This window comes from Salvelinus namaycush, chromosome 19, assembly GCF_016432855.1.
Source record: "Salvelinus namaycush isolate Seneca chromosome 19, SaNama_1.0, whole genome shotgun sequence".
Lineage (NCBI taxonomy): Eukaryota > Metazoa > Chordata > Actinopteri > Salmoniformes > Salmonidae > Salvelinus > Salvelinus namaycush.
Genome location: NC_052325.1, coordinates 8,012,851 through 8,138,397, shown reverse-complemented (window position 1 = coordinate 8,138,397; position 125,547 = coordinate 8,012,851). Strand labels below are relative to the sequence as shown.

Below are 125,547 nucleotides of genomic sequence, written 5' to 3'. Positions count from 1 at the left end.
ACCTTGTTGACTTCTCAATTGCCTGGTAGAGTTCGGTTATTTCCCCCAAAATTATATTGGAAATTCCTATTTTATTTGTTAGTAATAGGAATTTAAGATAAAACATTTTTCATCATGTTTTTCAAGAAGAGACAGTTGAAGGTAAAAGAACCATGATCGTAAGGTTCTAATTGAAACCTTTATGTTGCCATAAAGAACCCTTTCATAAGGTTTTATAAAGGTTCTGGGACTTGGTGACAGGTTGTCACTTATCAAACCAATCAACTATTTTGCCTAGATGGAGCTCCAAACAGAGGTTATGTTTCTAAAAAATGTTCAGCAACAAGCTAGCCATCATAAGATACAAAACTAACGGCAAGCGTTAGAAGCCAGCCCTGCCATTGAAATGCAAAATGTGAAACTGAAGTTCTTTAGACTTCCAATATTCAAGACAACAAAATAAGATTTGGAAGGATGGCCTTGTGAAACTACAGGACACATCATGGCATGTGTCATTTGGCCAGTGCATAAGAAAATAACAGTCAGGCAGTTGATAAGACGGTACATCTTTATGGTGTTTGTTCTAATGGCATTTCATAGGAACATTCCATAGACTTGTACAAATGTCCATCTGAACTGAATTATGAAACAATGATTCAAGTTGAGGGAGACAGTTACATCATTGGGACACATAATATTTGACAGACATCACCCTGCAGTATTCTGCCCAATCATATTGTTTGTATAGTTTGTTATTTTCTCAGATTCCAGAGGGACCTGTTAACACTGACCTGCAAGGCTCTGTAATAATGACACTTACATCACTCTACCAATTAAAGGTGTCAAACAAGAACACACACACGCATGCGCACACACACACACAGTCAGACACACACACAACACACACACAGTCAGACAGACACACACAAACACATACACACATACATACATCTAGTAACTGTAATTTCATCTCTCTAGCACTCATGATTCTCAAAGAGCATATTGCATCAACAAAACTCAACCTGTGCTCTGTGACTGATGTCACTGGCACAATATTGTAAGTGAACACCTCTTTAATGATGTTAGTTTGACTTAGTTTCTCACATCAGAGGGTCCTGTTATTACCTGTATGCAAGGCTCTGGAATAATGAGGTCCAAAACTCTAAGGAATTCTACCAATTAAAGGTGTTAGAGACACACAAACGCTTTCCTCCAGGGACCCAATAAGGCCGCAATAGAGCATAAACATTCAAAGTGAACCTGATCTGAAACTCGGTAACCTGCATGGAAAAGAAACATCTTAATCAATAGTTGGAAAGTTCCCCTTGAACCGAGGCCGAGGGTGACCCTGACCTTGAAGTACCAGGTAGGGCTACGTCATTGTGAGAGCATGAGTCTGACTCACCTCTGCTACACATTTGACATTTCAGTCATTTAGCAGATGGGAGGGGGTCGATTTCTGAGGAGTGATTTCCGTTTAGCCACTCTACCATAAAGGCCTGATTGGTGGTGTGCTGCAGAGATGGTTGTCCTTTTGGAAGGTTCTCCCATCTCCACAGAGAAACTCTGGAGCTCTGTCAGACTTACCTTTGGGTTCTTGGTCACCTCCCTGGCCAAGGCCCTTCTCCCCTGATTGCTCAGTTTGGCCGAGCGCCCTTCTCTAGGAAGAGGTCTTGGTGGTTCCAAACAACTTACATGTATGCATGATAGAGGCATCTGTGTTCTTGGGTACCTTATGTGCTAGAGAAATGTTTTGGTACTCTTCCCCATATCGGTGCCTTTGTAATAGATGTATATGTACTCTCCATGCGTTGTGTTTTCTCAAAAGAAATCACTTCGGCCAGTGGTCCCAGTTGAGCATCATTTATTTCTGTTGTTAAATGGGAAACAGCACGTTAGTTGTGCAGGGCTTAACGGTATTGATGGCTGTCGATGGCAAAATCTGTAGCATGAAGACAACTGTGTTAGCAGTGGCTTATGTGACCATGACATCGGTGTATGCTAGCTAACACACTTATTTACAGCAATCATATGCCAAAGCACATCCCAGAAAGCCCCTCAATCCCTAACACGTACCATATACCCACACATGTATTAATCAGTAACGTACAGCAAACTTGTACACATTGTAAAATAGAAAATAGAAAACAGTATTCAGAACGTGACCTACCCCTTGCATCACATTTTCCTACTGGGAAGACCTGACGTTCGCGATCTCCCCCTATCTGCAAGCGGGGCCAATCACAACACACCTTATTGTCATCAGAGTTGAACTAACCAATAAGAATGCTTGAACATTAAATACACATTTCTTTAGAGGCAAGTGGAAACATAACCAACCCTGTTACACCTTGACACAATCCTGTCTCTGAGCTCTACGGACAATTCCTTTGACCTCATGGCTTGGTTATTGCTCTGACATGCACTGTCAACTGTGGGACCTTATATAGGCAGGTGTTTGCCTTTCTAAATAATTTCCAATCAATTGAATTTCCACATGTGGTATCCAATCAAGTTGTACAAACATTTCAAGGATGATCAATAGAAACAGGATGCAACTGAGCTCAATTTCGAGTCTCATAGAAAGGGTCTGAATACTTATGTAAATAAGGAATTTCCGTTTTTTAGAAAACATTTCTAAAAACCTGTTTTCACTTTGTCATTATGGGGTATTGTGTGTAGATTGATGAGGAATTTAATGCATTTTTTAATAAGCCTGTACAGTAACAAAATCTGGCAAAAGGGAAGGATTTTTTTTTACACATATTTAACCCCTTTTTTTGCATAGGCACAAAACTACCTCCATACTTCCATTCATTTTTTAAACGGTTACCTTCAGATGAGTCCCATGACTCTTGTGGGGGTAGTAGAGCAAAATGGAGAACGCCATGGTGTTCATGAGAATCTTCCCTTTTCATATTAGCTTGTAGCCCAAACGGTTTGGATGCTACAAACAGAAGTTGGGACATTGATGGTACTGACTTCAGGTGAGTCCCCTGGGGTCATATTAATTTGTAGGCCAAACTGTCCGGACACTACAGACTATTTTGTGAGAAGATTTTCGGGATGTCTCATGGTCTGTCAAATACCGCTGTAGATCGGCCACCTTTCACCGCAGCTGTTGATGGCCGCCGTAGGTGGATGCAGTGGATTGAAACGCAGCTCATGCAGACATTCCCATGAGAGATTTTTTTATTATGTTTCTTACTTTGTCGCACCGGTGCTACACTAGACTCTAGGGGATTTAATCAAGATATTCATGAAGACGTAGGTTTTCAGACTACACCTCCCCTAACGTCACTCAAGTCTCAATCCTACACCCCTCTCTATGGGTTAAGGTTAGGTTTAGGGTTAGACAGATAACAAGTCATTTTCACAAATATAGAACTGAACTGGTATTTTTTTATATGGCCTTTCTCAGTTGGAATATCCTGATTTCATGGGGCATGGTCCAGGATCAACACATCTAAACAATGATCCAGGATCAACACTGATATATGACGAGCCAGGATCAACACTGATATATGTCCATCCAGAATCAACACTGATATATGAAGATCCAGGATCAATACTGATATATGTCCATCCAGGATCAACACTGATATATGTCCATCCAGAATCAACACTGATATATGTCCATCCAGAATCAACACTGATATATGTCCATCCAGAATCAACACTGATATATGTCCATCCAGGATCAATACTGATATATGTCCATCCAGGATCAACACTGATATATGTCCATCCAGAATCAACACTGATATATGTCCATCCAGAATCAACACTGATATATGTCCATCCAGAATCAACACTGATATATGTCCATCCAGGATCAACACTGATATATGTCCATCCAGAATCAACACTGATATATGTCCATTCAGAATCAACACTGATATATGAAGATCGAGGATCAACACTGATATGACAATCTCGGATCAACAACTATATAATAAGATCCAGGATCAACATAGATATAATATGATCCAGGATCAACATAGACACATCTTACATGCTAAATGCTTGTTTCACAAAAGCAGCACTGATTTCACGACGTGAAGCAGGCCTCTGATAAGGCCTGTTCAAGTTGTTTACTCAAAGTAGACAGTTTGCTTTTTGAGATGTTACAACCTTCATACTGTAACCCTAATTGGTAGCACTTTATAATAACACATTGTAATATAGCATTTACAATGGATTAGTAAATAGTTTATTCATTACTAGTTATCACTTGTTATTTACAATTGTGGGAGTAATGATAAATACATGATGAATAAACTATTTACTAATCTATAATAAATGTTTTTTTACAATGTGTTATTGTAAATTGTTACCTAATCTCTGTATGTGAATAATTTCAGGAAACTAGGTATATGTCGCAGATCACTACTTCACATGAGAGGCATTTGAACGTAGACATAATCTTTTTATCAAAATGGGTTTCATGGGTTTCAAATGCTTTCTGGGGTCCTCCTGAGCTGCACAGCGGTCTAAGGCACTGCATCGCAGTGCTAGAAGCATCACTACAGACCTGGGTTTGATCTCAGGCTGTGTCGCAGCCGGCCGTGACCAGGAGACCCATGAGACAGCCCACAATTGGCCCAGCGTCATCCGGGTTAGGGTTTGGCAGGCCGGGATGTCCTTATCCCATTGCACTTTAGCAACTCCTTGTGGCGGGCTGGGTAAATGCATGCTGATTTTATTATTTTTTTTACCCTTATTTTACCAGGAAAGTTGACTGAGAACATATTCTCATTTACAGCAATGACCTGGGGAATAGTTACAGGGGAGAGGAGGGGGGATGAATGAGCCAATTGTAAGCTAGGGATGTTAGGTGACAGTGACGTATGAGGGCCAGATTGGGAATTTAGCCAGGACACCGGGGTTAACACCCCTATTCTTATGATAAGTGCCATGGGATCTTAAGTGACCAGAGAGAGTCAGGACACCTGTTTAATGTCCCATCCGAAAGACAGTACCCTAGACAGGGCAATGTCCCCAATCACTGCCCTGGGGCATTGGGATATTTTTCTTTGACCAGAGGATAGGGTGTCTCCTAATTGACCCTCCAACACCACTTCCAGCAACATCTGGTCTCCCATCCAGAGACCGATCAAATCAAATCAATGTTTATTTGTCACGTGTGCCAAAAACAGCAGATGTAGACCTTACAGTGAAGTGCTTACTTACAGGCTCTAACCAACAGTGCAAAAAAAGGTATTTGGTGAACAATAGGTAAGTAAAGAAATAAAAAACAACAGTAAAAAGACAGTGAAAAATAACAGAGGCGAGGCTGTATAAAGTAGCGAGGCTATACAGAGTAGCGAGGCTACATACAGGCACCGGTTAGTCGGGCTGATTGAGGTAGTATGTACATGTAGATATGGTTAAAATGACTATGCATATATGATGAACAGAGAGTAGCAGTAGTGTAAAAGAGGGGTTGGCGGGTGGTGGGTGGCGGGACACAAATCTCTGACTTCCGACATCAGTGCTTTCAAGACAACTGGGGAAAAAAACAGCCGGCCTTTTCCTAGAGCCCAGACTTTCCGACCTGAACTTCACTGTCGTCTTGATTTGACCTTGTCCAAGTTCCCAGTTGTCTTGAAAGCACCATTAGGTTCATTGTTTAGCTAGCTAGCTACATGTCAAAAAAAATACTGATTACATGGCCCATCAAGTTAGCCAGGTGTGTCTAGGGGTATTTACAGTCACCTATTGTATTTCATGAACATGTGTACATGTTTAGACAATAGTGACCCAGCCACTTAGATAGATGTGACTGTGGGGTGGTTACAGCATTCATTTCACATTCATTTCACGCAGTGTGTCTGCATAAGAATCATCTAATAATTATAAAATATTTATTCAATATTTATCTGGACACATTTTTTATATTGCTGCTATGCAAATATGCAAGTAATCATTTCCCTATACCGTTTACACCTGTATTTTATTTGATACAGTCTGTGTTTTCCAGAGACGGTAATGTGAAGTACAACATGACCTGCAACAACAAAGACGTTACTTCAAACAAGGAACATTTTTCCTTTGACATCATAGAACAGTAATAGAACAGTATTTACTGTGATTATTTTAACTACGATGCAGGATGCTCCTCAGTGGTGCTGTTTCACTGAAACATGGGTAAGCTCCAAAATTGCCTGACCTGGAAGCCTGTGTTTCAGACACAAGGATGGCGTGCCATTTTCTTTGCTTTTTCAATCCCTTTTTTCAATTTTTCGCCTAAAATGACATACCCAAATCTAACTCAGGACCAAAAGCAAGGATATTTAAAAATATATATATTTCACTAGGCAAGTCAGTTAATTAAGATCAAATTCTTATTTACAATGACGGCAAACACCGGCCGAACCCCCCGGATGATGCTGGGCCAATTGTGCGCCTCCCAAGGGACTCCCAATCACAGCCAGCTGTGATTGCCTGAATTCGAACCAGGGTGTCTGTAGTTATATCCATATTCTTGATACCATTTGAAAAGAAACACTTTGAAGTTTGTGGAAATGTGAAATTAATGCAGGAGAATATAACACATTACATCTGGTAAAAGATTATGCAATTTTTGGGATGTTTCATCATCTTTGAAATGCAAGAGAAAGGCCATTATATGACTTACTACTCTAGGTGCACTTTTGATTTTGGCCACTAGATGGGAGCAGTGTATGTGCAAAGTCTTGGACTGATCCATAAACCATTACATTACTGTTCAAAATGTTGTATCAAGTCCGCCCAAATGTGCCTAATTGGTTTATTGATACATTTTCAGGTTCATAACTGCACACTTTCCTCAAACAATAGCATGGTATTCTTTCACTGTAATAATTACAGTAAATTGGACAGTGCAGTTAGATTAACAAGAATTTAAGCTTTCCGGCCATGTCAGATATGTCTATGTCCTGGGAAATTTTCTTGTTACCTACAACCTCAAGCTAATCACATTAGCGAACTTTAGCGCAATCGTCCCGCGGGGGGATACAGATCCTGTAGAGGTTTTTAAAGACCTGGAGAATAAATCCTCCTCCTTACAGCTGCTCATGTCCCTTAATGTTAATTATGTGGTTGTTACTGACAAAAAGCACATGGCTGAGCTCTTTAAAACCTCTTTCAGCTAGGGGGCACTATTTTTATGTTTGGAAAAATAACGTTCCCAAGGTAAACTGACTTTTTTCTCAGGCCCAGATGCTAGAATATGCATATAATTCACAGATTAGGATAGAAACACTCTAAAGTTTCCAAAACTGTCAACATATTGTCTGTGAGTATAACAGAACTGATTTTGCAGGCGAAAACCTGAGGAAATCCAACCCGGAAGTGCCTTTTATTTGGAAAAATCCCTGTTCCATTGCTTGCCCATCCTCCATTTAAAGGGGTATCAACCAGATTCCTTTTCCAATGGCTTCCTCAGGCTGTGACCAGGCTTTAGACATAGTTTCAAGCTTTTATTTTGCAAAATGAGCGAGATTTATCAAAACGCGTCATGTCTCCTTTGATTAGTTCATGCGACCGAGAGTTGTAGCTCGACATTTTCTTTCTCTGTAGTATTGAATAGTTTACCGTCCGGTTGAAATATTATCGATTATGTATGTTAAAAACAACCTGAGGATTGATTATAAAAAACGTTTGACATGTTTCTACGAACATTACGGACACTTTTTGGAATTTCCGTCTGCCCTTCAGGACCGGAACGAGCCTGTGGTTTTCTGAACATAACGCGCAAACCAAAGGTTTTTGGTTATAAATAAAATATTTTTTGAACAAAAATAACATTTATTGTGTAACTGGGAGTCTCGTGAGTGCAAACATCCGAAGATCATCAAAGGTAAGCGATTAATTTGATTGCTTTTCTGACTTTCGTGACCAAGCTAATTTGCGGCTAGCTGTTCTTACTGTTTTGTCTAGTGATTGATAAACTCACAAACGGTTAGATTAATTTCGCTGTAAAGCATATTTTCAAAGTGTGACACGATAGGTGGATTAACAACCAGCTAAGCTGTGTTTTGGTATATTTCACTTGTGATTTCATGATTATAAATATTTTTTCTATTCTTTTTGAATTTGGCGCTCTGCAATTCAGCGGTTGTTTACGAAAATGATCCCGCTAAAGGGATCCGTGCGTCAAGAAGTTAATCACCACTTCATTAAGTCAGGATTCCTATTTGACTCAGCCATGCTACCTTGCCCGTCCAACATTTCCCCATCTCCCACCCCTTCTAATGTGACTAGCACCGATGCTCCTCCCTCTTTTTCCCCTGTTCCGCTACAAAGTTTCTCACTGAGTCTGAGGTGCTAAAGGAGTTCCTTAAACTTGACCCCCAAAAAAACATCTGGGTCAGATGGTTTAGATCCTTTCATCTTTAAGGTTGCTGCTCCCATCATTGCCAAGACTATCTCTGACCTTTTTAACCAATCTCTCCTCTCTGGGGAGGCTCCCATTGCTTGGAAGGAAGCAACGGTGCATCCTTTATTTAAATGGGGAGATGACTGTTTTCGTCACACAGTCATTTCTATTTTGCCCTGTTTATCGAAAGAGTTAGAAAAACTTGTCAATAATCAACTGACTGGCTTTCTTGATGTCTATAGTATTCTCTCTGGTATGCAATCTGGTTTCCGCTCAGGTTATGGATGTGTCACTGTGTCACTGATGTCACCATTACCCTTGATTCTAAGCAATGCTGTGCTGCTATTCTATTGACTTGGCAAAAGCTTTTGATACGGTAGACCATTCCATTCTTGTGGGCCGGCTAAGGAGTATTGGTGTCTCTGAGGGCTTGTTGGCCTGGTTTGCTTACTACCTCTCTCAAAGAGTGCAGTGTATAAAGTCAGAACATCTGCTGTCTCAGCCACTGCCTGTCACCAAGGGAGTACCCCAAGGCTCGATCCGAGGCCCCACGCTCTTCTCAATTTACATCAACAACATAGCTCTGGCAGTAGGTGTGATTACTACCTCTGATGGTTTAGAGCTTGAGGTAGTTACCTCAAACGAGTACTTTGGGAGTATGGCTAGACGGTACACTGTCCTTCTCTCAGCACATGTCAAAGCTGGAGGTTAAAGTTAAATCTAGACTTTGTTTCCTCTATCGTGATCACTCCTCTTTCACCCCAGCAGGCAAACGAACCCAGATTCTGATGACCATCCTACCCATGCTAGATTACGGAGAAGCATTTATAGATTGGCAGGTAAGGGTGCTCTCGAGCGGCTTGATGTTCTTTACCATTCGGTCATCAGATTTGCCACCAATGCTCCTTACAGGACACATCACTGCACTCTATACTCCTCTGTAAATGGGTCATCATTGTATAAGGATCACAACACCCAATGGTTGATGCTTATTTATAAAACCCTATAAGGCCTCACACCCCCCTATCTGAGATATTTACTGCAGCCCTCATCCTCCACATACAACACCCGTTCTGCCAGTCACATTCAGTTAAAGGTCCCCAAAGCACACACATCCCTGGGTCGCTCATCTTTTCAGTTCGCTGCTGCTAGCGACTGGGACGCTAGCTAGGTGGCTTGTAGAAAAAATGACTTACTAGGCACCGTATTTGTCATCTTCCCTCTTGGTGCTGGAATTGACTGTAGCTGAGTTTCTAACATAAGCTAAATCCAACTCTTTGTTTCGAATCCTCTTCGCTATATTTCGCATGAAACATGTATGGTTGAATGTCACCATGTAGCTAATAGAACATTTAAAAAATGCTCCATTGAATTTGTGTTGATGAGAGGAGTCACTTGAAGCCATTTTTTGCCGAAAGGATTGTGTTGTTAGAAACCACCTCCTTTTCAAAAAAGCACGCCTTGGGGGAGGGACCGGGGCCAGAGTATGAACCACCGCCTAACATAAGTTGTAGTCTTTTAGAGACTGTAAAATAATTATCTGCTTGTATATTTAACAATGAATCGGCCAATAGGAACATCGCTGAAAGACGTCCAATAGCTCTATCGAACAAAGACAACCATATTGTATAGTGCGATCAGTATAACATAAAGCCTTCGCGAAATGTCACAAAGCAGGACTACATTTTTATTTTCTTGGCAATTATGTATGAAACACATCTCACTTTCCTAGAAATGCCTCGGACATGATGAAAACAAGCCCACATTCCCAAAGTGTCACAACTTCCGCCGAAGTCGGTCCCTGTCCTTGTTCGGGCGGCGTTCTGCGATCGACGTCACCGGCCTTCTAGCCACCACCGATCCACTTTTCATTATCCATTTGTTTTGTCTTTGTTTTACACACCTGATTTCAATCCCACAATTACTTGTTCATTATTTAACCCTCTGTTCCCCCATGGCTTTTTGTGAGTGATTGTTTGTTGTATTTTCGGTCTGTCATGGTGTGCGTGTATTTGCTACTTTGTATATTTGGCATTTTGTGCAAAAATACGTTGATTACTCATATCTGCAGTCCTGCGCCTGACTCTCTACACCAGCTACACCTAGGACCCATTACACCCAGGCTGAAATTCCCCTTTAATACCACAGCTAATAATCTGCGTGCCAGAACATTCTATAACAGCATCCCCATTCATAGACCTAACGTTACACTATTTGAACACCATTTTTAATACATCTAGTGCGTACATAATCAATGCAATGATAATAACATCGTCATTGAGATAAAATCACTATGTCTCTAGTCTATTGTCTATGTCTATTGTGCATTGATTGGTTTAAAACAGATAGCCAACCTTACTTTTATTAGTTCAAAACAATCAGCTTGCTTGCAAGAGAAAATGTTGCTCTCAAAAAGACCCAAAAAGAAAGGCTGATTTAGAAAATAGAAGTTTCCCTGAAGAACGGACAGAGACATATCATCTTACCACATTTCTCAGATGCCTAACCAGTGCGTCTTGTTTGCACCAAAACTGTCTCTGCTTGCAAATTAGTCGATCTGTCATATAATTCCAGTCAATGTAGCCTACATTCAAAAGTTACCTTTCCACCCCAGAGAGAGGCCCGATGCAGAACAATTTAAGCTTTAACTGCTGGCTACTCTTCTGTGGTTTAACCCAACAAGAGAAGGTCACAAGTGAGTCCCTAAAAGCTGCCTGGGTTTAAATATCTTGTATTTTACAGAAAGTATATAGTTCAATTGATAGCTACATAGAGTTCCATATTGTTAGGCTATTAGATTACTTGCCAAGCAAAATATATATTTTTTCTACACCATGGCCAGCTAACATGTGGAGTGCTGACATGTCTCCTGATGCTGTGGGTTCTGGTCCAAACTGAGCAATGACAAAACCCCAAACAGTTAGTCTTACACAGTTATACTATTTCCCATGTAAAACATTGCACAAATCATCACCAGTACTGTATTTTTCCATTAAAATGTCAGTAAGGCTGAAGGACAGGCTAGGTGGCAACATCCAATCTTGCCATACCTTACATCATGCTTTCACAAATGATTTGTTTATCCAACCGTTTTTTTTCTTCTTAATTTCTGTGCTCACTTGTGTGTGTGTGTGTGTGTGTGTGTGTGTGTGTGTGTGTGTGTGTGTGTGTGTGTGTGTGTGTGTGTGTGTGTGTGTGTGTGTGTGTGTGTGTGTGTGTGTGTGTGTGTGTGTGTGTGTGTGTGCAGAGAGACTCCAGAGAGGGGAATGGTCAGTCATTCAGGGATAAATAGAGAGGCAGAGCTCAGAGTTTGTCAGAAGGCGGACCTGACAGGGTCACACACAGGACCAAGCAGGAGCAGGACCTCAGCATTTTGACCTTTTACTACAAATGGAGAAACATGAAGATCTTCAATACTGTTTTCAAGATAGAAACTCTTCTTGCAGAAAGGTTTTGCTATCGACATCTATCTACATAACTCTGTACATCTTCTTCTCATTGATTTCAGCGGTTACAGTATTTTTGAACGTACTGGTGATCATCTCCATCTCTCACTTCAAGCAGCTCCACACTCCAACCAACCTGCTCATCCTCTCTCTGGCTGTGGCAGATGTCCTGGTGGGACTGATTGTGATACCAGTAACGACTGTAGCATTAATGGAACCATGCTGGGGTTTTGGGGAATATTTCTGTGTGTTTTATTTCTACATCACGTGTTTATGTGCTTCTTTATCTCTGGGCAGTTTGGTCTTGATATCTATTGACCGCTATGTTGCTGTGTGTGATCCCTTATTGTACCACTCTAAAATAACAATAACAAGAATGATGTGTTGTATATCCATTACCTGGTGTTTTTATATCATATATGATGCTGCTATTATAAAAATATTTGTAAATGTACAGGTACCGAGTAGGTGTTTGAAAGAATGTGTTATTGTTGAAGGGTTTATGTGGGGTAATATAATTGACCTTGTAATTACAATGGTTGTCCCGTGCTCTATTATTATAACACTTTATTTGAAAATCTTTGTGGTGGCCAGATCACAGGCCAGAAAGGTATTTTCAAAAGAGGCTGCCAGTGTGTCTGGTGTTAAAACTGTACAGGCAAATAAGTCTGAGAGAAAAGCAACAAAAACTCTGTCTATTGTTGTTTTCAACTATCTCATTTGTTGGATTCCAATTCAATTTTATTTCTTTTTTATTTTAATTGACAATGTATCGTCATTCATCATCAGCTTTTTTCCACTTGTTAATTCCTTAATTAATCCAATCATTTATGCTTTCTTTTATCCATGGTTCAAAGTGACAGCTAAACGTATTTTAACTCGGGTGAAGTTAAGGCGTTCGTAGTTCCTATGTTTTTATTGCCTAGTTTGACATAATTATGCTATACTGTTTTGTTGTTGTTATTGCTTCTTTCATGTAACAATACTCTTTCATTACTTCTCTCTGGGTTGTCATCATAGATACATGTGTTGTTGATACAGAATGATTTAGCTGGATTGGATTGGAATGACTAGGAGAAGGCATAAGAAGGCATAAGAAGGCATACGCTTGTTTTATAAATGACATTGTAGTTATTTTGGGTTGTATATTCCAAATACTAAAGTCTGTGGTTGTTCCATGTTATTTAATGATAAATTGTATGTAATTATTCAAAAAGGACATTTTGAGGACGTCTGTAGGTTGTTTAACATTACCCTCTAGTGGCTTAATTGGGATACAACGCCTTTAACAAGTGTAGTAAAGTTGAAATGTACAATACCTCATGATATCAGATAACTTCCAGGTCTAAATCAATGGTCTATTGTAGTAGCTGATGGTAAAATGTAAGAAGATGCAATTATGGGTAACACTTTATAATAACATTCAGTAATAAACCATTTGTAAGGCATTTACAGTTTGTTCACCATTAATCATTACTCCCACATTTGTTAAATGTTAGTCAGCTAGGTATTCTCACATTTATAAATGACTACTATATGCATTAATGATTAAGCACAACAGTGCAGGAGACTGAAGTCGAAACTTCAACCTCAGCATACTGGGTATGAACACTACCACTACTCTCACTACATCACTGCTGCCAGGTCAGGGGTCAAGCAAGAGCAGCTCTCTCAGATGCTGTTGAGTCTGAATGAATATAGAGATTAGTAAGACTTTATAATAACACTTTGTAATAAACCATTTATAATAGATTAGTAAATAGTTTATTCATCATTCATGCATTTATAAACTACTTTTACAGTCTGTAATAATGATTCATAAGATGTTTAATAAATGTTCATATAAACCATTTACTAATCTAAAGTGAGGACTATTCATACTTTCTTAATACATTATAAATGTTTTGAACAGTGACCAGTTTAATTTATCACAAAAAGATGGACATGCTGTTGGTAGATATTCCAGCAGGACCTGATGCTCCTTAAGTTCTCAAAATGACCTAGAACATATCAATGGTTAAACAATAAGCACACAACACAGTGGATGTTAAAGGAAATATATTGAACCTTTTATTCCAAAACAGTCACACTGTTGTAGTAGTGTGCTGAAGGAAGTAATGTGTTTGTCTGAAAATGATAACATTCTTGTTTGTTGGCAGTGACTACCATTTACATTTACATTTAAGTCATTTAGCAGGCGCTCTTATCCAGAGCAACTTACAAATTGGTGCATTCACCTTATGATATCCAGTGGAACAACCACTTTACAATAGTGCATCTAACTCTTTTAAGGGGGGGGGGGGGGGGGGGGGGGGGGGGGGGTTAGAAGGATTACTTTATCCTATCCTAGGTATTCCTTAAAGAGGTGGGGTTTCAGGTGTCCTTTCTGAAAGGATTTCTATTCCTTTCTGAAATAGAAATCCTCTATTTTCTTTAATGGTTTTTAATTAGAGCATCATTGTTTATTATTTATTTATTATTGGTTAATGTCATAGTCATTGTATCATTTAAAATGCAAAGTGCTGGAGAACAGAGACAAAATAACCAGAAATAGTTTTGGAGCTCACTGAGTGTACAAAACGTTAGGAACTCATTCCTAATATTGACTTGCACCCCCTTTTTCCCTCAGAATGGCCTCAATTCATTGGGGGAATGGACTTTACAAGGAGTCAAGTGTTCCACAGGGATGCTGGCCTATGTTGACTCCAATGCTTCCCATAGTTGTGTCAAGTTGGCTGGATGTCCTTTGGGTGGTGGACCATTCTTGATACACACGGGAAACTGTTGAGCGTGAAAAACCCAGCAGCGTTGCAGTTCTTGACACAAACCGGTGTGCCTGGCACCTACTACCATACCCCGTTGAAAGGCACTTTAAATTTGTGTCTTGCCAATTCACCCTCTGAATGGTACACATACACAATCCATGTCTCAATTTTCTCAAGATGTAAAAATCCTTCTTTAACCTGTCTCCTCCCCTTCCTCTACAGTGATTGAAGTGGATTTAACAAGTGACATCAATAAGGGATCCTAGCTTTCACCTGGATTCACCTGGTCAGTCTATGTCATGGAAAGTGCAATGTTTTGTATACTCAGTGTATATTTTCCATGTCCTTGTTCAGCCATGACTCCGAGAAACACAGGATATTACAGTTCTTCAGGTCCCGGTGATAGGATAGTCTCGAACAGAGTTCGTCCAGTTCAGTGGAGGCTCCTCAGAAGAGGAAGGGGAGGACCATCCTCCTCAGTGAAATTCATAAAAATAAAAATGGTAAAAAATTTAAAAAGTTATCCTTTTTAGATTAAACTATACTAAATATAATCACATCACCAAATAATTTATTAAAACACTCTATTTTGCAAAGGTCTACAATAGCCTCAACAGCACTCTGTAGGGTAGCACTCTGTAGGGATGCTATGTTAGCTAGCTGGTTATGACTATCCAACTGTCACGCCATGACCATAGAGAGCCCTTGGTTCTCTATGGTGTTGTAGGTCAGGGCGTGACTAGGGGGGGTGTACTAGTTTTCCTATTTCTATGTTGGTGTACTTGGTATGGTTCCCAATTAGAGGCAGCTGAATATCGTTGTCTCTAATTGGGGATCATACTTAAGTTCTCCATTGTTCCCACCTGGGTTGTGGGATATTGTTTGTGTTTGTGCTGGTTGCACCACGTAAGTCATGTTTTGTTGCTTGTTTATTGTTTTTGTTTGAAAGTTTCACTTAAATAAAAGATGTGGAAATCAACACACGCTGTCCGTCCATTACAACAACCGTGACAGAATATCCCAACACGAAAGGACCAAGCAGCGTACAATGGAGGGAAAAGTGAGTTGGACCTGGGAAGAGATAATGGGAGGTTGCGAAACCCTTCCTTGGTGGGAGTCGCAGAGTAATCGGGAAGGACAGCGACAACACCGGGGGCCGCGGCCACAGAAACCCCAAGATTTGTTTTGGGGGGGGGCACATGGAGCTGGCGGTCGAGCAGCGGGGAGTGCCAGAGCCTGTTTGGGAGTCGGTGGAGGAATTCGATGAAAGATACCGGAGAGAGGTGGTAGCGAGGAGTATGCTGCAGCGCAGGCGTGCTGAAGAGCGTGACACCAGTCCGGTGCCATCTGCACCGGTTTCACGCATCTGGCCTCCAGTGCGCCTCCCCAGTCCGGTACGTCCTGTGCCGGTTCCTCGCACTCGCCCTGAAGAGCGGGTCATCAGTCCGGTGCCATCTGTGCCAGCTCCCCGCACTCGCCCTGAAGAGCCAGAGACCGTCAGGGAGGCGATGGAGAAGTTGGGAGAGAGATGTTAGTTTGGTGTGTTCGGCACATCATTGGCCCTGAAGAGCGTGTTACCAGTCTCGTACAACCTGTGCCGGCTCCAAGCACCAGGTCTCCAGTGCGCCTCCCCAGTCCAGTACGTCCTGTGCCTGCTCCCCGCACTCGCCCTGAAGAGCGTGTCACCAGTCCGGTGCAACCTGTGCCGGCTCCATGCATCAGGCCTCCAGTGCACCTCCCCAGTCCGGTACGTCCTGTGCCTGCTCCCCGCACTCGCCCTGAAGAGCGTGTCACCAGTCCGGTGCCACCTGTGTCGGCTCCACGCACCAGGCCTCCAGTGCGCCTCCCCAGCCCGATACGTCCTGTGCCTGCTCCCCGCACCCGCCCTGAAGTGTGTGTCACCAGTCCGGTGCCACCTGTGCCAGCTCCACGCACCAGGCCTCCAGTGCGCATCCCCAGTCCGGTACGTCCTGTGCCGGCTCCCCACACCCGCCCTGAAGTGGGTGTCATCAGTCCGGTGCAACCTGCGCCGGTGCCCAGTCCAGGCACGGTGTCCAACCCAGCTCCATAGCCGGAGCCTTCCTCTGCGCCGGTGCCCAGTCCAACTAACACGTTAGTTCTATTAGCTATGCTGACTATGACATTACTTTAGCTAATATGGTGACAACAATCTAGGCTGTGTGGCATTTTGTCTTGGAAATGTTTTTTTGCCAGGTCACATACAGCTGATGTGTTGTGCATTGAAGTCCACAAGCAGAGGAGGAGAGCGCATGGATGCGAGAAGGAATACAACGTGGCTGTGTGTTTACGTGTGATCAGGGGTGTATTCATTCTGCCGATTCTGTTGAAAAACATTTCTTAAGTGGAAGCAAACGGAACAAAACGGGGATAAACATACTTGAATTTGTCCGATAGAAACTCTTGTTTGCAACTGTTGGACTAATGATTACATCCTATATCAGCTTGACGCAGGCAAGAGTGTGCAAGGCGGTATTGAATGTCACTGTCTGTCCATGTGTCAAATTTGTCTCTCTGTCCTATGTGCACCTGCGTTGTAAACTGTCATTCATAGGCTAGGTTGTAGCGACCTCATGATGGGTATAGGGAACATTTGAGTATCATGTAGTTGCCTAAACCTATAGATGTTACATTGAGCTGGGTGAGTGGAATATGAATGACAGTCCTTCAATATGCTGTAATAGAAATAAGGCCATGCGCATGACATCTTTTTGTCATCCCTCATCTTTAAACTGCACTGACCGTCACTGGTCCAGTTTGTATCGTAGTGATTGTACGTTCGCCAATAAAATGGAGGGTAGAGGCAGTTTACTTACTCGTCGACGTAGTCACGTCAGGGGTCCAGCTCGTTTTCCTCTTTTGCGCGGTTTCTTCCTCTTTCAAGTCACAAGGGTTAGGGCCTGGTCCAGAGTGAGCAGTATGTCCACTCTGCCGACTCGTTGAAGTAGAAATCGTCCAAATCGAGGTTAGTGATCCTGTTCTGATGCCCAGAAGCTCTTTTCGGTCATAGGAAATGAAAGTATTATGTACAAAAAAGTTAAGATCAGTGTAAAAAAAACACAATATAGCTGAATTGGTCAGGAACCTGTAAAATGGCAACTATCCACTGCAGCACCATCCTTTTTTAATAGATGTGTAGATTGCATCTCACATTCCAGTGTTGTAATTTGTAAACAAGGCTACATGCAATTTCTCTTAATGTGACTCCATGCAGCCAATGGCAATGTCCGCTTTAGGTTTAATGCTGGGAACCACTTGTGGATTTGACAGCTCTAATGCAGTTCCACCTCCGACACCGTCAAAACATCAGCAATGTTTTGTGGATATTTTTCTAACATAGGTCTACAGTATTGCAATACATGATTGTCTCACCTGAGCTTCAAAACCAAAAGGTTACGTGTCTTGATTGTCGACCAAAAAACTGTTTTTCTTAAAACAGTTTTTTAATCCTAGGAGATGATTTGTGGATAAGGCCATTGTACTCCAGAGAAGTGACATGATATCCATAGTTGGTATTGGCTGCGAACATGATTGATTTTCATCAAAAAATGAATGTGTAAAACTGAGTTTATTTTTGTATCCTGCATTTTGAGAATGCATAGCCGTTTATGGCTGTAGGCTTAATTACATTTTCTCGAGGTTTGAACCACTCAATTTTGGGGGTCGCGGGGCTAGAGGTTTGAGAACCCACTGCTCTAACTAACCACCATATACTAAAAATATCCACACAAGCCACTAGCCAGCCAGCCATATATTATGAGTTAAAAAATAATAAATATTAGGCTATATTATGAAGTGATTATTTAAGAGCATAGAAGATAAATCACAATCAGTAAAAACATTTTTTAGCTAGCTAACTTGCAGATTTACATTAGTCGTCTCCTTAATGATCAACTGATAGCCTATCCTCTTTTCCCATGTCAATCATGTCTTTAGGAGGCACTGTAAACTAGCTTGCTTACAATTTGTGATGAGAAATACATGTAAAAAAGTTTGCTACAGATGCAGTTAGTATGTTCTGGTATTTATTTTATTTTGATCACCTGCCCCCTGAAAGGTTTGTGGAATGCCCCTCAGCAGCATAGGGTTCACAGATGAAAGAACTGTCTCCTTCCTCTATGCAAGACATACAGTGCAGTGCTCCAGTTTCCCTGCCTGCCTGCCTGCATTCCTAGTCTCATATTCAGGAGATCTCTGCTCTACTCTGCTCTGGGCTTTGACTGGGACTGGTGCCTCCGCGCTGCCTACTCCTGCGTGTAGATGGGGCTGGGGACAGGGATAAAAGATACAGACGCCTGGTGGTATCTGGGGTGGATGGATGGAGCTGGGCTTGTTTCATGCCTTTGCTGTTTGGCATCCGCCCACCTTCTCCCTGGATCCACTGGCAAGAAGAGAAGTCTCCTACGCCTTGTGTTCTGTGGGACTGAGATGTGGAAATCACACTCTGCCTTGGCAGCATCAGAACAGAACCTTTCTGGAGGCTTAGAGAGAGCATGAAAAATAGTGTGTGTGAGAGAGAGAGAGGGTGCAGGAGAGAGAGAGTTGGTGCTGCTGTGGACCAGGCATGTAATAACTGATGCATTTAGCAGTTTGATCAAGTATCTTACCTTGTCTCCTGCTATCCCTGGTATCAGACAGGCAGTCCAGTGAGAGGCTCTGTAGTCCAGTCTATTAAAAGGTTGCAATGAGTTTTCCCCTCTGTTTATCCAACCCTTCACTAAACCGACAGGGCAGAGAGGTCCCTTAGTGTTGACATATTCACAAGAGTGTTGGAACAGTCGAAGAGTGACTCAGATGTAGCGATCTGACATGCATTTGAATATCAAATCAATATCAAATCAAATTTTATCAGTCACATGCGCCGAATACAACAGGTGTAGACCTTACAGTGAAATGCTTACTTACAAGCCCTTAACCAACAATGCAGTTAAAAAAAATATGAATAAGAAATAAAGGGGAAAAGTAATTAAAAATAACAAAAGCGAGACTATATACAGGGGGTACCGGTACAGAGTCAATGTGCGGGGGCACCGGTTAGTCGAGGTAATTGAGGTAGTATGTACATGTAGGTAGAGTTATTAAAGTGACTATGCATAGATAATAACAGAGGGTAGCAGAGGTGTAAATAAGAGGGTGGGGGCAACGCAAATAGTCTGGGTAGCCATTTGATTAGATGTTCAGGAGTCTTATGGCTTGGGGGGTAGAAGCTGTTTAGAAGCCTCTTGGACCTAGACTTGGTGCTCCGGTAGCGCTTGCCGTGCGGTAGCAGAGAGAACAGTCTATGACTGGGGTGACTGTTACAGTACAAGATAGACGTAGCACAACACTGTGTATGTCCTCTATAGTAATCTATTGCATAAACATCAAACTCAATAGGCTTCTATTCTTCACAACACAGAGAGGACAGTAAATAATTTCAATGAAGCGGTGACTATCATTAATTTGTACACCAGACAGCCAACAGCAGAACTGGAACTCAAAACGATGCTCATGCTCGCAACCAGAGAATGTATTGCTGTAACAAAGAACTGGAGACAGATTTCTTGGAACTACATAATGTGAGGTAGTCAGTATAATAAGCCTTGCTTCCCTGAAACATGTGTATGCCCTGCTATTAGTGAATGAGGCTTGCTAGCTCTTTCGTTATTAGAGGAGTACTGATATATTGTCACGAATCCCGCCGAAGATGGTGCCTCTTCCTGTTCGGGCGGCGCTCGGCGGTCGTCGTCACCGGCCTACTAGCTGCCATCGATTCTCTTCTTTTTGTTTCTGTTAGTTTGGGCTGATTGGGTGCACCTGTTTTGAGTTTAGTTTTGTGGGTAGGCTATTTAAAGGCAGTAGGCCCGCTGGCTTTTGTGCGGGCTTGTTATTCTGTTTGTGGTGTTTGTATTGTTGTGGATTTTGTCCTTGTTTATTGTGGACTGGATTTGATGCGCCCTTTTGTTGTATGGCGTAGCCGTCTCGTTTTATATTCTATTTTGGAATATTAAAATATATATCCACTTGCTCGAAACTACCCTGCTCTCTGCGCCTGACTCCTTCATTCACCATTGGAATCGTAACATATATCTGCAGACCCACAGGAAGCTGCATTGTTTGTTCAGCTGCTACTGTGAAGAGAGGCTGCATCACAATGGATGGGAGACCAAACAGAAAATCACACACTGCATAGATCCGCTATTATAAATGCCCCAATTATGGATCGAAATTTGATTTGATGGTTACAGTGCATTCAGAAAGTATTCAGACCCCTTGACTTTTCCCCACATTTTGTTACGTTACAGCCTTATTCTGAAATGGTTTAAATCTGTTTTTTTTATTCTCATCAATCTACACACAATACCATTTAATGACAAAGCAAAAAACAGATATTTTGACATTTTTGCAAATGTATAAAAAAAAAAAAAATGAAATATCACATTTACATAGGTATTCAGACCCTTTACTCAGTACTTTGTCAAAGCTCCTTGGCAGCGATTACAGCATTGAGTCTTCTTGGGTATGACGCTACAAGCTTGCCACACCTGTATTTGGGGAGTTTCTCCCATTTTTCTCTGCAGATCCTCTTCTTTGCTATTTTCAGGTCTCTCCAGAGATGTTCGATCGGGTTCAAGTCCGGGCTCTGGCTGGGCCACTCAAGGACATTCAGAGACCTATCCTGAAGCCACACCTGCATTGTCTTGGCTGTGTGCTTAGGGTCGTTGTCCTGTTGGAAGGTGAACCTTTGCCCCAGTCTGAGGTCCTGAGCGCTCTGGAGCAGGTTTTCATCAAAGATCTCTCTGTACTTTGCTTTGTTCATCTTTCCCTCGATCCTGACTAGTCTCCCAGTCCCTGCCGCTGGAAAACATCACCACCATGCTTCACCGTAGGGATGGTGCCACGTTTCTTCAGGAGGTGACGCTTGGTATTCAGGCCAAAGAATTCAATCTTGGTTTCATCAAACCAGAGAATCTTGTTTCTCATGGTCTGAGAGTCCTTTAGGTGCCTTTTGGCAAACTGCAAGCGGGCTGTCATGTGCCTTTAACTGAGGAGTGGCTTCTGTCTGGCCACTCTACCATAAAGGCCTGATTGGTGGAGTGCTGAAGAGATGGTTGTCCTTCTGGAAGGTTCTTCCATCTCCACAGAGGAACTCTGTGTCACGTTCCTGACCTGGTTTTCCTTTTTTCTTGTATTTATTTAGTTGGTTAGGGCGTGAGTTGGGGTGGGTTGTCGATGTGTTATTTTCTGTGTTCGGCCGGGTATGATTCTCAATCAGAGACAGCTGTCAATCGTTGTCCCTGATTGAGAATCATACTTAGGCAGCCGGGGTTCACGTGTGTGTTTGTGGGTGTTTGTATCTCGTGTCAGTGTTAGTACCACACGGGACTGTTTTCGGTTTTGTCACGTTTGTTGTTTTGTATGTATAAGTGTTCAGTCTACGTTAATTAAAAGATGACCACTTTCCACTCTGCATATTGGTCTGATCCTTCTCGCCTCTCCTCCTCGTCCGAGGAGGAGGATTACGACGCCCGTTACACTCTGGAGCTCTGTCAGAGTGACCATCGTGTTCTTGGTCACCTCTCTGACCAAGGCCCTTCTCCCCCGATTGCTTGGTGTCTTGATGGATCCAAACTTCTTCCATTTCAGAATGCTTGAGGCCATTGTGTTCTTGGGGACCTTCAATGCTGTAGATTGTTTTTGCTACCCTTCTCCAGATATGTGCCTCGACACAATCCTGTCTCGAAGCTCTACGGACAATTCCTTTGATCTCATGGCTAGGTTTTTGCTCTGACATGCACTGTCAACTGTGGGACCTTATATAGACAGGTATATGCCTTTCCAAATCATGTCCAATCAATTGAATTTACCACAGATGGACTCCATTCAAGTTGTATAAACATCTCAAGGATGATCAATGGAAACAGGGTGCACCTAAGCTCAATTTCAAGTCTCACAACAAAGGGTCTGAATACTTACAGTACCAGTCAAAAGTTTGGACACACCTACTCATTCAAGAGTTTTTCTTTATTTGTACTATTTTCTACATTGTAGAATAATAGTGAAAACGTCAAAATTATGAAATAACACATATGGAATCATGTGGTAACCAAAAAAGTGTTAAACAAATCAAAATATATGTTTTATATTTGAGATTCTTCAAAGTAGCCACCCTTTGCCTTGATGACAGCTTTGCACACTCTTGGCATTCTCTCAACCAGCTTCACCTGGAATGCTTTTCCGGCTGTCTTGAAGGAGTCTTCACATATGCTGAACACTTGTTGGCTGCTCATCTCAAACCATCTCAATTGGTTTGAGGTCGGGTGATTGTGGAGGCCAGGTCATCTGATGCAGCACTCCATCACTTTCCTTCTTGGTCAAATAGCCCTCACACAGCCTGGAGGTGTGTTGGGTCATTGTCCTGTTGAAAAACAAATGATAGTCCCACTAATAGGATGTAACCTAACAAAATGTGAAAAAATTCAAGGGGTCTGAATATATTTCTGAATGCACTGTATGTAGGATTTCATGAATCAATCTTAGGTTGGAATAGTATGTGTTACAGAATAGGCAAGTGTTCCTATGTACAGATATTGTAGAAACGTATTTCTGCTTATAAGCTTGTATTGCTTCTACACCTGCATTGCTTGCTGTTTGGGGTTTTAGGCTGGGTTTCTGTACAGCACTTTGAGATATCAGCTGATGTAAGAAGGGCTATATAAATAAATTTGATTTGTATGAAACAAAAACAAAATATATACAACCCAATGAGTGAATGAATCTTTCATCATATTGTAGAGTATAGCCTACATTTATGAACTTAACGTGTATGGTTGTTTTAAAGGCTGATACAAGCTTCACTCCGTTGATCTATCCTCTACCCGCGTGTGGGTGGAATCAGATTTTTGGAGCAGCGGACACCTTTTGGTACCATAATACCCTCACCGGTCTGTTTCCTAGACCCCCATTCACAAGGAGGCGATAGCAGAATAATTTTTTTTTGTTTTCTCATTTGTGGTGAACGCAAGTAAGAGTCACAATCATCTTCAGTGTTGCCAATTTAGTGAATTTGTCACTATATTTAGCCAGTTTTCAGACCTCTCCAGCGACTTTTATTGGTAAAAGAGTCTAGTGACAAAATCAGCTACTATTCACGCTGCCTTTGGGGAGTTTTGCCACTGTGAGTTTCTGCAACTTTTCCCACAAAATTCTGCCGCAAACGAGAGTTCGGGAGAAGTTGTCTGTGCAACAGAAGTCGCAGCAATGACGCACAACAGGCAGACAAGCACAAGGGGTGGTAGGTGTGTGGCTGGAGATGGAAACTCTAAGACCGCAGCCGTGCCTCAGCTGTGTGCTGTGACGTTATCCTCACTGAAGATTTGTTTGCAACACTTCGTCTTTCCTTGCTAGTAGTAGCAGAGAGGAAGAGGCAAAGAGAGAGGTTCCACTCCCGTCAAAATCTGTTCATATGAGAATACAGTGATAAGCAGACCACCTGCCTTCTTGCTCATCTCTTCATTATATACAATATCTCTGGTAGTAGATAGCTGGCTATAGCATGGCTAGAAATAGCAAGTTAGCTAGCCTTTTTAGCTTCCCACATCTCCATGTGAAGTAATCCGATTTATAGTTAAATATAATATGCTCCGGCAACTATTCTTATAATTGCCAGTGTAACCTACAACATTATCCCATGTTGATATGCTGCTTAATATCAAGGAGAAAAAGCACATGCCTACCAAGTTTCAAAATAGCCTGCTAAATTACAAAAAATGTAACAAAATCTAGATCAGATAAAAGAACCAAGCAACAGCTTCATTGCCTACACAACACAGCGTAATGAACTCTCCATGGAGTCACAGATTTAGAGCTGTGCAAAAATCTATAGGCAGGACCATGTTCTACAAGGACCCCCCCATTTTTGTGATGTGAAACGACATTCACGTACAGCGTTGCGCTCCAAATCTTCCGAGTCTCTCCACCACTTTCTTTATGTTGTGATCTCTCCATCCACATTAGCATCTCCGAGCATGTCACAATGTTCCTCTACCTTTAATACCAAGTTATTAGAGCTGGAAATACAACTTTTAAATCCCCCTAGCCTCCTGCTATTACAGTCTGAATCTTTGACTCTCTAATTTTTCATTTTGCTAGACAGTCAAGTTAGACAGTCAAGTTAGACAGTCAAGCTAGACAGTCAAGTTAGACAGTCAAGCTAGACAGTCAAACTAGACAGTCAAGCAAAATATTAGTCCCATTCCATTTGAAATATACTGGTTGTTTGTATTCTATTACCAGAGCTGTCCTTAATGAAATCAGCGAACAATTATGCTAGACAATGGAAGGTTTCTGATAGTATTTCATTCTCAAACAATAGGAGATAAATATTTTTGTTGTATAAATGTCTCATAATGTTGATCGGGCAACTAATGTATTACAGCTAGTCTCAAAATATTGCATCACTTTTTGGAGAATACAATCAGCCAATGATAGAGCTGAGGCAGTTTGACTCAACTGTCAGTCAAACAAGTAGCCAATTACTACAGTTCTACTTGACTTTGACGTGCTACTAAAATATGCATTTGTTTTCCCATCTAATTTCTTAAACACAATTACTTACATAGATCAGAATAGTTCTGTGCATTAATTTAATATCGCCCTTTCTACTGTATTCATCCGGCAGCATCTGGCCACATCTGGTAGCATCTGGCAATGCACTTAAGGAGAGGAGAAGGAAAGATGGGAGGAGATTTGTTACAGCTGATCAAGCAGAGAGGGAGGGGAAGTACAGTATTTGTGGATAGAGGCCATTAAAAGGAGGCAGGAATGGGGAGTGTGGAGACTCTCTCTCCCCAGAGTGGTTCATCACAGGCCACCTGCAGAGCCCTCTACCCCAGCACAGGACCAGGAAAGCAGTGTGAGCAGCACCTAACATGCTCCATTAAGAAAGCTCAAACACGAGAGGCGCTGGCAAAAGAAACTACCACTAACCCTGCAAAAAACTGACACTAATCCTAACTAAAACTAACACTAACGCTGCCAAAAACGAACCCTAACTGTCACGCCTGCACCCGCTCTCCCCCCCAGGCGCCCGAGGGCGCCAGGCTGCCCTGCATTACGCATTCCTGCCACCATCATTACGCACACCTGCTTCCCTCGTCACGCGCATCAGCGATTCATTGCACTCACCTGGACTCAATCACCTTTGTTATTTCCTTCCCTATATCTGTCTGTTCCCCAGCTCTGTTCCCCGCTTCAGCATTAATTGTCGTATGTCTTTGTATTACCCGGTTCTGGCGCTGTTCCTGTCCTGTTCCATGTCTGTGTAAATTAAATGTTCACTCTCCGTACCTGCTTCTCATCTCCAGCGTTGGTTCTTACACTAACCCTGCCAAAAATGAACCCTAACCTGTCAAAAACGAACCCTAAACCTAACCCTGCCAAAAACTAACCTTAACCCTTACCCTGCCAAAAATGGACACTAACCCTGATGAAAACTCACCATAACCCTGCCAAAAACGAACCCTAACCTTAACTCTGCCAAAAACGAACCCTAACCCTGCTAGAAACCGTCTGCTCCTCCCAGTGCTGCTGAGTCATTAACACCAGAGAGATGGATAACATTCACATATTATTATTTTACTCTGTCTGGGTGACAGAGTTTTGGAGAGTTAGTTATGGGGTGCGGGAGAAAAGGAATGTTTGACAGTAGGCTACCAACTTGCCCTTTACATGGCTAGTCACATGGCTAGTTTACTAAAACCTGTTATTTAAACCTGCTACTCAAACCTGTTACTTACTTTAGGGCTCCCGAGTGGCGCCAGCCGTCTAAGGCACTGCATCTCATTGCTTGAGGCGTCACTACAGACAACCCGGTTGGATTCCAGGTTGTATCTCAACCGACCATAATTGGGAGTCCCATAGGGTGGCGCACAATTGGCCCAGCATCGTCCGGGTTTGGCTGGTGTAGGCCGTCATTGTAAATAAGAATTTGTTCTTAACTGACTTGCCTAGTTAAATAAAAAAAAATACATATTATTAAAAACATGTTATTCAAATATGTTACTCAAACATGTTACTAAAACCTGTTACTCAAATACAGTATGTCCACCTAAACCTGTTAATACACCAGAGGGAAAAATATTCCTCCTAGTTAGGGGCATAATTTACCCTGCCCCTTTCTCGGGACAACATAATACCTTCCTCATTCTCTCTCTCGCAGGCCCTCTCTTTTTCAGACAGAAATGGCCCATACAATGTTACATTGGTGTGAAAGTTGTGTTGTGCTCTAGAATGACATGTCTATTCAATTGTATTCTATTCTAATGTTTGGTTGAATGGGCTGTTGCTCAGGGGACTGTAGGCTTGGCTCTTTACTAGCTCTTTGTTTTCATACATGAATTATGCATCATATTTAATGTTCTCTCAAGCATGATACATTTACAGTAACTCAGAGGAAACATAGGTAGATAGATGATGAGTAACCAGTCTGAGATCATTGGGCACTAGCAATCTCCCCAAATCAATCTTTATGAACGCTCTCAATTCATCTACAAATAGGCTTACCACACTCTTAGCAAATGCTCCGAAGAGATGCTGTTATGGATGTTTTCAAGCTTGAAAGCTAGATGTCAGCCTTGAAAAAGGGAAAACATGGATTTAAATCTGTAAATAAGAAATGGCCAACCACATGCCAAGATCATCCCCCTACACACTGCAAATTACACTGTGAGATTCACAACTCATGTGTTGCCATCTGGTTGCCATGACAAACAATCATTAGGGCCTCATGCCAGTCCTAGCCAGGCCAGTGCTTTCTATCTCTCCCTCGCCTTCTTTCTATCTCTCCCGCGTCTTCTGTCTCTCCCTCGTCTTCTGTCTCTCCCTCATCTTCTTTTCTATCTCTCCCTCATCTTCCTTCTCTCTCATCTTCTTTCTATCTCATCTTTCTATCGCATCTTCTTTCTCTCTCCCTCATCTTCTTTCTCTCTCCCTCATCTTCTTTCTATCTCTCCCTCATCTTCTTTCTCTCTCCCTCATCTTCTTTCTATCTCTCCCTCGTCTTCTTTCTCTCTCCCTCATCTTCTTTCTCTCTCCCTCATCTTCTTTCTCTCTCCCTCATCTTCTTTCTATCTCTCCCTCATCTTCTTTCTCTCTCCCTCATCTTCTTTCTCTCTCCCTCATCTTCTTTCTCTCTCCCTCATCTTCTTTCTATCTCTCCCTCATCTTCTTTCTCTCTCCCTCATCTTCTTTCTCTCTCTCCCTCATCTTCTTTCTCTCTCCCTCATCTTCTTTCTCTCTCCCTCATCTTCTTTCTCTCTCCCTCATCTTCTTTCTCTCTCCCTCATCTTCTTTCTCTCTCCCTCATCTTCTTTCTCTCTCCCTCGCCTTCTTTCTATCTCTCCCTCGTCTTCTGTCTCTTCCTCGTCTTCTGTCTCTCCCTCATCTTCTTTTCTATCTCTCCCTCATCTTCCTTCTCTCTCATCTTCTTTCTATCTCATCTTTCTATCGCATCTTCTTTCTCTCTCCCTCATCTTCTTTCTCTCTCCCTCATCTTCTTTCTCTCTCCCTCATCTTCTTTCTATCTCTCCCTCGTCTTCTTTCTCTCTCCCTCATCTTCCTTCTCTCTCATCTTCTTTCTCTCTCATCTTCTTTCTCTCTATCGCATCTTCTTTCTCTCTCCCTCATCTTCCTTCTCCCTCATCTTCTTTCTCTCTCCCTCATCTTCTTTCTATCTCTACCTCATCTTCTTTCTCTCTCCCTCATCTTCTTTCTCTTTTCCTCATCTTCTTTCTCTTTTCCTCATCTTCTTTCTATCTCTCCCTCATCTTCTTTCTCTCTCCCTCATCTTCTTTCTCTCTCTCCCTCATCTTCTTTCTATCTCTCCCTCATCTTCTTTCTCTCTCCCTCATCTTCCTTCTCTCTCATCTTCTTTCTCTCTCATCTTCTTTCTCTCTATCGCATCTTCTTTCTCTCTCCCTCATCTTCCTTCTCCCTCATCTTCTTTCTCTCTCCCTCATCTTCTTTCTATCTCTACCTCATCTTCTTTCTCTCTCCCTCATCTTCTTTCTCTTTTCCTCATCTTCTTTCTCTTTTCCTCATCTTCTTTCTATCTCTCCCTCATCTTCTTTCTCTCTCCCTCATCTTCTTTCTCTCTCTCCCTCATCTTCTTTCTATCTCTCCCTCATCTTCTTTCTCTCTCCCTCATCTTCTTTCTCTCTCCATCATCTTCTTTCTCTCTCCATCATCTTCTTTCTCTCTCCCTCATCTTCTTTCTATCTCTCCCTCGTCTTCTTTCACTCTCCCTCATCTTCTTTCTCTCTCCCTCATCTTCTTTCTATCTCTCCCTCGTCTTCTTTCTCTCTCCCTCATCTTCCTTCTCTCATCTTCTGTTCTATCTCTCCCTCATCTTCCTTCTCTCATCTTCTGTTCTATCTCTCCCTCATCTTCCTTCTCTCATCTTCTGTTCTATCTCTCCCTCATCTTCTTTCTATCGCATCTTCTTTCTCTCTCACTCGTCTTCTTTCTCTCTCCCTCATCTTCTTTCTCTCTCCCTCATCTTCTTTCTATCTCTCCCTCGTCTTCTTTCTCTCTCCCTCATCTTCTTTCTCTCTCCCTCATCTTCTTTCTCTCTCCCTCATCTTCTTTCTCTCTCCCTCATCTTCTTTCTCTCTCCCTCATCTTCCTTCTCTCTCATCTTCTTTCTCTCTCATCTTCTTTCTCTCTCCCTCGTTTTCTTCCACATTGTTCCCATTCTGAAAGGCGTGAAACATTGTGGGGGGGTTTGGCACTGGACAGGAGGTGGGGGTGCTCTGACTGCAGTTGAGCTGAATGAATTCCACTGTCTTAGAAAAAAAGGTGCTATCTAAAACCAAAACGGTTATTCAGCTGCCTCCATAGGAAAACCCAAATGTGTTGATGTGTTTACTCCTCATCATACACTTTTAGAAAAAAAGGCTTATAAAAAGGGTTCTTCTGTTGTCCCCACAGGATAACCCTTTTTGGTTACAGTTTATTTTTTGAACCTTTATTTAACTAGGCAAGTCAGTTAAGAACAAATTCTTATTTACAATGACGGCCTAGGAACAGTGGGTTAACTGCCTTGTTCAACAACAGATTTTTACCTTGACAGCTCGCGGATTCAATCTAGCAACCTTTCGGTTACTGGCTCAATGCTCTAACCACTAAGCTACCTGTCACCCCATGTAAAACCCTTTCCACAGAGGGTTCTACATGGAACCCAAAATAGTTCTACTTGGAACCAAAAAGGGTTATCCTATGGGGACAACCAAAGAACCCGTTTGAAAGCCTTTTTTCTAACAGTGAGGAGTGAGGAGTAAACGTATCAACACATGCGAGCTGTGAACGCTGTCACATTGTCCAAGCATGTGTTTGGCCCTGCACTCTACAGACGTACCTAGTCCAGCGAAAACCCCTATAACTATTAGCTGTTCATTCCATGTTCGATTTCTGGATGACTTTATGATGCTATTACCTGATCTGTGGTTTGTCTCTCTACATCTAACCCCATTACTGCCCATGATCCTGAATGTGAACCTGTTCAGCTACTGAGACTTTTATTCTCCACAAAATAAATGTTAGCCTTTATCTATGGGTTATGTGAAAGACAGGACCACATTGAGACTTTGTAATGTTCCACTGATCAATGTAAGGCTTATCCAATGGTCAATGTAATGAAACCCTTTTTGTGTGGTCCATCCATTGGAATCTCTTTGATCTCCAGAGTTTTCCCTGATCTCCTGATCCGGGCTCCGTGAACTCCTTTACTTTCCAGTTCACTGTGTGGGGAACGTGTGTTTTTAAAAGGGGAGGAGAAAGAGAGCCTTCTCCATAGTGTCACTATTAGTTCCCCCAGTGACTGAGTTCAAGGCAGGGAGGCAGAGGATGGTGTGACTCATGCAGCCCTCCTCTTCATCTTGACATTTGACATACTGACGGGGATCTCAGCTGGAACAAACATGCCACAGAGTGTCATAGCTGCTGGGAGCAGCGAGAGCAGAGTACGACTCCGGTCTGGACCTGAATAGGTAACCATGAGTCAGCTCCTATTTAATTCATACACCTACACTCCACAGATTATGGCCGCTCTTTTCAAGCATTTTTGCTGCCGCCTGTTCTTCATAGATGATGCCGAACTCTTATTGTGCTCGGATTTCTTTGAAAGTCTCCCAGTGACTCTGTGCTGAACACTGTGGGTGGGTTGGAGTAGTCAGACTGCAGTGTAGTGACCTGCTGGGGGTGGCTCTGAGAGGACTGCAGTGATACACCAGACCCACGGCCATATTCCTCATAGAAAAAAAACACTGGAACATACAGTACTGTACAACTACAAGCAGGCTACTGCTAAAGTTGAAAACAAACGCCTACACATTCTTTCTCCACTTGATCAGATAGATCAATACCCCCCCAAATAAATATTCTCCATCGCTGTATGAGACATACTGTACTTTAGATATAAGATACATTATATGTATATATTATAACTGTCTGACTGGGACATTTAAGGACAGAGGAGTGAGTGTCTCAGGACCCCTAACTGACCTCATCTGGAGGTATTCCTGCATCCTGCCTAATTTGTATCAGTCTGGAGTCCCCCCTTGGGTTGTGCCGGGGCGGAGATCTTTGTGGGCTATACTCATCCTTGTCTCAGGATGGTAAGTTGGTGGTTGAAGATATCCCTCTAGTGGTGTGGGGCCTGTGCTTTGGCAAAGTGGGTGGGGTTATATCCTGCCTGTTTGGCCCTGTCCGGGGGTATCATCGGATGGGGCAACAGTGTCTCCTGACCCCTCCTGTCTCAGCCTGCAGTATTTATGCTGCAGTAGTTTATGTGTCGGGGGGCTAGGGTCAGTCTGTTATATCTGGAGTACTTATCCTGTCTTATCCGGTGTCCTGTGTGAATTTAAGTATGCTCTCTCTAATTCTCTCTTTCTTTCTCTCTCTCGGAGGACCTGAGCCCTAGGACCATGCCTCAGGACTACCTGGCATGATGACTCCTTGCTGTCCCCAGTCCACCTGGCCGTGCTGCTGCTCCAGATTCAACTGTTCTGCCTGCGGCTATGGAACCCTGACCTGTTCACCGGACGTGCTACCTGTCCCAGACCTGCTGTTTTCAACTCTCTAGAGACAGCAGGAGCGGTAGAGATACTCTCAATGATCAGCTATGAAAAGCCAACTGACATTTACTCCTGAGGTTCTGACTTGTTGCACCCTCGACAACTACTGTGATTATTATTATTTGACCATGCTGGTCATTTATGAGCATTTGAACATCTTGGCCATGTTCTGTTATAATCTCCACCCGGCACAGCCAGAAGAGGACTGGCCACCCCTCATAGCCTGGTTCCTCTCTAGGTTTCTTCCTAGGTTTTGGCCTTTCTGGGGAGTTTTTCCTAGCCACCGTGCTTCTACACCTGCATTGCTTGCTGTTTGGGGTTTTAGGCTGGGTTTCTGTACAGCACTTTGAGATATCAGCTGATGTAAGAAGGGCTATATAAATACATTTGATGATTTGGAGTCTCCCAACCAAACCACAGCACGACCACGGACAGTGAAGTCTTAGTGAAGTCTTCATATACAGCAGAGCAGCAACTGGAGGTGGGCACCGACTGTTGACAGGTGTCTCAGAGGGCTGAAACTAGCAGGAACATCTCTGGATCTATTACCAGGTGATTCCCTGCATGTCTGACTGCACCAGTGATGCAAGGCAATCTCAATCTCTAAAATTAGACACAAGGCAAACCAAAGAAGGAGGGAAACCGATACATAGGGGAGTACACCTTTTATCATTTCCTTCATGTGTTTCATTATCCAAGACACCATTTTCCCATGACATTATTGGCTTACTGGAGACAAGCAGCATTGGGCCCAGCTAAACAATACAATCATTGGAAAATTGTGTTGAGTAAAGTCTTAGGGTGAAATCTATGTTATTAGACAGATCAAGAGAGATTTAGTGAGGCTCACCATGCAATTGTTTAGTGCTCAGCCTGAAAATGAAACCAAGGCGACCAGTGTTCAGCATCATTGGTGCAGTCGTTCTTTTCAGAGTACTATTTAGTTGAATCTAATGAGGGCTATATTAAGTAGAATAGAGAAGAGCTGCCACATGGGGCTTGCTAGGGAGAGCTTAACGCAGGTCGATGTTTATTGGGATGAATCTTGTCCTGGAGGCAGAGCTGAGCGGTTTCCACTAGATGGGACAGCAGCAAAGTCAAAATTGGTATTATAAACTGGGTGGTTCGAGCCCTGAACGCTGATTATCTGACAGCCGTGGTATTCTACAGGTATGACAAAACATTTATTTTTACTGCTCTAATTACATTGGTAACCAGTTTATAATAGCAATAAGGCACAAGGGGGTGTGATATATGACCTATATACCACGGCTAAGGGCTGTGTCCAGGCACTCCGCAATGCGTCGTGCCTAAGAACAGCCCTTAACCATGGTATATTGGCCATATACCACACCCCCTCGTGCCTTATTGTTAAATATATTGTAAATATGAATTAAAACAACAATTTGCTTTTAGGTCTTCATTTAAGGTTAGGGTTAGGCATAAAATCAGATCGTATGACTTTGTGGCTGTGCCAGCTAGTGACTACCGTGCAGAGCTGCCTCCAGTACATGAGTCATCCAAGTAAATACCAACCTGCAAGCTAAACAGTAGTGTGTATTGGGCCCTTAGATAAAGTATTCATAATTCTTATCATCATCATCAAGGAACACAAAAACACAACCCCAATATAAACAAAGAAAGTAAAGTTTAATTCATCAAGCATTGTGCACTTGCTGGAGCTATCAACGTTGGGGTCTTGTAATTCACAAAGTGACTGTGCTATTTAGAACTGGAGGTGGCTTTAGGAACAGAAACCATTTCCTTCCAAATAAATGTCTCTCTCCCAGAACACTTTAGAGAGAACCCGGCGATGGCGTAGAGTGCCTGTCACTCCAATAAGTAAACATAGAAAAAGTGTAATTCACGCTGCAATGCATTGTGTTAAACACACTTTTATTGTTTAGGTGCTAAATGAAAGTGTCATTCCTCCATTCATTTAGGGAGGGAGAAAGAGTAAATGGTGACATAAAAAAAGATCAAATGAGCAATGAAAATGGTAACCCAGGGAAGGTCTGGCTCCCCGTGGCCTACAACCATGTATAGTTGAGACAGTCCGGACCCAGATGTGTATGTGTCTGGTTTGTAAGTTTACACAGCCTATAATCATCCCAAACGATAAAGTAAGCTTTTTTTTGTTTACTAGCCATGCATACAGTTCACAGGAGGTTGGTGGCACGTTAATTGGGGAGGATGGGCTCGTGGTAATGACTGGAACGGAATCAGTGGAATGATATCAGGTGTTTGATGCCATTCCATTTGCTCCGTTACAGCCATTATTAAAATTCTGTTCTCCCCTCAGCAGCCTCCACTCATACAGTTGACAGCAGTTCAGTCAGTGTCTTCATAGGAGCTGGCATTTTCCAGACAAAATATTTACACTACTGTTAAATAACAATTATAATGATCAACATCATCATCATTACTGTTACTACTATACATTTGAATACTCTGAATACTTAAAGAGGAGTGGGATGTTGATAAAACGTTGCACCCCATTTCATTGTGATACCCAATCAAAATAAAATTCAATGGAGAGGATGATGAGGGATGGCACCCATTCCTGAAAAGTAAACCGTTTCTAGAGTCTGTAGAGATATTCAAATACTGAAAGATGGAGTTATCCTAATCCTATCTGAATGAAACGGTTACAATATTCAGCAATCTGTCTTCAGAACTTTCTGAAACCAAAACAAATGACAGGATTATGTGACAGACACCTCTGCTACACTTGATACAACACCTCCAAAAGGAGAAAACAGGATTATGTGACAGACACCTCTGCTACACTTAATACAACACCTCCAAAAGGAGAAAACAGGATTATGTGACAGACACCTCTGCTACACTTGATACAACACCTCCAAAAGGAGAAAACAGGATTATGTGACAGACACCTCTGCTACACTTAATACAACACCTCCAAAAGGAGAAAACAGGAAGCAAGACTGTCTTTTCCACCAGTTTTTTCCCCCTTCCTCAAAACAAATAAAAGAGAAAATTAAAAAGAGGCTCTTTCAAGTCACCTCTTTGATTCTGGCCTAGTGATGAGTACAAAACATCTCATTGGATAAAGGTAGGTAGACTTTCTCTTTTCCTGCACAGAGAAACCTAGTACACAAATCAATTACTCATCAATGTTTCAAACAAGTGGTTCTGAGGGATTACCTCCTCTTGAGGCGGGTGCAGTTGCTATCTTCTGCTCTGCTCTGTCAGTTAAAATGGAGAAAGAAGGCTCCAGCTCGATGTGCTGAGAGAAACTGGGTCATATCAACAAAACTAAAACTGTTAAAGAAACATATTAATGATCGCAGAATAGCATAAAGAGTACACATCCTGTTCAGTAATTCCGACAGACGACTCAAGACAGAGAAAACAGGATAATATAAAGCGAGTGCACTTTTCTTTAGTCCTGTTTGTTTGTCAATTTCTCTTGAGGCAAATCCTTTGAATTCCTCATTTAATTCTATTAATTATGAACATATCATTATTATTAATTACATCATGACTGATTTTATGCACCAAAGAGTTCAATTCCACCACATTTCTACCATGAGTTTGTTAATCGTCGATGTTGTTGGTGTAAGTATTGTCCTCCTCTCTGTGAATCTTCCTGTATGCAGACTCCCTCTCTCCCCTGGCGTCACCCTAGGCCCTGGGGCTATGTTCTCTCTCCACTGGACACTAGCGTCGCCCTAGGCCCTGGGGGTACGTCCTCTCTCCCCTGGTGTCGCCATAGGGCTATGTCCTCTCTCCCCTGGCGTCGCCCTAGGCCCTGGGGCTATGTCCTCTCTCTCCCCTGGCGTCGCCCTAGGGCTATGTCCTTTCTCCCCTGGCGTCCCCCTAGGCCTTGGGGCTATTGTATATTGCAGGAGGAGCAGCATGGGTCATTCTTGTCTGGCTGGGCGGCGTAGTCCATCTGCCGAACAATCTCGGCAAACAGTTCGTCCACCATGGTTTTGCTCTTGGCCGAGGTCTCCATGAAGGGGCAGCCCCACTCCTCGGCCAGAGCCTGGCCCTCGCTGGCCGACACCTCCCTCTCACTCTCCAGGTCCACCTTGTTCCCCACCAGGATCACTGGGACCTTCTCGTACCTGCAGACGACACACACACAAACAGATGCAGAAAATGACCAGAAACCATCATGTGACATGAATACATGGTCAGTCACTGTCAAGGCAGATCAGAATGAGATGTGATTTGCTGAGATGTTGAACTAAGATATCGGGGTGCTGACTAGTTGCTCAGCCTTTGTGTTTTCCTGTACCTGACATCCTCTCTGCACTCTCCTAAAAAATAATTTAATAGGCATAATGAAAGCTTCTCTGCTGCCACATCATGTTGACAATAAATCATTGAAACCATAAATAATTACATTAAATCCGTGTGGCACATTTTCCTGAAATATATAATCTAAAAGGCCTGTCAAATTCAGTTCTGAGACGTGTCTTGCTGAGAAAGAAATCTATACTGCCAACATACTATATTACTATCAATGACAACTCAAGTACTTAACCAGCCTAGCAGTCAACAGGAAGTGGGCAAAATCACCCACAATCCCCTGGAGGCAGGAAGAGGCCATATTGGGCGAGTGCTGCCACTGAGGAAATGGGCTACTTGCACGAGTGCCAGAAAGACAAGTGTTACATCATATTCCTAATGAAGGACCTGAGGTCTTAATACTGGGGAGGCAGGGTAGCCTAGTGGTTAGAGTGTAGGAACCCGAAAGGTTGCAAGTTCAAATCCCCAAGCTGACAAATCTGTCGTTCTTCCCCTGAACAGGCAGTTAAGCCACTGTTCCTAGGCCGTCATTGAAAATAAGAATTTGTTCTTAACTGACTTGCCTGGTAAAAAAAATAAAAATACTAACACTCTAAATAAAGAGTACCACAAACATTTACTGAACATGATTCAAAATCTTATTGATCAATACAAATAAATTGGTTATATTGACAACATTTCAGTTAATTGGAGACATGTTGGGAGGAGCTACTGATATGAATTAGGCAGCTCTATTTTGGACACATCACAGAGAATAAAGGCTCTGCTTTTATTCTTTATCTGCAAGTAGCTCTCTCACTAGTTATAATATGAACCAGAACACACCGCTATGAACACTACTCTTCTCATGTTATTGAGCACAAACATCCCAGGAGAATCATGCTCCCAGACACCTTCATTAGACTTTTCAGAGGTTAGCCTCTCTGTATGAAATATTAATTCCTCTAAATGATTTAACACTATTTGACAAAAAAACACTTGTCCTTGATTGCTATGGTAACAGGTACACAAGGAAATGCATAGTATTGGAGAGATTGAGAAAATCAGTGACTTTCTTAAGTAGAGGAACGTGAGCTTCTTCTCACGAGGTCCACGGTCTGCAGGTTCCAGTGCTAAATAAGCTTCAACTGGCAAAGAATAAGAAGCTCACTTTGATCTACTCCTGAATATATTAACCAGAATGAACCCTAATTTCCACTTTCCTCATTCTGTGGGCAAGCCAAGAACTACAGGGGTTAAAACAGCAGAGTTCAGGGGTCTGTGAGCTACTGTGCGTGGCTGTGACGCACAATACAGTCAGCCACCACACAGCGTTACAGAACGGCTGGAATACATTAGCCTTTTGAACCCAAAATGTACAGTCCTTCGATTGTTCAAACAGCTGGAGACAGCATTACTAACTCCAACAAGTTATTAGAGGCCCCTGATTGGGCAACGTTGTTATTCAGGAACACATTTTTGTGGCGACAGTAAAAACATGCAGTCCAACTATACACTCCCTCCCCATGATCACTGAGAGGGCCTAACCATAGTGCTGCTGAGAAGGTCTAACCATAGTGCTGAGGGTGTTAGATTGGAGGGCCTGACCAGGCCCTGCCTCTGTGGAGGTTGTGCCCGTTTAGAGAGAACCCACAGGGGGCACAGCGTTTAGGGTAATGGCAGTCCCCTCCACGGGCGGGCATCTCTATTCTGAACAGGGCTGTGGTGGCGGCGCCATCTCTACCAGCCCCAACTCATATGGAGGCCTGTGGCCGTCGTCACATGACTTCAACTGCCTCACCACCTCAGATTACAGCCTGCTGTCCAAACACTCATTCATGGGAAGACATGCCCTGGACAGCCCAGGGAACAGCCCAGGGAACAGCCCAGGGAACAGCCCAGGGAACAGCCCAGGGAACATGGACAACAGTGGTTTGGAAGCGTGTGTTTATTCTAGAGCGTGTGTGTGTGTGTGTGTGTTTCTGTGTTTATGCAGAGGTAAGAGATAAAGTTACACTATTTGGTAAAGGACTTGAGCCTGGCTCTGAGACTCACTGAGCTCTGATGGAAAATTATTTCAGACGAGCTTACAAACACAGCATCTCTCCCTGCTGCTATTGTCACAGCTGTCTGCTTCTCAGCACTCTATACTTCAAGGGGAACAACCCCAAACAACCCCAGATAATTATGGATGATGAGTTAGAGAGGAGCAGCCGGGACGGGAGAAAATAAGTCAAATGAAAACATATGCATCCATTAAAATAATGACAGATTTCAGAGGCTACCTAACGGTCTAACGGCAGAACAGCCACTCCACCATGCAGGAGAGCGGAACAGGCAGCACCCAAAAAATATTTATCATCTGGAGAAGGGCTATAAATATCTGTAATAACAGAGGGGAATCCTGCAATCCCAGGAGGTGTGTGAGGACGGCTGCCACGGATACCAAAGCCTCACAGAGACTTCGCACAATGGGCTCTCTGGGCCAGGCGCTGGGTGAAGGAAGGGAGGATGAGGGTGGACAGAAAAGGTCCAGGGTAGCTTATACTTATGCCCCTATTTTAGGTTTTGAGCCTGTTGGGTCAACATTCTCCACTCTGAAGTCTTGAGCGGTAGTCTTCAACGTAGATACACGGCCGAGCATGCAAACACTCCACTCCCACTGTCTGTCAGTCTGACTGCATGTGGCTAAAGCACTGTTGCTGCAAAACACCCAGCGCAGCTCTCCCAGACACCCCTTATTTATAATGCAAGATGCATCAACTGATATAGTCCTGGGCCTAGCTGAGGGAGGCAGGGTGGGAGCTGCGTGGTGGTCTCTGGGCCCAGCCGCTGGGTTTATCAGGCCCTAGCTGAGACAAAGCCAGCCAGCCTGGCCTACATGGTGAAAGAGGGCCAGCAAGGTCCCTGCACAGTGAGATGGAGTTTGTCCTGAGTCTCCTGTACCTCAAGCTGGCTGTGTGTCTGTCTCAGTGAGTTCACACAATGGCGCCCAGCTGAGGTGAAGTGCATCTGACTGGAGATGAATCAGGGCAGGGGCACAAATGAGATCCACCACAGTCCAGGGGAGAGGGGATTCATTAAGGCTGATGAGATCCACCACAGTCCAGGGGAGAGGGGATTCATTAAAGGCTGAGCCCTTTTAAATACATCACCATCAGCAGAAGAAAACAGCTCCGGGTCCTGATCCCAGAAATGATGTACAGCCCTAATGGCGGGATGTATAGCCCTAATGGCTGGATGTACAGCCCTAATGGCGGGATGTACAGCCCTAATGGCGGGATGTACAGCCCTAATGGCTGGATGTACAGCCCTAATGGCGGGATGTACAGCCCTAATGGCTGGATGTATAGCCCTAATGGCTGGATGTATAGCCCTAATGGCTGGATGTACAGCCCTAATGGCGGGATGTACAGCCCTAATGGCGGCATGTATAGCCCTAATGGCTGCATGTACAGCCCTAATGGCGGGATGTACAGCCCTAATGGCGGCATGTATAGCCCTAATGGCTGCATGTACAGCCCTAATGGCGGGATGTATAGCCCTAATGGCGGGATGTACAGCCCTAATGGCGGGATGTACAGCCCTAATGGCTGCATGTGCCAAAAGGATCCCTCTGCTATTTGGGAGGATGAATCATGAATGACAAAAGCAGCTGAGATATTACTCCAGGCCCCTTCAAACAATCTCCTTGGATCCCCTTCCGACTGTCTCAAGGTAGCAGGAGGATATCCACTCCTTCCTGTTTCCTGTAAAGCTCTGATACCATTCTTGGAATATGACAAGACGAGTTTGTCAAAAACAGGAGGCAGAAATTAAACGAGTGACAAATGCTAGACATACACTATTGTCATCGCCAGGTGGAAGATGTTAGACGGCCCACTTACAGTTGAAGTCGGAAGTTTACATACACTTAGGTTGGAGTCATTAAAACTTGTTTTTCAATCACTCCACAAATTTCTTGTTAACAAAGTCTAGTTTTGGCAAGTCGGTTAGGACATCTACTTTGTGCATATCACAAGTCATTTTTCCAACAATTTATTACAGACAAATAATTTCACTTATAACTCACTGTATCACAATTCCAGTGGGTCAGAAGCTCACATACACTAAGTTGACTGTGCCTTTAAACAGCTTGGAAAATTCCAGAAAATGATGTCACGGCTTTAGAAGCTTCTGATAGGCTAATTGACATAATTTTTGTCAATTGGAGATGTACCTGTTGATGTATTTCAAGGCCTACCTTCAAACTCAGTGCCTCTTTGCTTGACATCATGGGAAAATCAAAAGAAATCAGCCAAGACCTCCACACGTCTGGTTCATCCTTGGGAGCAATTTACAAATGCCTGAAGGTACCACGTCCATCTGTACAAACAATAGTACGCAAGTATTAACACCATGGGACCACGCAGCAGTCTGTAAACAGCCCACCCAATTTACCTACCTCATCCCCTTACTGTTTTTATTTATTTACTTTTCTGCTCTTTTACACACCAGTATCTCTACTTGCACATGATCATCTGATGATTTATCACTCCAGTGTTAATCTGCTAAATTGTAATTATTCGCTCCTATGGCCTATTTATTGCCTACCTCCTCATGCATTTTGCACACAATGTATATAGACTAATTTTTCCCCCTACTGTGTTATTGACTTGTTTATTGTTTACTCCATGTGTAACTCTGTGGTGTTGTCTGTTCACACTGCTAGGCTTTATCTTGGCCAGGTCGCAGTTGTAAATGAGAACTTGTTGAACTATAAAATAAAAGTCATATCGCTCAGGAAGGAGATGCGTTCTGTCTCCTAGAGATTACCGTACTTTGGTGTGAAAAGTGCAAATCAATCCCAGAACAACAGCAAAGAACCTTGTGAAGATGCTGGAGGAAACAGGTACAAAAGTATCTATATCCACAGTAAAACGAGTCCAAGATCGACATAACCTGAAAGGCCGCTCAGCAAGGAAGAAGCCACTGCTCCAAAACCGCCATAAAAAAGTCAGACTATGGTTTGCAATCGTACTTTTTGGAGAAATGTCCTCTGGTCTGATGAAACAAAAATATAACTGTTTGGCCATAATGACCATCGTTATGTTTGGAGGAAAAAGGGGAATCTTGCAAGTTGAAGAACACCATCCCGACCGTGAAGCACGGGGGTGGCAGCATCATGTTGTGGGGGTGCTTTGCTGCAGGAGGGACTGGTGCACTTCACAAAATAGATGGCATCATGAGGCAGGAAAATTATGTGGATATATTGAAGCAACATCTCAAGACATCAGTCAGGAAGTTAAAGCTTGGTCGCAAATGGGTCTTCCAAATGGACAATGACCCCAAGCACACTTACAAAGTTGTGGCAAAATGGCTCAAGGACAACAAAGTCAAGGTATTGGAGTGGTCATCACAAAGCCCTGACCCTAATCCTATAGAAAACTTGAGGGCAGAAATGAAAAAGTGTGTGCGAGCAAGGAGGCCTACAAACCTTACTCAGTTACACCAGCTCTGTCAGGAGGAATGGGCCAAAATTCACCCAACATATTTTGGGAAGCTTGTGGAAGGCTACATGAAACGTTTGACCCAAGTTAAACAATTTAAAGGCAACGCTACCAAATACTAATTGAGTGTATGTAAACTTCTGACCCACTGGGAATGTGATGAAATAAATAAAAGCTGAAATAAATCATTCTCTACTATTATTCTGACATGTCACATTGTTAAAATGAAGTGGTGATCCTAACTGAACTAAGACAGGGAATTTTTACTAGGATTAAATATCAGGAATTGTGAAAAACTGAGTTTAAATGTATTTGGCTAAGGTGTATGTAAACTTCCGACTTCAACTGTATATGCTGACTGCAGCTCTAAGGCTGATTTGTTGCTCTTCTCAGAAGACAAAAACACACCCACATTGGGGCACCTCACAGTCATGGTTTCTTATTGGACGTTCAGTGACATTTTTGAATAATTTGCTAAATCAAAAAGGGCAGGAAAGAAACCAAACACTTACAAATTACATAACATATCTGAATTAATCAACTTCACCAAATCTGAAATAAATACTGACTGTGTTTAATTTGAAATGTGTTCTACTTTCCCCCCATGCTAGAAGAAAATATGGGAGAGGAGGAATACACTAGCTAAGATTAGATGGGTCTAATTTCTGGGTTTTATAAATAGAAACTGTGGCTTGGAGTGACACAATTAGTAGGTTTCACCCTCTCTCCCCTGATCTCTGGTTCCACATAAAGATGACAGTGTCTCCTGACCCCTCCTGTCTCAGCCTCCAGTATTTATGCTGCAGTAGTTTGTGTCGGGGGGCTAGGGTCAGTTTGTTATATCTGGAGTACTTCTCCTGTCTTATCCGGTGTCCTGTGTGAATTTAAGTATGCTCTTTCTCTTTCTTTCTCTCTCTCGGAGGACCTGAGCCCTAGGACCATGCCTCAGGACTACCTGGCATGATGACTCCTTGCTGTCCCCAGTCCACCTGGCCGTGCTGCTGCTCCAGTTTCAACTGTTCAGCCTGCGGCTATGGAACCCTGACCTGTTCACCGGACGTGCTACCTGTCCCAGACCTGCTGTTTTCAACTGTCTAGAGACTGCAGGAGCGGTAGAGATACTCTTAATGATCGGCTATGAAAAGCCAACTGACATTTACTCCTGAGGTGCTGACTTGCTGCACCCTCGACAACTACTGTGATTATTATTATTTGACCATGCTGGTCATTTATGAACATTTGAACATCTTGGAAATGTTCTGTTATAATCTCCACCCGGCACAGCCAGAAGAGGACTGGCCACCCCTCATAGCCTGGTTCCTCTCTAGGTTTCTTCCTATGTTTTGGCCTTTCTAGGGAGTTTTTCCTAGCCACCGTGCTTCTACACCTGCATTGCTTGCTGTTTGGGGTTTTAGGCTGGGTTTCTGTACAGCACTTTGAGATATCAGCTGATGTAAGAAGGGCTATATAAATACATTTGATTTTGATTTGACAGTGGCACACACAATGTAGCATGAACCTATACACATTATCATAATAATAACGAAGTAAATAAAAGTATAGATAACCTTCGGTAACTGTAAATTGTCACCAATAAAACGTAGAAATGCAGCAAACACATGACGTTTTATCTGGTAACACGTCGTAGGCACACCACTTCATTTAAGGATATATAGAAATGTGATGCATTTGTGACATAAAACAACAAAATAAAATAAAAAGTGCGCTTGATGCTGCATGTTTCTCTGTTTGTAATTGTTATTTTCTCTCCCGCTCAGTCATCTTCAACAATACCAGTAAAAGCGTCAAATATTACTGTCTCTCTCAACAACAGTACAATCACTTATATCGCCACTACTACTAAACTGCTTGGCTGACAATGCAAACTATGTCATTATTTTCTATTGCCTTGCCCTTTTCGCTTGTGACTGAACTTCAATCATCTCTGAGTAGCTCTGTTTGTGTGACGCTGAAGCCAGGCTAAGAAAAATAGACAAGTAGTTCCCTGCATCAGTTCTTATAAAAAGGTTCAACTTGATCTGGGTGAAACAAATGTGTGGGTGGTCTTGACAGGGGTAACATTGACAGGGTTATAGAAATTCACATGAAACCGATGAATCTGTGTGTTTTTTTTGTTTTTTTTAACAAGTTGACATTCTATCAAATAGGATATTCCTCCATCTAATCACACAGGTGTTATGGCCACCCCTCAGAGCCTGGTTTCTTCCTAGGTTCCTGCCTTTCTAGAAAGTTTTTCCTGGCCACTGTGCTTCTACATCTGCATTGCTTGCTGTTTGGGGCCTTTGTGGTTTTAGGCTGGGTTTCTGGATAAGCACTTTGTGACAACTGCTGATGTAAAAAGGGCTTTATAAATACATTTGATTGGTTGCTATAGAAATATCCAGCTGGCAGGAGATAATTCATGGCATGTTAGTAATGTGAATAAATGCTGGTTAATAAGTGATCAGCAGTAATGGGCAGCCACTACCATCATGGGACTTTTACGAATAGTGTTATTCTCTGTTACAGCATTCAACACACTGAGACAAGGGCTTGACAATAACAAAGATACAGGCCAAAGTAATACACCTGAATGCTGTGCTAAGAGAAATTAGGACTATTGGAAAACCATATAGCCATGATCATTTTAACTAATCGACACATGGCAAACTCTGGTGTCTTGATTGGTATATTCATCAGTTGTAGATCACTGCGACATAGGGCGAGTCCTGCCTTCAACCTTCTGTGGTCTCATTCTGACCCTGTCACCATAACAACCTAAGTCCTCTGGCTGACAATGGCAAGAAGTACAACATTACCCAGAAGGTAAATCATCCCTGTCCCTCCTCCATTTCCATGCGCTCCATCTGTGTCACCCGTCAGCTGGTATAACCTGTGCATAGCTTACTGTTGCTGGGGAGTGATGATCCCCCAGCAGGCATAGGGAAGGAGCTAATCATCTGGCCACATGACCTCTGTTAATGGTGCTCCGTGCCACTGACGGGCGCCAAACACTGATACGCGCTGACAGGGCTCGGGACTGGCGCGGCACACACCAGCGCCTCCGACTTGGCAGGCGGCGGTGACGGCTCCTGTGTGAGACAGTGACGAGGACAGGAGAGGCTAAGTGAACAGCAGTGACAGCTGCATAATCCCCAGTGCAGCGTGAAGCCTTGGAGGAGAGACACGGGGCCTCCTTGGCCACGTGGTCGTGAGGAGATGTCAGGACTGCCGGCTGGGCTGTGCACTAAAGCCCCACTCTACTTTCACCCCTCTGTACGTTGGGAGGGTGTGGTGACATCCAGCAGTGCCCAGAACGTCTTTTAATATCCTCTACACTTATATTATTACACTCCTATGTTATACTCTATATATAGACTGATTACTCCAGCGCTTCCCAAAGTTGGTCCTCGGGAACCCCAAAAGGGTGCACTTTTTTTTTTTGCCCTAATACTACGCAGCCGATTCAAATGATAAAAGCTTGATGATTAGTTGATTCTTTTAAATCAGCTGTGTAGTGCTAGGGCAAAAAACAACAGTGCACCCCTTGGAGTCCGGGGAGGACAGTTTGAGAAAAGCTGGATGACTAGGAATTATTCAACTACACTATTTGACAGCCTACTCTTCCATTACAATATGATGGTAAATGAATTGGCTAATGATTCAGACAAGAGGTTGAGTCATTTCCTGATCTACTATTAGGATCAGAATGTAATCAGTGTTTCCATGTGCAGTCATTTAGCTGTTCGCTATGCGCCACGGCAAAATCCTTGCCGCCACGGCCCCAAAAAATATGGAACATGAAAATATTTCTGCTGAGGTTCACTCTCCCCACATGAGAATACGAGAAGTTGCCAAGTTTACTTTCCCTGGAAAGCTCACACGAAAATGCCTACCGTAGGCCTAACCGGGTAAATAAAAAGGTTACGAAAAGAGAATAGGCTACAACGACACCGTGAAATCCCCAGTTTGGAAGGACAACAACACGGTAAATTAGATGGTTACACAGCCTGCACAAAGTGCTGGAACAGTCCACATGTACTTTTGCTCTGCAAATGAATAGAATAATATGACAACCCCATAGTAGAATAGTTTATCTATTTACCTAGTCGGCTTGTTGTGTGTTCTATGCAAGATAAATTGCAAGTGCTATCGGGAGAAAATTCACAGAATATAATACAGGCTGCTCAAGCTGTTACCATCCGCACTGGTTTACACTTTATACAGCCTGCGTATGGTCTAATTAACTAAATTAATGCAACCATTTACTGATAATTAACTGAATTATCGAAAACAAATAGACCTAACTGCTTGCACTTCGTGCAGGCTGTGTAACCATCTACCGTGTTGTTCTTCAAACTGGGGATTTCAGTGTCGTTCCTCGGTGCCTATTCTCTATTCGTAACCTTTCTTTTTATTTATCCGGTTAGGCCTAAATTAGCCATTTTCGTGTGAGCTTTCCAGGGAAAGTAAATTTGGCAATTTCTCGTATTCTCATGTGGGGTGAATGAACCTCAACTCTGCGCGTTGACAAATTAGCACGTTTTCACCACACAAATAAGGGAAAGTTCCCTGCTCCAGACTCAATGCGTGTGTAACGGATGTGAAATGGCTAGCTAGTTAGCGGGTACGCGCTAGTAGCGTTTCAATCAGTTACGTCACTTGCTCTGAAACCTATTAGTAGTGTTGCCCCTTGCTCTGCAAGGGCCGTGGCCTTTGTGGAGCGATGGGTAGCGATGCTTCGTGGGCGACCGTTGTTGATGTGTGCAGAGGGTCCCTGGTTCGCGCCCGTGTCGGGGCGAGGGGACGGTTTAAAGTTATACTGTTACATTGATGCTGTTGACCCGGATCACTGGTTGCTGCGGAAAAGGAGGAGGTTGAAAGGGGGGTGAGTGTAACGGATGTGAAATGGCTAGCTAGTTAGCGGGTACGCGCTAGTAGCGTTTCAATCAGTTACGTCACTTGCTCTGAAACCTATTAGTAGTGTTGCCCCTTGCTCTGCAAGGGCCGCGGCTTTTGTGGAGCGATGGGTAACGACGCTTCGTGGGTGTCAGTTGTTGATGTGTGCAGAGGGTCCCTGGTTCGCGCCCGTGTCGGGGCGAGGGGACGTACTAAAGTTATACTGTTACACGTGGGTGGCTGGTAGCCTTGTCTGCCTAGCGGAAAGAGCGTTGGGCCAGTAACTGAAAGGTAGATGAATAAAATCCCCGAGCTTACTAGGTGAAAAATCTGTCGATGTTCCCTTGAGCAAGGCACCTAATCCTAATTGCTCCTGGTAAATCGCTCTGGATAAGAGCGTATGCTTAAAATACAAAATAATGCTAATGGATCACAACAAGCACCTAGGTTTTTTAAATGTGTATTATCTTGATTAAAAATGTTCCCGAACCGCAATGTAATTGTTCTGAACAGCGAGCAGACCCACGGGTTGAAAGAATGTTTTCATTCTACCCGCCAGCTGATTTTTGTGCGTCTCACCTGCAGGGAATTGTGGATATAGGACGCGATGCAGGACTTTACTAATGATTAGCGCAATAGGATAAATGTAGATTCAGCCTATTTATTTATAGCCACTATGCTGCATCCGTTACACGGAACCCAAACCGCCTGCGCCATCGTGCATAAATATATTTTGTCCCCCTACACCAAACGCGATCACGACATGCAGGTTAAAATATCAAAACAAACTCTGAACCAATTACATTAATTTGGGGACAGGTCGAAAAGCATTAAACATTTATGGCAATTTAGCTAGTTAGCTTGCACTTGCTAGCTAATTTGTCCTATTTAGCTAGCTTGCTGTTGCTAGCTAATTTGTCCTGGGATATAAACATTGAGTTGTTATTATACCTGAAATGCATAAGGTCCTCTACTCCTACAATTAATCCACACATAAAATGGTCAACCGAATCGTTTCTAGTCATCTCTACTCCTTCCAAGCTTTTTCATCTTTGAACTTATATGGTGATTGGCATCTACACTTTCATAGTATTACCAGGACGACCGGCAAAACATTTTGTCTTTCAATCACCCACGTGGGTATAACCAATGAGGAGATGGCATGTGGGTACCTGCTTCTATAAACCAATGAGGAGATGGGAGAGGCAGGACTTGCAGCGGGATCTGCGCCAGAAATAGGAATGACTTCTATTTTAGCCCGTGGCAATGCAGACGCTCGTTGGCTCGCGCAAGCAGTGTGGGTGCAATAATTGAATAACACATATTTCTGAATTTATTTTGCAATGCTCGCGCACGCGACACAAGCGGTGTGGTCAGCCTGTTAGGCTACAGGTGATAACGCTTACTGCTAATAGGATAGCCTACCTGATAATATGGACCAAAATGTACAAATCATTTAAACAAATAATTTTACCAACATGTCATTTTGCTAATTTCTGGAGGTGGAAATTATATTTTAGATGGTGTCAGTATGATTGTATTTTCACCCATTTTGTAGTAGAATGTAATTTTATGTCCCTAAACAAAGTGGACAGTCAACACCATCTGTGGATATGATGCTCATCTTTGTAGTGGTGCCGTCATCCGAGGCAACCATGGGAACAGCTAAGGGGGGTCATGGTCTGGACGCCCCAGCACAGAGAATCCCCAACGTAACCTCTACTGTGTAAACATTCACTGTAAACACACTGTTCAACTCCAGAGAACATGGTTCCCATGCTCTTCTCTTCAAACAAACACTGTTTCACTGCTTAAGACGGGAGAGAGCTGCATGTTAGACAAGGGTCACCACAATCTCAGCGATATTCTATCCCACCAACCCTAAAGATTCAGATCAACTTTATTATCCCACCAGGGGGAAATTCATTTGGTCATGTGCTTAAAAAGACAGTACATGAAAACACAGAAACTACACAAAATAATGAATTCAAAGTGCTATAGCTACACATGTACAGTGAAAGTGCAATATGCTGTATACTCGAGGGACCAACAGACTAAAAGAGACCGTATATCTATCTGTTTTCATTTTATTTTGTCTGGCTGCTGCTGTGACTGAATTTTGAGGGAAGGGGATGATTACTGTCCTGTAAAATGCTTTCAAGTTCTAGGAGGATGAGTTATGTGTACAGCTAGCTGGCTGATTCTTGATCTATACCAATTATCCTTCCTGCAGTCTTAATCAAGCGCTGAAGCTTGACTTGGTCTTGCACTCACATGTTCCCGAACACGCATATCAGACCAAAGGACAGCACTCTGCAGAACAGATTTATAGAACATTTGTAAGATATGGCAATCAACATGTAAATGGTTCAGTTTGCATAAAAAATAACATTCTATGTTGCAATTTCTTTATCTATGCAAAGTCACAGTCATTGAATTTCAGTTTGTCTATTTCGATTCCCAGATACTTATATGTGGTCACTCAATCGACTGATTCCCCATTGATCTTCGCAGGGATAGTGGAGTTTTGTTCCTTCTGAAATCCATATCCATCTCTTTTGTTTTCTTAATGTTTATTTCAAGAAAGTTATCTGCACACCACTGGAAGAATTTTGCAGTTTCTCTGTCAAAACCTTGAAGAGAGGCTTGGTCTGGGTGGAGGAAACATTTCTCTGTCAAAACCTTGAAGAGAGGCTTGGTCTGGGTGGAGGAAACATTTATCTGTCAAAACCTTGGAGAGAGGCTTGGTCTGGGTGGAGGAAACATTTATCTGTCAAAACCTTGGAGAGAGGCTTGGTCTGGGTAGAGGAAACATTTATCTGTCAAAACCTTGGAGAGAGGCTTGGTCTGGGTGGAGGAAACATTTATCTGTCAAAACCTTGAAGAGAGGCTTGGTCTGGGTGGAGGAAACATTTATCTGTCAAAACCTTGGAGAGAGGCTTGGTCTGGGTAGAGGAAACATTTATCTGTCAAAACCTTGGAGAGAGGCTTGGTCTGGGTGGAGGAAACATTTATCTGTCAAAACCTTGGAGAGAGGCTTGGTCTGGGTGGAGGAAACATTTATCTGTCAAAACCTTGAAGAGAGGCTTGGTCTGGGTGGAGGAAACATTTATCTGTCAAAACCTTGGAGAGAGGCTTGGTCTGGGTAGAGGAAACATTTATCTGTCAAAACCTTGAAGAGAGACTTGGTCTGGGTGGAGGAAACATTTATCTGTCAAAACCTTGAAGAGAGGCTTGGTCTGGGTGGAGGAAACATTTATCTGTCAAAACCTTGAAGAGAGGCTTGGTCTGGGTGGAGGAAACATTTATCTGTCAAAACCTTGGAGAGAGGCTTGGTCTGGGTGGAGGAAACATTTATCTGTCAAAACCTTGAAGAGAGGCTTGGTCTGGGTGGAGGAAACCCACAACAGCGGTGTCATCTGCATATTTACAAAATGTGTGGGTCGGTGAAAGTACACAACCTTGAGGGGCTCCCGTCACTTGTTGAGTACGGTTCACAAGGAAACTATTAATCCACTTGGTCAGTAGAGAGTTGACACCCAAATTCACCAGCTTATCCACCAGTAGGTGGGACTGGATGGTGTTGAACGCACTACTGAAGTCAATTAATACAATTTTCACTAGGCTATTTGCCTTTTCTAAATGTTGGAAGATATTGACCAGCATGACCACTAACGTATCATCAACACCCCTGGAGGCACAGTAGGCCAATTGGTTTGAGTCTAATTGGAATGAGAGACCAGACAAAATTAGTTTTAGAATGATTTTTTTCACTACATTTCATAACTACAGCTGTCACAGCTACAGGGCGTAAACACATAGGACATAGGATGATCTGCAAAATAGAAATACTGTATGTCCTCGCTACACTTTACTGTTGTTATACCTGTGTAATAACACTACAATTACCCCAGTAACAACATTGTGTTACCATTTTGTAGTTGCTTAACAGAGTAGAACAGAGGTGTTACATAATTATAAGGTAATTACAAAGTCATAACATGTTGTCGATTCATTTATGATTACATTTGGGCAACTGTCATGCAAAGGGTTGGTTTATTGTCCATAAATGGGCATTGCCTTTGTTCCTGTGAGGCTGTGATGGGGTATTGGTGTGTCTTACAGTGGAATAATAAGTAGCCTGGATGCCTTAGGAAAGTGCAACCAGACTTGAGGAGAGACTCTGAGACAGTCCTTGGGTGTGTGTCTGACTCCACAAACTGCTGGCCCACACCTGATGCACGCACGCACGCAGACACACACACACGCACACACACACACACTAGGGGATGATTCCCCGCCAGCCAGGCAGGCTCCCTCCCCTCACATATCTCTCCCTGTACTCACCTCTTTATGGGGAAACATGCTGACCTCATTCTTTCATCTAGTCAGGACAGGAATTGATGTGGATGGTTTTAAATGCAATTCAAACTCAGCGCGATCGTGAGCTTACTGAAAACAAAACAAACGCCAAGATATCCAGGAAGACTAACTCATAAATTGGTCATGGCAAATGTGACAGTAAATATTGGAGAAGGCAATTTCAGCTCCAGATAATGATATTTCGGAGTAATCAGATTACTTGAGACCACGTTGTTCATATGCAAAGACTGAGGGGACTGTAACATGCCAATGGAAGGGTGCAAATGAAAAGATGAGGAGTAATTTAGTAGTTGTGTGTTGTTAAAACTTCTTATGGCTGTAATGGGATCGATATGACAACAGCCAGTGAAAGTGCAGGGCGCCAAATTCAAAAAACAGAAATCTCATAATTAAAATTCCTCAGACATACATGTGTCTTATACCATTTTAAAGGTACTCTTGTTGTTAATCCCACCAAAGTGTCCAATTTCAAATATGCTTTTCAGCGAAAGCACTACAAGCGATTATGTTAGGTCACACAAAACCAGAATAAGCACAGCCATTTTTCCAGCGAAAGATAGCAGTCACAAAAAGCAGAAATATAGCTCAAATTAATCACTAACCTTTGATGATCTTCATCAGATGACACTCATGGGACTTCATGTTACACAATACATGCATGTTTTGTTTGATAAAGTTCATATTTCTATTAAAAAATTTGAGTTTACATTGGCGCGTTACATTCACTAGTTCCAAAAACATCCAGTGATAGTGCATAGCCACATCGTTTCAACAGAAATACTCATCATAAATGTAGATGATAATACAAGTTATACACATGGAATTATAGATATACCTCTCCTTAATGCAACCGCTGTGGCAGATTTCAAAAAAACTTTACGGAAAAAGCAAACCATGCAATAATCTGAGACGGAGCTCAGAACAAGAGTCAAATTAGCCGCCATGTTGGAGTCAACAGAAACCAGAAATTACATGATAAATATTCCCTTACCTTTGATGATCTTCATCACAATGCACTCCCAGGAATCCCAGGTCCACAATAAATGCTTGATTTGTTCGATAATGTCCGTTATTTATGTCCAATTAGCTACTTTGGTTAGCGCGTTTGTTAAACAATTCCAAAGTCACAAAGCGCGTTCACTAAAACGTGACGAAATGTCCAAAAGTTCCGTAACAGTCAGTAGAAACATGTCAAACGATGTATTGAATCAATCTTTAGAATGTTGTTAGCATACATCATGAATAACGTTCAAACCGGAGAATTACATTGACTTCAGTTGAGCGATGGAATGGAGCTGCCTCTCACGTGAACGCGCATGGTCAAAGCGTGGTCACCTCATGTAAGTGATTACTCATTCCTGTCTCATTCGGCCCCCCTTCACAGTAGTCATCAGACAAAGTTCTATTGACTGTTGACATCTAATGGAAGCCGTAGGACGTGAAAACTCATCCATATCTCGCTGTAATTTCAATAGGAGCTTGGTTGAAAATCTACCAGCCTCAGAAAAAATCCAAACAGGAAGTGGAACCTTTGAATTATGTCTGTTATACTCACAGACATACTTCAAACAGTTTTAGAAACTTCAGAGTGTTTTCTATCCAATACTAATAATAATATGCATATATTAGCAACTATGACTGAGGAGCAGGCCGTTTACTCTGGGCACGTCTGTGCACCTTTCATCCAAGCTACTCAATACTGCCCCTGCAGCCATAAGAAGTTAATCTAGTTCTCCATTGAAAGGCTTCTCGGTGGGCAGAGAGCCTCGTCTCTTTGTAGCTCACCAGACTCCTCCATTGAGAGGCTTCTCGGTGGGCAGAGAGCCTCGTCTCTTTGTAGCTCATCAGACTCCTCCATTGAGAGGCTTCTCGGTGGGCAGAGAGCCTCGTCTCTTTGTAGCTCATCAGACTCCTCCATTGAGAGGCTTCTCGGTGGGCAGAGAGCCTCGTCTCTTGTAGCTCATCAGACTCCTCCATTGAGAGGCTTCTCGGTGGGCAGAGAGACTCGTCTCAAGGTAGGTCATCAGACTCCCTCCGTTCACCCTGTCAGATACACTGACACCTACAATGAGTGATGCACCCAGCGCCACAGCTCAGTGCAGGCTGAATCCCCACTTCACACCAACTCTAGAAGAGGGAAACACCAACATGTGAATGTAGCCCAGGTTTGACGATACTATGGCATTCATATGGTGAGTGCATTTGTATAAGGTTTTAACCAGGTCTTGAGAGTGGATGACTCATTTCTTGTGTGACTGTAAGTCTGCCACAAATTAGGCCACTGCACACTCTGCCTTTATGAATTACTTTGCTAAGCTAAGGGATAACCGAGTCGTATATATAGCATGTCTCATTATTGTAGCATGATTATAAACATGTAAGGACAATGTAAGGACAATACATGCGGACACTAAAGATGGCCTGGAGCAGCCATATAATGACAGTGCTGATCAGTGCTTTTCACACGCATGAGTCCTGCCTGTTCTGTTTCGTTCCTTCCAAACAGATTGCGTCACTAATTAAAAACATAACTTCCTCTCTTCAGAAACAGGCCCAGTGTGATCCTCCAAACGTTGTGACTCTTGCCATTTTGAGGGTCTGTTAGAATCAGGCCTCTGTCTCTCTCTGCAGAGCCACTGGAGCTGTGACTCCTGGGTATTCCAACTGTCTATTTCACTGGGGTTGCAGCATCCAGGCTCATCCAGCATACAGTTTTATGGACAGCCCATCAAACACACAGAGCAGACCTGCATTTGAGGTAGCCAGTCAGACAGACAGACAGAAAGCCCGCCAGCCAGACACTATCTCGACTGTAAATAAGTGCAGGGGATGTGAGGGCCTGGTGTAGTTCAGTAGTACAGTAAAGTCTAACAGAGGAAAAATAACAGCATGCCCTTACTAAAATGGCTGTAGAGCTATAGGGGAAAAATAGAAGATGCCCAACCATATGCCTCCTACCATACAAAATAAGACACAGACATGTCGTAAAAACTATGCTAAATAGGCTATATCATTTATATTGTTGAAGAACCCGGTTGAACTGCCTTCAGAGAGATGATAGGCTAGTGTTGTATGATACAGCACCACATGAAGAGATTACCCACTGGGCACATACTGGTTGAAACAACGCTGTTTCCGCATCATTTCAATGAAATTACGTTGAACCAACATAGAATAGACGTTTAATTGACGTCTGTGCCCAATGGGTTTGCAGCAGTAGGCTATACCATGCTTCAATAGGCCAGAGTAGGCAGTGGTTCTGCGTGTTGTATCATCACAGGCCACATCCTCAAAAGTAGTGTCATTTTTGTGTCTACTCTGCACAAAGGTGCTCCTTCATAGATTGTGTAGTACCATTTGAGATATTAATGATGTTTTCTGTCAATGTGACAGATGAGTTGTCGGCTATCAGTGGGAAAATACAACCAGGCATTATCATGAATTTACATCTATGCATGTTTACAATGAGAAATAGGCCTACTGTAGGCCTTCCATAATACATGAATTTGATCCAAAACCACCCACCTTTTCACTCTGATGATCTGGTCCCTCATTGGTTTGATGTCTTGGAAGCTCTGCTGGTTGACAAGACTGTAGACCAGTATGAAGCCTTGGCCATTTTTGATGTAAAGGTCCCGCATGGATGCGAACTGTTCAGTACCAGCAGTGTCAAGAATCTCCAGAACAGAGGGTGAGGAATCCACCTCGATTTCTTTGCGGTAAAAATCCTCTATGGTCGGGTCGTATTTCTCAATAAAAGTCCCGGTGACAAACTGAACAGTGAGGGCGGATTTCCCGACCCCACCGCTGCCAAGGACCACCACTTTGTACTCGCGCATTGCTCCCTTGTTAGTTGATGATTTCAAGAGATTGTCGAAAGCTATCACTCTCCGCGAGACAGAGTAGAATATCCCCGCGCAAATGGCATTTATTCGTGTTCCATTTTGAACGGATATAAAAAATATTGCCTTCCTTACCACCGTTCAGCAATGGCAAATACAAAAGCAGAGCACAAAGCCTTGCTGACCGAAGATGGATTTCATTGTAGAAATTCCCCCAGGCATTCCAGACATGACAATTTGCATCCAAACTATTGCAACTTCAAAATGTGCATTACAAGCTATCAAAACGCGGGACAATGTGAAACGTGCGGTTTTTCATCTGCTTCGCTTACCATTCTATGGATCATAAATACAAAACTTGCTCCAGCGAAGACATTGGAGAAAAAACAGGACGGCTCCTGATGATGGATTCTGCAAGAAGACTGTCGCGTATTAACTCAACAAATGTTGATAAATAAATCCTATTTTAAAAGTTAATAATACAAGCGTTCTTCTTTGATTATTTTCACCATCTCTTCCCGTTCCTTATGCGCTCACCAATACAATCCTGGCCGCCATACTCTCGGGTGGAGACCCACCGCCGCCGCGTAACCAACCAGTCTTCTCTCGGCTTCCGTACCAACGAAAAGGAAACGGGTCTTCGCCACTAGAAATATGTACCAAGAGCCCAATGGCTACCTTTATTTGCTGTAAACCTCACTCATGGCGATCTGAATGCCACACGGAAACGGCCAGTAAAATTCAAGGACTGTATTTCCGTTCATGTGTTCAATTTCTCATCATTCGGTAGCCAAGTGACATCCTCGGGGAGCTCATCCAATCACAGAAGCAGCTTGAGGATGTGTATCCAAGACAAGGATTGTGCGCCTGGATGCTGTTGCGATGGTAACGCTACCAGCCGTGTACATGCATCAAAAAAGTAGCTGTCTTTCAAACAAACAGCAGTACAATGTGAAAGTGGAGGCTAGCAAAATACCATCTTGGACTAGACTGTATAGAGGACTATAAATAACTAGACAGCAGGATGTGGATGCATTTGGATAAGTCAATGTCTTTGCAATATCTGCAAAGTTGTGTTATCAGATGCAGATATGCATAGACAGACTATTCGATACAAATGGCAACAATTTAGCATATTCATCCAAAAATACCCAATAATTCATGTTTTTTTGTCATAGGAAATGGGATAAGACTAATAAACCTAACATGTACATTGAATTCCTGAGATAGAGCATTTCATTATTTGGGGCTTGTGAAACAATGTCCTCTGCTTATATAAAATACCCCAAATAAATAGGCTTATTATTTCCTATGTGAATCACCAAAACAAAGGAATCAGAAACTTGGCATTTACTTAAACTTTTATTCATTTTTTAACATTAGATTTTACACAATTTAGCATTTACCAAAACTACTGTATATAACATAAATGAGCACAAATAAAACATTTAAAATTGCCACATGAACAGATTCAAAATTAATAAGGGTTTTCCCCTCTGTTCTAGAGTACGGCACTACAGATGGAACCATATGTGAACCAGCACAGCAGTTTAAACATAACCCTGCAGTAACTGTAGCACCACCATTTAGAATGGCACCTGTCAGTTTTCTCATCATCAAGCTTTTCTCAGTGAAATATTTGACTGCACTCTTTACAATCTACCATTTTGACCTCAAAATGAAAATGTACTGTAGTGAGAATTAAAACAGCATATTTCACAAATTGCAATAAGACTAATTACAATCCTTATATTTCATGAGTCCTAACACATAACAACTTAAGAACAATACATCAAAAGGCAAGGCAAAGATCACTAATAAGCTAGTCTGCTCAGATCAGTTTACCAACTGTTCACAAAGTGCTAAGGAATCCTGTTACTATTGGGTCAGTAAAAGTGAACACATTCTGACTGTCCAACTCTTGATTGGGTGGTCTAAAATCTCGACTGACTTCCAGGTGCAGATTTATCTAGCTATAATAACATTCAAAACATTTAGCAAAAATCAAGTTGAAATTAACATTTTCATAGAAACATTTTTTTTCTTGTGAAAGATGCCTTCGGTCAACAACTGACATAATTTAGGACAATCACTGCCACATTAGCCATACCCACGACTATATGTTTAACAAAAGTGCGTTTTTGAGTTTTCCCTCGTCTGTATGAGTCCAGGGACACTTTTTAATCTGGTGGAATAGAACGATTAGAGCATGTATTAATGGGTATGTAAATGCCATGGGTAGGCTGTCAAATGCAAAATGAATATAGTACTGTGATACCAAGGCAACATGATACTGAAAATATTGTTTTTGCCATAAAATAGGAAATGTTTAGATTCCGGCAATACAATCTAGTGTGTTGCAGTGGTCTAGAAAAGCGTAACAATTACATATTTCCAAAAATACAGAGCTTCCGTAATTGCAACTTTAGGAGACAAATTAATATAGTTATGAAATGATACTGTACTACAATGAAAAGTACATTTACTTGAATGTTTATTTTTTGGTAGACTGTGACCTATACAATAAACTGTTTTTATACATAATAAAAGCAATTCTACAGCCTTGCTCGTACTGCAGTGTGTTGTCCTGTATAAGTGACAAGGCAGTGACAAGGATGAGATGTGGAAGCTTGCCATTGGTAGCTCCAACATTCCATCCCTGATCACAGACGGTTTTTCATAGGCTAACGTGACAGGACAGGTCCTTTGAGGAACCACCAGCAGAGCAAAGCTCAGCTTAATAAATTACATTCATTTTAAAATAGAATACAACATTAGTTATTGAACAATGTTAAACAAATAAAACTAAGTATATTCCATTTATTTCCATCAAACATTACATAAAAATTAACTTTTTTGAAAATGTTAAATAAAATAAAAAGTGATGGAAAAGGACAAAGATGGTAAGGACATGCGTAAAGGAGACTTCACTGTTGATTGTCTGAATTGATCAAACATCATGGAAAAAATCTCCTTGAAACTGTTTTTTTTTTTACACCTACAGATTTCACTCACACACAAAATGAAAAGGGGAGAATGAAAGACTGGGTAACAGTTTGCACCTGTGTGAAGTTTTTAAATGTTATTTCAAGAGCAAATAAAACATACAAGTTTGAGCAAAAAGGTAAAATAATGGTACGTGTAGATAAAATGTAAATAGTTCAATATTTTTTACTTTATTTTTGTCTTTTATATCCTTCTGTAAATAACTGGCTTCATTAGTCTTCTATACCCTACTGTAAATAACAGGTATAGACTTTGCACTGGTGGATAAATCTGTCTTGTGTTTTGTAAGTGCTAGTTTTATAGACCAGTTTGTAAATACAATGAAGCTTTGACAATAACATATGTAGAGTTATATGAGTTTCATTACATTTGTAATGTGACCACGTCCTACCACTAAAACATGTATTGTGATACATTCTACTTGAAAGATGTTAGACTATGATATCAATGTAGTAAACGTGAGGATATGATAAAGACAGCTGTATAAAGAGAAGAATGAGTTAGCAACATAGAATTACGATACATATCCAGTTTTCTAATCTCATCTCCAATCACTTTTTTTAGTCGCAAAAAACGTTCAACTCATTAAGCATGAAGCTAAACCATGTTACATAATGAACCCTCACTGAACATCATGCCAAAGCAGTCATGTTCAGATCTGTCAGATATTGACATTTAAAATAAAATAAAAGTCAGTGATCAATGAAAAGTTAAAGCAGTAAAAACTAACCCACTGTACAAAGAGTACCAATGCACTGAATTCACATCACACAAAACAGGTGTTCATTTTCTTCCAGAAGTGATTCTTGTGAGACTGTGGAGTGTTTTGAGAAATTGTGAGGGTTTTCTATTTAATGTGGAATATTTTTTCACACAGAGCCTTTTCAAGATGCATGTTATATACATTACTTTAGGCAATTCTACAGTTAGAATAAGACCAGATTAACAAGTGACCTCCCATCATGTGTAAGTAAGCCTTTTTAACAAAGATCACCACATGTACTGTACCTTTCTTTTGAAGTCTTATCATTCTGGTCCTCTTTTAATGTCTGTGGCCTCGGAGTATAACCACCTAACCCTTTAAATGTCTAATAGCTCACCAAACTCTTACTCAGCCTTTCAGTTCTTCTAAGGTGGCTTATTTTCAGCCCACCAAATCACTGTGCTAGGTCATTGGCACATCTGGTATATGGTGTTTCTTGGATGAATGCTAAAATACTCAAGGCCCAATAGACATAACGCAAACAGTGCAGCGCAAACAGACACTTGGAACCAGTGATCGCTAGATTCATTATCAATTCTGGAATTAGTGGCTGATTATAATCACTGCCATTTGGCCACCATAAGGTAGAAGAATTCAATGTTCTGCTATTATCATGTCTTATTCCTTCATCATAAAGGGACCAAGGCACACCGGGAGGGGGAGCAGTGATCCTATAATCAGAGAACAACCATCAGATAAACAACAGACTATCCCATCCTCTGTCACATTCATCCTTTACAAGAACAAGAGCACTCCTTCCAGCCTGATGCACAGGCCAAGTGTACATTTGTATATGGGGTAGTAAAAGCAAGAGAGCTTTTCAACGGTCTGTGTTTCAAATAAAAGGAATCAAACACTTAGATGCACAATCATTTCTGCAAAAAAAAGAAAAAAAAGAATTTGATTTCGGTGAGTGTTGTGTAGTTTTAGCAAAACATTAAAAAGGTCATAAAAGTAATTGTTGAATACCTTTACAATTACATTTTCAGAATCCCCAATCATGTGTGTATACATATAATAAAATCAGTCATTTACATATCAGTAATGGTAGTAGTCCTAGCAACACTGGTATATCATCAGTATATATATATTTTACCATAGCTCAATGTTATACATTGCCTCTAATCTTCTTCTCAGCATGCAGGTTGCTGTAGTTCTCTTGTGGAGCAAATGTAGTATTTACAGACGGGCTGTTTGGGACCTCTAAGGGCAGCGTCTTGACACTCTGTTCCTTTCCTGTTAGTTACTTGAGGATGATCTGTTTTAGGAGCAGAGATTGAGACATCATGTTACTCAATTGGTGGCATTCACAATCAACATGACCGATTGCCCTTAGGTCCAAGTAACAGTGCCAGTGAGTTTTTGGAAGACAAAAACAGTACTGATGCAGTTCTGTACAAGATTCATGGCAGGAAATGATGAAAGAAAGTTCTTATCTGCAGAAGTAGAACAGTAGCAAAACTGTGACCAGTATAATCAAACAATGCTGACGAAACAAAGAAAACCGTGGGTAAAATATACATTTAAATCCTGCATGTAAAACAAACATAATTCTGTTGAGTTGAGACATCTTTCAGATAAGATTCAGAGCTGAGGCAGTAGTCTACATATCCAGGTTATTGTAATAACATTGAAAATAAAAATAACAAAATCGACAACAAAAGCGCAAACTAAAATGTAGCAAATCTCAACAAAAACTAATTGAAATCAGAGAAAGTTACAAAAAATGATGTATAGCCTAGCTACAGATTTTTTTTGTATATTTATTTTATTTAACTAGGCAAGTCAGTTAAGAACAAACTCTTATTTTCAATAAAATACCCCCGCCAAACCCGGATGACTCTGTCCCAATTGTGCGCCGCCCTATGGGACTCCCAATCACAGCCGGATGTGATGCAGCCTGGATTCGAAACCAGGGACTGCAGTGACGCCTCTTGCACTGAGATGCAGTGCCTTAGATAACTGTGCCACTCGGGAGACAGACACATACACTGAGTGAGTATACCAAACATTAGGAACACCTTGCTAATATTGGAATAGCACACATACACAATCCATGTCTCTACTGTCTCAGGCTTTCAAATCCTTCTTTAACATGTCTCCTCCCTTTCATCTACACTGATTGAAGTGGATTTAACAAGTGACATCAATAAGGGATCATAGCTTTCAACCTGGATTCACGTGGTCAGTCTAAGTCATGGAAAGAGCAGGTGTTCCTAATGTTTTATACACTCAGTGTATATTCCATGTTAACAACCTGGGTGAAGTAAAATACCAAAACATCCAGCAGAATAAGCTTCAGGACAAGGCTGGTGGTTTGCAAGTATGTGTATGTTTTAATGTTCTCCCAGAATCTGACCTGACACCCCAAGTGGAAGTGTCTAAAAGAGGCAACACAGGAAAGTCACAGGCACATGTGACAGCCTTCTCACAAACACGTACACACACACACACACTAGGGCACTAGGGCTGGGCGGTATACCGTATTGTACTATATATCGGTATTGATGCAGGACCGGTTTGGGTTTGGGTTTTATAACGGTATTTGAACGTTTGGTTTGTTAAATGTGATACGCTGTGTGTAATGTCCATTTTCATAGTTTACTTCGCTACTTGAGTCATCTCTCTCCATACCAGTTTCCACACAGACCTAGCCCCCGCCCCCTGGTACTCAAGGAGCGCATTTGTTGTTGCTCGACCACGAGACACTCGCGTTCAGTCTTCATGGTCAATGCAGCACATGCAATAATGTTGATGACAACCAGTGGTGTAGCGGTGCCTTGAGAAGTGGGTATACTCTAATTTTGCCACAATTTTTGCCGAATGGCCCGTTCGGGCAAAGGAAAGGCACACCGTGTGAATCATTCTATGAGAAGCAGTGACATACACTCTGAATGATCTAAAATGATGAAGCCCATATTGGTCTTTCACAATCAGGCCAACCCAAGCTGTACTGTTCAGTAGGATAATAGTAGGCCTACTATTGAAACAGATAAACTGAGTCAGAAATTCACAGGTTCAGATTTTTACCCAATTTTTTCAGATTTTCGTTTTCAAAGTCAGACCTTTTTATTTTTTCTATTTATTTTTTAAACAACAAAATGGTATATTCTAAGTCCATAACAATGCTTAAACCACATCAGGGAGACCACTTTTGCGGTCCAAGTAAAATCTAATACATTTTGATTTCTGAGAGTAGTTCCCCTTTAATTGAAGTGTGCAGGCACATAGCACTGCTGTTTGATTAGCAGTGTTTCTCTAGCACATGAGATGGAGTTTGCAAAATGTATTTATACATCAAATACCTCCACTACACTACTTTGATACGTATCAGTGGGGATTAAGAAGTGAGTATACGCAATGCCCACTGAAAAATAAGTGGGTATACCATCCACTAAACCCCATCAAGGCTGTTTTCACTTTGCTTCTTAATATAAATCCACTAACATTCTATAACTACACTATTAGTTTGTGTTTCTTACATCTTGAAACAACTAGTTTGTCTTTTCTTAGCAAGATGGGCCTAAATCTTGTTAGCCTGATAATACCGGTGATGGTGTACACCTAAATCAGCATGTTGTTTTTGCAACAGTATCTTCTAAATCAAAGAGGAAGCATGTAAATGTTCGCTACATGAAGTAGCTAAGAGAATGCATTCAATATGTAACCAAATATTATAGGGTCCCCTAGGAAACACTGACCAACACGTTGGTTCCTACCCTGTCACAATAACTCCTCCCTGGCATTTTAATTAATTGTCATGTCAAAGAACACTGTATTCAAGTGCCCACTATTATATTCTAACTACAGAATTAGAATAATCATTCTATTTCCATGATTTCAACAGTTCACCCAAATGTTTTGCTCTAAATCACAAGTCAAATCGCAATTGGAACATTTGGTTAAAAATAAGGCCTTAATTGTTTGCCCATATCGTCCAGCCCATTGTGTGGAAATGATCTCAAATGAGTACAAGAAATGCAGAAATGTTTGAAAATGTCAACAATTATTTTTGATTGAAGTTGAATTGAACTGTATCAAACAATCAGAATGGCGGAAAACCCATTCAAATCACTTAAGAATGTATGTGTTGCCACCCTAGGGTCACGCACTATTCATGAAGCAAATTAACAACTTTTATTATTCAAAAACATAAAATGACCATCGAATACAGTCCGACTTAGAAAAAAAATACAGTGATATGATATTTTGTCCATAAAGCTCAGCCCTCACTCACTCACACACTTAAGTCCTTCTTGTGATAATAACAGCAAATTCTAAGCTTTAATTCATTCAATTGGTCTCTTTAGTCTGAGGGGCTAATTTAGGCTGGTTCAACCCATAGGCTTATCTATAGCTTATTTTTTTCTCTCTCACTTGACAGAATTATAGAAACACCTGCATTTAAAAAAAATCAATTGTCACTAAATAAAAAACTATTAAGGAAGTTCTGCAACGCACAACAAACTACTATTTGCAGATGAGAGCTCTCTAAGTGCTTTTTGTCATTACTATATTTAATACAGCATGTAGAATAATTCTAGTCAAGCTTGCTAATAAGCAAGGCAACAGGCAGGAGAGCCTTGATGTCATGACCAGCACTTATTCAGAGCTCAGGGATTCATGAAAGAAAGCTTTAGAAAAAGGAGCAAACCTGATTGGCTGGTGCCGTTGCTGCGTAGGGAACACTTGTGGCAGGAGTAGTTGCTGCAGAGACAGTAGCAGGCGTAGCACTGTACATCATGGGTACTTTTTCAGGAAGGGAACCATGGAAGCAATGAACAGGTAGCTGGAGCATTATGGTAACCATAGCAACGTTTAGTCTATTTCTTCTTCGCATGGTGAATACAGTACAACAACATCAGCAGCAAGCCATCATTAGGTTTTTATTTTAATGTAACCTTTATTTAACATTTTAAAAAAATATATATTTCTTTTGTTTAACTAGGCAAGTCAGTTAAGAACAAATTCTTATTTACAATGACGGCCTCCCCCGGCCAAACCCTCCCCTAACCCGGACGACGCTGGGCCAATTGTGCGCCGCCCTATGGGACTCCCGATCACGGCCGGTTGTGATACAGCCCAGGATCAAACCCGGGTCTGTAGTGACGCCTAGACCGCTGCGCCACTCAGGATCCCTAGGTTAGACCAGCAGATGGCATGCAATCACAGTGCAAAGGGTCATGCAATCACAGTGCAAAGGGTTATACAATCACAGTGCAAAGCAAGAAAGCATTGGAAAAATAATGGAGGAAAGCTGTTTTAAGTAACATTTCAGGAAATTTGTCAGATATTTGTCTGATTCTAGACTATTTGAAACTAAATGCTTCCAGTTACGACATGGAAAAATGATGTTTTGCTTAGCATATATCCTCATTAGGATGGTATCTTCACTGCTGTGTTAGAAATAACTTCCCCTTTTATACAAATAGAGGAAAGCAATTTGATATGGAAAGACCAAGACATGTCCAATAAAATCTCTGGGAAACTGATCAAACTGATCCTAATCCACAGAGCAGTAAAGAACTATAAATATCAACCAGCAGCGCTCGTAACTGATGTCACATATTTTGAATACTTGTATTATCTACAACGGTATGAGAACAACAGACACAAAACAAATAAACTAAATAATCATAAGAAAAAAAGTAGGCCAATCAGTGATGGCGAAGAGTATAAAATAAAAGCCAGAGCTTTGTCACGGACATGGCTAACCGAGAAAAAAAATATATGCTGAAACTTGTTATAAATAGACTTTCCCACAGGTGATTTAAAAATGTACTGGTTCCTAACGTATATAAAACACCCTTACCCCCTGACCCAGAGAATATTTATCCAAGAGAACATTGGAATAACAGGAAATTAATTTGAAACCAACAGAGAGAACATTCCACCCATATTCTCCATTCATTAGAGGTGATATCAGAAAAAAGAAACAAGGGACCTACCAACGCCGGGAGCAGGAGACATGCAAAACACGGACCCTGTGTGATTGTGCAGTGGGAAGTGAGTAGAGGAAAATGAGGGAGAAAAAAAACAGGTTAGCTAGTTTTCAGCATGCTTTTACATATTCAAAAACCAAATACAAGTCAGACATTAACCCCTCAATGGAAACCAAGGGTTATTTAGCTTGGTGAGCATACACAGATACAAGCACATGACAACCGATACGTGTTAGAATTATAGTGTGTGGGTTTAAGTGTAGGGTGTAGATGAGACTTGCATAATAAAATAGCTCCTGTCGACTGACATGGGAATCAGTGCTAGGGCAGCCAGGCAGTACAGTAGTTAATTTAGTAGCGCGATAAAGCATCTAACAAGAGTGCACAGTGGCTGTTACTGTTGATTATGGCTGTCAGAGGAAGGCCATGTTGAGAGAAAGAGCTAAGCTCATGATATAATTAAGCAGTAAGGCCCAAGGGGGTGTGGTATATATGGCCAATATACCACGGCTAAGGGCTGTTCTTATGCACGACGCAAAGTGGAGTGGCCATATACCACCAACCCCCGAGGTGCCTTATTGCTATTATAAACTGGTTACCAACGTAATTAGAGAAGTAAAAATAAATGTTGTGTCATACCCGTGATATACCACGGCCGTCAGCCAAATCAGCATTCAGGGCTCGAACCACCCAGTTTATAATGGTATATAAATATAGGGTTCTACTTAGCCATGTACTTACTGTATCACAACAATGTAGGCCAATAGCCTGAATTTGATACATTTGATTAAAGCAGGTCTCCTTCAACCAACCTGGATGATGTCATCTGGACGCACTGATATATCTAACTGCCAGGACATTGAACTATTACGTATGTGACAGTGACATTGAATGTGCATCATTTGCAAAAAATTAACAGCTCAAATTACAAGGTGTTGCATTACTTCATCATAGCTAGGAATGCAGAAAAACAAAGAAAGACACCTGACTCACAATAAACCACCTTAAACAGATATAACCACCAAATATTAGCAGTTGAGGAGTGAATGAGGAGTGAATTATAATTATAAAGTCCTCATTAGTCATAAAGGGACAGTGGAGCTGTGGAGCCATGGATTATACTCAGACAGCTGGGCTGTGGAACCATGGATTATACTCAGACGGCTGGGCTGTGGAACCATGGATTATACTCAGACAGCTGGGCTGTGGAGCCATGGATTATGGATTATACTCAGAGAGCTGGGCTGTAGAGCCATGGATTATATTTAGAGAGCTGGGCTGTGGAACCATGAATTATATTTAGATAGCTGGATTAAATAAAATAGCTATCGATCATGGATTATACTCAGACAATTGGGCTGTGGAGCCATGGATCATCCTCAGAGAGCTGGGCTGTGGAGCCATGGATTATGGATTATACTCAGAAAACTGGGCTGTGGAGCCATGGATCATACCTGTGGGATAGAACGCAGCTGTCTGCTGGAGCTGTGCATTGGCCAGAGCCTGCTGGTAGTGCAACATACTGGGGTTGAAGAAGGAGCTGGCTCCGTGGCTCTTCTCCAGTGCTTGTCTCTTTGGAAGGGGCTGCAGGCAGCCATAAGGGAATGCCTGCCGAGGACAAAGGACATGTTAACACAACACAGATAAAACACTTAACAGTAGCTCTCAAAAATCCACATGAGTTTTATACTGTATGTAAATAATATCACTGGCTATGAGCTTTATACTGTATGTAAATAATATTACAATCATTGCCAAATGGTAGAGCAAAACTGTATACAACTATTAAATCACAAAATAAAGGTATTTATGATCAAATTAGTGAATGGCTAAAACTTCATACTGTTAATTTAACACCTATTAAATTACTGAACGATAACTGACGGTGAATGATTCTGTACACATACTAGAGGAGTCTTAATTAAGAAGTTATAAAAACAAAAATGACAAATTAAATTATGTGAGTTGCTACAGTACAATTAATAGCTACATGCAAAGCAAAAGGTGAAAGGTCAAAGTACCAGGTCTACAGTTGCCTCGAGGGGTCGCTTCATTGCTTTGGCAGTCGACTGAGTCTTTTAATAGCAGACAGCGAGCACATGATGGCAGTGGGCCAATGGGATTCAAGCGTATTAACATACAGGTAACAGCAAGCAGAGGTGCGTCATGGGGACAGCATTGCATTGTGGATAGGTGAGAAGGAGAAAACAAAAATAATCTGAATGCAGTTTACCACCACATACAAAACAATAGGCATGCACAATAAACACATGTAACTGATTCAAGGAAACATACGACTGACTCCTGAATTAGTATGTAAGCATTTACCATACTCATTAATAGCTTAATCTAATTTAGAATTACAACAATACTGTGCAACGACATTAGGACTGAGGTTATCTGCTAATGTAGAAAACAGAAACAGCAGTAGATCAAAATATGTTCATCATTATCAAATCATTATCAAATTGAATATACAGTTTAGGGCTACTAAATAAATGTTCTAGTAATGCATTAATTGACAGACAATTGCTATACCAGGATTGTACATGATACACATCAATTTGAAATAGAGACAAGAGGTAAAAGGCTAACTGGCATTAGCTAGGCTACTGTGAATGGTCACCCTTGTGAATTTTTTCTCGACTGAGAGCTAGGTCTGATTCATGTAATCTTGAGTGTTTTACATGTCATACTAAATAGGGAACAGAGAGAACAATATACCCACTGAATTGATTACTTATGTACAGAATGTGGAGCTCTGTTTATTGTGAGATTAGGTATCAAATTTGCACTTTTTGTGAAATTTATTAAACACATTCATCGTTTCAGTCAAAAACCGTACCTTCACTACACTACAAAATTCCTCAGCATTACAGACGTATCACTACATGACCAAAAGTATGTGGACACCTGCTCGTCGAACATCTAATTTCAAAATCATGGATATTAATATGGAGTTGGTCCCCCCTTTGCTGCTATAACAACCTTCACTCTCTGGGAAGGCTTTCCACTAGATGTTGGAACATTGCTGCGGGGACTTGCTTCCATTCAGCCACAAGAGCATTAGTGAGGTCGGGCACTGATGTTGGGCGATTAGGCCTGGCTCGCAGTCGGCGTTCCAATTCATCCCAAAGGTGTTTGATATGGTTGAGGTCAGGGCTATGCTGGCCAGTCAAATTCTTACACACCGATCTCGACAAACCATTTCTGTATGGAGCTAGCTTTGTGCACAGGGCCATTGTCATGCTGAACAAGGAAAGGGCCTTCCCCAAACTGTTGACACAACGTTGGAAGGACAGAATTGTCTAGAAAATCATTGCATGCTGTAGCGTTAAGATTTCCCTTCACTGGAACTAAGGGGCCTAGCCCAAACCATGAACACAGCCCCAGACCATTATTCCTCATCCACCAAAGTTGGCACTATGCCTTGGGGCAGGTAGCGTTCTCCTAGCATCCGCCAAACCCTGATTCGTCCCTCGGACTGCCAGATGGTGAAGCGTGATTCATCACTTCAGAGAACACGTTTCCACTGTTTCAGAGTCCAATGGCGGCAAGCTTTCCACCACTCCAGCCGACGCTTGGCATTGTACATGGTAATCTTAAGCTTGTGTGTTGCTGCTCAGCCATGGAAACCCATTTCATGAAGCTCCCGATGAACAGTTATTGTGCTGACGTTGCTTCAAGAGGCAGCTTGGAACTCGGTAGTGACTTTGTGGCCTACAACTTGTGTGGCCTACCACTTTACAGCTGAGCCATTGTTGCTCCTCGAAGTTTCCACTTCACAATAACAGCACTTAGTTGACCAGGGCAACGGTCTGACTTGTTGGAAAGGTGGCATCCTATGAAGGTGCCCTGTTGAAAGTCACTGAGCTCTTTAGTAAGGCCAATCTACTGCTTATGTTTGTCTATTTAATTTATCCGTTATGTTACCAGGTAAGTTGACTGAGAACACATTCTCATTTACAGCAACAACCTGGGGAACAGTAACAGGGGGCTGAATGAGCCAATTACAAACTGGGGATTATTAGGTGACCGTGATGGTTTGAGGGCCAGATTGGGAATTTAGCCAGGACTCCGGGGTTAACACCCCTACTCTTACGATACGTGTCATGGGATCTTTTAATGACCAATGGAGATTGCATGGCTCTGTGCTCGATTTTAATACACCTGTCAGCAAAAGGGTGTGGTTGAAATAGTAAAATCCACTAATTTGAAGGTGTCCACATACTTTTGTATATATAGTGTATCAAGGTACTAAAGCATTTACCAACTCTAGTAATACTAGTGCTGTAATACAACAGTATTTAAGTAATTCTGAGACCATGCAAAAAATGAAAACAGATGATAACTGATAATAAAATATGGAGGAACAGAAAATAGCAGAGCTAGGATGGAGGATACAGAACAGTCTATGTAAGGCCATGCATGTTGTTGTTTTTAACAGCCAAAATAGAAGTCTGAATGTGCCATTATGTGAAATGTGTACATTGTGTACATGAGAGTAATGTTAACTGTTGAATCAGCTATTCAAATGCTGCTGCTGGAGAATGTGACTATGGATGTTTAGCAGATAGGGCTTTATTCTTAGGAACTTCTCGGAAGTTTAAGATGAAGGCAAAACCAACAGCAGACAATAGATCACAATGAAACAAGACAGTAACTGTAGAAACAGGGTTCACTTTGCAGCAGCTGGCAAATCGAACATAGATTTTCAAAAAGCATGAAAGCAAAACGGCCAAAGCTAGGAACAGGTTAGTTAATCAGCGAGGTAAAGGTTAGTTAATCAGCTAGGTTAGTTAAACAACTAGGTAAAGGTTAGCTAACCTGCTAGGTAAAGGTTAGTTAACCAGCAAGGTAAAGGTTAGTTAACCAGCTAGGTAAATTATAACTTTAGTTAAACAGATAGGTAAAGGCTAAGATGAGTTAAACAGTTAGGTAAAGGTTAGCTAACTAGCTAGGTAAATGTTATCTTAAGTTAAACAGCTAGGTAAAGGCTAGCTTTAGTTAAATAGCTAGATTAAGGTTAGTTAACCAGCTAGTTAAATGTTATATTTAAGTTAAACAGCTACATAAAGTGTAGTTAAACAGCTAGGTAAAGGTTAGCTTCAGTTAAACAGCTAGATAAAGGTTAGTTAACCAGCTAGGTAAAGGTTAGTTAACCAGCTAGGTAAATGTTACATTTAGTTAAACAGCTAGATAAAGTTTAGTTAAACGAATAGGTAAAGGTTAGTGAACCAGCTAGGTAAAGGTTAGTGAACCAGCTAGGTAAAGGTTATATTTAGTTAAACAGCTATGTAAAGCCTAGCTTTAGTTAAACAGCTAGGTAAAAGGTTAGCGTCACATAACGAGATACACAAATGTATGTTTATGCTATGTGACAGTTTAAAGGCAATTGAGGACTACTACTTACTTGGCAAATTACATTTTGAGTCTTAAGAGCATATATTAGATGCAACAATCTTTAATCTATAATGTAGCTACATTGTATATAAAAATAGGGTGGCAAGTAGCCTAGCGGTTAGAGCATTGGGCCAGAAACAGAAAGGTCGCTATTTCAAATGTCCGAGCTGACAAGGTCAAAAACCTGCAGGTGTGCCCTTGAGCAAGGCACTTATCCTTAACTGCTCCAGGGTTGCCGTTGATAATGGCGGACCTTGGCTGTGACCCCCTCTCTCAGGGGGAGTTGGGGTAAGCAAAAAATAAATTTCCAATTCAAACATGCGTATAATACACACTTGTAGATGTGTGAAATAGGACAAATATAAGCACCCATTAAATTATTATTATTTTTATAAATAAAGCAGTGCTCCACATTCAATAAGTTAGCTAATCAACCAACAAAGGGTAATTGAATAGGATTAAGATAGTAGGCCTACTGCTGTGAATGAAGAATGTGTTGCATTTTAAAATGAATAGGACAAGTTGCCCTTAATCAGAAAGGATGCTACAGTATTATAGTAGCTATATAGGCCAATGGTGTTTGTTCTATGCTGCTGCACATGGGTCTGGAGGGAAGCATCTTACCATGGCTGCAGCTGCTGCCTGGGCTGCCACAGCCGTATGGTTGACCTGGTGTTGAGAGGATTTGATTTTGGCCTGTAAGTGTGCAGGGGGGTGGAAGTACTTGCACTTCTCCCTGGAGCAGCGCGACTTGATGTAGTCCATGCAGACGGTGACCGTGTTGTCACTGGTGTCGATCATGGGGCTGTCGCTGGGGTGGGCAAAGCGGCAGTCCGTCTCGCCTCGCGCACAGGTCCCCCGCTGGAACTCACGACACACCTACAATAGGACAACCACACAGGAAGAGATGGATGAAGTAATAGCACCCTGGAAATGTACCCTGTTCGACAGTCAACAGGCATTCCGTAATGAATGTGCACTGAGTGTACAAAACATTAGGAACACCTGCTCTTTCCATGACATAGACTGACAAGGTGAATCCATATGAAAGCTATGATCCATTATTGATGTCACTTGTTAAATCCACTTCATATCAGTGTAAATGGAGTGGAGGAAACAGGTTAAAGAAGGATTTTTAAGCCTTGATACAATTGACACATGGCATGCGTATGTGTGCCATTTAGAGAGTGAATGGGCAAGACAAAAGATTTAAATGCCATTGAACAGGGTATGGAAGTAGGTGCCAGGCGCACCGGATTGTGTCAAGAACTGCACCGCTGCTGGGTTTTTCACGCTCAACAGTTTCGTGTGTGTATCAAGAATGGTTCACCACCCAAAGGACATAAAGCCATGGGACGTGAAGGGATGTGAAGACATATGAAGGGATGTGAAGGCATATGAAGGGATGTGAAGGGATGTGAAGAGCATTAATGCAGCTGTGGTAAGAACTCAGGCTCCATGTTCACCCCTCACAAAACAGACATGTATCTAGTCTCTGAAGAATAATGCTGCTAGGTTTTTCATACTCAACAGTTTCCCGTGTGTATCAAGAATGGTCCACCACCCAAAGAACATCCAGCCAACTTGACACAACTGTGGGAAGCATTGGAGGCAACATGGGCCAGCATCCCTGTGGAACACTTTTGACACCTTGTAGAGTCCATGCCCTGACGAATTGAGGCTGTTCTGAGGGCAAAGGGGGGGGCTGCAACTCAATATTAGGAAGGTGTTCTCAATGTGTTGTATATTCAGTGTATTAATACAGCATATCTCAGACAATGATACGGCCTTGTTCTTGTTTGTGTGAAGGTGATTTGATACCTCCAGTTTGTCGATACGCAATAGCTTCTGGGAGGGGGAAGAGGAGGACGAGTTGGAGCTCTGGAGTGTGACCGGGGGGCTTCCAGGGACCATGACTGGGGTGCTGGGGAGCAGCTCCGTGGGTATCAGGCTCATCCCATGGCTCATGGAGGTCATGGGAGTAAGGTAAGGAGAGTAGCTGAGACCTGGGCTCGTACCAAGCCCCTGGGTGACATTGAACGCAGGCTGTAAAAGAGAAGGGACAGCAGTCAGTACAGACACTACTACACATCTGAAATGAAGGATCTGAGTTTTGGGATGGTGTATAATTAAGCAATAAGGCACGAGGAGGTGTGGTATATGGCCAATATACCACGACTAAAGGCTGTTTTTACGCACAACGCAACGCCTGTTGAACACACATCCTCAGCCTTTGCCACCTTCTATAGGAATTTAACGACTGCATAGGACTATGTTTTAGATGACTGCCTGCGAATGCTTATTGAATTGTTTTATTTCTGCCTTTTTTATTCCAGACATTCTGAAATTCACCAAAGCATCCCATGTATGTAACTTTAGTCTTTCACTTTTCAATATACTCAAAAGAAGAAAAAAATAGGTTTTCTTTGAAAGCAATACATCTAGGATATAGGCCTACTGAGTACATAATGTACAAAACTGCCTCTCTGCCACTGTCTGAGCAAAGTGACACCTTGTGGTCATAATGTGTATCACATGCAATGCACTACAAGTAGCCTAAAGAAATTAAGTGGCCAATTTCATTCCCAAAAGGCCTGGATACAGCCTTTAGCCGTGGTATATTGGCCATATATCACCAACCCCCGAGGTGCCTTATTGCTATTATAAACTGGTTACCAACGTAATTAGAGCAGTAAAAATAAATATTTTGTCATACCCGTGGTGTACGGCCTGATATACCACAGCTGTCAGCCAATCAGCATTCAGGGTTCGAACCACCCAGTTTATAATGTCTGATATACTACGATTTTCAACCAATCAGCATTCAGGGCTCAAACCACCCAGTTTATAATAAACTGTACTTACTACAGGCTGCATGCTCGTGCCTGGGATCATGAAGTGCATCTGCTGGGCTAGCATGGCTGCTGCCGTCTTCTGCTGGATGAGGTTGTTGCGTCCGTTAATCTCTAGCTGGGTTTTTAAATGAGAAGGCGGATGAAGGTACTTACAGTTTTCTCTTGAACAACGACCCTGGAATAAGAGTAAGAACACAAAAGAAATCTAAATATTAGACAAGATAAATCCCTTAAAAACGTAGGCCTAAGCCTAGCATGAGTAGTCTATGCCTACAGCTTTATAAATATAATATACATATTTATGTTACATAAAGTGAAGCATCCTTACTGGACAGGGTCACTAGAATTCATTGACAACCAAGGAAAGCGACAAAGACGTCCATAAAAATAAGACACAAAATACCATTCCCAGAACATTCATGAAAGATTCATGTTGAGCCTCAATCATGTCCTGAAGATGCAGTAGCCCACGCCCCTAACAGACCAAGACCATCCAGCTCAAAGGACAGGACACTAATGCAATATCAGGAAACTCAATCATAGTGACACAGAATCACACCTTCACACTTGAAATGCTTTTCTGTGGGGACAGATAGTATGGTAGTTTGGCTGATGCTATTGTTATTGCAGAGGCAGTATGATTGACAGAGAGGAGCACACTGCGCCCCAAGACAAATGCACACAAGAGATGGATGCCTGTAGAGCAGGTATTCCCAAACTGGGGTACGCGCAAATGCCGTCAGTGGTACGCCAAATAAAAATGTGATTCAAATGCTTTTTTTTTTTTTTTTTTTTTAAATCACAGTCTATTTATATTTTCCAACAGGGCTATACATTTGTATGAGTTTTTTTCCCCTCGCCTGAGAAGCCTTGTTTCAATGCCAAAAATAAAATTAAACCATCTAGTGTTCAGCAAAATAACAACACAATGTCAAATACAGGTAGCCTAGTCAAATAATTAACATCCAATCACATTAACAGTTACTCTCTCTCGGGAATTCCACTAACGGTCTGTATGTTGCCAAACGTAGCTGCTGCACATTCCGTTTGCTCGAATGGATAAATGGTTAAAAAAAGTAAGGCCCGCGTCCATAGAGACACACACCAGCTCTACTGGTGGTACTGCTACTACCAGCAATAACGACAAGTTGTTCTGCTTCCACGAGCACATCCAATGCTAGCATCAGTAATTCTACATTTGTTGTTAGCCCAGCTAGCATGGACACTGACAGTTGTGAATCTGATGCAGCCGAAGAGCTACTGCCCTCTTATCCGGGAAAGCACCGAACAACAGACAGGGACGTTGGACCATCGAAGAGGCGCAAATATGACGAGAACTACATTGATTTGGGGTTCACTTATATTGGGAGTAGTGTCTTTCCTCAGCCACAGTGTGTTACACACTAACGGTCAAAAGTTTTAGAACACCTACTCATTCAAGGATTTTTCTTTATTTTTACTGTTTTCTACGTCGTAGAATAATAGTGAAGACATCAAAACTATGAAATAACACATATGGAATCATGTAGAAACCAAAAAAGTGTTAAGCTGTAGTTTGAATTTGGCGCTCTGCAATTTCACCGGATGTTGTCGAGGTGGGTCGCTAGCGGAATGCCTGCGATAGAAAGGTTAAACAAATCAAAATATATTTTATCTTTGAGATTCTTCAAATAGCCACAGCTTTGCACACTCTTGGCATTCTTGGTGGTGACCTAACGTAATCGTTTGTGGTGCTTTCGCTGAAAAGCATATTTGAAATCGGACACTTTGGTGGGATTAACAACAAGATTACCTTTAAAATGGTATAAGACACATGTATGCCACTTTCACTGGCTGTTGTCATATCATCCCGTTAACGGGATTGCAGCCATAAGAAGTTAAAGCTTGGTCGCAAATGGGTCTTCCAAATGGACAATGACCCCAAGCATACTTCCAAAGTAGTGGCAAAAAATTTAAGGACAACAAAGGTATTGGAGTGGCCATCACAAAGCCCTGACCTCAGTCCTATAGAAAATTTGTGGGCAAAACTGAAAAAGCGTGTGCAAGCAAGGAGGCCTACAAACCTGACTCAGTTACACCAGCTCTGTCAGGAGGGATTGGCCAAAATTCACCCAACTTATTGTGGAAGGCTACCCGAAACGTTTGACCCAAATTAAACAATTTAAAGGCAATGCTATCAAATACTAATTGAGTATGTAAACTTCTGACCCACTGGGAATGTGATGAAAGAAATAAAATCTGAAATAAATTATTCTCTCTACTATTATTCTGACATTTCACATTCTTAAAATAAAGTGGTGATCCTAACTGACCTAAGACAGTGATTTTTTACTAGGATTAAATGACAGGAATTGTGAAAAACTGAGTTTAGATTTAATTGGCTATGGTGTACGTAAACTTCCGACTTCAACTGTATGTCTGTTACGTTTATGGGGGGTCAATTAAGGAAGACATCCTCTTCCGCAAACCAGGACAACAGGAGAGGATATTTTTTAAGTACTGGACAGCTTTGTGACATCAAATGGACTTTGGTGGTCAAGATATGTTGGAATCTGTACTGATTGTGCAAAAGCCATGACAGGGAGACATAGTTGAGTGGTAACACACGTGCAAGCAGTTGCTCCCAACATCACTTGGGTACACTGCAGCATCCACCGAGAGGCTCTTGCTGCCAAGGGAATGCCTGACAGCTTCAAAGACATTTTGGACACGACAGTGAAAATTATTAACTTTGTTAAAGCAAGGCCCCTGAACTCTCGTGTATTTTCTGCACTATGCAATGATATGGGCAGCGACCATGTAATGATTTTACAACATACAGAAGTGCATTGGTTATCAAATGGGCAAAGTATTGACATGTTTCTTTATATTGAGAGCTTAAAGTTCTTTACCGACCATCATTTTCACTTGTCTGACCGCTTGCATGATGACGAGTTTCTCACACGACTGGCCAATCTGGGTGATGTTTTTTCTCGCCTGAATGATCTGAATCTAGGATTACAGGCACTCTCCACAACTATATTCTATGTACGGGACAAGATTAGCTGTTTGGTGAATCTATTAATTATGTATGACAACTGGAGTCTTTGCCACAAAAAAAATAAATAAAAAAAAATAATAAAAAATAAAACTAAAAAAATTATAATAATAAAAATAAAAAAAATAAAAAAAAAATATAATATATATATATATACACTGCTCAAAAAAATAAAGGGAACACTTAAACAACACAATGTAACTCCAAGTCAATCACACTTCTGTGAAATCAAACTGTCCACTTAGGAAGCAACACTGATTGACAATAAATTTCACATGCTGTTGTGCAAATGGAATAGACAAAAGGTGGAAATTATAGGCAATTAGTAAGACACCCCCAAAAAAGGAATGGTTCTGCAGGTGGTGACCACACACCACTTCTCAGTTCCTATGCTTCCTGGCTGATGTTTTGGTCACTTTTGAATGCTGGCGGTGCTTTCACTCTAGTGGTAGCATGAGACGGAGTCTACAACCCACACAAGTGGCTCAGGTAGTGCAGCTCATCCAGGATGGAACATCAATGCGAGCTGTGGCAAAAAGGTTTGTTGTGTCTGTCAGCGTAGTGTCCAGAGCATGGAGGCGCTACCAGGAGACAGGCCAGTACATCAGGAGACGTGGAGGAGGCCGTAGGAGGGCAACAACCCAGCAGCAGGACCGCTACCTCCGCCTTTGTGCAAGGAGGTGCACTGCCAGAGCCCTGCAAAATGACCTCCAGCAGGCCACAAATGTGCATGTGTCTGCTCAAACGGTCAGAAACAGACTCCATGAGGGTGGTATGAGGGCCCGACGTCCACAGGTGGGGATTGTGCTTACAGCCCAACACCGTGCAGGATGTTTGGCATTTGCCAGAGAACACCAAGATTGGCAAATTCGCCACTGGCGCCCTGTGCTCTTCACAGATGAAAGCAGGTTCACACTGAGCACATGAGCACATGTGACAGACGTGACAGAGTCTGGAGACGCCGTGGAGAACGTTCTGCTGTCTGCAACATCCTCCAGCATGACCGGTTTGGCGGTGGGTCAGTCATGGTGTGGGGTGGCATTTTTTTGTGGGGCCGCACAGCCCTCCATGTGCTCGCCAGAGGTAGCCTGACTGCCATTAGGTACCGAGATGAGATCCTCAGACCCCTTGTGAGACCATATGCTGACACATGCAGATTTGTGGCCTGCTGGAGGTCATTTTGCAGGGCTCTGGCAGTGCACCTCCTTGCACAAAGGCGGAGGTAGCGGTCCTGCTGCTGGGTTGTTGCCCTCCTACGGCCTCCTCCACGTCTCCTGATGTACTGGCCTGTCTCCTGGTAGCGCCTCCATGCTCTGGACACTACGCTGACAGACACAACAAACCTTTTTGCCACAGCTCGCATTGATGTTCCATCCTGGATGAGCTGCACTACCTGAGCCACTTGTGTGGGTTGTAGACTCCGTCTCATGCTACCACTAGAGTGAAAGCACCGCCAGCATTCAAAAGTGACCAAAACATCAGCCAGGAAGCATAGGAACTGAGAAGTGGTGTGTGGTCACCACCTGCAGAACCATTCCTTTTTTGGGGGTGTCTTACTAATTGCCTATAATTTCCACCTTTTGTCTATTCCATTTGCACAACAGCATGTGAAATTTATTGTCAATCAGTGTTGCTTCCTAAGTGGACAGTTTGATTTCACAGAAGTGTGATTGACTTGGAGTTACATTGTGTTGTTTAAGTGTTCCCTTTATTTTTTTGAGCAGTGTGTATATATATATATATATATATATATATATATATATATATATATATATATATATATATATATATATATAGTATTTTGATATATTTTTTTTAACTCAAAATCTTGCCAAAGCATATTCTGTAGGAGGGGTTAACATGAATTTAAAATAATTTGACATGATTTACATGCATCGTGTCATGAACGTATGGACTTTGAAATGACCAAGGGAGAGGTTAAAACGTAGGCTTAAGCTTACTCCCACACTTTACAATAACTCTGTCGCAGAGGTCTTAGGTAGTCTCTGTATAGGCTATTCCCTCCATCACGAAACTGCTGCCCAGTTGAAGAGCTTGAGATCTCCACACAGCACCACGCACCTCCAGAAAAGCACCCCTCAGCCTCCCTGCCCTTCTGGAAGGATTCAGACAGAGTCATTATATCCTAATGTAAGCCTATTTGCCTACTAGCCAAATAAAGTGCAGAGCATGCATGATGTGTACAACTCATCATTCCAACATATTTGAACAGGGCTTTCGACTCTGTCAATCACCACATTCTTATTGGCAGACTCGACAGCCTTGGTTTCTCAAATGATTGCCTCGTCTGGTTTACCAACTACTTCTCTGATAGAGTTCAGTGTGTCAAATCTGAGGGCATGTTGTCCGGACCTCTGGCAGTCTTTATAGGGGTGCCACAGGGTTCAATCCTCGGGCCGACTCTCTTCTCTGTATACATCAATGATGTTGCTCTTGCTGCTGGTGATTCTCTGATATACCTCTACGCAGACGACACCATTCTGTATACTTCTGGCCTCTTTGGACACTGTGTTAACTAACGTCCAGACGAGCTTCAATGACATACAACTCTCCTTCCGTGGCCTCCAACTGCTCTTAAACGCAAGTAAAACTAAATGCATGCTATTCAACCGATCACTGCCCGCACCTGCTCGCCCGTCCAGCATCACTACTCTGGATGGCTCTGACTTAGAATACGTGGACAACTACAAATACCTAGGTGTCTGGTTAGACTGTAAACTCTCCTTCCAGACTCATATTAAGCATCTTAAATTTAACAACAAGAATAGACAAGAATAGACTGACTAGTTTCAGAAGAAAGTGCTTTGTTTCTGGCCATTTTGAGCCTGTAATCAAACCCACAAATGCTGATGCTCCAGATAGTCAAATAGTCTAAAAGGCCTGTTTTACTGCTTCTTTAATCAGAACGACACTTTTCAGCTGTGCTAACATAATTGCAAAAGGGTTTTCTAATGATCAAATAGCCTTTTTATGATAAACTTGGATTAGCCTACACAACGTGCCATTGGAACACAGGAGTGATGGTTGCTGATAAATGGCACTCTGTATGCCTATGTAGATATTCCATTTTTTTAAATTTTAAATTTAATTTTTTTTAATCTGCCGTTTCCAGCTACAATAGTCTTTTACATTAACAATGTCTAAACTGTATTTCTGATCAATTTGATGATATTTTAATGGACAAAAAATATGCTTTTCTTTCAATAACAAGGACATTTCTAAGTGTCCCCAAACTTTTTAACAGTAGTGTACATCTCGTTTAACCAGCGTTGTGTCAGGTCACTCCGGTTCACGCTGACCGTGGTGTGTGCAGAAAGTAGCCCATCACAACTTTTCCCAACTGATCTGTCTATAGCGCCTGCTAAATTCAGGGCATCAATGTTGTTGAGAAAAGAAACAAAACTTGTGTTGTTCTCGATGGCTAACGTTATATATCTTTCAAAACAGCTGCGGTAAAAAGGACTATCAACATATATTGAGCAGCTGACATTATAGACAGAAGCATACTACATGTCAGACCAATCCAAACTCATCTCCTGGTATGTCCAGCCCATCCATTATGTCAGCCAATCATGGCTAGTGGGAAGGATCCTGCCTTTTCCGTGGCTAAACCAACTAGGCTCTTAATTTAACCATTTTATTTGTATTTACAGATGGAATACAAGTTTGTTATTAAGGCCCATGAAAGTTCACATGAAACACATTTTTGCAACAAAAAAATAAAGCCGTTCAAATGCCTCTCCTGTGAAGTAGTGACATATGCCTAGCTACCTGAAACGGGTCACATATTGACGTGAATATACACTGGGTGAACAAAACATTAAGAACACATTCCTAATATTGAGTTGCACCCCCCTTTTTACCCTCATAATAGCCTCAATTTGTTGGGGCATGGAATCTACAAGGTGACGAAAGTGTCCAACAGGGATGCTGGCCCATGTTGACTCCAATGCTTCCCACAGATGTGGTAAGTTGGCTGGATGTCCTTTGGGTGGTGGACCATTCTTGACACATACACGGGAAACTGTTGAGCATGAAAAACCTAGCGTGAAAAAGGGATCATAGCATTCACTTGGTCAGTCTGTGTCATGGAAAGAGCAGGTGTTCTTAATGTTTTGTATACTCAGTGTACATTATTCAAGTTAAGATGAAATGTCAAATCAATATGCAGTGCTTAGGCCAGGAGTGGATAAATAACCAATGATGATGACATTAGCAGCATGAAAGGTCTCTGGGAGACCCAAGCAAAACGTGCGGATACAGTACTAGCATATAGATTTATGTAAATTGAGTGAGCATAAAACAGGTAGAAATGAGGTACTGTAAATTTCTGGGGTCATTCTGGGTTTAATGCCATTATTTTAATACGATAATATTTTAATCTGTACAATCCATGGCCTTTCAGCTCTTCTGCTTACATATTTACTGGTCCTCAACACATTAAAAGGGAGCGCACAGTCTTATGGGGGCACGGGGCAGTCTTATGGGGGCACGGGGCAGTCTTATGGGGGCACGGGGCAGTCTTATGGGGGCACAGCATGGTCTTATGGGGGCACGGGGCAGTCTTATGGGGTCACGGGGCAGTCTTAAGGGGGACCGGTGTGGGATTATGGGGGCACGACGTGGTTTTATGGGAACTCGGCACGGTCTTATGGGGACTTGGCAGTCTCAGCTGCTGTCAAAACACTGCCGTAAATGAGGAATCAGAAATAATGACCCTGGGTGACGCACAGGCGCTTCAATTTGCTTTAGCCTACTTCTGAAAAGAAGGTGACTGCTGAGAGGAAAGGGGTGAATTAGGGGTGACGTAGTCACCCCCCCATCATAAAAAAGCTCTAATGTACTGTAGATCTGATCTCTGTAAAGTAGTCCTTCTCTCAGTCCGTCTCTGTAAAGTAGTCCTTCTCTCAGTCCGCCTCTGTAAAGTAGTCCTTCTCTCAGTCCGCCTCTGTAAAGTAGTCCATCTCTCAGTCCGCCTCGGCTCCATTATGTCTTTTGCCTGCTTGTTTGCTGTGACAGCTTTGTCCCAAGTGTGAAATGTTAAACATTGGTTGAGTTCCCTTCCCTTTCACAAGTGGACTCTGTCAACCCCTGGTCCACCCCTCTGGTGTCCTTGGCTAGCCCTCAGTGCACTGCTGTTCTAGAATAATGCACAAGGATTTGCAGAGGTAGAACAAACGTTAAAAATCTTGTATTGACAGAACAGGATTTAGGCTACACTGGCTTATAATAATGTATCATTCTGAGATTAGAATTAAATTATGTTTCATCCATCTAATGTCAAAGAAAGTCACCTTTTAATATGGGGCAGATGTTCAGTGATCAATTTACACATTGATTATCAATTTGTCATATCACACATTGTCTCAGATTACAGAGTATGAGACGAATAGCTGACTTCCACAATTGCTAGGCTATTTGGAGGAGATATAACTCAGAGTAACAAGAGAAGGTTTTATTTTTCCCTTGGCATAAACCCTCCACATCTAAAAACAGGCTTCACAATATATGATCTACCAGGTGCTAAAAGTACAAGCCCATGAAACACAAGAGCCATTTTTGTGATTTACTGTATCTGGTGGTAGCTCTGTACATACATTTTCACTAGCACGGCAGCAGACGTGGAGCAGACAAATCAGACTAATCTCAGTATAACAGCGTGCTGTGCTATACTGCGCTGGCCACCCCACCCACACACTGAATGTTAAACACCCTGCAATAAACAAGACAGGCCGAAAAGCTGAAGGAGCAGCCTGAGCACAAAATACACAATTCATATTTGCTCCTCAGTCCTGTTTGGGATGCAGGTTAATGGGGATTAAAAGTGATTCTGAGCAGAGACATGTAATAAGGCTTTCAGCTTTAGTCCCATGCCCAGTGCAGAATAAAAATTGCCGTTGCTCACCACATTCCAGCAAAAGAATAGTCAGTCATTCTGGTGTCAGCCTAGTTTAAACCACCTTAAGTCTTCTAATCTCATTTCCCCCCCAAATGTGTCAGGAGAAAATTAGGCCTAGATTCAGTTCACACTTCACAGCTAGCTAAATTGACAGCCATTCAAGAGGCATGGAATGGATGTTCCATTAATATTCCGGCTGCTACTTTCAATATAGCTGTCAGCACAATGATTCAGAAACAGTAAAGAAGGACTCCATTCTGTTGGTCAGATGGCAGGGTTTAGCTTAGGCTACATTCTGTTGTGTTGGAAGGTAACTGTAGTGACCAACACAGTAGTTGAGGAAAGCATGTCCTACATTTAAAATTTTCCGAGTGCTATAGTTAAGCAATAGGGCCCGGGGGGGTGTGGTATATGGCTAATATACCATGGCTAAGGGCTGTTATTATGCCCAACGCAACGCGGAGTGCCTGGACACAGCCCTTAGCCATGGTATATTGGCCATATACCACAAACCCCCGAGGTGCCTTATTGCTATTATAAACTTGTTACCAACGTAATTACAGGAGTAAAAATAAATGTTTATACCACGGCTGTCAGCCAATCAGCATTCAGGGCTGGAACCACCCAGTTTATAGCTGGTAATAACACATGTACAACCTAATAGGCTTGCGTAGGCTGTAAAATCTAAAGGCTAAGCTAACCTGTAGGCTAAGCTAACTTGTAGGTTAAGCTAACCTGTATGCTAAGCTAACCTGTAGGCTAAGCTAACTTGTAGGCTAAGCTAACCTGTATGCTAAGCTAACCTGTAGGCTAAGCTAACTTGTAGGTTAAGCTAACCTGTAGGCTAAGCTAACCTGTAGGCTAAGCTAACCTGTAGGCTAAGCTAACCTAGGCAAGGCACAACGACTTAAGCAGCCATCCAACTGAATGAAATGTTTACTACTCACTGCTTTTGCATCAACTGGTGCAACTAGTTTCACAATAAGCTCATAATCATACACTATATATACACAAAAGTATGTGGACAAGTTGTAGAAACATCTCAAGGATGATCAATGGAAACAGGATGTACCTGAGCTCAATTTCGAGTCTCATAGCAAAGGGTCTGAATACTTACAGTACCGGTCAAAAGTTTGAAAACACCTACTCATTCAAGGGTTTTACTTTATTTGTACTATTTTCTAAATTGTAGAATAATAGTGAAGACATCGAAACTATGAAATAACACATATGGAATCATGTAGTAGCCAAAAAAGTGTTAAACAAATCTAAATATATTTTAGATTTGAGATTCTTCAAAGTAGGCACCCTTTGCCTTGACAGCTTTTCACACTTTTGGCATTCTCTCAAGCAGCTTCACCTGGAATGCTTTTCCAACAGATTTGGAGGAGTTCCCATATAAGCTGAGCACGTGATGACTGCTTTTCCTTCACTCTGCGGTCCAACTCATCCCAAACCATCTCAAATGGGATGAGGTCGGGAGATTGTGGAGGCCAGATCATCTGATGCAGCACTCCGTCACTCTCCTTCTTGGTCAAATAGCCCTTACACAGCCTGGAGGTGTGTTGGGTCATTGTCCTGTTGAAAAACAAATGATAGTCCCACTAAGCGCAAACCAGATGGGATTGCCTATCCCTGCAGAATACTGTGGTAGCCATGCTGGTTAAGTGTGCCTTGAATTCTAAATAAATCAGACAGTGTCACCAGCAAAGCACACCCACACCATCACACCACCTCCTCCGTGCTTCAAGGTGGGAACTACACATGCAGAGATCATCCGTTCACCTACTCTGCATCTCAAAGACACGGCGGTTAGAACCAAACATTACAAATGTGGACTCATCAGACCAAAGACAGATTTCCAGCGGTCTAATGTCCATTACTTGTGTTTTTTGGCCCAAGCAAAACTCTTCTTCTTATTGGTGTCCTTTAGTAGTGGATTCTTTGCAGCAATTCGACCATGAAGGCCTGATTCACGCAGTCTCCTCTGAACAGTTGATGTTGAGATGTGTCTGTTACTTGAACTCTATGAAGCATTTATTTGGGCTGCAATTTCTGAGGCTGGTAACTCTAATGAACTTATCCTCTGCAGCAGAGGTAATTCTGGGTCTTCCTTTCCTGTGGCAGTCCTCGTGAGAGCCAGTTTCATCATAGCGCTTGATGGTTTTCACGACTGCCCTTGAACAAAATTTCAAAGTCCTTGAAATGTTCCTGATTGACTGACCTTCATGTCTTAAAGTAATGATGACTGTCGTTTCACTGCTTATTTGAGCTGTTCTTGCCATAATACGGACTTGGCTTTTACCAAATAGGGCTATATTCTGTATACCCCCCTGCCTTGTCACAACACAACACAAAGCCTCCAGCCACCAAGCCAGCCCCCAGCAACCAGCCAGCCCCCAGCCAGCACAGCAGTGTTGGGTTAGGCTATGAGCAGTGGGAGAAACAAGGCCTGATTCCCAACCCGGTTTCTGGGGAGGAAATCATCTGATCAGAAAGGCATGGCTTCTCATCCTGTTGATTCAGATAAGAGGCAGGCAACCCCCTGGAATTGCTAAGAGACTCAAAATTGAGCTCAAGTGCATCCTGTTTCCATTGAACATCCTTCAGATGTTTCTACAACTGGACTGGAGTCCACTTGTGGTAAATTCAATTGATTGGACATGATTTGGAAAGGCACACATCTGTCTATATAAGGTTCCACAGTTGGCAATGCATGTCAGAGCAAAAACCAAGCCATGAGGTCAAAGGAATGTGTTATACCCCCAATACATGCTAACTAACCTCTGACCATTACAATAACATGGGAGTTTCGCATTTTTGGGGTGTATGATATTTGTGCATCTGTAACTTTCTCACTCTTAATTATTCACGATTTATTCAGGACTATCCATAATCATGGTAGCATCCACATCAATGTAGAAGAGTTTAGAAACATATATTATTTTTTACAATAAATTACTCCAAAATTATACAATACATTATTTACCATTAATTTCTATTGGGCACAAAATAATCTGAAACATAACCAAAACAAACAGCAAATCCAATACGTATTTTTAATGGAAAAACGCTTTCAATGTAAACTTAAACCAGATATAAACTATGTAGAAAAGGACCTATATATTTTTTTTACAATCTTTGAGAACTAACTATCACTTAAATAAAAGCCAGACAGTCGGGGACAATTGGAAATGCCAAAAACAATGAAATTAGTAGGGCTGTGACGATACCATTGTCGCAATATTTTTTTACATGCCAAAAATAAAAACATGAAGCAGACCAAACTCTTTTGTCCTTTAAAAACCTGCTGTATGTAAAATATTGTTTGCTATAAGCTTGGGAAATAAATAAATGTTGACTCAGGATGACAATATAATGATGTTTGTTTCCAACATCAGGGCTGTTTTCCTAAACATAAATCCACTTTGTGTTTTGTTTTCATTCCACGATACGAGCATCACATCGCGATACTGGTATCCTCCAGCCCTAGAATTTAGAAGTATTGATTTTGATATTATGTTTGAGAAAAATAACACAGCAGTGCCATGGCAAAATGCATAGAATTGCAGGAAATTTGCTTTAAAATGTCCTTTAAAACAACATTTTCTCCCAATGCTATGCCCCCTTCCCATGCCCCCTGCCACGCCCACCACATTTGCCCTTTTTTGAATGAGAAAAAACCCTGGTAGTTACTGTCATGCATGGATTTCTGCTGGGATAGTGGAATCCCATGCAGTTAAGAATGTTAGGGGAAGAGTCAGGACGGGAACAGCCTTGTAACAACCATAAGAGGAGATGCTTCCTCACCAGTTTTTCAGAGTTAGGCCCAAGCTCCAGTCAGCATTTATTAAAATGGTTCACCTAAAAAAATGATTTATCAGATTACTTTTGCTATGGGAGGTTGATAAGGGAGTAAGCCTATCATCAAATTACAAGCTGAACACACACTGGTCTTTCTTATGATATTACATCCAAACTGTCAACGTGGGCCAACATGGCTTGCCTATCATTCAGTTTACTGAAGCACACATAACTCGGGCGACAGGTAGCGGTTAGACCATTGGGCAAGTAACAGAAAGGTCACTAGATCGAATCCCGAGCTGACAAGGTGTAAAATCTGTTCATGTGCCCTTGAGCAAAGCACTTAACCCTAATTGCTCCAGAGTTTCCATTAATAATGGAAGAGCCTGGCCATGACACCACTCTACGAGGATCTCTCAGGGGGAGCTGGGACATGCAAAAAACACATTTCCAATTTACACATGTGAAATAGGTCAAATATAAACACAAATATAAACACAGACCAAATGATGAATTATTATTATTATCATCATCAATATGAATTGTGGGCTAGACTAAATGACAGTGGAAACCCCTGTCAAAGCTGAGCCAATGGAAGTGTCAGGAACAGACAACACTCAAGTTGCTCTCTTTAAACAACAGGCTATTCAACAGAATAGTGACATCATCACATGACTGAGGCGTTTGTATATTTTCTAGCCAATCTCTTCCCATCCCCCTTCGTTCGGCTAACAACAGATCCTCTCTCTCTCTCTCACTCTAAACAGTGCAGATAGTCCTACACGTTTTCGGCTAAGATTTATCCCCTAATATCATCAGGGATTGTCGTTCAAGCAAATCAAAATCCTGATTATGATTAGGAATCATTAGCCTATTTCAATTGAACCTCAGCAGGAAATCAATTCACCTTAGAAATTAACATAAATTATAGGACCCAGAAGTGATGACATTTAGCCTAGTGTCATTCAAATCAGTTCAAGTGTTGTCAAAAAACAACAACTGAATACTCTCTCATTAGAAGAGCAATGGTGACATAACAATTCAGACAATACTGGCTGAATTGAAGCGTGTGGGTGGGTTGAGCAAGAGAGGATGTTAACCCTGTTTGCTAAAGGCATTAATGTAGCCTTGCTAGCACACCTCAATATTTCAGAATAAACAACAACAAAAAAAGTTGAAGATGCAATATGCAGAAATAGCTGTGTCATTTCCTGGTTGCTAAAATTCCAAATTGTTTTCCTAATTTCTGTTTATGTGCCAAAACAAGCTGTGTATAGTGTAGAGAATCTTTGTACCATCTAAACCACTGTGAAATACATTTTAATTAAACCAAAACTCTTGTATTTTCAGCTGGTGTACAAAACCAAAAGTAAAAGACGCTAAAACGAAACTTAAGAACGGGAAGCATAGAAAAACAGCACATAGAACAGATCTACCACTTCTTAGACTTGCCTTCAATGAGAATGACATATCTACAACACACATTTCTATGTGAATTTGGTCAGATCGTCCAAAAAGTTACATATTGCAGATTTAACAAAATTATATATTTTGGAAACGAGAGTAGTACACTCAATATACTGTCCGTAAAACCTTGTCCACCTACACTTCAAACTTAATGCAGATGCACACAAGTCTCTGTTATGAAGAAACCTGTAAGTTCTGGGTAGACTTCCCCCAAGGTTCTATCACCAGCCTTGAGTCACCAGCCTCCAGTCTCAGAGGGCCCAGTAAGTAGGCTGTCACATGAGTTGGATGGTAGGTATACAAGAATTGGAGGACAAGCAGCTCAATGCCTACACTGTTCTGGAATGAGCTTGGGCAACAGTGTGACTCTTTATAAGATGAATGGCTGGGCAACTAGTCAGGCCCTAAATTCCCTGCCACCAGTGGAGGCTGCTGAGGGGAGGACGGCTCATAATAAATATCTAGAATGGAGTCAATGGAATGGTATCAAACACATCAAAGACGTGGTTGATGCCACTCCATTGACTCCGTTCAGGACATAATTATGAGCCGTCCTCCCCTCAGCAGCCACCACTGCCCTGCCACCCATAGCAATAAGAAAAAGTGACTTGCAACACTATCTTCGTCTTTTAAACCCTTCAAAAAAGGACCAAAACCTAAAGAGGCATTTTGGAAAATAGGTCCTTTGTAGCAATTTCTGTTGATGGTTGGCTGAGCACCAGCCTTGACCAATAGGGACTAGACCCTTTGCCCTGTCACAGCGTGTTTAAAATGGCCAGTGGAGGTAAGGAGATGATTGAACATCAGAATAATCCAATGGGCAGCATTGTGTTGCGGTGGCAGTGTGAGCTTCTCTGTGGATTAACCCCAGCCGCAGACAGCCAGGCCCAGCAGACAGCCAGGCCCAGCCAGGCCCGCAGACAGCCAGGCCCAGCATCCGCAGACGGCCTGCGGCTGGGCTTGGCTCGCAGACAGCCAGCCCCATCCGCAGACAGCCAGGCCCAGCATCCGCAGACAGCCAGGCCCAGCATCCGCAGACAGCCAGGCCCAGCATCCGCAGACAGCCAGGCCCAGCATCCGCAGACAGCCAGGCCCAGCATCCGCAGACAGCCAGGCCCAGCATCCGCAGACAGCCAGGCCCAGCATCCGCAGACAGCCAGGCCCAGCATCCGCAGACAGCCAGGCCCAGCATCCGCAGACAGCCAGGCCCAGCATCCGCAGACAGCCAGGCCCAGCATCCGCAGACAGCCAGGCCCAGCCGCAGACAGCCAGGCCCAGCCGCAGACAGCCAGGCCCAGCCGCAGACAGCCAGGCCCAGCCGCAGACAGCCAGGCCCAGCCGCAGACAGCCAGGCCCATCCGCAGACAGCCAGGCCCAGCCGCAGACAGCCAGGCCCAGCCGCAGACAGCCAGGCCCAGCCGCAGACAGCCAGGCCCAATCCGCAGACAGCCAGGCCCAGCAGCAGACAGCCAGGCCCAGCAGCAGACAGCCAGGCCCAGCAGCAGACAGCCAGGCCCAGCAGCAGACAGCCAGGCCCAGCAGGAGACAGCCAGGCCCAGCCGCAGACAGCCAGGCCCAGCAGGAGACAGCCAGGCCCAGCAGGAGACAGCCAGGCCCAGCAGGAGACAGCCAGGCCCAGCAGCAGACAGCCAGGCCCAGCAGCAGACAGCCAGCCCAATCCTCAGACAGCCAGCCCAATCCTCAGACAGCCAGCCCAATCCTCAGACAGCCAGCCCAATCCTCAGACAGCCAGCCCAATCCTCAGACAGCCAGCCCAATCCTCAGACAGCCAGCCCAATCCGCAGACAGCCAGCCCAATCCGCAGACAGCCAGGCCCAGCCGCAGACAGCCAGGCCCAGCAGCAGACAGCCAGGCCCAGCAGCAGACAGCCAGGCCCAGCAGCAGGTGAGAGGGAGAATGCAGTAATCCCACTGGAAGCCAGCACAAGGCTATAGCCTGCACCCCATGGGGCTTAGTAGTGTGGGATGTCCACATTCGCTTAGAATAAACAGTACAGGTTCTGTCTCCATTTCCGTACAGTAAACACTTTAGAATGTAATTATCTGTTTAGGCTCCTACATATCAGTCTCCTGGTACATAAAGCAGAGTCATGAATCTAACAGAAGAATGGCGCATGACATTCCTTACCTTTAACGAGTCGAAGCAGGCAATAACTCTTCCATTTTCAACCTGGCAGCTCGTTGGTGGGTGTGCAAATTTGCATTCCTCATCACTCCGTGAGCAAGTTCCTCTCTGAAACTGCCGACACACTTCCAACGTCAGCCATTTTGTGTCCCTTACTGAAGATATATTGAGAGCCATGTCAACAGGTTCCAATCGAATGCTGCCAGTCCAATGTATCAGTTGAGTTGACTCTTAACTCAAAAAACAGCAACACATTAAAAAAAGTTCACAACTTTTGTCTCTGTCTGATTAGTGCTTGAAAAGTTCTCAAATCATATGAAGCAACCAGACTGGCCTCACTGCATCAGCTGGGAGGAAGGCTAATCGATCAACGAGAAATCACTCATCAATCAGTTTGCACCAATGGGAGACCTCTGGAAGGGTTGAGGGCTTGCTCTGTGACACAACTGCGTGTCTATCCTCCTCCACTGACAAGGACTCTCTCATTAATGGTATGTCGAGGCAATGGAGCTCCTTGAAAGAATATTAATGAAGACTTGCCTGGTATTGACTTTGCCAACTTCTCAGAATTTGTGCTTCGTTAGTTCTCCCCTCCAGTAAATCTTTCCCCTTGGGATACCTTTGCCACTGGAGTTGTTCAGAAATGAATTGGAGGCGGCTGAAGATGTGCAGCTGAAGTATCCCGTCACTGCTCAGGCCTGGCCTAGAAGGGAGAGCTGGCTTCCCATGCACATTTAGACCAGAGAGCAGGTTGAAGTTGGAGATGTTTTCTGAAAAGCACTTTCCGTTGGTGATCTGGAAGATAGGAAAGAGTTATTTGTTTAAAATACTATTATTGCTCTTATTATACTATAGTTATTGCTATACTATAGGCTTACTTTCATGTTATGCTGCTCTTGTTGCTAATGCCTCTTTTCAATTGATGAAACTGAGGCAATCTCAAAGCTACAGTTGTGAAAGCAGGGTGGGGTACAGCATAACAGTATTTACTCTGGAAAAATGTGTAGCAGTGGGGGGGAAAAGGTTGCAGAGGGGGGTTGATGGGGGGGGGGGGGGGGGGGGGGTATGTGAAAGGACTCAGAAGCTCTGTTCCGGTGACTTTTTAAAAAGGGACATTACACTACAAAATGAATGAAAATAAAAGGATGCTGATACCATCTAAAATAGAATGTCCACCTCCAGAAATTAGCCCAATAACACATTGTTAAAATGATTTGTTAAAATTATTATAACATATTGGACCATGTGCTGTATTTAGCCTATGCATGGTCTATATTATCAGGTATGCTATTAGCAATAAACATGATCAGCTTTAGCCCAACTGATGCAGCAAAGTACAAACAAATAGGCTGAAGCATGGGGTTGCCTATCTGCATTTACCCTATTGGGCTAATCATTAGCTAGATCCCAAATGTGATATTTTAACTAGTTATTATCCTATTCATTAATTTTATGTGCCAAAACAACTTGCCTAAACACAGTGAATATAATGTAGGCCTATCTGTTAGGGTAACTCGCCACCCAGGGAAACACACCCCCCGGCCTGCCACAATTACTCTTGCTCAACTAAAAATATGATCCGTCTCATCACAATTTTTTAAGTCACTCCCCCAAAATTGTTTTGAGGTAGAGTGGCATTGTATCCCCAAGTTACGCTAGAATTGACCAGTGTCACATTTAGCCCCTCTCCCCTATGCTCTCACTGCTAATTGCAGAACGGTAACATGCTTAACCATGCTGCTGCTAAAAACTCTGGGTTTAAAATGGCGCAGTTCACGCATACCTAGGAGTTGAGAAATAAATAAAGTAGGAATGGTAAGTTGGAAACCCCCTCTTTTTAACAAAGGCCATTAAAACTGCTGTTTTTGCAAGTGCAAGAAGTTATGGTATTCATAACTTGAATGCACTACGAGAAGACTCTCTCTCCCCCATAGAACCCAACAACAACAAGCCGACTAGGTAAATAGATAAACTATTCTACTATGGGGTTGTCAGATTTTTCTATTAAATTACTTGTTTTTTTACAGAGGAAAAGTAAATGTGGACTGTTCTACCATCTTCAACGTGCGCCTCAGCAGAAATATTTTTTCATGTTCAGTATTTTCTTTGCGTAGCGGCAATAATTTTGCCAATTTCCTGCAATTCTCAGAATTTCTTCATGAAGCCGAGATACATTTTTGCAGTTTTAAAGCTCATTTCCAAATTTTCTACATATTCTGCCATTGAACTGAGAGAAAATAATAATTTCCTGCAATTCAATGCATTTTGTGTTCTTTTGCTCAAACTTAATACCAAAATCAATACTGTATAACTTCCCCTGACTGTCTAGCTTTTATTTTGGTGATTGTTAATTCTCAAAGATGAATTAATAAAAAATTATATAGGTCCATTATCTTTTATACATACAGTGCATTCAGAAAGTATTCAGACCCCTTGACTTTTTCCAATTCTTTTTCCCATTACAGCCTTATTCTAAAATGTATTACATTTTTAAAAAATCCTCATCAATCTACACACAATACCCCATAATGACAAAGCAAAAACAGGTTTTTAGACATGTTTGCAAAGGAATAAAAAATAAAAACAGAAATACCTTATTTACATAAGTATTCAAGACCCTTTTCTACGAGACTCGTAACTGAGCTCAGCTGCATCCTGTGTCCATTGATCATCCTTGAGATGTTTCTACAACTTGATTGGAGTCCACCTGTGGTAAATTCAATTAATTGGACATGACTTGGAAGGGCACACATCTGTCTATATAAGGTCCCACAATTGACAGTGCATGTCAGAGCAAAGACCAAGCCATGAAGTCGAAATTGTCTCTAGAGCCCCGAGACAGGATTGTGTCGAGGCACAGATCTGGAGAAGGGTAGCAAAACATTTCTGCAGCATTGAAGGAACCCAAGAACACATCGGCCTCCATCATTCTTAAATTGAAGAAGTTTGGAACCACCAAGACTTTTCCTAGAGTTGGCCTCTCCGACCAAATTGAGCAATTGGGGGAGAAGAGACTTGGTTAGGGAGGTGACCAAGGACCAGAGCTCCAGAGTTCCTACGTGGAGATGGGATAACCTTCCAGAAGGACAACCATCTCTGCAGCACTCCACCAATCAGGCCTTTATGGTAGTGGCCAGACAGAAGCCACTCCTCAGTAAAAAGTAAAAGTCGCTTGGAGTTTGCCTAAAGGCCTCTCAGACCATGAGAAACAAGATTCTCTGGTCTGATGAAACCAAGATTGAATTATTTTGCATGAATGCCAAGAGTCACGTCTGGAGGAAAACTGGCACCATCACTAAGGTGAAGCATGGTGGTGGCAGCATCATGCTGTGGGGATGTTTTTCAGCGGCAGAGACTGGGAGACTAGTCAGGATCGAGGGAAAGATTAACAGAGCAAAGTACAGAGAGATCCTTGATGAAAACCTGCTCCAGAGTGCTCAGGACCTCATACTGGGGCGAATGTTCACCTTCCAACAGGACAACAACCCTAAGCACACAGACAAGACAATGCAGGAGTGGTTTTGGAACAAGTCTCTGAATATCCTTGAGTGGCCCAGCCAGTGCCCGGACTTGAACCCGATTGGACATCTATGGAGAGACCTGAAAATAGCTGTGCTGCGACACTCCCAATCCAACTGACAGACCTTGAGAGGATCTGCAGAGAAGAATGGGAGAAACTCAACAAATACAGGTGTGCCAAGCTTGTTACGTCATACCGAAGAAGACTCGAGGCTGTAATCGCTGCAAAGGGTGCTTCAACAAAGTATTGAGTTAAGCGTCTGAATACTTATGTAAATGTGATATTGCAGTTTTGTTTTTGTTTTTTATAAATTTGCCAACAGATTGATGAGGGGGAAAAAATGATTTAATCAATTTTAGAATAAGGCTGTAACAGCAAAATGTGGAAAAAGTCAAGGGGTCTGAATCCTTTCCGAACGCACATCTGGTTTTAGTCGTTTAGGTTTACACTGAAAGTGTTTTTCGTTCCCGAAAATGTATTTTTTTTAAAACAACAGTTTTACAATTTGGATCCACCTAAGGATTTCTATGGCAGAAAAATCCCTGTCTCTGATATGTTGTTTTGACATTACAAGAGATGTGCATGCGTTTTCTGTGATAAATCCACAGCCCAGCCACCAGCCTCACACACAGCAGCCATCATCTAATCAGAGTGACATATTTGACTGATTAATGCTTCTGACCTTGAATCTGTGTTCAGCCTTTGAATTATGACATTTTAATTCTGTGCACTCCATCTCCAGGCAGCTTTTCTATTCAAACCAACAAGTCCAATAAGACAAATGTATCAATATGCTTGGGGGAAGCCAGAGCAGCTGGGGGTACCCCAGGAGGAGGAGCCCAAAAAGAGTGAAGGTCCCTGGGCCTGAGTCTAATAGTCATAGGCAACAATATACATTTTGTTTACATCCTGGAAGGGCAGAAGAGAATAAAATGTTAGCCTCAATGTCAGCATGATATTTCTGATAAGACTATTTTTTTGGGGGGGGCATGGCCAGAGCGTAGGCTACTGAATGCATTTGATTATGCTACATCATGAATGAAATGTTGAAGGTAAATCAATTGACACCTAAGCTATTTACAATTGAAGTAAATGATTAAAGTGTCAACAACAATATCCTTCACATTCTAACTGCTGTCGCTGGTGGGGAAAAAAGTAGGACACCAAGTGACAGGGGGAAAAAATACAATTTAATTAATAGACAGAAATGTATGTAATTGGGGTAATTGTGATATGTTTCTTTCTCAAGCAACTTTAAATAGCTTGTAAGGAATAACTGAAGAAGGTAGGCATGCGCATCTGTCGTGAGAGGTATTATTCTATTGTAAACAGTAAGTATTCTGTATTTTCTGTACTGTAGAGAAAGTGAGTGTGGTTTTGCGGTTATTAACAAAACATATCAGGGGCAACGGAAATACAGAAATGCAACAGTATCACTGAATAGTTTGACCTTTATTTTAGTGTGGGAGGCTCTGCACTGCAACACTTGTGAATTCAGTTGGAAGGTTGTCAGTGAGAGAGAGAGAGAGAGACTCTTATTTTGCTCCTGGCTCATCCTGCTTTGCAGTAGTCCTGGTTCTGTTCAGCTCCTGCTTCTGTTCAGCTCCTGGTTTTGAGTGTTTCTACTTATCCCCTAAAGGCAGCGGGCGGGATGCCCTAAAGACAGCTGGATTCCCTAAAGACAGCTGGATTCCCTAAAGACAGCTGGATTCCCTAAAGGCAGCTGTAAAATGCAAATTAAGGGACAGCCTTAAATAATCCTATGGACCAGAGAATGATACTTAGACACTTAAAAATAGCCTACTTTCCTACAGACTGAAAGACTGATCTCATGAAAAGATTGACTCTAGTTTGATAACATGTGACAGGTCTTGGCAAATTTCTCATTAAATTTGTTAATGGAGTCAAATTATCCACTGTGCATACAAATGAAACTAGGTCTAGGCCTATCTATGGATTGATGGGCTAGTTTGGTCAGTGTGAACTCTGGCATCCTGTTATGTCTGTTTGGGATGAGCAACTGGCTCTAGGGCCTAACATTTACAGAGGTTACTATTGTAAACCATCCAGCTTTCAGCCAGGCACAATGCAGGTAGCTATTTACTGAGTCTGCAGGAGCATGAACTTCATATTATAATAGTCTTAACTACCAACTGAACTGGCGTGACTTGAATTTTCTTAATGTTACTAAGGCTCCAATCACACTGCTGTATGAGACAATCAGCAGTACTTACTGTATCTACAGTAACCAGGGAGACCAAACTAATACAACATTAAATAAACCCTTCCTATAGTGTATGCTGTAATTTTCTTGGCTTGAGGAAAAAAATTAAAATAAAGTTTAGCTTCCAAAACAGTTTGAAATAGCACAACCTAGAAGCACTGGTTGAGAGTGAAAATAAAAAGTTGTCATTCAAGCACTGCTGTCAAATAATGGAATTGAAAGTTACAACATTAATAACTTCCAATAAAAAAAGATCATAGCCTAGCTTCAAAAATTACCCTATAGTACAGGAGAAAACGAGTGATGGGGAAAGAATCGATTCAGCTACATATCGCAGAATCATTTTGGACGATATTATATCGATACTTCGTTTTTTGTTTTGATAGGCAGTGTTAGCTAGCGCTAGTCGTCTGTAACTGCGCCAAAACTCAGGTATTTTTAAACCTATAGTTTGTTCTCCATCTTATTTTTAAAGTGAGCCAATATGTTTTTAGCACTTTTATTCCCATGACTCATCAAAACTAATTGTCTCATACTCTCACTTGTCTCTCTGCAGCAGACATATACAGAGCACTGCGTTTGGAACAGCAAATTGCAATAAAATGGCAGGATCGAATCGCAATGCATACTGTATAGAATCGCAAGAATCGTGATAATATTGTATCGTGAGGTCCCAGCCCTAGAAAAAAAAAAAACTGTACACCAGCCCAACCTACAACCAACTTTGTATTGGGAATGTAGAGTAGGTAAACCTTACATGTCCCTATTTGTGAGAGTCCTTCTCCAGTTACTTTCCTTGGTATATTCTGTCTGTGTTTGCTTTGATGACAGGTTAACACCTGTTGCCTGAGAGAATAAATCATGCTTATGAGATGTGTTGGCCCTCAGTCTTCCACAACCCTGTGCTTAACACTCCTACAAACCTTGTACAAACACACACACACACACACACACACACACACACACACACACACACACACACACACTTGAAGTCAGTCAGACACAGGACAGACAGCCTGGGTAAGTAGTGAAACGCCACAGGAAGTTGCAGAGCAGGCAGGCATAAAGGGAGCACCTTGTTCTTTCCTGGCAGGATGGGAGAGGTAAATTCCCCACACTGACCAGCTAAATTTGAACATTTGAGATAAACAGCCATTATAAGCAGCAGCAATTTCAAGAGAAGCAGATTCTAACCATCTCTACGAGTGAAGTCCTCTATCTCTCCCTCTCACCGCATGGTATGCAGCATAATGCAGCAAATTCCTTTATGAACTAGTCAGGAAAACAGGAGCAGCCAGGGAAACAATCCTCTCACCTCATGCAGTGTTGGAGCTCTCCAGTCTTGCTAGCCTCCACCACAGTCTGGGTTAGCAGTCCGACTTCTCCTAATTACTTTCTGTCTAAATATAATCACCATGTGAATAGTTGTCATTCCCCTCTCAGCGCTGTGTGCTCAGGCCCATGCCTAGAAAGGGATTTTCTTTCCACGACAGTGCAGTAAAAGACTGTCTGCTTAAATCTCTGGCTGAAACAATTCCAGCCACCTCTTTTCCTGCCTGCCCACCCACCTCCAGGAAGACCCTCCCAGCAGGCTCTGGCCAATAGCATATCAGGAACAGATTTGCTGTGCAAAAAAATGCCTGCAAGGCTCAGACTGACAGCCAGGCTAGCTGCAGACACTGATCTGATGCCAAACCTGTATGCTCTGTTGATAAGCATTATTACCAATGGACAATGCTGATGGGAGGACGGCTCATAATAATGTCTGGAACGGCGCAGATGGAATGGCATCAAACTTATGGAAACCATGTGTTTGACGTATTTGATACCATTCCACCGATTCCGATCCAGCCATTACCATGAGCCAGTCCTCCCCAATTAAGGTGCCACCAACCTCCTGTGATTATCTCAGATGATCTCTAGACCCAAGTCTTAACATAATTCCTCCTTTGATTTGGAAGCATTATTGTTCACTGTTACATATAAATACATATGATAATTTACTAAACTAAATATTGGATGTGTAATCAAGAACATATCTAACATAACAGTACTTTCTCCACTAGCTTATTCTATGCTTTCTCATAAGGTGAACAACCAAAAAGGTTTACACTGGCTAAAGGTTTTTAACGTAAACTTCTCTCTATTTAAAGTCACCCCCCCAAGAGACGTCATCAAAGTAACTCGTAATGTGAGTTTATAGCTGGCAATAAACAACAATAAACACCAACAATAAACAATAAGTATCGGTATCTGAAGTCTTGGCAGCTAACGTTACTGTATTCATCATGAGCTAGCAAGGAAAATAGGCTACAAGCTATCTACCAAAGTCAGTGAACGAGCTACCACCACACGTCACAGCTAGCTAGCTACTGTACAGTAGCTGGAACTTTGATAGCTAGCAAGCGCTAACATGACAAGCAGAATATGCTATCTTCTATACTCCAATTTAGCTAGTCTCTTAGGGATAACACTTTATTACTAGGCACTCACTTTTACTAACCTGCAATACATGACACAACACGTCTGGGGGGGACCTAGCAAGCTAGCGAGCTAGCAAGACAACATGTCTGACAAGGTGAAGCTAGCATTTCTACCTGCTTACCTCATCATCACGTGAAGTAAAGAGGACAGGGTGCTGTTCAATGGTCCACTTAATTATTGTCGTATTAGTTAGCTATAGACACTTTCAGAGGAAAACAACCAGGTGCTTGATTTCTCTTCGTTACTTTGTAGCACAGATTTGACACAAGCAACAAGCATTTGACAGCTCGCTCTACGACTGCCAGTTTGATTTATTTGAAGGGTAACATTCTGGCACAGTATGCCAATGTGCATACTAAAATCTGAAGATTCGTTGGAAATATGAATCTTTTTGAAATGTTAACAGATAAGGCACGTCATTCCTTGTCATTCAAATAACCTCTTTTTGGTCAAACAAAAGTATTAGTGAAATGGAAATCTACTATCTCCCCACAGCAGCCATAATGGTACATTCCAAGCGAATGTCAGGAGGCTCCAGAAGGGCAAGGGTTTGCTTGTTACCAAGGGAACAGCAATGGAATCGAGAGGAAAATTACAGGGATTTTTTGTTTTTAGTTTATTACAGGTTTTTATTTCAAGGATTTCTGAAAAAAAATCACGCCATCATCCATCTCCTTTTTTCTGGGAAGAAAACATTTCATTTTTTGTTATTCCTCTGTTAGTGATATTATTCACCGCTAGGTATTGAACATAAAACAATTGGCCTATGAGATGTTTTAAAAGCTGTCCCAAAACAGATTTAGTCATTATGAAATTCATGGGAAAAAAACAATTCACTCTGATTAAATCTGAATCTGAGTTGAAATCGTATCCTATGCTTACTGATGCTCTTTTTCACCCACAGCCTGAGGGAATGAACAGCAAGCATCCTCCTGACCCTGCATTACACTCAAGGTCACCACAAGGCCACCGCAGCAGAATGACCAGGGCAGAATGCTGTGGACAAGATTAAGGCTGCACCTTGTTGATTGATGGGATGTTGTCTATAGTATAGTAGGAGGATCGGCAATGATACAACTTCCATCTATACCTTGTTGAAATCAGGACAGTTTAGAAGCAAACAAATAACTAGGCCTAAACCTAAACGTGTTCAGAGAGGATGTGTTAAAGAGTTTCGATCAGGCAAATTGAGTAATGAAATCATCTGCTACAATGGCTATAGGAAGTGTTCAGTATTTATTGTGAACTTGTTAACCTAGGAGAAGTGGTCAATGAAATCTATCAGCCCGAAACTTTACCACTGACATCATGTTTAGGGCCTGTGTGGCCACTCTGTTACACATGCATGCCTGCAGGACACACACCAGCAGTTGTACCTAATGTATCAACCATAACATCGGTCTTGGGGACATCACACACTAATGATGTACACGGTTAGCAAACCTTTGTATTTATGGAAATCTCTACAAGGTAGAACACTGCATAATCCTGTGACATTTTCTCCAAGGACATTATATCTGAGGAAGATTGTGAGGATTTGATGTGACTCTTGCTTGTTAAGACATTTACACACAGATGGCCCATTTCTAGTCAGGAAGTCACAGGACGTTCTTGTTATTTATTTAATCTCTTCTGACAGACCGCCTATATTCTGTCACGTAACCATGGAACATGTCTTTTCCCTGTCATTTGTTGAGTGTCAGATATGGGATTATGGAGGTATTTATGGAGACAAACACATTCCTTCCACTAAATTGAAAGTGGTATGTGTGGAATGATGAGCCGGTATTGTTCTAGGCATAGGAACAAAGATAACCAGACTGGAATGTCAGACTGGTGGTGGGGGAAGCCTGCTGACTGGGCTTCGCTATCCTGGCCACTCCACAACCCACCAATCATGTGACTGTCAAGAAGAAGTGGGGCAAAACGGCAGTGGAACACACTGTCAAATGATACAGCCATATAAATTGTCATCTAAAGTCATCTACTACGATGAAATTCCATTCATGCCATCCTTCTACCGGTCAATAATGCCTAAATTAAACTGGATCAGTTTCTGAGCACGATAGCTAAATTAAACTGGATCAGTCTCTGAGAAGGATAGCTAAAATAAACTGGATCAGTCTCTGAGAAGGATAGCTAAATTAAACTGGATCAGTCTCTGAGAAGGATAGCTACATTAAACTGGATCGGTCTCTGAGAAGGATAGCTAAATTAAACTGGATCAGTCTCTGAGAAGGATAGCTAAATTAAACTGGATCAGTCTCTGAGAAGGATAGCTAAAATAAACTGGATCATTCTCTGAGCACGATAGCTAAATTAAACTGGATCAGTCTCTGAGAAGGATAGCTACATTAAAACTAAGTCAGACTAATTAGACTCTTGATTCAGATGTCATATGTAGCTTTGAGATTCAATATTGACCACCAGGAGAGGTCCAATCTTTGATCTTGTCACATTGACTCTCCCCTTCAAAAGAATGAAGCAGAGACATCAGAGCTGTGTGTGGAAAGGTCACCACCTTTCTCCCTTCGGGACTGGAGAAATGTCACTGTCGCTGACCAGGTTGGTCAAACAGACTGAGATATGGAAGAGACAATATGAGAGTGAAAACAGTTACCCATTGACTTTGTTGAGGCATCAAACTGATTTATCCTCCTCTGTGTGCTATATTGGAATCTATGAGCTAATTTATAAGATAAAAAATTGTAAAATAATGCAATCAATACATTTTTGTCATGAAATGTCCGCCCCCCAAAAAAAATATTTTTGAAAAAGTGGTTGTTCTAAAATGTGTCCTTCCCTAAAAATGATGATTACCAACCTTCTCTGGCATCCACGCACACCAACACACATATATTATTATTTTTATGATTATTATTTAGGTCATTTGTTAATACTAGTTTGATAGTAGCCTACACTACACACTCTGTTGTGTTGAAGTATTACAGCAACCCTGAGGCACTCTCTATTCCAACAGCAGTCACTCCTGTGCTGGATATATTTGGACTTACAGTTTTTCTCAATTGCTAAAACACTAAAACCCATTGGCTGAACAAAGTTCTCAGTTGCCTGGACTCATTTAGCTAATTATGCAGTCTGTTGTCAATACCTTAAACCATTTCACATGGTAAAACACAATTTGCAGATCTCACTTAGACTTTTCAGCAAAACTCTAAACACATTCTCATTCTCAAAACACATTCTGCACTCTAATGCACATGTCATCCATACTGCTAAACACAAGTGGCAACAATCAAATACAAATAGAGAACACTCACACAGTCATTGATTGAACACAACCACTCAAAATGGATTTAACCTGTTTCAAATGATGCGACACAACCAATATAAGCCAGTTCAGAGAGCAAACAGGTTGTTGAAGGTGGGAAGGAGAAAGTCTGAGAATGGATAGAAGAAACAATATGAGAGGACGAGGACGAGTGAGTATGTGAGGTGGGCGACGAGGAGGAGGAGGGCAAGAAAGAGGAAGAGGAGGACGAAGAGGAAGAGGAAGACAAAGAGTGGAAATATCTGATGAAATTCGAGCAACAGTTATAGACCATGTTCTTGTCCATGGACTGACAATGAGGGAAGCAGGACTTAGAGTGCAACCCAGTTTGAGCCGATTTTCTGTGTCCACCATAGTAAGGACATTCAGAGAAGAGAACAGCTACAGTATACTACTGTATTTTTGTAATTGCAAATTTACTGTACTACACTATATGCAGCTGTTTCAATAGACATTTGTAAAGTTAATCACTGTATGTATTGTACTGCATGAATATGTTTTGTAACTGCACAACTACTTTTTGTAGAATTGCAAGGCTGCCACATGCAGGTGGAAGGGCAGCTATATTCACTCGGGAGCAAGAGGCCGTTATAGTTGGCATGGTCCTTCAAGATAATGCAATACGACTCAGAGAAATCCAGGAACGAGTGATACAAGACAACACACACTTCCAGGGAATCGACAGTGTGAGCATTTCCACAATTGACCGTGTCCTCCATCGTAACAGGATGTGAATGAAACAAGTATACAGAGTACCTTTTGAGCGCAATTCACCAAGGGTGAAAGAACTGCGAGCTCAGTATGTGCAAGTAAGTGTACATTCAGAAACATTTACTGTAATCCAGATTGTCTACAGTACTAACACATACTATGTGAATGACATTACTCTTCAGTACATACAATGTATGTGAATCAGAAGCCTAATTGTACTCTACAGTATAGCACTGTCTCTGTACGACTTACAAAATCCTACATACAGTATATTGTATTTCTACACAGACAATATTTAACTTGGAATCCTTGGACAGACCCCATGAGTTCATTGTTGTCGATGAAGCAGGCTTCAATCTAACAAAGAGGAGAAGGAGAGGCCGAAACATGATTGGACAGTGGGCCATTGTTGAAGTCCCTGGTCAACGAGGTGGCAATGTCACAATCTGTGCTGCTATCAGCAACCAGGGTGTTCTACATCACCATGTTACACTCGGGCCATATAACACCCAGCACCTTCTAAGATTTATTGCCAATCTAAGAGATATTTTATTTTAGCAGCAGGTTCAAAAGCAGCAGGGTCAAGAGCTAAATGAGAATCCCATTCCCAACTATGTGATAGTGTGGGACAATGTCAGTTTCCACTGAGCTGCTCAGGTAAGGGAATGGTTTAACATCAATGGGCAGTTTATGAACTTGTACCTCCCTCCATACTCGCCTTTCCTGAATCCGATTGAGGTGTTTTTCTCCTCTTGGAGATGGAAAGTGTATGATAGACAACCCTACACCAGAGTAAATCTGCTGCAAGCCATGGATTTAGCCTGTGGTGATATAGGTGAGGAATCATGTCAGGGCTGGATACGGCACACAAGAGGCTTCTTCCCCCGTTGCCTCAGGAGGGACAATATTGCTTGTGATGTCGACGAAGTGCTCTGGCCTGACTCAGCCCAAAGACAAGAAGAAGCACATTGATCACATGTTTACTCCTTTGATTTTTGTCCCTTTTAGTATTGTATACTGTAGTACAGTGCATTGTAGGCTGTATACTGTACAATGGACAAATTGTATGGCCCTGAACATTGTGCTTTCCATTTATTAACAGTACTGACTGCTCAATAGATTTTGACTGGTTGCAGGTTCATATCAACAAAGAACAAGAATTACAGTATCACAGAGACAAAGAACAAGAATTACAGTATCACAGAGACAAAGAACAAGAATTACAGTCTCACAGAGACAAAGAACAAGAATTACAGTATCACAGAGACAAAGAACAAGAATTACAGTATCACAGAGACAAAGAACAAGAATTACAGTATCACAGAGACAAAGAACAAGAATTACAGTATCACAGAGACAAAGAACAAGAATTACAGTCTCACAGAGACAAAGAACAAGAATTACAGTATCACAGAGACAAAGAACAAGAATTACAGTATCACAGAGACAAAGAACAAGAATTACAGTCTCACAGAGACAAAGAACAAGAATTACAGTCTCACAGAGACAAAGAACAAGAATTACAGTATCACAGAGACAAAGAACAAGAATTACAGTATCACAGAGACAAAGGACACGTTTGTGAGATGTAGGGTACAGTACTGTAAAAATAGGGGTACAAGGAGGAGGAAAAACAAAATTGCAAAGAGCAAAGCAGAGTAGTAATTTCTGATCAATTTTGAGCTACTATGATAGAACATGTTTTCGTTCATCAATAGACAATGATGGAAAAATATGAATATTGTTTTAGATTAAAAATGTACTTCTCCCTGAGAATTGTATGTTTTGAACAATGTGTTTTCTATTTTTCGGTGTATTGTTTACTGACTGCTTGAGAGTGAATATAATTTTGATCACTTTGTTTATGATTTGAGAGCAGTGTTTGATTTTGAACACAGGTAAAACTGTTTTGAGGCGAATGTTTCATTTTGCGAGAGGAGTCAGAGGTTATGTAAATAGTGCTTGAAGATGAGGTTTTGTGTTTAATGTTTTCAGGAAATGGAGCAAGGTTTCAGAAATTGTGTTTTAGCAATTGACCATAATGACCTGTGACCATAATTTCTCTCAGTTCAGTTGCTGAAAATATTTACAGTCGATGTGGTAAATCAATACGTTCAGAGCAATTAAAGCATTACAACTCTGAGACAACATTACTGGATAAGGGTAAGGTCCTATAAAGCCTATTCAAATGTTTGCCTCCTTGTGTTTATTTGTGTGAGAGAATGAGAGTGAGATACACAGAATGCTATAGATGAGGGAAGAAGTACTGCACACAGAAATATAATGCTATAGATGAGGGAAGAAGTACTGCACACAGAAATATAATGCTATAGATGAGGGAAGAAGTGCTGCACACAGAAATATAATGCTATAGATGAGGGAAGAAGTACTGCACACAGAAATATAATGCTATAGATGAGGGAAGAAGTACTGCACACAGAAATATAATGCTATAGATGAGGGAAGAAGTACTGAACATAGAAATATAATGCTATAGATGAGGGAAGAAGTACTGCACACAGAAATATAATGCTATAGATGAGGGAAGAAGTACTGCACACAGAAATATAATGCTATAGATGAGGGAAGAAGTGCTGCACACAGAAATATAATGCTATAGATGAGGGAAGAAGTACTGCACACAGAAATATAATGCTATAGATGAGGGAAGAAGTGCTGCACACAGAAATATAATGCTATAGATGAGGGAAGAAGTACTGAACATAGAAATAGAATGCTATAGATGAGGGAAGAAGTACTGAATATAGAAATAGAATGCTATAGATGAGGGAAGAAGTGCTGCACACAGAAATAGAATGCTATAGATAAGGGAAGAAGTACTGAACATAGAAATAGAAACAGGAAATGAGAGAGACAGTACTTCTCCAGTTTGTGTATCAGCACTTCTCATTTATCCGGAGCCAACGGGAAGGTGGGTAGAAGGTCAATGTGAAAGTGATGGCTGGTCAGTGCCCACGTCCCTCCTACACTTGTCGGTGCCAGTCTGCACAGCCATGAATATCACTTCATCCATCTACCTACTAGTCATTGTCTGTCATACACACTTCCTCATCTTCACTGTATATCTTGTACTGTTTGATACTTCTCAGATGAGAGGAAAAAATATGATATGATTTTATTATACTGTCAAGTTTTAACGTAATATTAATTCCATAAACTACAATACAATTATAGTGCTTTTCTCTTCAGAATCAGTTTCTGATATTATGCCCCATTTAGTGGTAAAAAATCACTTTCTTATTGACAAGTTGACAACAATATATTTGTTATATTTGTACAGTATAGTGAATATGGTTAAAAACTGTCAAAAATGTAGTCAACAATAACTTCAGAATTTGTCCAATACATCACATGTAGATGTAATTTTGCGTTATACTTTATTATTGCAAGAATGTAAGGTACTAATATTTGTACAAAAATGGGTTTGGACGGACTTAATAGCTTGACTGAAAATGTATTAAAAAAACTAATAAATAAAACATATTTTGGCTTAGTGTATTGAAAATATCAAATTATAATCATACTGTATTAATTATATTGCAAAGAGGCAATTTCAGCTTATGGCCGCTAGATGTCACTCTCCTCCTGTCTGGTTTTTAGGACTACACAAGAAACTGGACCACCACTGGAGAATCATTCATAATCACCGTGGAATGCTTTCTATCAAGTTATTTGAAAGTTTACGTTCTATTATAAAAATGTTATTGAAATGTCCCAGAGGTATGTCCCATCAATATTCCTTTTGTGTCGAGGGACGATTCAGCGGACAATTGATGGCTTGTTTCCGTGGTATTCTAATAAGGAAATGAAAGGACATTCTATGTGACCATTAGTGTGTGGTCAATAGTTGAACAATAACCTGGAGGTGGAGTATGCCTGCCACTTGTGTCCTTGGTCAAGCAGAGGGATACATGACACATCTTTCAAGTATGTAGGGTCGGAGAAGTCTGAATTCTTATCAAATCCCAATACTGCAGGCATTGCTTAAACAACAACTACAGTTTAGCACTTGTGTATCGGCAATAAAACATGTAAAAGTAAGTTGGACTAATTGGTTTCATTAGTACAGTGTAAAACTGTATTATTGTTTTGACAGTATTATACAATAAAATGAACAGTAAAGTACCGTATTAATTATTTACGGTCAATTGCCGTAAAAGGCAATGCACTCTGGGTGATTTTAGGCGTAAACAGTAAATGATACCATACATTTCAAAGAAATGTTGGTTTAACAGTACATTACTGTAAACCGCACAGCATTGTGGAATTGTCAACTTGGAACATTTTTGTAGGCTTAAGCTCCTACTTCTACCTGTATGGCAGCATCCTCTTCCTCACCTGCCTGAGTGAGTTCCACTATGTGGTCATGGTCCACCCGCTGAGGGCAGCCCAGGTACAGAGGAAGAGCTGGGCTGTCATCGACTGCTCGGCTGTATGGTTCATATCTATATTGAAGATTACAACCATGGTCTACATGACCACTGTGGAGAAGAGTGAGAACGTCATTTATGTATGTATTCTTTTTATTTAACCTTTATTTAACCAGGCAAGTCAATTAAGAACAAATTCTTATTTACAATGATGTTCATGTTTGGATTTTGCTAGTAATGATCCAGAAGAGGTGTGGGTCTATGCGTGGCTATTCCCAGTCCTGGGCTACCTACTCCCCCTAGTGGGTCTATGCCTGGCTATTCCCAGTCCTGGGCTACCTACTCCCCCTAGTGGGTCTATGCCTGGCTATTCCCAGTCCTGGGCTACCTACTCCCCCTAGTGGGTCTATGCCTGGCTACTCACAGTCCTGGGCTACCTACTCCCCCTAATGGGTCTATGCGTGGCTACTCACAGTCCTGGGCTACCTACTCCCCTTAATGGGTCTATGCCTGGCTACTCACAGTCCTGGGCTACCTACTCCCCCTAGTGGGTCTATGCCTGGCTATTCCCAGTCCTGGGCTACCTACTCCCCCTAGTGGGTCTATGCCTGGCTATTCCCAGTCCTGGGCTACCTACTCCCCCTAGTGGGTCTATGCCTGGCTATTCCCAGTCCTGGGCTACCTACTCCCCCTAGTGGGTCTATGCCTGGCTACTCACAGTCCTGGGCTACCTACTCCCCCTAATGGGTCTATGCGTGGCTACTCACAGTCCTGGGCTACCTACTCCCCTTAATGGGTCTATGCCTGGCTACTCACAGTCCTGGGCTACCTACTCCCCCTAGTGGGTCTATGCCTGGCTATTCACAGTCCTGGGCTATCTACTCCCCCTAATGGGTCTATGCCTGGCTATTCCCAGTCCTGGGCTACCTACTCCCCCTGGTGGTGGTGTGCCTGAGCTATGCCGGTGACCGATGGGCCCCACGAAGGCTGTCCAATTCCATAATTTTTACTTAGATTTGTGTGTATTGTTGTGAAATTGTTAGATATTACTGAACCCGTGTAGCTAGAAACACAAGCATTTTGCTACACCCGCAATAACATCTGCTAAACACGTGTATGTGACCAATCAAATTTGATTTGATTTGAGCCGTGTGCATGCCCGCAGGCTGGCTGTGCTGATCCTGGTTGTGTTTGTAATGTGCTTCATCGTCTTCTACATCCTCCGTGCCATGCGGATGTATACCCGGATGGAAGCCAAAACACTGGTGCCCTGTATACCGCTGAGGGGCGTCAATTAAGCAATACGGCCAGAAGGGGTATGGTATATGGCCAATATACCACGGCTAAGGGTTGTTCTTATGCACAACGCAACGTGGAGTGCCTGGATACAGCCCTTAGCCGTGGTATATTGGCCATTTATCACAAACATCTGAGGTGCCTTATTGCTATCATAAACTGTTTACCAATGTAATTAGAGCAATAAAATATATATGTTTTTTCATACCCGTGGTATACGGCTTTCAACATTCAGGGCTCGAACCACCCAGTTTATAATGCAGCCTATACCATCTCCAGTGCTCCACACCTTCTTCAACCTGGCTCTGTACACACTGGCTGGAGAAAGGCCTCCTCCACCGGAGATTCCAGTTTCTCAAGACCAAGAGGCCCATCGTGGCTGCAGTGATCGGCCAACCAGGCAGCAACAGCATTTCACAGGCTAACATGCTAAAGAGTTAAGTCAAAAATACTACACATTTTATACGGTTGTCTTATTTCATTCCAAAACACATAGAAGTCTGCTTTTGGATGTTGACAACATAGCAATTTTCTCTTCACTAACTTATGGTTCGAACTGCCTTTGAGTAACTTTATCAGATGCAGGCTTTCTAGTGCAGAGTGTTGGAGATGCAGGGAGAGTGATGGATCTTTGGTTCCCTTTATATTGTCCTGTCCTGCAAAAAAAAATGTCCCATACAGACTGGGTACATACAGCCCTTATGCTTGGAAGAAAATGTCTGGTTAGAGAATGGAAAGCCTCTGATTTACCCTCAGTAAATGTCTGGTTAGAGAATGGAAAGCCTCTGATTTACCCTCAGTAAATGTCTGGTTAGAGAATGGAAAGCCTCTGATTTACCCTCAGTAAATGTCTGGTTAGAGAATGGAAAGCCTCTGATTTACCCTCAGTAAATGTCTGGTTAGAGAATGGAAAGCCTCTGATTTACCCTCAGTAAATGTCTGGTTCTTCCAACTGGGTACTTTAGCACCATACAAGAAATATTCTTTACGACTTATCAACCATGTGGCGAAATATTATTTGACGCTAGATACATATCTTGATCATAACAGTGGTTCAGGAGACCTCAGCGAAAATGGAGTGTTACATTTCAGCCATAAGCCAAACTCTTTCAATGTGTTCTAGAATCTTGGTTCATGTATTTCTCCTGTTCTCTCTGCCAGTGTGACGTGATTAGCCAGTGATTTTATTTTAATGTATTCCAGTTTTCTGTTGGTTTTTGTTTGCTGTCATCCTTTTTCTTTTCTATTTAATTTTTCTCATGGGTAGTGAGTTCATTAGTATTCATTGGCTCCTGTCATTTTGTATTTGTTGTATGCTGTTGTTTCTCTATAACAAAGTGAAAATGTCAATAAAATATTGGTCATGCTGCCTTTCTAGGCTGACTGTGATTCTAAACATTACTCATATTGTCAACATGTTATTGCCATGAAACTGCTTCTTTTGACTGCAGTGATAGATAAATCACAGCTGGCTGATCATATATTGAGTAGACTGGATTCAGTTAGGAAATTCTGGGTTTCGCATAGTTTTTCTGGGGCAGTCCTGGCAATAGTGTTTCAAATGGCATTATAACCATACAAGCTCCAAAGCCATGCAACACAATGAGGTTAACATGTTGTTATACTGTTGGTAAGTTGAAATTAAATCAATAAAATGTAATCACTGTGTCAGTAAATATTGGACTAAAATATTGCCTCAAAATATCGGACTCAGGATTAACCTGTTTGGGGTGCAGCCCGACACCGGTACACTTATGACAACATCCAGCTCAAGTGCAGGGCGCGAAATTCAAAAGATATTTTTTTTAAATATTTAACTTTCACACATTAACAAGTCCAAGACACCAGATGAAAGGTACACATCTTGTGAATCAAGCCAACATGTCCGATTTTTAAAATGTTTTACAGGGAAGACACAATATGTAAATCTATTAGCTAACCACGTTAGCAAAAGACACCACTATTCTTACTCCATCAGTTTTTTACTCCATCAGTAGCTATCACAAATTCGACCAAATAAAGATATAAATAGCCACTAACCAAGAAACAACTTCATCAGATGACAGTCTGATAACATATTTATTGTATAGCATATGTTTTATTTGAAAAATTTGCATATTTCAGGTATAAATCATAGTTTACATTTCAGCTACAATCAGAAATTGCACCGAAAGCAGCCATAATATTTACAGACACCAACGTCAAATACCTAATTACTCATCATAAAACATTTCTGAAAAATACATAGTGTACAGCAATTGAAAGACAGGCATCTTGTGATTCCAGACAATATTTCCAATTTATTAAATGTTTTACAGCGAAAACAAAATGTAGCGTTATATTAGCGTAGCCACAATAGCCAGAAACACTTGGGCGCCCACGACCAGTTCACATGCACGACAGATATTAGAAATAGCATCATAAAATGTTTCTTACTTTTGGTGATCTTCCGTCAGAATGTTGGACAAGGTGTCCTTTGTCCAGAACAGTCGTTGTTTTGATCTGGAACGGCAAATATCCCTCTTCATTTAGCATGGGCACTTGCCAAGTGGCACGGATCACTCCAACGTCAACAAAGTCAGAGAACGGAACACGGCAAAACTCCCGAAAAAATTTCAATAATCTGATTAAACTATATTGAAAAAACATACGTTACGATGATATGGTCACATGTATCAAATAAAATCTAAGACGGAGATGTTAGTCGTCCATAACGAGAGCAAAACAGAAGGCAAATTCATGTCCTCTTTCGCGCGCTCCAGAAACAGGAAATGGACGGTCACGTCAAACAAAGAGCTTTAATTCCACCTCAGACCAAGATAAACACGAAATTTTTTCTCTCACCGCCTCTTGACAACCAGGGGAAGGTGTATGAAGTGTATGTAGACTCTTACGTATCACGCCCATGTATAGGCATGAAGTTGAACAGAGCATCGATTTCTGACATTCCACTTCCTGGTCAGGAAGTGTGCTGCAGAATGACTTCTGTTTCACTCAGAGAAATAATTCAAACGGTTTTAGAAACTAGAGAGTGTTTTCTATCCAATAGTAATAATAATATGCATATTGTACGAGCAAGAATTGAGTACGAGGCCGTTTGAAATGGGCACGATTTAACTGGCTACTCAATACTGCCCCTTGCAGCCATAACAGGTTAAACACTGTCACCTATGAACATGCTATAGAGCCATAGATTCAATAAGTATATCAGACTTTGATGCAGGGTGATTGCCCTTGTGATTCACATAGAAAAGCTGTCAACCCATTCCTCTCATATGGCTTGTGTACACCTGGGGGGAAGATCAGTAGAAAAGCCCAGAAAGCAGAAAGTAGTCTAGTCGTGTCTCTTTCAAGTCATTACACACTTCTTGCTGTTAAACTTGAGAGTATAATACAATTGGGCCTTCTGGGTGTAAATGACATGCTGAAGACATCATCTATTGGGCTGAGCCTACGATCCATGGAGCTTGAGGAGGACGGATGTCAGTAGAAATGGTATGGAGGGAGAACTTTCAAAGTAATACAGTGACCCGAATGTGTGTACATGATGGAGCCAGTAGACACGTGACTACCCGAGTAGTGTAAATCAACAGGGGAACATCCTCTCAATGAAGTAAACTCAGAGTTGGAGAAGGAAGTCAACAGCAGGGCACAAAGTCCATCAATATTGTTACACAAGTGAATAATTAATCAGTGCTTTAGGCAAGAAATATACAGTTGAAGTCGGAAGTTTACATACGCCTTAGCCAAATACATTTAAACTCACTTTTTCACAATTTCTGACATTTAATCCTAGAAAAATGTCCCTTCTTATGTCAGATAGGATCACAACTTTATTTTAAGAATGTGAAATATCAGAATAATAGTAGAGAGCATGATTTTTTTCAGCTTTAAGTTCTTTCATCACATTCCCAGTGGGTCAGAAGTTTACATACACTCAATTAGTATTTGGTTTAGGGTAGACTTCCACAAGCTTCCTACAATAAGTTGGGTGAATTTTGTCCCATTCCTCCTGACAGACCTGGTGTAACGGAGTCAGGTTTGTAGGACTCCATGCTCGCACACGCTTTTTCAGTTCTGCCCACAAATGTTCTATAGGATTGAGGTCAGGACATTGTGATGGCCACTCCAATACCTTGACTTTGTTGTCCTTAAGCCATTTTGCCACTACTTTGGAAGTATGCTTGGGGTCATTGTCCATTTGGAAGACCCATTTGCAACCAAGCTTTAACTTCCTGACTGATGTCTTGAGATGTTGCTTCAATATATCCACATCATTTTCCTACCTCATGATGCCATCTATTTTGTGAAGTGCACCAGTCCCTCCTGCAGCAAAGCACCCCCACAACATGATGCTGCCACCCCCGTGCATCACGGTCGGGATGGTGTTCTTCGGCTTACAAGCCTCCCCCTTTTTCCTCCAAACATAATGATGGTCATTATTGCCAAACAGTTATTTTTTTGTATTCATCAGACCAGAGAAAATTTCTCCAAAAAGTACGATATTTGTCCCCATGTGCAGTTGCAAACCGTAGTCTGGCTTTTTTATTGCGGTTTTGGAGCAGTGGCTTCTTCCTTGCTGAGCGGCCTTTCAGGTTATGTCCATATAGGACTCATTTTACTGTGGATATAGATACTTTTGTACCTATTTCCTCCAGCATCTTCACAAGGTTCTTTGCTGTTGTTCTGGGATTGATTTGCACTTTTCGCACCAAAGTACGTTCATCTCTAGGAGACAGAACGCATCTCCTTCCTGAGCAGTATGATGGCTGCGTGGTCCCATGGTGTATATACTTGCGTACTATTGTTTGTACAGATGAACATGGTACCTTCAGGCATTTGGAAATTGCTCCCAAGGATGAACCAGACTTGTGAAGGTCTACATTTTTGAGGTCTTTCTTCTGATTTCTTTTGATTTTCCCATGATGTCAAGCAAAGAGGCACTGAGTTTGAAGGTAGGCCTTGAAATACATCCACAGGTACACCTCCAATTGACTCAAATTATGTCAATTAGCCTATCAGAAGCTTCTAATGCCAATAAATCATTTCTGGAATTTTCCAAGCTGTTTAAATGCACAGTCAACTTAGTGTATGTAAACTTCTGACCCACTGTAATTGTGATACAGTGAATTATAAGTGAAATAAACTGTCTGTATGTCACGCCCTGACCGTAGATTGCTTTGTATGTTTATATTTTTAGTTTGGTCAGGGTGTGATGTGGGTGGGTATTCTATGTTGTAGGTCTAGGTTTTCTATTTCTATGTGTTTGGCCTGGTATGGTTCTCAATCAGAGGCAGCTGTCTATTGTTGTCTCTGATTGAGAGCCATACTTAGGTAACCTGTTTTCCTATTTTGAGTTGTGGGTGATTATTTTCTGTTTAGTGTTTTTCGTGACCTTACAGGACTGTTCTTTTGTCGTTTTTGTTGTTTTGTTCAGTGTTCAGTTGTTTTATTAAAATAATGAACACTTACCACGCTGCACCTTGGTCCTCCTCTCCTTCTCCCGACGACAATCGTTACACTGTAAACAATTGTTGGAAAAATTCCTTGTGTCATGCACAAAGTAGATGTCCTAACCGACTTGCCAAAACTATAGTTTGTTAACAAAAACGTGTGGAGTGGTTGAAAAACTAGTTTTAATGACTGCAACCTACGTGCATGTAAACTTCCGACTTCAACTGTATGTATGTCAATGGATTTTAGATGCCAAAATGACCTGATTGTATAAGGATCCATTTGTGCAGGTGGACCCCGTTTGTTCACAACAGCCAACATCGTAATAAATCAATAGCTATTTCACATTGCCAGTCTGTACACAATAATAATCCAGTCATCTGAATTTGCTCAAATGAATGCAGTAAGATTGGGTCCACAGAAAAGGAGCACGGAGAAGAATACAGGACATGTTCTGTTTACTTTCCCTGTTTGTGGGGAGGAGTCATTTCCCCTCCTAAACATCAAGTTCAGGAAGGGTTAGAGGAAGACAGAGGGATCTGTAGAGAGTAGATACTGGAGTCTGTCTGTCCAGTTGTGTTGTGGGAAGTCAGTTTTTCCTGTCTTGATTAGAACCTTAAAATAAACACATTGTAGTGTTTAAGGGCGGCAGGTAGCCTAGTGGTTAGAGCGTTGGGCCAGTAACCGAAATATTGCTGGATTGAATCCCCAAGCTGACAACTAAAAATCTGTTGTTCTGCCCCTGAACAAGGCAGTTAACCCACTGTTCCCCGGTAGGCCGTCATTGTAAAAAACAATTTGTTGTTAACTGACTTGCCTAGTTAAATAAAGGTTACATTTCCCCCCCAAAAAAGTACATTTTCTGCATGGAGAGAAGCTTGTCTTAGGCAGTGTGACGTAGAAGTCCGTCACTGGCCGCGGGCAGCATTTGGTTCTTTAACGCACGCACACATTCATCACTCCTCCCTGCTCCGTGATAAGATAAGTTAACAATGTGGGTCGACACACAAATTAACTTCTGTCTTAGTACATACATTTCACACTTGTCAGTGTTCATATTTAAGATATGCAATATTTATTATACTTATCAATGTTGTGGATGAGCGCTTTGTTTGTTTGTTCTGTTCCTCTCTCTCTCTCCATCTCTGTAGCTTCTGGGTATGCTGGAAAAGGACCCGAGCTAAGGGATTGGGCTGACTTTATAGTGCCTGTCCCAAATGGCTCATTAATGTAAATGGGCATATGGGCATATTGAAAGATACTGTCAGTAGTGATGTAATGTTGTAAATGTTATGTTGTGGTATTGTTTAAAAAAACGTGTTGCAATGTATATCCTTTAGTAGGTTTAGTTAATGGAAAATGTAGGTTTGTATAGTTAATTGCTTAATTAATTAGTGTTAATTGTTCTGAGGGGAGGGGCTAGCCCTACAAAAGGAGCCTCTCTTTCAGTTCATGAGGAAGGCATTTTGGATCGAGCTGTGGATGGGGCAGCATTGTTTTAAGCTGTCCCATAAGGTAGACGTTTGATGGCAGTACTGTTGTTTTTTGTTCCGGAATCACCTTGTAAATAAACACCTTTGCACAGAAGAACTTTTGCGGTTCCGCCATCTTTTTATTTTGATAGAGGTTAGGTTTTCCAGTTTAGCCTTCTGGCCTACTCTACGTGACATATGGTGGCAGCGGTGGGATGGCGCACCGCAAATCAGTGAATTCCAACAAGAGAGGTAAAGGAATGCGTACAGGATTGCGTTCTCAGCAGCAGCATCAACTGGCAGAAAAGGTACCTGAAGTTGAACTGGGGTGGAATACCATGGAATCGTCTGGTGAAGAAGAGGTCAAGTATGGAGAACTAGGAGCCCGACCAAGGGGCCAAACACAACCAGAACCATGTGAGTTACCGGTTGAACCAGCAGATACAGCCATAAAAGACCAGCTGACTGACGGACCAGTTGGGGGACCAGAACCACACCCAACCATGGTAGCCCTTTTCCAGCAACTTTTCACCTGCCTTGAGAGGAGGGACGAAGACCTCAAGCAGGAGTTACGGGGCCTACGCCAATCTATCCTCACAGCTCCTCACCAAGCGGAACTCGTCAGTGAGAGCCCAAGATTGGGTCTGCCAACACCAGGACGACAAAGGCTCGACGCAGCAGGGACTTCAACTCCACTGCAGGCTCCCCAAGCAGTAATGAGGCCAGCACCAGGAGACCAGTCCAGCAGTGTTAACGTCCATCTTCCAGCATTCCTGAGGAAGGAGCCAAAGATGCCCTCATACCAGCAGGGGGAGGACATTGAAAACTACCTGCTGAGGTTTGAGTGCATGGCTAAGACGTGGCAGTGGCCTGAGGTAGAGTGGGCCTGCAGGCTTGTCCCATTGCTCACGGGCAAGGCCTTAGAGGCTTACACAGCAATGGATGAGGGGCTGTCCAATGTCTACAAGGGCTTGAAGGAAGCGCTGCTGGTGAAGTTCGATATCTCACCGGAGACCTACCGTCAACGCTTCAGAGCTGCATCGACGCCATCGGGTGAGTCGCCGACAGACGTACCACCGCCTCAAGGGTCTCTACCGACGATGGGTTCGACCGGAAGAGAAGACACAGGACGAAATCGGTGAGGTCATCATCCTCGAGCAACTTCTACAAGTTCTACCACACGACATTCGAACCTGGGTCCGAGAGCACGAGCCCAAGGACGGGCTTATGGCGGCCAAGCTTGCACTGCAATACCTTAATGCACGTAAAGGGGGTCCACCACGACCTGCAGCACCCGCTCCAAGGAGTCTCAGAGATACACGGGACATCAGAGACGCCAGAGATGGAGGTAACTCTGGGGGTTATGTGTCTGGGAGGAGGGAGGTAAGGGATCATGCAGTTTGCTCTGATGGGAGGGGTCTGACCTGTTTTTACTGCCGGCAGCAGGGGCACAAAGCTTCAATGTGTCCGCTACGTAAATCCAAGCTCTCAGGTTACTGTTATGTACCTAGAGAGGGGGATGGTGTTCAGAATAGACAGACTCAGGAAGGGTCAGGCTTGGTACCTGTAAAAGTGAATGGTAAAGTCTTACTGCAATGATTGACACCGGCAGTTCCCTGTCATTGATCAGAAAAGGTAATGTACCTGTTAACCTCTACTTCCTCAGAAACCCGGGTCCGGGAGCACCCCCACCAGTAAAAAAGCTGACTAGCATAGGCTAGCATAGCGTCACAAGTAAATAGTAGCATCTAAATATCATTAAATCACAAGTCCAAGACACCAGATGAAAGATACACATCTTGGTAATCAAGCCATCATTTCTGATTTAAAATGTTTTACAGGGAAGACACAATATGTAAATCTATTAGCTAACCACGTTAGCAAAAGACACCATTTTTTTTACTCCACCAGTGTTTTACTCCATCAGTAGCTATCACAAATTCGACCAAATAAAGATATAAATAGCCACTAACCAAGAAACAACCTTATCAGATGACAGTCTGATAACATATTTATTGTATAGCATAGGTTTTGTTAGAAAAATGTGCATATTTCAGGTATAAATCATAGTTTACCATTGCAGCCACCATCACAACTCGACTAGAATAACTACAGAGAGCAACGTGTATTACCTAATTACTCATCATAAAACATTTCTTAAAAATACACAGCGTACAGCAATTGAAAGACACAGATCTTGTGAATCCAGATAATATTTCAGATTTTCTAAGTGTTTTACAGCGAAAACACAATATAGCGTTATATTAGCTTAGCACAGTAGCAAACCACACAACAGCATTGATTCCAGCCAAACATAGCGATAACGTATTCACCACCAAAAATATTAATTTTCACTAACCTTCTCAGAATTCTTCAGATGACAGTCCTGTAACATCATATTACACAATGCATATAGAGTTTGTTCGAAAATGTGCATATTTAGCGGCACAAATCGTGCTTATACAATGAGAAAAGTTGCCAAGCTGCCCAGAAAATGTCGGGCGCCATCTTGGAGTCACCTAGTCTAATCAATAAATAATCATAAACTTGACTAAAAAATACAGGGTGGACAGCAATTGAAAGACAAATTAGTTCTTAATGCAATCGCTGAATTACATTTTTAAAATTAACCTTACTGCGCAATACAGGGTGCAATACAGGGTGCGATAACGCAAGGCTACACTGCAAATAATGGCGTCTTATGCATTTTACTTTTTTCAACAGAACAACGAATTATCAGCATAAATAGTTCTTACTTTTAGCTGAGCTTCCATCAGAATCTTGGGATGGGTGTCCTTGTCCAAAAGAATCGTTGCTGGGTTGGAGAACGTCCTCTTCCATGTTGCAATTAGCAGTAAACAATGGCATGCGAAAGAGAGAGACCCAATTTTCTACAACGTCAGAAAATGAAATACCCGAAAATCGCAATATACTGACAAACTGATATAAATCGGTTTAAAATAACAAGATTATGATGTCTTTAAAGCCTATATCGAATAAAAACAGAGCCGGATATATATAGGAGCTAAAACCAGAGCTTCTAAAAAGACATGCCAAGACCCTCTCTGCGTCAGCGCGAGGATCCAAAAGGGTGGACACCTCGATTCCAATCAATTTATAGACTTTCTGAACTGCGTAGAAACTCCATTTCAAGTCTCCCTATTAGCTAACAACCAGGGGAAGGCGTATGCAGTGCATCTCAACCAATAGAGGACAGGCAAATTAATACACAGGTCTCAGAACAGCCAGTAAAATTCTGCATTCTTACATACACATAGGAAAATTGCTCTAAGTCGAGTTCTGTTTCACCCACAGATATAATTCAAACGGTTTTAGAAACTAGAGAGTGTTTTCTATCCAATAGTAATAATAATATGCATATTGTACGAGCAAGAATTGAGTACGAGGCAGTTTAATTTGGAAACACCTAGAAAAAAAATGCTAACAGCTCCCCCTATTGACAAGAAGTTAATGATATTGATTACGGTCATCAGACACTGATCCAATGTGTTCATGGTGACCAGTCACAGCAGCCCACAGCTGAGCTCACAGTTGAGATTCAGGGTCAGAAATACCTCCTCAAAGTTGGGGTAATGGAGAAGCTACCTTTTGAGATGATTTTGGGGAGGGATGTGCCTGTACTCTCTGATCTGTTGGGAAGTGTGGGGGGTCAGCTATATGAGCAGTCAGTTTGCCAGTCTGATGTTCAGGTGTCATGTTCAGTTGTCACTCGTGCACAGGCCAAAGCTGGTTTACAACCTCTGCCTGACTTGTGTGATAGTCTGTGCGAGGGGGGGAACCAAAGGGCCCAGAAAGTCACGCCGCCAGCGGCGTCTTGAGAAGTATGTGGGAACTCCTGTACCTGTTGCTGATGTGTCTGGGTTAGAGGTGCAATGGGATGTTCCACTAAATTTTGCTACACTGCAGAAGTCTGACGCAACCTTGAAATGTTTGTTTGACAAGGCCTTAGCTGGGGACAGTCAATCTTCATGTGGGGGGATTTACACGGTAGACAACCACATACTCTACCTTGGGTCAGAGGCAGATAGCAGGAAGTTGGTGGTGCCATCTACCTGTAGACCACTTGTTCTCAACCTTGCACATACAGTTCCATGGGCAGGTCATCTAGGGCAACATAAGACCTATCTTAGGCTAGGTTCCCGTTTCTTTTGGCCCTCCATGTATACTGATGTACAAACATACTGCAAATCATGCCCCACGTGCCAGAAAACCAGTGCTGTCCGTAGGTCTGACCGGGCTCCTCTATGTTCACTGCCAGTTATCTCTACCCCATTCAAGAGAATTGCAATGGACATTGTTGGACCCTTGGAGAAGAGTAGTGCAGGTTACAAGTATATATTGGTGATCTGTGACTATGCCACCCGGTTCCCAGAAGCCTTCCCACTCCGTTCCATAACCACTCCAAAAATAATCAGTGCTCTTGTTCAGCTCTTCTCTCGTGTAGGAATCCCAGATGAAATCCTGACGGACCAAGGGACAAACTTCACCTCGCGACTGATGGTTGAACTCCACCAACAGCTGGGCATTAAAGGCTTGAGGACCACTCCCTACCACCCCCAAACGGATGGGCTCGTAGAGAGATTCAATCAAACGCTCAAGAACATGCTGAGGAAGTTTGTGGCTGACACTGGTAAAGACTGGGATAAGTGGTTACCCTTTCTGCTTTTCGCTTACAGGGAGGTGCCTCAGGCATCGACAGGTTTCTCGCCATTCGAACTCCTCTATGGATGGCCAGTGCAAGGACCACTGGACCTGCTGAAGAAGTGCTGGGAAGGTTCCGAGTAGCTACCTCAGGACAGGGGATTGTCCAGTTTGTCCTCCAGATGCGAGAGAGGTTGGAACGGTACCGAGAGGAAGCTAGGGCAAGCCCAGAAGGCCCAGAAGAGGGTATGACCAGCACGCTCGCCACAGAGAGTTTGAGCCAGGACAGAAAGTCCTGCTCCTCCTTCCCTCGTCTACCAGCAAGCTCCTTGCGCAGTGGCAAGGACCGTACCTAATCGGGAGGAAGATGGGCCCGGTGACCTACGAGGTGCTGCACTCGGACAAGGGTAAGAAGAAGCAAACCTACCATGTGAACCTTCTCAAGGCCTGGGAGGAGAAAGAGGAACTCTCCAAGGGAAAGTCCTTTCTGGTCCGCAGAGTAGAAGAAGAGGATGAGTTGGATGGGGTCACAGAGGCATGGAAAGAACGAGCAGAGGTCATACTGGCTCACCTGGAAGAAGACAAGCAAGATGAGCTGAAGCAGCTGTTTGGCAAGTATCCGGCCCTCAGTCAGAGACCAGGAAGAACCAAAGTCCTAGAACACGTCATTCGTTTGAAGCCTGGCCAGAACCCTGTCCGCCAGCATCCTTACCGTGTGCCTGAGAGGCTGGTGGTAGCCCTCAAGGAAGAGGTCCACACCATGATAGAAATGGATGTTGTCGAGCCATCTTCAAGTGAATGGAGCAGCCCTATTGTCATTGTCCCAAAGAAGGATGGCTCTTTGCGCGTCTGCATGGACTTCCGTAAGGTGAATGCCATCTCCCAGTTTGATGCCTATCCCATGCCCCGCATTGATGACTTACTGGAGAGAATAGGTAGAGCTCATTACATTACCACATTGGATCTCTGCAAAGGGTACTGGCAGGTGCCCCTGGATGAACAATCCAAGGCCTACACTGCATTCCGGACGCCGATGGGCCTGTTCCAGTTCAAGGTCATGCCGTTTGGCCTCCATGGGGCCCCTGCGACTTTCCAGAGGCTGATGGACAAGGTCCTCCAGGACTGTGACGATTACTGTGCTGCTTATTTGGACGACGTGGTGATCTACAGCCACTCCTGGGAGGAGCACATACAGCATCTTAGCATAGTCCTTGGGAAGATCCATGATGCAGGCCTCACGCTTAACCTCCTGAAGTGTGAGTGGGCGAAACAGGAGACAAAGTACCTGGGTTACCAGCTGGGTAAGGGTGAAGTTCGGCCTCAGGTGGACAAAGTGGAGTCCATCAGGAACAGCCCTCAACCCAGAACCAAGACACAGGTGAAGTCCTTCCTAGGTCTGGCAGGGTGGTACCGGAGATTCATTCCGCAGTTTTCGACCATCGCTGTCCCTCTGACCAACCTCACTTCAAAGGTGGTCAGCAACCCTGTGAAGTGGACTAAGGAGTGTGAGGAAGCCTTCATGATACTGAAAAACCGACTGTGCTCATTCCCTGTTCTCCAGACCCCTGATTTTCAGAAGAGATTTCTTGTGCAGGTGGACGCTTCGCCTGTGGGAATTGGAGCTGTACTGGCCCAAGGGGAGCCAGGAGAAGAGCTGCCTGTGCTGTACCTGAGTCGGAAGCTGTTGCCCAGGGAAACCAGGTATTCTACAATTGAGAAGGAGTGCCTGGCTATAAAGTGGGACCTAGATAGCCTCCGTTACTACCTTCTTGGGAGGGAATTTGACCTACACACGGACCACAGAGCACTGACCTGGATCCAGACCATGAAGGACCGGAATTCTCGTGTGACCAGGTGGTATCTGGAGCTCCAGCCCTTCAGGTTCTGTGTCCGTCACAAGGCAGGAAAGGAAAACGTCACGGCGGACTACCTATCAAGGCTCCCGAACCTGGTCGCTTCAGGAGAGGAGGAAGGTAATGTGACGTAGAAGTCTGTCACTGGCCGCGGGCAGCATTTGGTTCTTTAACGCACGCACACATTCATCACTCCTCCCTGCTCCGTGATAAGATAAGTTAACAATGTGGGTCGACACACAAATTAACTTCTGTCTTAGTACATACATTTCACACTTGTCAGTGTTCATATTTAAGATATGCAATATTTATTATACTTATCAATGTTGTGGATGAGCGCTTTGTTTGTTTGTTCTGTTCCTCTCTCTCTCTCCATCTCTGTAGCTTCTGGGTATGCTGGAAAAGGACCCGAGCTAAGGGATTGGGCTGACTTTATAGTGCCTGTCCCAAATGGCTCATTAATGTAAATGGGCATATGGGCATATTGAAAGATACTGTCAGTAGTGATGTAATGTTGTAAATGTTATGTTGTGGTATTGTTTAAAAAAACGTGTTGCAATGTATATCCTTTAGTAGGTTTAGTTAATGGAAAATGTAGGTTTGTATAGTTAATTGCTTAATTAATTAGTGTTAATTGTTCTGAGGGGAGGGGCTAGCCCTACAAAAGGAGCCTCTCTTTCAGTTCATGAGGAAGGCATTTTGGATCGAGCTGTGGATGGGGCAGCATTGTTTTAAGCTGTCCCATAAGGTAGACGTTTGATGGCAGTACTGTTGTTTTTTGTTCCGGAATCACCTTGTAAATAAACACCTTTGCACAGAACTTTTGCGGTTCCGCCATCTTTTTATTTTGATAGAGGTTAGGTTTTCCAGTTTAGCCTTCTGGCCTACTCTACGTGACAGGCAGGTACAGTAGTAGTCAAATCAGTGTCTGATAAGCAGACCAATATATCCTTACCTTGTTACTGCTGAATAACAGCAAGTGGAAGAGACTGGTGATTGTCTAGTTCATATACTGTATATTGACTACCATTTCTGGACCAGAACATTCAGAATTATTTTCCCTTGTCCCTTAGCGATAATCTTACTATAGCAGGAGGAAAGGACACTAAATATTTAGTGTTCCTCTCAATGTACCTCTCCTGTTTGCCTAATTTTGGTGTTTTACAATACTTACATGTATATCTCTTAGACCTGGATTCAAATATCATTTTACATTTACATTTTTTACATTTTTAGTCATTTAGCAGACGCTCTTATCCAGAGCGACTTACAGTAGAGTGCATACATTTTATTACATTTTACATACTGAGACAAGGATATCCCTACCGGCCAAACCCTCCCTAACCCGGACGACGCTATGCCAATTGTGCGTCGCCCCACGGACCTCCCGGTTGCGGCCGGCTGCGACAGAGCCTGGGCGCAAACCCAGCCCAGCCTGGGCGCGAACCAAGAGACTCTGGTGGCGCAGCTAGCACTGCGATGCAGTGCCCTAGACCACTGCGCCACCCGGGAGGTATATAAAAATTTGTATTATTTAAATTACTTTCACATACATTTCAAAGTAAGTATTCTGATATTTTTTGTAAATGCACTTGGAAAGTATTGGTATGCATTTGAACCCAGGAGTATTTGAAATAATGTATTTGGAAATAAATATTTTCAAATATTTTCAAATAGTACGCTATTTATAGGAAAGTATTTGGGGATTTTTAATTTTTTTTTTTTTTTTATATTTCCAATTGTAGTTGACTTTGGCCACATTTTTAGAAAATTCTGAAATACACAAAGTAAGTATTTAAAGAACAAATAATTCAATTCACATTTAATTTGAACCCAGGTCGGACCTCTTATTGAAATATAGCCCACTTGTCACGTTCCTGACCTGTTTTCCTTTGTTATGTATTTGTTTTAGTTGGTCAGGGCGTGAATTGGGTGGGTTGGTCCAGGTTTCTATTTCTATGTGGGGTTTTGTGTTCGGCCTGGTATGATTCTCAATCAGAGACAGGTGTGTATCGTTTGTCTCTGATTGAGAGTCATACTAAGGCAGCCTGGGTTTCACTTGTGTTTTGTGGGTGTTTGTTCCTGTGTCAGCGTTTGGGCCACACAGGACTGTTGCAGGTTAGTCACGTTTGTTGTTTTGTTAATTTGTAGTGTTTGTTGGTTTGCCACTAAAACATGAATACCTACTACTCCGCATCTTGGTCCGATCCATGCTCCTCCTCGTCCGAGGAGGAGAACGACATTGACAGCCGTGACACCACTGGAGACAGACACAGTATGACATGAAGTACATCAACTAAAAGGATACTTCATTATGATCCATGAATATCAAAATATTGATGGAAATAATAAAGGCCAAAATTTTGCTAACACAACCAATGCTAATAATTAATGTAAACACGGTTATATATGCATATTGACAGTAGTGCATAGCCTACTGATGAAGAAGAGGTGGATGCCTGGTCACATTACTGGGACAGTGTTTATTTGTGCTGTTTACTAACATGGCCGAACCAAGTGCTTGTAACTGGAATTACATTTAAATATTGAGATCTCATGTATGTGGTGAAATGTCCTTCAATAACATTTCTAATGAATCTGGTTTTATACAAGTGATTCCAGTCAGAAATTGGTCATGGTTGATCAAGGCATTTATTTCTAATATCTGAAGTAGTATTCACCCAGCTTTGCAGACCTGACAAGAAAATTGCTGATAAAGTATGACACGTCAAATGGAATCAAGACTGCCCTTTTCATACACAATCATTTGAATAGGAACATACAGATTCATACATTTAGAAAGTTAACCTTAAACACCACTTCCCAGAGTGATGGTATATAACATTTTTCTTTTAAGACAAAACCTCTTTTGCAATACATAAATGTAAGATTATCTGTTATTCAAAGATGTGCACTTAAATTGAATGACAGTTGAAGTTTATTCAAATCACTCTTTCACAACATGGCCTATCACAGGGATTAGGGAATGGCAGTACAATATCTAGTGTGACATGACCTTTTTAGGTACAGTTTCATCACTTCATTTACACAGAGATCATAGGTTTTGAAATATTCATTTCAGACTTTCCAGACTTTGCATCAATATATACACCACACTACTGTAAGTTTGAGCAGATAACAACTACATGAAAATAAGATGTTGTTTTTGTCAGGGCGATTTATTCACAGCACATTCCAACCTTTTGAAAGAAAAGTGAAAAAAAACCACTCATGGTATTGTATCCATAATGTTGATTTGAAAATGATGAGGTAATGTATTAACATAGTGGATGTGTTGGCTCAATGGCATTGTGACCAATATACAATGATGACAAAAACACACACATGCATGAGCACGAACGCACGCACACACACACACACACACACACACACACACACACACACACACACACACACACACACACACACACACACACACACACACACACACACACAACCATAATAATTTATTAGCTCATACAATTACTTAAAACGCAAAGGACTAGTTTCCCCGCAACTAGATGCTGCGTATTCTTGGTCAAAAAAGCACTTTCAATAGAGATGATTAATTTAGCAGGCTTTTTAGTCCAAGCGCAGGCCTAATTTGGATCATGGATTAGTAATACTAATACTAATTTAATACTAATACTAAACAACATAAACAATTCCACTCACAGGTTAAGGTTAATTGACCAAAACTGTGCTCAGTGATCAGACAGAACGATCAAATCAGAAGTAGATTAATATTTTAATGAAAATATTGTCATTGGAGAGTTGGAATGCTCATAACAGAACAACACATCAGGTTAGCTGATCCAACAGTGCTGTTGGCGTGGGCTCCACAAACATGGGAAAACCACAGAGTGTGACGTCGTGAGCACGAGGGCCGAAAGCTGATCACAGAGTAAGGTGTTTAGATGACTATCGCATAGTCTGCCTACTGCCATAATCTGTTTAATATCGTATTATTAGTGTGCATGTAAGCTCTCACTAAATTGCAATTAAAAAAGTAATTCTAAGCAGCATATTTTGATTGTGTTCTCTTTAAGAGTTATCACAACCTGCATGATTATAGCTAACTATGACTGATAGAGTTATCACAACCTGCATGATTATAGCTAACTATGACTGATAGAGTTATCACAACCTGCATGATTATAGCTAACTATGACTGATAGAGTTTTCACAACCTGCATGATTATAGCTAACTATGACTGATAGGCAGGAAAGTGCAGGAGCACCAAAACAAAGAGAGAGACAGAGAGAAAGAGAGAGGGAGAGAGAGAGAGAGAGAGAGAGAGAAAGAGAGAGGGAGGGAGAGAGAGAGAGAGAGAAAGCGAGAGGGAGAGAGAGAGTACCATATGAGACTGACTGTTCTGTGACCTATCTCTGGGTGTGTGGTCAGGTGTGGGACCTCACCAGCGAGCCACCTGGCTGGTGTAGTCTTCGGTGGTGGTGGCCAGCTCGTCTCTCCCCCCTTCCCCGCCCACCTGTCGTTTGGGGAGAGAGTCCCTGCTCTGCTCCCTCTGCTCCCGCAGCCAACGGCGCTCCTCGCGCCTCTTCAAGCGCTCCTCCTGGTGCTGGCGCTGGCGGGTGTATTGGAAGCGCTGGAGGAACAGGTCCTTGGCGTACTCGTACAGCTGCACATCCAGGTAGTTTAGCTCCTCGATGCGGCGGCGCACAGCCTCGCTCAGGTCCACGTTGGCGGCGCGCGTGCTGTTGATCTGCGTGAAGGCAGCGATGAAGCGCAGGCTGAACGTCCGCTCAAACAGGTACTGCGTCTTGCGCTGGAACTCGGTCAGGCCGTAGAAGGCCATGTTCTTCAGGTTGTTCATGGCGCTGCCCAGCAGGATGTGGTTGCGCTCACTCTCGTTCATTGATAACAGGTTGTAGCAACCCACCAGGCTGAGGTCGGCCAGCATGCGCACCTGCCGGTTGTTGGCCAGGTTAGACGGGCAGTCCATGAACTCGGTCAGGGTGACGCCCAGCCAGTCGTCCCCGCTGTAGCAGGTGGGCAGTTCGTCCTGCGTGGGCGAGCGCCCGTCACACATGTGCAGGGAGGTCTTCCAGGTGGCTCCGCGCTGCACGTGCTTCCATTCGCTCAGGTAGCGGGAGACGGGGTCACGCAGCATGGTTATGTAGTAGAAGTTCCTGCAGACAAAATAAACAGTCAGAGAGCTGTGAACACATAAACATCACACAGGCCCACGCAGCATTGTACTGACAGGTGGTGACTTTTGTGTCTGTGTAGTACACTTAAAGGTTGGATGCTAATTACCAAACTGAAACTTG

General features: G+C 42.3%; 4 protein-coding genes across 11 annotated transcripts in view; 1 reads left to right on the top strand and 3 right to left on the bottom strand.

Annotated features, from left to right (window-relative positions):
* The first annotated feature begins 6,125 nt into the window (after positions 1-6,125).
* LOC120063664 (trace amine-associated receptor 13c-like) lies at positions 6,126-12,691 on the top strand. Its single transcript, XM_039013960.1, has 3 exons — positions 6,126-6,129; positions 8,337-8,449; positions 11,738-12,691. The coding sequence occupies exons 1-3, from the start codon at positions 6,126-6,128 to the stop codon at positions 12,689-12,691; spliced, it is 1,071 nt and encodes a 356-aa protein (XP_038869888.1).
* Positions 12,692-33,556: 20,865 nt separating this feature from the next.
* On the bottom strand, positions 33,557-55,253 carry LOC120064121 (ras-related protein Rap-2a-like). Its single transcript, XM_039014485.1, has 2 exons — positions 54,238-55,253; positions 33,557-35,775 (listed from the first exon to the last, which is right to left on the bottom strand). Exons 1-2 carry the CDS (start codon positions 54,549-54,551, stop codon positions 35,538-35,540), a joined length of 552 nt encoding a protein of 183 aa, XP_038870413.1. The 5' UTR covers positions 54,552-55,253; the 3' UTR covers positions 33,557-35,537.
* Positions 55,254-55,903: 650 nt separating this feature from the next.
* LOC120064118 (muscleblind-like protein 2a) lies at positions 55,904-97,415 on the bottom strand. 8 transcript variants are annotated; one of them, XM_039014478.1, is made up of 10 exons: positions 97,246-97,415; positions 88,900-89,691; positions 72,534-72,698; positions 71,490-71,714; positions 70,293-70,547; positions 66,287-66,340; positions 65,720-65,873; positions 64,272-64,307; positions 59,420-59,581; positions 55,904-59,198 (listed from the first exon to the last, which is right to left on the bottom strand). In XM_039014478.1, exons 2-9 carry the CDS (start codon positions 89,071-89,073, stop codon positions 59,457-59,459), a joined length of 1,188 nt encoding a protein of 395 aa, XP_038870406.1. In that variant the 5' UTR covers positions 89,074-89,691; positions 97,246-97,415; the 3' UTR covers positions 55,904-59,198; positions 59,420-59,456. The 8 variants fall into 8 exon arrangements, with proteins under 8 accessions (XP_038870406.1, XP_038870404.1, XP_038870405.1 ...); XM_039014479.1 differs by lacking the exon at positions 55,904-59,198 and adding an exon at positions 62,978-63,072 and having other exon boundaries at positions 59,451-59,581; XM_039014476.1 differs by having other exon boundaries at positions 55,904-59,581.
* Positions 97,416-124,670: 27,255 nt separating this feature from the next.
* The window catches only part of LOC120063663 (heparan-sulfate 6-O-sulfotransferase 3-B-like), a 109,501-nt gene continuing 108,624 nt past the window's right edge, over positions 124,671-125,547 (bottom strand). The window contains exon 2 of the mRNA XM_039013959.1: positions 124,671-125,406. Within this exon, the coding sequence (XP_038869887.1) occupies positions 124,671-125,406 (736 nt within the window). The remainder of the gene's footprint in view (positions 125,407-125,547) is intronic.

Bases quoted from the DNA above. Each gene is read 5' to 3' on its own strand.
- LOC120063664 (XM_039013960.1), top strand. The intron at 8,450-11,737 runs GCAACGGTGCAT...CTACAAATGGAG, and splicing joins CTCCCATTGCTTGGAAGGAA to AAACATGAAGATCTTCAATA.
- LOC120064121 (XM_039014485.1), bottom strand. From the start codon at position 54,551: ATGCGCGAGTACAAAGTGGTGGTCCTTGGCAGCGGTGGGGTCGGGAAA. The intron at 35,776-54,237 runs GTGGGTGGTTTT...TGTCGTCTGCAG, and splicing joins CAGATCATCAGAGTGAAAAG to GTACGAGAAGGTCCCAGTGA.
- LOC120064118 (XM_039014476.1), bottom strand. From the start codon at position 89,073: ATGGCTCTCAATATATCTTCAGTAAGGGACACAAAATGGCTGACGTTG. The intron at 72,699-88,899 runs GTAAGGAATGTC...CTCTTATTCCAG, and splicing joins CCTGCTTCGACTCGTTAAAG to GGTCGTTGTTCAAGAGAAAA. The intron at 65,874-66,286 runs GTACTTTGACCT...TGTCCTCGGCAG, and splicing joins TCGAGGCAACTGTAGACCTG to GCATTCCCTTATGGCTGCCT.